Below are 121,896 nucleotides of genomic sequence, written 5' to 3' on the forward strand. Positions count from 1 at the left end.
TTTAAAGAAGATATTAATTCATATAATGACCTCTACAGCCCTCCAGTGTGGCAGCCATGCGCATCCCCATTTTCCAGATCAGTAAAACTGAGTCAGAGCACATAGGAAATATACCCAAATTAATAGCTTCTTTCTGGTTCAATAAAACAGACACAGTCTTCCATGTTCCTGGAGCTGAAATTCTGGAAGCAGGGATGGACATTAAACAAAGATGCAAATATATAACAACAGGTGGAACTAAAGGGATAGTGGGTGACAGAAGGAAAGTGGAATGAAACCAGCTAGGAATTTACCTGAGGTGGGTGTGTTCGAAGCAGAATCACAGAGTCATTGGATTTCTGACATCTCCTGCCTAAAAGTCTTCTGTTGGTGGGTTCAAGCTCCTGGAGGGAGGTAATAACAGATCTGGTCCTCAGGGTGAGGGCTGTTCTCCACCTGGTACCTTCGTTGAGGTCTCTAGAGTTGAAATATCCTTTCTTTCCATCCCTGGCCCAGCGTTCTCAGCTTGGTGGGGGCAGCTCCCTCTCTTTCCAGTTTGCCTGGCACCCCCTGGCTTCCCTCTGATGGCTCTTGTGTTCTTTCTAGGCTGCATCTGTAGTTTGAATCCATTTGCCAGAGCTGTGCGGTCCACTAAGATAGCCACTAGCTTCCCCTGGCTACTGAGCCCTTGATATGTGGCTGGTCCAAACTGAGCGTGAGACAAAGGCTTAGTTAAGAAAATTAAACAGAGTAAAGGAATGCAAAATTTCTCATTGACACTTTTTTTGACATTGATATTAAGTCAAAACGATACTACTTTGGAAATGTCAGGTTCAATAAAACACATCATTTGAACTAATATCATAATCGTGACAAAACCCCTCTTCTTGATCAAACTTTAGTCAGGCTCTTCTGAGTCCTCCTCTTGAGTTGACCTTGACCTTGGCTTTCTGTTTCCATTCTATCCTTGTCAAGGCTGCCTAGCCCAGTCTTAGCAAGAATCTGGCTAAGGCAGTTTATCAAGAATCCCCCCATCCTTGATATCTGATCATCCCTGACATCTGATCAGTTTCCTCATCCCTCACCTTTGCTGTACAAATCTTTGACCTACCTTTAGCAAGAATCCTGGTAGGCCAGTTAAGCAAGAATCCCCCTCCCCTTGAAGTCTCCTCAGTGATTTTTCCGTGCATGGACCCCCCTGACCCTGCTCCTTGGCTATAAATCCTCACTTGTCCTATTGTATTCTGAGTTAACCCTGATCTCTCTCCCCTACTGGAATTCTTCTATTAAATAAAGTAATCCTCACCATTTTAACAAGTGTTGGAATATTTTTTCTTTTAACAGTAGAAAAATTTAAATTATCTATCTGGCATTTGTGGCTCATAGAAATAATGCTCATATTTCTAAGGCAGAGCACTGCATTGGAAGGTGGCACAGTATCCTCCCCTCCTACCCTGGGGCAGATTTTCCCAGACTACTTTCATTGCTGACGATGAACTTTAGTTTCTTCTTTCCATTCATCAATCTATCTCTCCAGTCTGCTTAGCATCCCTAGGTAAAGGTAATGGCTGGCACACCTATTTTTGAAAGGTTGCTCCTTCCTTCCTTCCTTCCTTCCTATATTCTGCCAGTGTTAAAGAAAAAAAAAATACTTAATGACATTTTAAAAACGTGGTAATAAAGACTTTACACAAGGGGAAGGCTATCAGGTATAGGGCCCACTGTGAATGAATTCTCCACTCGGGAAGTGAGATTGGGCTTAACTCCATAAACAACATGGGCCAGTGGAAAGTTATAGCTAAAGAGCAGGATGGGGGTGGGGCAGGGTCAATGGATAAAAAATTACTAAGAGGAAACATCAGGGGCAAGGAGGATTTTGGCAAAACCAGCTAGATAATAGACATTATTATATTATATTACTATATTAGGCATTAGATATTGAAAGTGATCGGAGCGGAGAGGTTCTTGCTAAAATTTAATTTCCCAAGGAAGTGCACACATGCGGCTATGAGAAGTTTCTGAAGTCTGATTAAAGTTTGGTCAAGCAAAGAATCTTTGTCACCAGCCAACCACCCAGCTAGCCTTCTGTGATATTGTAATTTATAATAAGAAGTATATATTAGGTCTCCATCCAGTTTCTGGCACAGAGCTCCTAAAACCCTTGGAAGTGTTGAAAGTGATCAAGTTGTCTTTTGTTACGTTAATGAGGTGACTTTTGGTCCTCACCTAAGGATGGGGGCTGGTTGCCAAGGACACCTAACTGTTGATTAGAGGGGGAGAGGTAAGGGGCTGGAGGTTGAATCAGTCTCCAATGGCCAATGATTTAGTCAGTCAGGCCTATGTGATGAAGTGTCCATAAACACCCAAAAGGACAGGGTTTGGAGAGTTTCTGGGTCAGAGGAGATTTGGGGAAAATGGCAAGCCTGGAGAGAGAGTAGAAGTTGCATCCTTTTGCAATACATTGGCCTGTGCACCTCTTCCATCTGGCTGTTCCTAAGTTTTATCTTTTTATAATAAACTGGTGATCTAGTAAGTAAACTATTTCTTTGAGTTTTGTGTGCCATCATTTCTAGCAAATTACTCAAACCCCCAAAAGGGGTCATGGGAACCTCTGATTTATAGCCAGTTGGCTGGAAGCACAGGTAACGACTGTGCTTCTGAAGGGGGTGGGGGCGGGGAGGCGGGCAGTCTTGTAGAACTGAACGCTTAACCTGTGTAATCTGATGCTACCCCTGGGGAGATAGTGTCAGAATTGAGTTGAACTGAGTTGAAATCTGCTGGTGTCTGAGAACTGCTTGTAGGTGTGGGAGGAAACTGCCACATACCCTCACCATATTGGAATTTGAGTCTCAGGGCACCAAAAGACCTTCTATATGCCAGGCTTTATGCTGAGCCCTGGGATTACCACTCCTTGGAGGAATGACTTCACGGTGTTCCAGGACAGCTTCAGATGCTAAGGACACAGTGATGAATTTGGCTGAGAGGAGAGACAATTTTCGGCAGCAATGGAGAATCTGAATGTCTTAGTCTTCTCAGACTGCCAGAACAAAATGGACTGAGTAGCTTAAACAATCAAAATTTATTTTCTAATAGTTCTGGAGGTTGGAAGTCCAAGATCAAGGTGCCAGCAGCGTTGGTGTCTGGTGAGAGCTCGCTCCTTGGGTTGCAGGTGGCTGTCTTCTTAGCTTCTCAATGTGTTGTCATATGGCCTTTCCTCTGTGCCTTCGTGGAGAAAAGAGAATCTTTTCCTATTAGACCATTAATCCCATCATGAGGACCCCACCCTCATGACCTAATCTAATCCTAATTGGATCCCAAAGGTCTCATCTCCAAATACCACCAACTGGGGGTTAGAGCTTCAATATATGAATTTTAGGTGGAAGCAAACATTCAACTGAAGCTTTGTTCTACACATCCAGGGTTGGAGATGCCTCGTAGGCATCCACAAAGAGATGTCAAACAGTCTGGTACAGGAGAATAGAGCTCAGTGGAGAGAGAGAGAATGAGAGAGAGATTTTAATTTTAAGTGATTGACTCACACAGTTATTGAAGCTGACAAGTCCCAAAATCTGTAGGGTGAGTCAGGAAGCTGGAGACCCAGGAGAACAGATGGTATAAGTTCCAGTCTGAGTCTGAAGGCCTGAGCACCAGGAGAGCCAATGATGCAGTTCCCGTAAGAAAGCCTTGAGAGCCAGAAACAACCAATGTTTCAGTTTGAGTCCAAAGGCTGGAAAAAGCTCATGTCTCGCTCCAAAGCTAGTTAGGCAGGAGGAATTCTGTCTTAGTTGGGGGAAGGTCAGGCTTTTGATCTCTTTAGTCTTTCAACTGATTGGATGAGGCCCACCCACTTTAGGGAGGGCAATCTGCTTTACTTGGTCTACCATTTCAAGTGTTAATCTCATCTTAAAACACCCTAACAGAAATATCCAGAATCATGTTGACCAAACATGTGGGCATTCGTGGTTAAGTCAAACTGACACATACGCTTAACCATCACAGAAGACATTGATGATTCTTGTTGAATCTGTTATTCAACAGATGGTTGCAAAATGTTGGTTTTCTAGCTCTACCATTTCTTCTGCATTTATTGGCTGGCATTCTACTGTGAGGAAAGCTTTCTCTTTTCCTTCATTTAGGTAAATATTATTCATTATTAATTTATGTTAGCATAAACTCTTGATTCTTAGTGCATTCAATGGAGTATCATTGGTTACTATCATTATTTATGCTGATGCTCAAATGATCTCAGCTTTAGCCAATAGGAGCTCTTCCAGGATGCCTCCTTTGTCCTATCAACATGTCCCCATTAATATATGAGCACTTCCTTACTTTCTGGTACAAGATATCCCAGGACTTTTTACTTTTGATACCCTCCAAGACAGGAATCTTTGTTTTGCTTGTTGATGTTTCCTAAATGTTTAAAACAGTTCCTGGCACACCGTAGGCACTCAATATGTCTTTGTTGAAAGAATAAATAAATGAATGAGTGAAGTGTCCCTGGCTAGAGTTTGAGAGGGATCAGAACACTCCCTGCTTGTCTGTCAACGCCCTTGGTCTCATGTATATTTGTCTCCTCACTAAGATCTTGGTGTACATATGTATGCGTAGTTAAGGGAGTGTGGGCATGTCCATGAATTGGTATATGTCAATATACAAACTTCTGTTCTCTTTGTGGTTAAATCTATGTGCTGATCAGTGGGTAGTGATGCTACTGTTTGCCTGGGGGTCATTCAGTATCTGGGGGTCAGTTCCTTATTTGTGGGTGTACATTCAGGGAGCTGGGGGTTCCTGTGTAGAGCATCTGTTAGAAAAGTGTGTTTTGGTTGAGGAGACTGAATGTCTGTGAATATATTTGAGAGTAAGAATTTATTTTTTTTAAGTTTTAATTGCAACATAATTAACATGTTATATTAGTTTCAGGTGTACAACATAAAGGTTCAATATTTGTATATATTGCAAAGGATCACCACAGTAAGCCTAGCTAACACCCATAACCCCACATAATTACAATTTTTTTTTCTTGTGAAGAGAACTTTTAGGATCTAGTCTCTTAGCAACTTTCAAATATACAATCCATTATTATAAACTATAGTTATCATGCTGTACATTACATTCCCAGGACTTGTTTATTTTAAAACTGGAAGTTTGCATCTTTTGATCCCCTTCACACATTTTGCCCATCTCTTACCCCCTGCCTCTGGCAATTATCAATCTGTTCTCTGTATCTCTGAGTTATTGTTTTGTTTTTAGATTCCACATACAAGTGAGATCATATGATATTTGCCTTTCTCTGTCTGACTTATTTCACTTAGCATAATGCCCTCAAGATCCATCCATGTTGTTGCAAATGGCAAGATTTCCTTCTTTTTACAGCTGAATAATATTCCATTATATATATATGTGTATATATATGTATATATATGTACACACACACACACACACACACACACACACACATATATATATATCACATTTTCTTTATCCATTCATCCATCGATGGACACTTAGGTTGCTTCCATATCTTGGCTATTGTAAATAATGCTACAGGGAACATGGGTGTGCAGATATCTTTTTTTTTAAACAAAATTTGCACTTTATTTATTTATTTTATTTTATTTTGTGTGTGTGTGTGTGGCTGTGGTGGGTCTTTGTTGCTGTGTGGGCTTTCTCTAGTTGCGGAGAGTGGGGGCTACTCTTCGTTGCAGTGCACGGGCATCTCGTTGTGGTGGCTTCTCTTTGTTGCGGAGCAGGGCTCTAGGCACGTGGGCTTCAGTCGTTGTGGCACATGGGCTCAGTAGTTGTGGCCTGCGGGCTCTAGAGCACAGGCTCAGTAGTTGTGGCACACGGGCTTAGTTGCTCCGCGACATGTGGGATCTTCCCAGACCAGGGCTCGAACCCATGTCCCCTGCATTGACAGGCGGATTCTTAACCACTGCGCCACCAGGGAAGTCCCGCAGATATCTTTCTGATTTAGTGTTTTCATTTCCTTCAGATAAATACCCAGAAGCGTAACTGCTGGATCATATGGTAGTGCTATTTTTAACTTTTTGAGAAACCGCCACACTGTTTTCCATAGTGGCTGCACCAATTTACCTTCCTACCAACAGTACACAAGGAGAACTTGTTTATTTTTGCTTGCTAACATTATTACTGCTGTCAATTGCTATGTAAAAAACAAGCAAGCAAACAAAAAACTCCGAAATGTGGCAGCTTGAAACAACAACCATCCAACATTTCATGGTTCCATGATTTGTCTGGGCTGATGCGGGAAATTCTTCTGGCCACAAAGTGTTAGCTGAGGCTACAGTCATGTGAAGCACTGACTGGACTGGACCTTCCAGATGGTTCCCTCCCGTGGGTGGGAGCTTGGTGCTGGTTGTCAGTGGAGCTATTGACCAGAGCATCTCGACTCTCCTCCACTTGGCTTGGGCTTCTCACAGCATGGTTGATGGATTCCTAGAGGGAGCATTCCAAGCCCGCATAAATGGAAGCTACAGAAGTCCTAAGGCTCAGCTTCAGAAGTCTCACAGTGCCACTTCTGCCATGTTCTGAGTTGGCTAAAACAAGTCACGCAGCTGAGCCCACCTCTCGATGGGAGGAAGAATTTGGGGCCATCTTGCGCCCACTGCAGCTCTTGCCATCGTCACACGTCAAAAAATTAATGATGCTTCCTAAACATCATCAAACACCCAGTCCATGTTGGAATGCTCCTGTTATCTCTGATACTGCTTTTACAATTGGTTTCTTTGAATACGAGAACACAGGGTCCACATATTTGGTTTTGTTTTTTTCTTGACTCTTTTTTAAAATTTATTTTACTGAAGAATAGTTGATTTACAGTGTTGTGTTCATTTCTACTGTACAGCAAAGTGATTCAGTTTTACATATATATATTCTTTTCATATTCTTTACATTAGGGTTTAATCACAGGATATTGAATATAGTTCCCTGTGCTATACAGTAGGACCTTGTTGTTATCCATTCTATATATAATACTTTGCATCTACTAATCCCAAACTGCCAATGCACCCCTCCCCCACCACCCCTTCCCCCTGGGCAACCACAAGTCTGTTCTCTATGTCTGTGAGTCTGTTTCTGTTTTGTAGATAGGTTCATTTGTGTCATGTTTTAGATTCCACATAAAAGTGATATCATAGGGTATTTGTATTTCTCTTTCCAACTTACTTCACTTGGTATGATAATCTCTAGGTCCATCCATGTTGCTGCCAATGGCATTATTTCATTCTTTTTTATGAATGAGTAATATCCCATTGTATATATGCACCACATCTTCCTTATCCATTCATCTGTCAATGGACATTTAGGTTGTTTGCATGTCTTGGCTATTGTAGATAGTGCTGCAATGAACATTGGGGTGCATGTATCTTTTTGAATTAGAGTTTTCTGTAACAGACATGGGGTAACTTGTGATCTGGCAGGGTAGATTTAATAATTACAGAGGACTCCTACTGTCTGTTTCTGGTTGTGTACGTCTTTGAAATGTGCAGTTGTAGAGAGAAATAACAGTGTAGTATGTTTCCAAGGGGATGGGTTTGTGTGAAATTCCTGTGGAGATATGTTTCTGAGTCTACGTGTCCCTGAGGGAGCATACCTGTGGGGGGTGAGGACCTGTGAGCAGCTAGGTGTGTAGTGCAGGTTTGGGACGAGTGAGTCTGGGTGTGAATATCTCTGATCACAGATCAGTTTGGCTTTAGTGATAGGTGAGTGTGGCTTTAAATAGGAGGACTCCACAGGCAAGGCAAAGAGGTAACATTCCTCTTTATCTTTTTCCTGAGAGGCTGGCCCCTGAAGTCCCAGGAAAGGTATTCACTCTGACCAGCTGATGACCTTTCTGCTGATAACAGGTGTCCCTGGAAGCTGGGTGGTACCCTTAGCTCTGTCTCTAGGGCCAACCACATTCAGAGAGAGAGAGAGAGAGAGAGAGAGTTTTGTTTACTTTAAACCCAATCATCCAGAAACACAATTGTGTTTTGTTCCACACGTCACTTTTTCTTCCACTTGATGTTGGCAGATATTTCCCTCTTGCTATGGGACTGGGCTCCACGGGAGGAAGCTGAAGACTCGCCCTGGATGTTAATCTGTTGGGGAGAGACAGACAAGTCCAAACATGTTGTTCAGCTCTTGGCTTTCTCTGTCCAGTGCAGACAACCTTGGTGCAAGTGCTCCCTCCTGGTGTGGGGGGCTGGGGTCTCTGATCCTCAGATATCCTTCCCTAGACTTCCCCTACTGGTGTATGAGGAATTTCGGGGCCATGACAGTGGCTAGGTACACTGGCTTTGGAGCCACCTGTTCTTTTTTTTTTTTCTTTAATTTTTTTTGGAGTATAGTTGATTTACAATGTTGTGTAAGTTCCTGCTGTACAGCAAAGTGAATCAGTTATACATATACATATATCCACTCTTTTTTAGATTCTTTTCCCATATAGGTCATTACAGAGTATTGACTAGAGTTCCCTGTACTATACAGTAGGTCCTTATTAGTTATCTATTGTATATACAGTAGTGTGTATATGTCAATCTCAATCTCCCAATTTATCCCTCCCCCTTACCCCGGCAGCTTCCCCCACTGGTAACCATAAATTTGTTTTCTACATCTGTGACTCTATTTCTGTTTTGTAAATAAGTTCATTTGTACCATTCTTTTTTAGATTCCACATATAAGCTATATCATGATATTTGCCTGTCTTTGTCTGGCTTACCTCATTCAGTATGACAATCTCTAGGTCCATCTATGTGGCTGCAAATGGCATTATTTAGTTCTTTTTTATGGCTGAGTAGTACTCCATTGTACATATGTACCACATCTTCTTTATCCATTCCTCTGTTGACGGACATTTAGGTTGCTTCCATGTCTTGGCTATTGTAAATTGTGCTGCATTCGGGTGCATGCATCATTTCGAATTACGGTTTTCTCTGGATATATGCCCAGGAGTGGGATTGCTGAATCATATGGTAGTGGAGACACCTGTTCTTTATTCAGATCTCAACTCTGCTACTCACCAGCTGGAGGACGCTGGGCATGTTACTTAACCTCTCTGTGCCTCGATTTGCTCCTCTGAGAAATGAGGGTAATTATAATACAACACTGCCCAACAGAAATATAATGTGAGCTACGTGTGTAATTTAGATTTTTCGAATAGCCGTATTTTTTTAAAGTAAAAATAAAGAAGTTCTATGGCCTGAATAGCTGTGTTCCCCTCACCCCCACCCACCCAGGCTTAAATTCATATGTTGAAATCCTAAATCCTAACGTCCAACGTGATCACACTAGGAGGTGGGGGCCTTTGGCAGGTGATTAGAGCATGAGGGCCAAGCCCTCATGAATGAGATTAACGCTCTTATAAAAGAGACCCCAGAGACTTTCCTGGCCTCTTGTGCCATTTGAGGATATAAGAAATCTGTGAACTGGAAACAGAAATAGACTCACAGACAGAGAAAACAAATTTATGGCTACAAAAGGGGAAAGTGGGAGGGAGGGATAAATTAGGAGTTTCAGATTAACATATACACACTACTAAGTATAAAATAGATAACCAGCAAAGACCCATTGTATAGCACAGGGAACTATAGTCAATATCTTCTAATAATCTAATAGGGAAAATAATCTGAAATACAACGGAATCACTTTGCAGTACACCTGAAACTAAAACTAACATTGTAAACCAACTATACTTCAATTTTTTTTAAAAAAAGGAAAAAAACGAGACTTCCCTGGCAGTCCAGTGGGTAAGATTCTGCACTTCCAATGCAGGGGGCATGGGTTCGATCCCTGACTGGGAACTAAGATCCCACATGCTGCACGGCACAGCCAAAAAAAAATTTTTTTAAATTATTTTTTAAAAAGAAAAAAAAAAGAAGAAATCTATGAACTGGAAGAGGACCCTCACCTGGCCATGTTGGTACTGTGATCTCAGACTTACAACCCCTAGAAATATGGGGAAAAATTTTCTGTTGTCTATAAGCCACCCAGTCTTATAGCAACCAGAATAGACTAACACTCAAGTAGCATTAATTTTAATATATTTTATTCAACCAAATTTATCCAAAATATTATCATTTCAATCTGTAATAAAAAAATATTCCTGAGGGGGACTTCCCTGGTGGTCCAGTGGGTGAGACTCTGCACTCCCAATGCAGGGGGCCAGGGTTCGATCCCTGGTCAGGGAACTAGATCCCGCATGCATGCCACAACTAAAAGATCCCACATGCCTCAGCTAAAGACTAAAGACCTGGTGCAGCTTAAATACATAAATAAATATTTTTAAAAGCTTTTAAAAATATTAATGAGGCAGTTTACAGTTTTCTTTTTTTGGCACCAAGTCTTGAAAATCAGGTGCATATTTTATACTTACAACACATCTCAGTTTGGACTAGCCTCATTTTTGTTGGAAATACTTGATATAATAGCTGAAAGCGTAGATTCCCATCCCCAAGTTGTCCCAAACAAACTTAAAAGTTTTCTAATAACTGAATTGAGGATCAGTTTTTAAATCTAAATGAATTAAAATTAAACAAAATTAAAAGTTCAGTTTTTTTGTCACACTGGCCACATTTCAAGTGGTCACTTGGGGCTATGGGCTGTCATATTGATCTAGTATGGAATTTGTGGAATTGCCTTATGGAATTGGTTTCAGTATTAAATGAGTTAGTACCTTTAAAGCACTTAGTTAATCCCTGGTGAGTGCTACATAAGTGTCTACTGCATAACAAATATATGCAATTAATATTTATTGAGCACCTACTTTGTGCCCAAGTACTGTGTGGGATGTTGGGCTTGGGTAAGTAAGTCAGATAAGTCAGACCCAGTTTGGCCGTCACGGAGCTTGTATTCTGGTGGTGGAAGTCATAATCAGACCATCACAAACTTTGTGTGTGGTTAGGCATTGCACTGAGACCTACAGAAAAGACAGAATCAGTACTAAGGAATCGTTAGTGGATAAGGAAGGGGCCACCTGAGTCGCATCATCCACAGGCTGAATCTGAAAGATACACAGGCAGGAAGAATGCTCCAAACAAACAGAGTAGATGGTGGGAGGCAGGTCACTGCAGGAGAATCTGATAAATGGTCGGTGTGGCTTAAGTGGAGAGAGCCAGGCAGTAGGGATGGGATGTAAGACTGGAGTCAACATTTGCACAACCTTGGAAAATGGAGAACAGCATTTGGTCTAGACTGTGAGGGTCACAGGTTCGAATCCTGATTACAGCTCTGTGACCTTGGGCAAGTTATTGAACCTCTGTGAGCCTCAGAAGGAAGGACCTAGCATGTCGGAGGTGCTTGAAAGTGCTGGGTGCAGCTATTGTAGCAAAGGTGGCCCAGCCCCTTCATGCACTTCTGCAGGGCCTCCTGGGGTCTTCTGATCAGCCCCAAGACTGTGTCTTCTTTCCTTTTTTTTTTGAATGTCACTAGACAATGAATTAAGCACACCTTCATTGAAGCTTAAATTGTGGTACAAAAATACATTTCAACTGATTTAAGTCCAACACCATGAAGAGAGAAATTATGGCACCAAAATTTTCCCTCCTCTATCATATATTCTAGGGCTAATTTAGATTACTATTCAATCTATATTTTTCATTTTTCTAGGCTTTGTTCCATACAAATTTGTGCAGTTTTTCAACACTAAATAGAAATCTTAAATCTATTAGGGAAAGAAAAAACATCAAACCTCAAGCCAATAAATGTCGTCAAATCTACAGGGACACTGTTCAAGAACAAAATCCACTTTGAGCATTGGTCCTCATAATAGCACCAAAACGTTAGGTACTGTGCGCTAATTAAGACTGTCTCTTTAAAAAAAAAATGTCATGAAGAACCTAGGGGTAAGACAGGAACAAAGACACAGACCTACTTGAGAATGGACTTGAGGATATGGGGAGCGGGAAGGGTAAGCTGTGACAAAGTGAGAGAGTGGCATGGACATATATACACTACCAAACATAAAATAGATAGCTAGTGGGAAGCAGCCGCATAGCACAGGGAGATGAGCTCGGTGCTTTGTGACTGCCTGGAGGGGTGGGATAGGGAGGGTGGGAGAGAGGGAGACTCAAGAGGGAAGAGATATAGGAACATATGTATATGTATAACTGATTCACTTTGTTATAAAGCAGAAATTAACACACCATTGTAAAGCAATTATACTCCAATAAAGATGTAAAAAAAAAAAAAGACTGTCTCTTCTTTTTTTTTTAAATTAATTAATTAATTTATTTATTTTTGGCTGTGTTGGGTCTTCCTTTCTTCTCTAGTTGTGGCGAGCGGGGCCACTCTTCATTGTGGTGCGTGGGCCTCTCACTATCGCGTCCTCTCTTGTTGTGGAGCACAGGCTCCAGCCGCACAGGCTCAGTAGTTGTGGCTCACGGGCCCAGTTGCTCCGCGGCATGTGGGATCTTCCTGGACCAGGGCTCGAACCTGTGTCCTCTGCATTAGCAGGCAGATTCTCAACCACTGTGCCACGAGGGAAGCCCCAAGACTGTCTCTTCTTAATGTGGTCCTCCATTTCTCCCTGTATCTCCTCCAAGGCTGAAGCCAAGGCTCAGAGAGGTAGACTTGACCAAGCCCCACACCCTTGGGTTCCAGAGCCCTGATGTGAGAGAACTCAGGTCCATGGGTTCCAGTGTGGGCATATTTCACCTCTTTGCAGTATGAATTCCTGTATCTTTTAATCTACTCACTTGTGTGACCACAGCCTGCCCCAGCACCTAGAAGGAAATTCTCTACCCCCTGCCAGGCTGTCACTCCTACTCATTCAGCCTCCACCCATCACCAGCAGACCAGATCTCTTCCATCTTCTCCAGGGTTATTCCATGGGCATTAAAAAAATCTTCTCCTTCTGTACAGTAAGTGTTCTATTCAAAGTCCTTTCCAGCCATATTTAAGACCTTACAATTCTGTGCAGTGAATAAATGAACTTATGCCTGTTATGCCTTCTGGAAGTTTCTACTTTGACATGAAGCTCCAAAGCCAGTGTTCTTAACCTTTTGTGTGTGTCATGGACCCTGTTGGCAATCTAGAGACAATCTGGTCAAGCTAGGGATCCCTTTCAGAATAATGTTTTTTAATGCAAAAAATAAAATACACATAATTACAAGAGAAACCAATTACACTGAGACATGGTTGTCAAAATAGTTCTGAAAAATAAATGTGTAATATAATACTATGTTTTTATTAATGTATTAAATTTTAAAATACAAACAAATTAAAAATAAATTTATCTTTAAAGACTTAAAATATTAAAAATTAACTTCTCTTAAGAAACATGGGTGACTTTTATTTCCACACAATGATCCCACCTGCCAAGAAAAGAACCAAGACATAAAACTTCAAGACTCAGGGCATAGCTCGGGGACCAAACTTCTCAGGTTTGAATCCCAGCTGTGCCACTCACCACCTGTGTGACCCTGGGGAGAGTTGCTTGAACAGGGTTTAGATGTAGGAGGTGGGAGCACTAAGCATTGTACATTGACCCTGACATCTGAGGGCTCCCTGGACTGCAAACTTCTCCAGAAGAAAAGTTGTGTTTTCTGCCTTATCATTTCCTGGTACATAGTGCCTGAAAAACAGCAGGTGCTCAATAAAGGCTTTTGGATGGATTGAATGCCTAGTTAAACACATTTAAGTTTGGTACTTTGGTAGGCACTGGGATACAAAGATTAAAAAATAAACAACTCAGTCTCTCTTTTGCTTTACAAGGTTAAAGGTATAAGGGGGGACATGGGGCTCCAACAAGTGGCTGAAATAAACAGCAATGGATGTTATGTTGGGGGAAGTACAGCATAGGGAAGAAGATAGGGTGGTTTCTGGGTCTTTGGGACAAAGGAGTGGTTTTTAGAATCATTAAAGAAGAAGAAGGAAGAGCAGTATTGGGGCATGAGAGATAATCATCTCTGTTGGACCCCTAAAGGATTTGAGGTCATTGATGTATCTCAGAATGTTCAGCTGGGTATTTGGTTCTGGAAATACCCTCAGAAAAAGAAAGAGGTGGGCTGGCATTAGAGTGTAGAGATGCTGAGTGTGTGAGAGGCAATTGAAAACATGCCATGGCCTTTAAGGGAAAAGAATCTAAAGAAGAGTGGATACATGTATATGTATAACTGATTCACTTTGCTGTACACCTGAAACAAACACAACATTGTAAATCAACTATACTCCAATACAAATTTTTTTTTAAAAACTAGATAATTGTGAAAAGGTAACCCACCGAATGGGAGAAAAATTCAAAAATCCCATATCTGATAAGGAACTTGTATCCAAAATATATGAAGAGTTCTTAGAACTCAATAATAAAAATAGGGACTTCCCTAGTGGCTCAGTGGTTAAGAACCCACCTGCCAATGCAGGGGCTAAGAGTCCACCTGCCAATGCAGGGGTTCAATCCCTGGCCTGGGAAGATCCCACATGCTGCGGAGCAACTGAGCCCATGTGCCACAACTACTGAGCCCACGTGCCACAACTACTGAAGCCTGTGCGCCTAAAGCCCGTGCTCTGCAACAAGAGAAGCCACCACAATGAGAAGCCCACGCACCGTAACAAAGAGTAGCCCCTGCGCACCGCGACTAGAGAAACCTCACGTGCAGCAATGAAGATCCAATGCAGCCAAAAATAAATAAAATTTAAAAAAAAATAATAAAAATAACCCAATATAAAAATGGTCAAGATATCTGAATGGATATTTCTCCCCAAAAGATATACAAATGGCCAATAAGCACATGAAAAAATGCTCAACACCATTATTCATCAGAGAAATGCAAATCAAAACCACAGTGAGATACCACTTCATAACCACTAGGATAGCTAGAATCAAAAAGTCAGATAATAAGTGTTGGTGAGAATGTGAAGGAACTGGAACCCTTATATGTTGCTGAGGAATATTATCTGGTTCAGCTGCTTTGGAAAACAAGTTGGCAGTTCCTCGAAAGTTAAACAGGGTTACCATATGACACAGCAATTTCACTCTAAGTATACATATTCAAGAGAAATAAAAGCATATGTCCACACAAAAACTTATACTACAATGTTTATACCAGCACCATTCATAAAAACCAAAAAGTGGAAACAACCCAAACGTCCATCAACTGATAAATGGATAAATAAAGTGTGGTATATGCATACAGTGGGATATTACTTGGCCATAAAAAAAATGAAATACTGATACATGTGACAACATATATGAACCTTGAAAACATTATTCCAAGTGAAAGAAGTTAGTCAAGAAAGACCACACAGGGGCTTCCCTGGTGGTGCAGTGGTTGAGAGTCCGCTTGCCGATGCAAGGGACGCTGGTTCGTGCCCCGGTCAGGGAAGATCCCACATGCCGCGGAGCGGCTGGGCTCGTGAGCCATGGCCGCTGAGCCTGCGCGTCCGGAGCCTGTGCTCCGCGGCGGGAGGGGCCACAGCAGTGAGAGGCCCGCGACCGCAAAAAAAAAAAAAGAAAAAATAAAATAAAAAAAAAGAAAGACCACACATTGTATGATTCTGTTCATATGAAAATGTTCAGAACAGGGCCATGTATAGAGACAGAAAATAGATTAGTGGTTTCTTAGGGGTAGGAGTTGATGGTGGGGTTGCGGGTGATAGCTAAAGTACAGGGTTTCTTTTTGAGCTGACAAAAATGTTCTAAAACTGGTGATGGTTTTGAACATTGTCAGATTGTGCATTTCAGATGGGTGAATTGTACCATATGTAAGTTGTATCTCAATAAAGCTGTTAAAGAAAATAAACAGAAGGCTAGGGAAAAAATAAAATAAAATAATAAGAAGAAGGCATGCCATGACCTAGGAGAGTGTTTGGTGTGACACGATCAGGATCTCGGAGAGACAGCAGTGAGCAGTCTTGAAGAGAGATATTAGTTCCCTGCCCAGGAATTGAGCCTGGGTAGCCTGGATAAAAACCAGGAATCCTAGCTGCTAGTCCCACCAGGGGCTAGAGGCTAGAAGCAAAGTTGCCCTGGCTCTTGCCCAATTTGAAAGCAAGAATGTTTCAAGGAGGCAAAAATTGTTAAAACAGGTACCAAGTTTATTATTATTAGCACAGCACAATATGTGGGAGAGCACACAGAGAAGTAGTTTATTTAAGACAGAAGCAAGGCAAGGGTGTTGTGTCCTCCCTAATGAGGAGCAGTGCAGTAAAGAGGCATTTAAGTCAATTATACAGGGCAGTTCTCAGGGTCTTTGTTCTCCTCTGGCAGGTTATCTTGTTTCTTTTCCCACACCTGACCTGTCCAAGGCCTTCCTCAATATGCATGCACATCTTTTTACCAAGATGGATTCCAGCGCAGAGGCTAATGGGAGGTTTGACATCACCTATTATGGGGTGGCGCCCCCTCCCTTTATGACCCCCAAGGAGCCTTCCTGCACATGTGCAGTCAGGGAGGTTCCCCTTACCTCAGGAGTGATAGATGTGGTCGTCCTATCTCTTTACTCCAGCAGAGCTCAGTTCCTGCCACTAACTTTGTCCTTGGCGTTGTCTAAGGAAGACAAAGCTCCAAATTACTCTGCTTGACAAATTCCAGCTGCTCAGCCCAGGGACCCGTTTATCTCCTACCTCAATCAGAAGGGATGAGCTTAAAATTCTTGCATTGTTTGTACCAGCTAGCAAGAGATGGTTGTGAAATTCTCCATAACCTTGCAAGCAAGTTGATACACACAACCATTATTAAAAATGATATAAAGTTATAGTTGTTACATTAAAATAAAAGTAATCAATACTCAAAACTCATCACTTTCTAATTACTTTACAACATTTTCACTTTTCTAAAGTCACACAGGTTAGGAGACCCAAGACTCTCAGAAAAGGGGCTTTTTCATTCCACCCAAATGGTCACTATCATAGTTCAGAGGAGGAAGAAAAGTTTTCTGGGTTAATTACACAGGCTCATTTTGACTATTTTTCTTCACCTGTTGAATAGAGGTCTACATTCAAATGCACAACCCTAAAACTATCTTCACGTATTCACTCAGCAAACGGGTACTGAATACTGAGTGGACTGATTCATTTATCCATTCAGCAAACAGGTATTGCACCAGGCACTCAGCTCCACCTGGGGTAAGCTCGCCTTCAAGGAGTTTATGGAATTGAAAATCTAACCACACCATACAAAAGCAACTGACTGCTATTACTTTTTATATTGTTCTTTTGTGGATATTTACATCTTTTGGGTATTTGAGAGTGTCTTATTTTTACAATTTTTTACCAAAACATTTACATATTTGTAATATTATAGAAATCATTCTGCATTTTTTTCCTTTTACACTGATGACACAACTTTTCAAATTTCTCATCAGAGTTGTAAGGTACCTCTTTCCAATTAAAAATTAAACAGCTGTGGTTGCCAAGGGGGAGGAGAGGTGGGAGAGGGATGGATTGGGAGCTTGGGGTTAACAGGTGCAAACTAGTAGATATAGAATGGATAAACAACAATGTCCTCCTGTATAGCACAGGGAACTATATTCAATATCCTGTGATAAACCATAATGGAAAAGAATATAAAAAAGAATGTATATATATATATATATATATATAAAACTGAATCACTTTGCTGTTCGGCAGAAATTAACACAACATTGTAAATCAACTATATTTCAATTTAAAAATTAATTAATTAAAAAAATTTAAATAGCAACTTTGAGCTTTTCCCCTGCTCCTCCTAAATGCATGAGGGTGAGCCTTTAATTACTCTGATTGCTGATCAGACTCTTTCTTCTGAATGAAGGAAAATTCAGTCTATCATGATCTGAAAATGATACTGATAATTGATCAAAACTGACTTTATTTCTTTTGGATGTATACCTGAAATGGGATTGCTAGATCATATGGTAGTTCTATTTTTTAATTTTTTTGAGGAACCACCAGACCATTTACCATAGTAGCTGCATCAATTTACATTCCCACCAATAGTGCAACAGGGTTCCCTTTTCTCCACATCCTCACCAACACTTGTCATCTCTTGCCTTTTTGAGAATAGCCATCTAACAGGCTTGACGTGATAGCTCATATGTGGTTTTGATTTGCATTTCTCTGGTGATTAGTGATGTAGAGCACCTTTTCATATACCTGTTAGCCATTTGTATATCTTCTTTGGAAAAATGTCTATTCAGGTCCTCTGCCCATTTTTCTTTTTTCTTTTTTTTTGCTCTACATGGGCCTCTCACTGCTGTGGCCTACTCCCGCTGCGGAGCACAGGCTCCGGACGCGCAGGCTCAGCGGCTATGGCTCACGGGTCCAGCCACTTCGCGGCATGTGGGATCCTCCCGGACTGGGGCACAGAACCCGTGTCTCCTGCATCGGCAGGCGGACTCCCAGCCACTGCGCCACCAGGGAAGCCCTCTGCCCATTTTTCAATTGGATTACTTGGTTTTCTTGCTACTGAGTTGTGGAATCTTTCCCCCCCCCCCCGCACCATGCGGCTTGCAGGATCTTAGTTCCCTGACCAGGAAGTGAACGTTTGGAGTCCTAACCACTGGACTGCCAGAGAATTCCCCGAGTTGTGCAATCTTAAAAAACAACAACAAAAAGCTGAACTCATAGCAACAGAGAATAGACTGGTGGTTTACCAGAAGCTGTGGGATGGGGAAAAGAAGATTAAAAAAAAAAGTAGCATGGCGGTTACAAGGGGCTTGGGGGAGGGGGTCATGGGGAGTTAGCATTTAACGGGGACAGAGTTTCAGTTTTGTAAAATGGAGAGTTCTGGCGATGGATGGTGGTGATGGTCGCACAATAATATAAATGTGCTTAGTATCAATATACTGTACACTTAAAAGAGGTTAAGATAGCAAATTTGTTACATACATTTTTAAATAAATACAATCAATAAAACATTGAAAAATAATTAACAAAATATTTTGTTGTATTGAGCAGTGACTACACACCATGTGAATGATCTCTCTCAATCCCCACAGACACCTCAGGCGATAAGCATTACGTGGAATCACAGGAAATTGTCGATATTGGTTTTCAGCCACAAAAAGGACAATTTAATAAGGTTCCACCTATTACTATCTTCATTTTAAAGATAAGGAAAATGAGTCATAGAGGCATTACGTGACCTGGTAAAAATTGTAGAATTTAGGCAAGGAGAGAGGTCAGGGTTTCAGCCAATTTGACTGATTTTAAAGCCCAAACTTGACCGTCTCCAGGGCCTTTCTGCCAACAGCTGTTAGGAGGGGAAAAGGCAGATATTTTTCCACAGAAGGGACAACCCCAAGGGCCTCCTACGTAACTAAGGGGTTTCACTGTCACATGTGACCCCAGCCTGGGCCTTGCTAGCTGCCCATGAAGAAAGGCTTGGGCAACACCAAGCTCTTCATTGCTCTGAGTGTCCTTTTCAGTTGGCTCTGGACAAAATACCCACCCAGGAGTTTCCATTTCTCAGTTGCATGCTTGAGATCTTTTTTTTTTTCCTCTAGGTTTCTTGAGCTACAATGGACATATAACATTGAGTATGTTTAAGATGTACAATGTAGTGATTTGATACAATGATATATTGCAAAATTATCACCATCAGAGTTCAGCTAACTCCTCTATCACATCATATAATTACCATCTCTTTTTTTGTGTGTTGAAAGCATTTAAGATCTTCTATAGCCAAAAAAAAAAAAAACAAAAACGGAGCGGAACTGAATATACATTTTCCCAGACATACAAATGGCTGACAGGTGCTGGGCATCAGTAATCTTGGGGAAAATGCCAATCAAAACCACAGTGAGGGCTTCCCTGGTGGCGCAGTGGTTGAGAGTCCGCCTGCCGATGCAGGGGACACGGGTTCGTGCCCCGGTCCGGGAAGATCCCACATGCCGTGGAGCGGCTGCGCCCGTGAGCCATGGCCGCTGAGCCTGCGCGTCCGGAGCCTGGGCTCCGCAAAGGGAGAGGCCACAACAGTGAGAGGCCCGCATACTGCGAAAAAACAAAAAAACAAACAATAAAACAAAAAAACCCACAGTGAGATATCCCTTCACACTTTATTTTATTTTTATTTATTTTTTAAACTTACTTTTGTCTTTATTTCATTTATTTATTTATTTGGCCGGCAAAGCATGGCATGCAGGACCTTATTTCCCTGACCAGGGATCAAACCGGTGCCCCCAGCAGTGGAAGCGTGAAGTGTTAACCACTGGACCACCAGGAAATTCCCCCTTCACACTTTAGAATGGCTGATATCAGAGACCACAAGTGTTGGCAAGGATACATGTTTGCGAACTTATCCTTTAGGGAACATTATGTGCCCCATTCCTGTGGCTTTCTCAAGGGCCTTGGGGGCCCATTCAATTAAACATTGAATGTTTAATTTTTTAAAAGCTTTCCACTTCAAATCAGGCTTCTCTGTGTCTGCTGAGCCCATTAACCTCCCAGGTGTGTGTGCATGACCCTGGTCACTCATCTGAAGAGGAAAGTGGTGAGTTAGCCCCAAGTCAGGAGGGGGCCAGCCCTCTGGGGATGCTTTGCCCTAGAATAGGTTCTTTTCTTCTGGGCGCTCACACCTGCTGTTTCCTCCCCCTCGGGTGTCATCCCAGCACTTAGCAAGGTGTGTGATGACCTGTCTGGGAAACACCTTTCCTCTGGTTGCAGGGAAATAAGTCTTGCTGGCTTTGAGAGATGGGCACTATATCTATTCCCCACATATTTCTGTATCATCAGCGTGGAGTCTGTCCTATTTCCTAGGATATGCCAGGCTGATCTGCAACTGTGATGCTTTTCTGGGAATATTACTATGTTACAAACAGCACCCTGACATTTGCTAGCTCTGTGACGCTGTCACACCTTCTCCCTGAGCCTCAGTTTCCCTACCTGTAAGGTGTCTCTGGGTAACACCCACCTTGCTGGGTGGTTATGACAATTATTATAATTAAACAACAAGAATGACCTTTACCCAGATCCTGCTAGGCAGCAGGCACCAGGCCAGAAGGCTTTTCAAAGTCATGCTGGCATTTAATAACTGGCATTTAGGGATTCCAGTATTAAAAAAAATTTTTTTGAGTAGGCTGAAACTGAGACAGGCTGGGACCTGAAACCTGGGACCTGGGACCCTTTGCTGCAGTGCTTGCACCTGGACACACATCTCCTCTCCTCCCGCAACAAAATACAAAGAAACTATAAGGGACTAAAAATAACTGCGTGCATGTGCAGTTGGGGCAATTTCTGGACAAAAGATACAAAAAGACCAAAAAACCCAACTGCCACTTCTGAGGAGTTGGGAGCAGAAGCAGGGTACTGTGCATGCCCACTGCACACAGCACCACCAAAGGGTGGGCAGATCACCCTCTGGCCTGACCCCTGGACCCACCTCTACCCTCACCCCAAAAAAGGGATCAGCTTGCCCCCCTCAGCAAGCAAGGGAACCTGTTACCTGTTTTCACTCCAAGCCTTGCCTGAATTTCCTGCCTGGCCTCTTATCAATTTCTATTCATTAAGGAGTGTAAGAACCTGGTCGGTTACAAAACCATTTCAATAAATTCCCTATGGACTCAAATGTTTGGTCCTTGGTGAGCCTAAAATTGCACTCTGAGGAAATTACTGAAGAAAAAATGGGGAAGGGGAGAGAGAAAGAAAAATAGAGGGAAAATATTGGCCTTATCTTGGGGTATTCCCTTAGGACAATGGAACATACAAGCAGGTTACATTTCTCCCTTTACATTGGCTCAGAGTCAGTTATACCCAATGTTGACTTAATATAAGGCGCTTTGTTAACATGAAAGATAGGCATAAACGTTTTTAGACATTGCTTCATTTTTTCCCTCTGATCTCCTCACTTAAGTTTTAGCTTGCTGTGTGTAACTCTATATTCCTTTTTCACTTTGAATGAGGAGGGGTCTACATGCATAAATACTATATTAATGAGAAAAATGCCTCAAAGATGCACAGACCATCCAATTTTTTTTAATTAGGGGTTTTTAGACTGAAGTCCATAAACTCCTGTGTAGGGTATAAATAAGACTACAGATGGTCAGTAATCTTCCTGAATATTTAGGAGGGGCTTGGGTATCTGTGCATCCCCTCTCTGCACCCAGAGAATTAATAGATTTCATCAGTTTCTCCAATGGATCCACGACTCCCTAGTTATTATGCACCTCTGCTGTAGATAGGATAAATGTAATTCTTGGATCAAGCCAGACCACCAGAAAGTAACCTGTATCCCTCATTGGTATGGCCCACCATCAGCAAGCTTTAATCCATTGGGTCCAAACCGGGCTGATTCTGCCCCCAGGGGACATTTGGCAATGGCTGGAGACATTTGTTTGTCACACCTGGAGAGAGGGGCAGATGCTATGGCATCTAGTAGGGAGAGGCCAGGGATTCTGCTGAACATCTTACAATACACAGAACAACCCTGACAACAAAGAATTATCCAGTAAGTTCCAAATATCCATAGGGCAAGTTTGAGAAACCCAGCTTGAACAAAATCTTCTGTTGAAACCTCAATCCTGGTTTGCGGCCAGGGGCGTTACAGAATCTAATGCTTTGAAAGGCAACATTGCATTTATAGTACCAATGTCTCAGTGCACACGATCTGTTGGGCATCACTCAGCACCCCATCTGGCCCAATTGCAATGATCCATCTGAGAAATTTCTTTCAGAATCGGCGTCAGTCAAAGCTTGGGCTCTCTTGAGCAAGAAGTGTTAGTAAATACAATTTCATGTGCCTGATGCACAGTGAACCCAAACAAACCTAGTCAGAGTTTGGAGCAGAGAAAGGTTTATTGCAGGGCCAAGCAAGGAGAAAGGCGGGAAGGAGGGGTGTTGGGCAGGGGGGTGCTTATGTTCCAAAAAAACTCCCAAACTCCCCGAAGGATTTCAGCAAAGCATTTTTTAAAAACATCTTTATTGGAGTATAATTGCTTTACAATGGTGTGTTAGTTTCTGCTGTATAACAAAGTGAATCAGCTATACGTATACATACATCCCCATATCTCCTCCCTCTTGCGTCTCCCTCCCACCCTACCTATCCCAGCCCCCTAGGTGGTCACAAAGCACCGAGCTGATCTCCCTGTGCTATGCAGCTGCTTCCCACTATTTTATATTTGGTAGTGTATATATAAGGCAAGGTGAGAGAGAAACGTGGTCGATTGTTGCAAACTTCTTGGTTCAGGAATCCTTTGTTCTTACAGCTGCCCATGTAGGTCAGGTCATGATGTTCCTGTAAACCTCCCACAAAACAAATGCTATTCTTTGTTCTGCAACTTTTTATCTCTACATGAATGGGAAAGTGTTATACCCTTGATGGTCAGAGCCTTGAGAATGAGCTATCCTGTATATTTCAGGCTATAGGCACCATTCTTAACTCAGAGCAAAAGCCATGGAATACTAAGGTTAAAGTAAAAGAAACAGATCTAATATGAAGTCAGATTTGTTCTTCCCTATAACAGAAGTGTGACTGTAATTTCTAAATACAGGGCATTTGTTCATTCAATAAGTATTTACTGCCTTGCCTGTCCATTGCCAGCCACTGTTTGGGCTCTGGGGACAAGCAGTGAGCAAAATGGATACAATCCCTGCCTTCCTGAAGCTTTCACTCCAGTGAGAAGACAGACACTAAATGAGCTACATAATGTATGATATAATTACTGGCTACAAGGGAGAAGGAGTTACTTGGGTACAGAGAGACCAGTCTGTGCAAAGACCCTGGGGTAAGAAGGAGCACTGCAGCTTTAAAGAATCACTGGCTGGCAAAGTTGTGGGAGCCCTGAGGGCAAGGAGGTAAATAGTACAAAAAGCTAAGAAAATAGATGGCAGCCAGACCATGCAGCCTGGACCTGGCTGGCTTTGATCTTTGTCCTGGAAATGGAAAGTTAAGAAACACCTTAAGCTATTAGAAGGATGCACTGTAGAGGGCAAAGTAGATACAGAGAAAAAGGAGACTTTGCAGTTTTTTGGAGCTAATGATTGCTTTGGCATCCATCCAAATCACTGAATGTCAGTTTTGCCTAAATACTCATGCTTTAAATCTGTGCAAGGACCGTGGAGAAGCAACAGCATCCGGGGGCTTGTTAGACATGAAGAATATCAGCAGGACCTACTGTATTAGAATTTGCATTTAAACAAGTGATTTCCATGTGGATTAAAGTTCAAACAGCCCCACCATTAATATTACCAATACTGACAAGGGTCGTCATGAGGCGTGGGATTTAGCATGGCCAGTACCTGGTATAAGCTGGCAACTCAATAAAGGGTAGTGCTACCATTTTAAAATCTGTAATATTGCAGCTTCAAGAATTGGGCTGCAACTCTGGCTGCTTCTGGGTAGTTGTTTGCCAGGCTCACTTGTAATGATGGGTATTTGTTATTTAGGGAATGTTTATAGAGGCGTGCCTCATTTAAAAAAATTTTTATTGAAGTATAGTTGATTTACAATGTTGTGCTCATTTCTGCTGTACAACAGTGACTCAGTTGTACACATATATACATTCTTCTCTTATATTCTTTTCCATTCAGTTTTATCACAGGAGACTGGATATAGTTCCCTGTGCTATACACTAGGACTTTGTTGTTTATCCATCCTATATGTAATAGTTTGCATCTGCTAATCCCAAACTCTTAATACTTCCCTCCCCCACCCCCATCCCCCTTGGCAACCACAAGTCTGTTCTCTATGTCTGTGAGTCTGTTTCTGTTTTGTAGATAGGTTCATCTGTGATGTATTTTAGATTCCACATATAAGTGGTATCAAGGTATTTCTTTCTCTTTCTGACTTACTTCACTTAGTATGATAAGCCTCTAGGTCCATCCATGTTGCCGCCAATGGCATTATTTCATTTTTTTAATGGCTGAGTAATATTCCATTGTATATATGTACCACATCTTCTTTATTCATTCATCTGATGGACACATTTCTTAACCTGTTGACCCTCAGCATCTTCATCTGTAAAATGTGGTTGTAAGAGCAATGCCTCTCCGCTGGGTTTCTGTGAACGTGTAATGAGATAACATATGGCAAAAGCTTAGCACAGTGCCTGGCTCACAGAAATCATTAGCAGGAGGACGACTCCCTAAAGCCATTGGCTGGGGACCCTCTAAGTCATCACCTCCCTGAGACTGAATGAGTTCTTCGTATATTTCAGGAGAGCCAGCACACTTTTGCCTAGGCTCTCCTGGTCTGGCCCCACCTGAACACTTCCTTACAGCCCTGCCCAGCTGCTTCTGTGGCCACTTGGGATCAGCAGCCCGTCATGGTGTTACCTGAGCTGGCTGACACCCACAGGTGTGGCTGGGAGACCACGGAGGCCAGTGGGGAATGACAGTCACTAGACCAATTTTGCAGCCGGAGGGAGTCCTCCTTGCAGCTGAGAAATGCTACACAGCCTCTGCTAGGGATGAAGGAAGTGCACGCTGACCCCTGCCTGGCCAGCCAGCAAGAGCTGGGCACAGGGTGGTGCTGGACATTTGGGGATGAATGTGGCACCAGCTCCTGCCCTTGCTTTGTTTTCCAGCTCAAAGCACCAAGCAGACGTGTCTCGTTGACACCAGCTTCATTCACTCATTCACTCTTTCGGCAAATATTTATTGAGCGCCTGCTTTGTGGCCACACTGGTGCCGAGCACAAGCGATGCACAGCAAGCAAAACGATCAAGGCCTCTGCTCTCATAGAGGCAGAAAAAAGTGAACATGGAACTGGGTGAGCAAGGGGCTGGGTGAGACTTCAGACAAGGTGGTCAGGGAAAGACTTTGTAGCTCTAGAGGTCAGAATTTGGACCAATAGAGGGATGTTATCATGATTAAGCATAAGAGTTTTGATATATCATGATTAATCATGAGTTGAATAAGGTAGTGAGCTCCCCATCGCTAGAGGCATGCAAGTAGAGGCTGAAAGACTCCACATGGGGAATGTTGTAGCAGGTCCTTATAGGCTGGGCAAGACCTGAGCATTTCCATGTAATTAAAATCTGTCACTGTGGCACCATTGTAAAGACCACTCTTGGGAAGTTCTTCCTTGAAAGAAAATGGGTGAATAGTCCTGAATACCTAGGTGATAGTCTGGGCGGCTTCAACCTCTCAGATGTGGATTCTTTGTCCCCATCCCTGCATGTCCAGGCTCAAGGACTCCTCAAAGATTCCTTCCCAGAGATGTCAGTGCCGCCACCTCCTTGGAGGAGGGTCCCTGGGGAAGGACATCTCAGCTGCAGGGTTGTGGATGCCTTTGTGAGTACATTCATCTGTTTAACAAATGCACACTGAAGTACATGCATGCAGGCTCTGGACTCAGACCTGTCTGGGTTCAAATCCTGCCTTTGCCTCTCCTCCACTGAATGATTGATCAAGTCAGACGATTCCTCTGAGCCATGGTTTCCACGTCTGTACAAAGCCGGAAATATTGTGTAACTGTTAAGTTTGTTGTGAGGCTTAAAGAAATAAAACAAGTTCCTGCCAGTAAGTGTCTTCGTATACAGTAAGTGCTCAAAAAAATAAAGTGGTGACGATGGTGATGAGGGTTGCCGACCTGTTTTTTTTTTTTTTTTTTTTTTTGCGGTACGCAGGCCTCTCACTGCTGTGGTCTCTCCCCTTGTGGAGCACAGGCTCCGGATGCGCAGGCTCAGCGGCCATGGCTCACGGGCCCAGCCGCTCCGCGGCATGTGGGATCTTCCTGGACCGGGGCACGAACCCATGTCTCCTGCATCGGCAGGCGGACTCCCAACCACTGCGCCACCAGGGAAGCCTCCGACTTGTTTGTTGACTCACATGGTCTTCTGGCAAACATTTCTTGGAGGCTGGGCGTTCACATCCCTCTGTGCTGCCTGTGGGGAGCTGGCATCAGTTCTCTGAACCTCCCCCGTGAAGTTCCTCCTGACTGGTCAGTCTCCTGGTGTATCAGTTTCCTATGGCTGCTGTCCCAAATCACCACAAATATAACGCCTTCAAACAAAACCAGTTTATTTTTTTCTTGGAGTATAATTGCTTTGCAATGTTGTGTTAGTTTCTGCTGTAGAACAAAGTGAATCAGCTATATGTCTACATATATCCCCTCCCTCTTGAGCCTCCCTCTGACCCCCACCCCGTCCCACCCCTTTAGGACATCACAGAGCACTGAGCTGAGCTCCCTGTGCTATACTGCAGCTTCCCACTAGCTATGTATTTTAAACATGGTAGTATATATATGTCAATGCTACCCTCTCAATTCGTCCCACCCTCCCATTCCCACCCTGTGTCCACAAGTCCGTTCTCTACGTCTGTGTCTCTTTTCCTACCCTGCAAATAGGTTCATAAGTACCATTTTTTCTAGATTCCACATATATGTGTTAATATATGATATTTGTTTTTCTCTTTCTGACTTACTTCACTCTGTATGACAGACTCTAAGTTCATCCACATCACTACAAATGCCCCAGATTTGTTCCTTTTTTATGACTGAGTAATATTCCATTGTATATATGTACCATATCTTCTTTATCTATTCATCATCTGTCGATGAATATTTAGGTTGCTTCCATGTCCTGGCTATTGTAAATAGTGCTGCAAAGGACATTGTGGTACCTGTATCTTTTTGAATTATGTTTTTCTCAGGGTATATGCCCAGTAGTGGGATTGCTGGGTCATATGGTAGTTCTATTTTTAGTTTTTTAAGGAACCTCCATACTGTTCTCCAAAGCGGCTGTATGAATTTACATTCTCACCAACAGTGCAAGAGGGTTCCCTTTTCTCCACACCCTCTCCTTGTAGATTTTTTGATGATGGCCATTCTAACGGGTGTGAGGTGATACCTCATTATGGTTTTGATTTGCATTTCTCTAATAATTAGTGATGTTCAGCATCTTTTCATGTGTTTGTTGGCCATCTGTATGTCTTCTTTGGAGAAATGTCTATTTAGGTCTTCCACACTTTTTTATTTTTTTTTTTTTTCGGTACGTGGGCCTCTCACTGTTGTGGCCTCTCCTGTTGCAGAGCACAGGCTCTGGACGTGCAGGCTCAGCGGCCATGGCTCACGGGCCCAGCCGCTCTGCGGCACGTGGGATTTTCCCAGATCGGGGCACAAACCTGTGTCCCCTGCATCGGCAGGCGGACTCTCAACCACTGCGCCACCAAGGAAGCCCCCACCCATTTTTTGATTGAAACAAAACCATTTTATTATCTCACAGTTCGGGAAGTCAGATGTCTGGAAATGGGTCTCCCTGGGTTAACATCAAGGTGTCAGCAGGACTGCATTCCTTCTGGAGACCCTGGGGGAGAACCTGTTCCTTGCTTTTTCCAGCTTCAAGAAAGTTGTTCACGTTCCTTGGCTCATGGCTCCTACCTCTATCTTCAAAACCAGCAGTGTAGGGACTTCCCTGGTGGTCCAGTGGTTAACACTTCATCTTCCAATGCAGGGTGTGTGGGTTTGATCCCTGGTTGGGGAACTGGGATCCTACATGCCTCGAGGCCAATAAACCCAAAACATAAAAAAAAAAAAAACCCAGAAGCAAAACTGTGACAAATTCAATCAAGACTTTAAAAATGGTCCACATTAAAAAAAAATCTTAAAAAAAAAAAAAGCAGTGTATCATCTTCAAATCTCTCTCTGACTCTCCAACCTCTGCTTCCCTCCTCACATCTCCTTCTCTGACTCTGACCCTCACGCTTCCCTGTTACAAGGACCCTCGTGATGACTTTGAGTCACCTGGGTAATCCAAGATAATCTCTCCATCTCGAGATCCTTAATGCAATCACATCTTCAAAGTCCCTTTTGCCATGTAAAGTCACATTTGCACATTCTGGGGATGTGGACGTGGACATCTCTGGGAGGCCATGATTTTGCCAACCACATCTGGGTCCACTGCCTTGGCCCCCGCCACCTGGCTCTCTAGATTCTTTCCAGGTCTCTCTTCCCATGAAAGGAAACTTCTGCCCCAGGTCACTCAAGTCTTTGGGCTTTGGTATATCATCCCATCTGTCTAAATGCTCATCTGCTCTCCCTTTGTCTGGTGTTACTCACCCTTCACATCTCCACACCACCCCCTCCTTCCCCCCACCCCACCCCCAGTTTCACCAAGTCCCCAGATTAGATTAAATCCCCACCTTGTAAATCACCTGAAGTCACAATGGCATGCGTGCTATTCCTTACTGCCTGCCTCCTTCCGGTCACTCTAAAGCACCCTAGGGGCAGGGGCTGTGACTCTTGCTTACTGCTACATCCTCACACCTAGCACAGCACCAGGAGTGTCGCAGCCCTTGGAAACAACTTGTTAGTTTGAATTGAGTCGTTGCCTTTTCTCGTCCTGCCCCATGGCTGGCTTCCTTGTTGCTATATACAGGGGTATTCACTTCTTAGGGATGCTGTCACAAAACATCACAAGCTGTGTGACTTCAATGACAGAAATGGATCATCTCAGAGTTCTGGAAGATAGAAGTCCACGATCAACGTGTTGTCAGGGTTGGTTCTATTTGAAGGCTGTGGTGGAGACAGAGTCTGTTTCATTCCTCTCTCCCTGCTTATGGTGGTTTGCCGGCAATCTTTGGCAACGCTTGTGTTATAGATATATCACCCTGATCTCTGCCTTCACCTTCACATAGCCTTCTCCCTGTGCATGTCGGTCTCTGTGTCCAAATTTCCCCCTTTTATAAGGACACAGTCATATTGGATTAGGGCCCACCCTCATGACCTCATTTTAACTTGATCATCTGGAAAGAACCTATTTCCAAATACAGTCCAAAATCCCATGCACAGGTACTGGGGGTTAGGACTTTAACATCTTTGCAGGGGGGACACAATTTAACCCATAACACAAGGCTTCTGCCCTCAGTCACCCACACTTGAAACCTCAAGCATCTTTGCCTCCACTTTCATATAATTCAGAAAATATGGGTAAAGGGACTTACTAAGTAAAAGAGACCCTTAAGCTGAATCTTTTTTTTTGGTCACGCTGCACTGCATGCGGGATCTTAGTTCCCCAACCAGGGATCAAACTCATGCCCCCTGCAATGGAAGCCTGGAGTCCTAACCACTGGACCACCAAGGAATTCCCTAGAAGACATCTTAATCCTGCTTTCAAGACCTGCAAGTGAGGAAGAGCAGATGTGCCTTTGGAATTCCTATTTCTCAGGCTGTATCACCTGGAGGAATGAAAATGAAGAGATTTTTTAATTTATTTATTGCAAATAATTGCAAGAAAATCTTTCCTTGGCTTGGCCCTGCCCTACCATCCTCTTCCACTTTTCTGAAGTCTCTCAAGTTCTCGCCCCAGGTCGATTGCAGGAGATGTCTCACAGACACTCCTAGATAAGTGTGCTTTTCGCCACCTCTTGCACCACTAGCTTTGCTACACCGGGAAGAGGTTTCTCATTTCAGCCCCAATGGCAGTGTTGCAAAACAGGTACTTCCAATGTCCAGTTTTTTTGCCACCCACATGATTCTTTTTTTTTTTTTTTTTTAAACTTTATTACTGTTATTTTTGCGGTACGCGGGTCTCTCACTGTTGTGGCCTCTCCCGTTGCGGAGCACAGGCTCCCGACGCGCAGGCTCAGCGGCCATGGCTCACGGGCCCAGCCGCTCCGCGGCATGTGGGATCCTCCCGGACCGGGGCACAAACCCGTGTCCCCTGCATCAGCAGGCGGACGCCGAACCACTGCGCCACCAGGGAAGCCCCGATTCTTTTTTTTTTTTAATTGAAGTATAGTTGATTTACAATGTCCTGTTAGTTTCAGGTGTACAGCACAGTGATTCAGAGATATATATATATTCTTTTTCAGATTCTTTTCCCTTACAGGTTATTACAAATATAATATAGGTTATTATATTGAGTATAGTTCCCTGTACTATACAGCAGGTCCTTGTTGATTATTTTATATATAGTAGTGTATACATGTTAATCATAAACTCCTAATTTATATCTCCCCCCCTTTCCCCTTTGGTAACCATAAATTCATTTTCTATGTCTATGAGTCTCTTTCTGTTTTGTAAATAAGCTCACTTGTATCTTCTTCTTTTCTTAGATTCCGTATAAGCGATATCATGTGGTATTTGTCTTTGTCTGGCTTACTTCACTTAGTATGATAAATCTTTAGGTCCATCCATGTGTTTGCAAACGCCACTGTCCAGTTTGAGATGCACAGAACGTGAGGTCATTGTCCAAGGCTGCACACTTGCAAAGTGGTGGAGCCATGATTGAGCCCTGTGTGTCTGACTCTAGGACTTGCGCCTGTAACCCTGCCTTAATAAATCACAGCCCCAAGTTGATGGGAGGAAAAGCAGGTCCAGAGGAAGAAAGGGCACAGCATGGTCAGAGGTGAATCTGACCCCAAATCCATATAGACTATTATCTTTTCCCTTTTTTAAGGAATTAGAACTTATGAACAAAAACATGCATGGCCCAAGGCATTGTTTTCCAATACCTTCTTATGAAAAATTTCAAACATATAGCAAAGTTGAAAGAATGTTGCTGTGAACTCTCATATACCCACCACCTAGATTCTACTTTCATATTTTGCCATACTTGCTTTATCACACATCTGTCTATCCATCCATCATCCACTCATCGATCGATCCATCCATCCATCCCTTCATCCCACTATCTGTCGTATCTAAGCATCTTAATTTTGATGCTTCCAAAGAAGTTGCATTATCAGTACCATCCCCCTCTAAGTAGTTCATCACGCAGAGAGTTAACTAGAATTCAATATTTGTATATAGATTTTTATCTTTTGAGATCAAATTTACGTTAAGTGAAATGCACAGATCTCAGGTGTAATTTGCTAACTTTGGACAAATGCCTACTTCGGTGTAACCCAAATTTCTCTTGAACTGTAGAATATCACCAACCGCACCCCACAGAGATATAACATATTACCCTCCATTTTTTTCTTTTATATGGAAGTATAATGTATACCCAGTAAAGTCCACAAATCCTAAGCGGATAGCTCAATGAATTTTTATGTGAACTCTAAGCTTTTAACCCCTGGGCTGCACTTGGAGTCACTTTTCTTCTTGCTAACTGGATTTTGTCTCTGGGGTAGATTCTTTGATATTAATATAAATCAATTAGGTTTTTCAATTAAGAGTGATTTTGCTCCCAGATGACAGTTGGCAATATCTGGTGGCATTTAGGTTGTCACCACTTGGGAGGTGCTACTGGCATTTTGTAGGTAGAGGTCAGGGATGCTGCTAAACATCCTACAATGCACAGGACAGCCTCTTCCACCCACCCCACCCCCCCAGCAAAGGATTATCTGGCTCCAAACATCAATAGTGTCAAAATGAAGAAACCCTGATATCAATAGACCTCAAATCTTCCAATCCATCCATCCTCCAGCACTACCCAGATGTGTCTGGATTTGAGACTGAATCAGCTTAGGCTCCATCAAGGGGTCCTGTACACCATATATAAATAACTACACACCAAGATCAGGAGGGGGATGAAGCATCAAAGAGGCACAGAAACCACAGAGGAGGTGCAGTGGATCTGTTTCATTCACCTCTTTATGTACAGAGCTTGGTGCCTGGTGACTGGTAAGTAAATAAATGAATTGGTCAGGAAACTCCTTTACTGTTATTTTTTTGCACACCTCCTGCATGTCAGGTACCCTCTGTGGTATTCACAAATCTAGGGACTGTAAGAGATCCAAACCCACATGTGTGATCGTGTGGTCAAACGCTTTCACGGAGGAAGTTACAGAGTGCTCTGGAAACCGGAATGGGAGGTAAGCATGCTGTCTGTGGGAGGTGGAGGTGGGGAGCGAGGGCCCTTCATGAATCACAGGACCTGTAAACAAAGCATTTGAAGGAATGTGTCAGGTGAAGAGAGGGAGAGCAGTCCTGACAGAGGGAACAGCCCGGGCAAAGGCTTGGAGGGGAGAGATCATGCCAGATGTTGTGGGCATGGGAGGATGCTCTGGCACTGCTGAATCCCTGGTTTATGGGGAAACAATGCGCTCAGGCGAATGCGTGGGGGCGGGGGTGAGGCTGGTCCCAGATCAAGATGAGCCTTAAGAGCCAGGCTGGGGACTTTGGACTTGATCGTGAGGGCAATGAGAAGGCACAGAAGAATTCAGACCAGGGGCGGGGCATGGACAGTTTTGCATTTTTGGAAGGTCATTCTGGGTGGGTGGAGGCAGAGGATGCGTAAAGAGGCCGTTTCAAAAAGTCAGAGATGACGAAGGCTTGAACTCAGGTGGGGTTTGGGGGCAGAGGGTCAAGAATGACGTAGAAGTTTCCGAGGATGGAAAGAGTCCAGGACAGGGTTTCACATAGCGCACCCCCAGAAGGCTGATTTCCCAAGGCTGCTAAGCCCTCATAGAGCTAAAGTAAATAGAATAGGGTGCCCTTCTCAACTCCACTGAGGAAATCCTAGGACTTTATTTTTTTATTCAACAAGTATTTGAGGGCCCATTGTGTGTCATTCACGGGGGATAGAGCCATGACTAAGATAGACCCAGACCTGCCCCCCAGGGGGAAATGGAGACAATAAGCAAGTGAACAAATGGATGATACAATTTAGAAAATTGGCTTGGGCAGGGGGGGCATATAAAAAGAGGATGATAAAGTGGCACATGATGGATAAGGCAGGACAGTTTGGAGGGGTGGTGAAGGCAAACCTCTCTGGCGAGGTGATATCTCAATGGAGGCTTGAGAGATGGGAAGGTGCCAGTTGTGTAGAGTCAGGCAGAGGTAAGAGCAGGTGCAAAGGCCCTGAGGTGGGCCTGAAGCGTGAAAAGAAATTGTCCTGAGGCGAGTCAGGCACAGAGGGAACAGCATGTGCAAAGGCCCTGAGGTTGCAAAGCCCTCACATGTGCAACTTCCAGCAAAGAGACCAGTGTGGTAGATCAGAGAGAGAGGGGAGAGGAGAGGGAAAAAAAGACTAAGAGGTGGCTGGAGCCAGACCCGAGGGCTGTGGAGGTCTTGGTGAGGAATTTAGATTTTATTCCACATGTGGTATGAGGAGGACATTGGAGAGTCTGAACAGATGCACTGTGGAGAGTAATTTGGAGCAGAGCAAGAAGGGAGGCGGGGAGCCAATGAGCAACGTGTCCTCATTGTTCAGGTGAAAAACTATGGGCTGGCCCAAAAGTTCGTTTGGGTTTTCCCATGGGATGTAATGGAAAAACCCGAATGAACTTTTTGGCTAGCCCAATATTATTCGGACAGGCCTCAGTTCAGCACCGCCCTCTGCCAATTACATCTAAAAATTTCTAAATATTATATGATATCACTTATATGGGAAATCTAAAAAAAAAAAAAGATACAAATGAACTTATTTACAAAACAGAAACAGACTCACTGACTTCAAAACACACTTATGGTTACCAAAGGGGAGAAAGGTCCGGGGGAGAGATAAATTAGGAATTTGGGATTAACGTATACACACTATTATATATAAAACAGATGATCAACAAGGACCTACTGTACAGCACAGGGAACTCTACTCAAGATTCTGTAATAAGCTATAAGGGAAAAGAATCTGAAAAAGAATAGGTATAGGTATAACTGAATCATTTCGCGGTACACTTGAAACTAACACAGCATTGTAAATCAACTGTACTCCAATATAAAATAAAAATTAAATTAAAAAAATAAAATTTTAAAGTTAATTAAAACCTTTTTGTTGAGGTATAACATCTACCCACTGAAGTGTACAATGCCCTGGTCATAAGTGGATGACTCAATGAAGTTTTACTTACGAGTAACCTCCACACCGCCCAAGGTATAGAACATTCCTTTCCTCTAGAACATGGTTTCTCAAGCCACCACAGTACTGATGTTTGGCGTGGGATGATTCTTTGTTGGGAGGGGCTGTCTTGTGTACTGTAGGATGTTGACCTCGACCCCAGCCAACACCCACTAGATGCCAATAGCACCCACATCACACCTCTTACTTGTTTTTTTGTTCCCTGGAAGTTTGTGCATTTTGACTACCTTCACCCATTTCCTGCACCCCTCCCCCCCCACCTCTGGCAACCACCAATCTGTTCTCTGTATTACTGAGTATGTTTTGTTTAGATTCCACATGTGAAATCATACGGTACTTGTATTTCTCTGCCCTGCTTATTTCACTTAGCATAATACCCTTCAGGTGCATCCTTGTTATTGCAAATGACAAGATTTTCTCCTATTTATGGCTAAATGATATTCCAGTGTGTGTGTGTGTGTGTGTGTGTGTGTGTGTGTCTGTGATGCTTTCTTTATCCATTCATCCATTGATAGACACTTAGGTTGTTTCCATGTCTTGGCTATTGTAAATGATGCTGCAATGACATGGAGGTGCAGATATCTCTTTGAGATCAAGATTTTATTTCCTTTGGATAAATACCCAGAAGTGGGATTGCTGGATCATATGGTAGTTTTATTTTAAAATTTTTAACTGTAGGGGCTGCACCAATTTACATTTCACCAACAGTGCATGAGGATTCCCTTTTCTCCACATCTTCACTAGCATTTGTTGTCTTGTCTTGTCTTTTTTTATAGCAATTTATATATACATATATATGTGTGTGTGTATATGATTATTTTAAGGTGCTGAATAATCATATATATATGATTATTTTAAGGTGCTAAACACTGTTTTTCTTTACTTTTTTTATTGAAGTATAGTTGATTTACAATATCATGTTAGTTTCAGGTATACAGAACAGTGATTCAGTTGTGCATATATATATATATTCTTTTTCAGATTCTTTTCCCTTATAGGTTATTACAAATATTGAATATAGTTCCCTGTGCTATACAGTAGGTCCTTGTTGGTTATCTGTTTTACATATAGTAGTCTATATGTTAATCAACCTCCTGATTTATCCCTCCCCTGCCTCCTTTCCCCCTTGGTAACTATAAGTTTGTTTTCTATGTCTGTGAGTCTCTTTCTGTTTTGTAAATAAGTTCATTTGTATCTTTTTTTATTAGATTCCACACATAAGCGATGTCATATGATATTTGTCTTTGTCTGGTTTACTTCACTTAGTCTGATAATCTCTAGGTCCATCCATGTTGCTGCAAATGGCATTATTTCATTCTTTTTATGGCTGAGTAATATTCCATTGTATATATGTGCCACATCTTCTTTATGCATTCATCTGTCGATGGACATCTAGGTTGCTTCCATGTCTTGGCTATTGTGAATAGTGCTGCTATGAACTATCTCGTCTTTTTGGTGATAGCCATCCTAAGAGGTTGAAGCAACATCTCATTATGGTTTTGATTTGCATTTTCCTGATGATTAGTGACATTCAGCACCTTTTCATGTAACTGTTGGCCATCTGTATGTCTTCTTTGAGAACACTTCTCAGTTTGGACAGCTCAGAATGTCCCCAGACAGTGCCAAATGTCCCTGGGGAGCATAATTGTCCCTGATTGAGAACTGCTGCTCTAGAAGTTTCCCTCATGCTCCTTTTCCAATGTCCCCATCCCCAGCACATCATTGGCTTTCATTCCCATCTGTTAGTCTTGCCTGTTCTTGAACATATTATGAATGGAAACATAAGCTGCCTCACTGCAGTCTTGTGTGATTATAGAGCTTCTTTGCACCTCAGTTTCTTTCTCTGTGAAATGGGTTGATGAATTCACCATCTCATAGAACCAAATGAGCCATTAAAGCCTGTAAAGGAAGGAGCTCAGAGAAAACATTGAATAAATACTGCGATTTAATGTCAGCGCCCTTAGCTCCTGGCACACTTCTTCTTGTTTCCCTAATGGCTGGCATACAGTAGGTGGTCAGTAAGCATTATTATTATTGTAGTCATTATCGCTGCTGTAGAGTGACAAGGATTTGAACCCAGGCTACCTCTAGCACCAGTCTTATACCCTCTTGACTTCTAAACCTGACAACTTGGCCTTGCCCATTTTCCTGCATGGAAACAACTGTCTCAAGAATCACTGATAGCTTCTCCTGAGCTTCTTCCACCTCTGCTATTTTCTTTTGTTGTTGTTGCACACAAGCAGGATCTTAGTTCCCCAACCAGGGATCGAACTCATGCCACCTGTAGTGGAAGCGTGCAGTCTTAACCACTGAACCGCCAGGGGAGTCCCTACCTCTGCCTTTTATATGACATGTATATGGTAGTCTCTCCCTTGCCCTCAAAACCCACTGCTCCCGCAGGTTCAGTGATGACCGACCGTGTGGGTTACCCCTCCTGCTTCTCTGATTGTGCCTCTACCACTAGCTTCTCTCTCCCTTTCTGCCCAGGCAGTATCCTCAGCCTTCTGTCTTGCTCAGACAGCCCAGCCCAGCCCTGACGTTTCCCCTCTTCCCCCAGCAATGCCATCGGAAAGCAAGGCTGGCACAGGCCACACGGTCATTCTGGGTCCAGCAGAAGCCAGAGGTTGCTTTGCCCCTTCTCTGACCCTGCTGTTCTCTCCATGTCCCCACAGAAGGGCAGGCAGACCTCTGAGAGAAGAGCATCCAGAGACCTGCCCTCATCTTCCCCCATTCCCAAGTGGTCTTGCTGACGTAGCTCAGCATCGTCAAGGGTAGAGAAGGGAATATGGATCCCACCCCATCCTTGTCATTGGTGCAGGAACTGCCAAGCCGGGGGAGACAGAACAAAGAGAGGCAAAGGTATTTATAGTTAAGATGACTAAGATTAAATAATAAGAATAATATCTTAAATAATTAACATTATTTATAGTGGGGAGCACTCAGATCCCAGACCAGTGTTATCCAATAGAAAGAGAACCCAAGAACCCAAGTCACATACGTAATTGGAGATTTTCCAGTAGCCACATTAAAAGAGTAAAAAGACACTGGTGCTGTTCATTTTCATCATCTATTTTATTTAACCAGTATATCCAAATAGTTTTCATTTCAATCAGTAACTAGTATAAAATGACTAAGGAGATATTTTACATTATTTTCTCATACTACATCTTCAAAATCCGGTATGCATTTTAAACTTTATAGAGCATCTCATTTCGGACACTAGATTTGTAATCTGAACTCTTGATCTGTATTTAGATTTCATAAAGCTCCAGTAGAAAAAGTACATCCGCTGATTATTAGGCACATGCTAATCAAAACTACAGTGAGGTACCACCTCACACTAGTTAGAATGGCCATCATTAAAATGTCTACAAATAACAAATGCTGGAGAGGGTGTGGATAAAAGGGAATCCTCTACACTGTTGGTGGGAATGTAAATTGGTGCAGCCCCTATGGAGAACAGTATTGAGGTTCCTTAAAAAACTAAAAATAAAGCTAACATATGATCCAGCAACCCCACTCCTGGGCATGTATCTGTAGAAAACCATACTTTGAAAAGATACATGCACCCCAATATTCATTGCAGCACTATTCACAATAGCCAAGACATGGAAACAACCTAAATGTCCATCGACAGATGAATAGATAAAGATGTGGTACATATACACAATGGAGTATTACTCAGCTGTAAAAAAGAATGAAATAATGTTATTTGCAGCAACATGGATAGACCTAGAGATAGATTATCACACTAACTGAAGTAAGCCAGACAAAGACAAGTATCATATGATATCGCTTATGTGTGGAATCTAAAGTATGACACAAATGAACTTGTCTACCAAAAAACAACAGACTCACAGATATAGAGAACAGACTTGTGGTTACCAAGTGGGAGGGGGAGTGGGGGAGGGAAGGATTGGGAGCTTGGGATTAGCAGATGCAAACTATTATTTATAGAATGGATAAACAACAAGATCCTACTGTATAGTACAGGGGACTATATTCAACATCCTGGGATAAACCGTAATGGAAAAGAACATGAAAAAGAATGTACATATATGTATAGCTGAATCACTTTGCTGTACAGTAGATATTAACACAACATTGTATATCAACTATACTTCAATAAAATAAATTTAAAAAAAGAAAAAGTACATTCACATGCTTAAGCTGTTCCAAGCCTACTCATAAATTTTCTAATAACTCAACTGAGTATTGTTCTTTTTAAAATTCAGATTAAACAAAATTAAAAATTCAGTTCCTCAGTCACACCAGCCACATTTCAAGTGCTCAGTGGCCACGTGTGGCTCATGGTGGGTGGTCCTGTTGGATGGCACAGATATAGAACATGAACATTATCCAGAAAGTTCCACTGGACAACATTGTGGCTTTAGACCAAGTTTTTTGTTTTTTTTGGGGGGGTTGTTTGTTTGTTTGTGTTTTTTTATCAGTGTCAGTATTGACATTTGGGGCTGAATAATTCATTGTCAAGTGTGTTTGTCTTTTGCACTGTAGGATATTCACCAACATCCCTGTTCTCTATCCACTAGATGCCAGTAGCAGCCCCCCTTCCCCTCATGACAACCAAAAATGACTCTAGACATTGCCAAATGTCCTTTGGGGGGTGGGGGGAATAACCCTTAGGTGAGAAACACTGTTTTCGATCAAAACAGAGTTCAAATCCTAGTTCTGCTCTGTGCTAGATGAGTGACTTTGGGCAAATCCCTAAGCCTCGGCATTCTCATCTGTGCAATGGGGCAATGAGTAGCAACCACCTTATAGAATCACTGTGAGGGTAAAACCTAGCTTCAGGGTCATGGGGATGACTGGAAGCCATGCCCAGCGCATAGTAGGTGTTCAATAAACAGTAGTTGTGATTACCCATTGTGAACCTAAACCCATAAACCCCTGTGCACCCGTTGTAAGAGCAGGGCAGCTCCTGGACTCTAAGGCCTCTCTGATGGTGTTCGGGGGTGCTCGTTGACATGTCCTGGAGAGACAGAGGATTTAAATCCAGGCCTCACATGCTTAAATAGGCAGAGTTTGGAGAGTCCAAGGATCTGGGGTCTGGTCCCAGCTGTGTCACTGATCTTGCTGGTTCTGGTACTTTTTGGGTGCCCAACTTTCCCCTCTGTGAGGTGCGTGGAGCTGACCACCGTGATCTCCCACTAGACCCTCTAGCTTGGCCTCTATTTCTGATTGTTTCCTTAAGGAAGGGAAGAGGTGCCCGGGTAGACAACAAAGGGAGGGGGTTTGGACAAAAGCCAGACTCCACTCCCTGCTTCCTGCTGCCTCCAGTCTTTGCTAACACTGTGTCTTTTCCCTGGAAAACTCCTTTCTCTACTCCCCACCTCCCCTGGCCCAGCTGGCTTCAGCTTATCCTTCAGGACTTGGTGTATGTGGCACCTCCTCCAGGAAGCCTTCCCTGATCCCCTGCCCCTTCCCAGTCTGGGACTGGTGTCTCCCACCGACTTCTATGCTTCTGCCACCCCACCTTGATCATTTGTCCATCTTGGCCAGGCTGCATGCCTGAAGTGTAGTAGGGGCTCAGCAGAGTGTGTCTATGCTGAGAGCGAGTGAACGGCATCCAGGCAAGAAAGGTGGAGAGTAGGTTAGCAGGACGCCGCATTGAGCATGAAGGACCAGGGGGCAGGGGTGGTGGGTGGGTGTTCGGATAAGCTCGCCTTGGCTACAGGTCCATGGAGTTTGGCTCTGGGTACCAGATGCAGGAGAGATGTGAGGTTTTGTGGGGTGGCCACTGCCTGCCACCTTCACACCTGCGTGTGCCGTCCCCTGGATGAGAAGATAAACCCACCTGTCTGGCTGTTAGAGGCTTGAGGGGTGGGCCAGGAGGGAGGGTGAGGGTCTCCTGAGTGCCTGGACGAGGGAGGAGCATGGGGGACACTGGGGATCACGTACCTAAGGAGGGTCGCCCTGGCAAAATCTGTTTGGCAGACGGTGGGGGAGAAGGGCAGCTGTTGTAACAGCCCAGGCCTGGGGTGACAAGAATCCCTGGAGGCTGCACCCTTGTCAGGGAGGAAGCAGAATCCCACGCCAGCCCCTCCTGCTCTTCTCTGCCCCTGGAGCCGCTGAAGGGCTTGGCTGGGGAGTGAGCACTGCAGCCCCCATGCTGGCCATTTGGGGCCTGGAGGGGTACAGGGGGGGCACAGGGTGGCTCTGAGGGACTCCCCAAGCGGACAACACCACCAGCCCTCTGCTTCCCTGGCTGCCAGGGAGTTCCCATGTGGGAATGCAGTCTCCCACTCCGCACATTCCAAAACCCTGGGAGCCAGCCGTGCCTCCCCCAGGGAGGGTCCACCCAGCTCGGTCTGGTGGTGCCAGCCCCTGAGCAGGAAGTTGTCAGGTAGAACCCAGGGGACTTGAAAGATTAGGACAGATCTATGGTCATCCTTCTGTTCACCTTTAAGGCCAGCCGGACCCTTGGGTGGGGGGCAGGGGTGGGGTAGGGGGGCGTCTCTTGGTCTGGCAACAGGCTTTTTGGGAGCCAGGCTGAGTCTGGTGGGGGGGGATCCCCTGGGCCCCTCTTCACAGAGGGTATCAGTCGGTGGGCGTTAGTCGCCACGAGGGCACTGAATAATGCCAGCTGAACTTTGCCAGCTGCGGAGTCAGTGCTTCCTCCTAGGGCAGGCCCTGCCCCGCTCGGGAAGCTCAGCAAGGCGTGTCCTCAACGCCCTCCCAGGAGCCTGGCTGGCTCGACTGGGCTGGGTTCAGTCACTGGGACTTGTTCGGGGTGAGGCGCACTTCCCTGGGCGGGTGGGCAGGAGCATGGGCAGGGAAAGCCCTGCACACCTGGGGCGCCATCGGCGAGGGCAGATGCTGGCTCTGACCGTGACCCTCCTCCTCACCTGTGGGCCAGGTAAGCTGGGCTGAGCTGGGGCCAGCAGAGGAGTCAGACAGATTCCTGGAAAAGAGGGGCAGATGTGACAGGCTCCTCAGCTTCCCAAGCACCCCTCCAGGGGCAGCCACAAGGGCTTTTGCTTTTCAGCAAAGGCTTCCATCACAGCCAGCCAGGTGAGGCTACGTTTTCCAAACTGACTGGGGAGATTTCATACAGTGGCTACGTCATGAATTAAATATTGCTGGATCAGAGATACCCAGGCACCTCTTCTTTCTCTGGCTCACTTATACGTTCGTTCCCTAGGGTTTGGGTGTGGTTTTTTTGTTTTTTATTGGAGTATAGTTGATTTACAATGTTGTGTTAGTTTCAGGTGTACAGCAAAGTGATTCAGTTATACATTCATTCTTTTTTAGATTCTTTTCTCACATAGGTTATCAGAGAATACTGAGTAGAGTTCCCTGTGCTATACAGTAGGTCCTTATTGGTTATCTATCTGGGTTTGTTTGTTTGTTTATTGACACCTCGGATCCCAGTACCTGTGCTCAGCTCTCAGGTGGGAAATGAGAAAGCCACAGCCCCAGGCTTGCAGGAGCTCCAGGCTGGTGGGCGAGGCAGAGGGGTGCCCAGGCTCTCTTGGTACAAGGCTGAGCAGGAGGTTTGCCACCTTAGGGGTTCTGGAGGTGAGGGTTTGCCTAAACTGCAGGGTGGTGTTTGGTTGGCAGGGATTTCTACAGGTGCAATTAGTGGAAGAAGGAAAAGGGCACTCCTGGCAGGGAGAATGGGTGGGCAGAGGCTAGGAGGCAGGAAGGCGCAAGGTGTGTTTGGGTCATTCAATGTGATGTGAGCGCATTTGGGCTGCTTGAAGGGGGGATGCTGAGGGGAGGGGTGGGAGCAGAAAGGCAGACTGTGAGGGTTAGGGGAGGTATGTTCTCGGCTCTCAAGGGGCACTTTGCAGGCCTGTTGGTCATCTGAGGGATCAGCTTGGATCTGGCTAACCAGAGAAACTCACTGGCCTCAGGAAAAGCTGAGAGTCCAGCTTGGTGTTGGGCTCTCTCCCCTACAGAAAGAAGGTCCAAGATCCTCCACGTGTGGCTCCAGGGCTGCCTAGACCCCCGGACTGTTTTACTCCAGCTGCCTCCTTGGGCAGGAAGTCAGTGCTTTCCAGCCAAACCGCTCTGGTGTCCAAGATAACCTGAGAACGGGCATCTACTATGTGCCAGGTGCTTAAATATCTGTTCGTTTACTCCTCCCAGGAGAAAGGACTGTCCTCAATGCTTGTCTGGGAAATGGAAGCCACTAAGGCCTGAAGGAGAGTGATGGTGGGGTCATCCTGCTTCCCCATCCTGAGGACTTCAGGCCCTGGACACTGGCAGCCCAGGAGCCACCCAGAGTAGGTGGGCTGCCTCCTCACCCACTCAGGCCTCACTGCAGCTCCTGAAGCAGGTGGAGAGGGCCCCCCAGCCCCCCAGCCCTGAGTCACCCAGGCCAGCCCTTGCCCCTGGAAGAGCTTTGCGGTTGGATGCCATTGTAAGGCACCCACACAATGGTCTGAATTGTGGGCGGGTTTGTATCAGACAATTCCACCACCTCTGATGGGGCGTGTCACCCTGAGCTGTCCCCAAAGCACATCACCACAAACAGAGGCTGTTTAACTGCTTTTGACCCCAAGGCTCCCTCAGAGTCTGATGCTGAGGGCTGTTTGAACTGAGCAGACTCTTGCTCCTGCCCAGTGAGGGCTGGTTGCCTGGACTAAGGGTTGACACCCCTCCCCAATTCCCCATCAATTCCACAGTAAACAGGACGCCTGTCAGGGCAGGGATCCCCCTGGAATATCAATTCAGACACCCTTCAGGACTCTTGATTTTAACGCTGGGAAAGACTCCCTTAATCCCTGGGCATTGATGAAAAGAAATCTAAATCCAATGCTGACAGGCTGTGTGTCCTTGGGCTTGACACCTAACCTCTCTGAGTTTCTATCTCCCCAAAGAGTAATTTTAAAAATTCCAGAGCCGGCGGAGATCCATTCCCCACTCACCTCTCCCTCCACCCTGGACTCATCTGGTGCATCTTCATCCACCTCTGCATCCTGTGCTTTTTCCCTCTTTGCCCCTGTGGCTGAAACACCCCAAGATCCCAGAGGACTGCAATAATCATCATTTTGTATTGCGTGCCTACTATGTGCCAGGGCTTTTTTTTTTTTAACATTATTAAGTATAATTGCTTTACAATGTTGTGTTAGTTTCTGCTGTGTAACAAAGTGAATCAGCTATATATATATACTACCAAATGTAAAATAGATAGCTAGTGGGAAGCAGCTGCATAGCACAGGGAGATCAGCTGGGTGCTTTGTGACCACCTAGAGCGGTGGGATAGGGAAGGTGGGAGGGAGATGCACGAGGGAGGGGACATGGAGATGTATGTGCCAGGGCTTTTACCTGCGTTATCTGGATTGAGCTTGTGTGGGTGAGAATAGGGGTATATTGCCTCCCATTTTACAGAAGAGGAAACTGAGGCTCAGAGAGGTTGAGCCTTTTGTTTAAAGTCACACAGCAGGGATCTGAACACCCATTTCTAGATGATTCCTAAGTCCTGACCTTTACCCTCTGCCTGGGAAGAGACTGAGGGTTGAGGAGGATTTCTCCTCTCCTGGCTGTTTCCTGGCCCTTGAGTACCTCCCCCAGGGGAGACAGCTGTTCTCCATTGCCCCTCTGAGCAGTATCCTGACAGCACAAAGATCTTGCTGTGCTGTTGAGCCCCTTCCTGCGTCCCTGGACAACAGTCATCGCCCCAGTCCAGGCTTGGCTGAGATATCCGAGGTCCAGGGAGGGAGATTATCAAGGGACAGGGCATTGGAGGGAGTAGGTGTGTGTGTGGAGGGTATCTGGAGCTGAGAGGTGGGCTCCAGAGTGTAACCTGCTCTGGCCAGAATTTCAGAATCTTTCACCACCTGTGACTCAGCTCCAGGAAAAGAGGAAAGGTTTGCTCATGTTTTCTCCCGATCACAAGGAATAGAGTCACCTTTCTTTCCAGTTACTGTGTGGCCTCCCCCAAAAGGAAGGTGCTGGATCCAGGCCGGCAGGGCAGCCCTAGGCTTCTTTATACCTAGGTTGTCCTTCTGGTCACTTGATGCTCCCAAGGTTGCCCCAGGCGAGCAGGTAAATGAACCCCTCCCGCCTTCAGGGAGACCCAAAGTTCCAGAGTGATGTGAATGGCCATCCCCATTTCAGAGGTTAGGGGACAGAAGCTCAAAGAAGGTTTCTCATGTGACCAGGGTAGATCTGGGCTTCAAACCCAGTGTGTCTGACTCCAAACACTACACTCTGCATCCCACTATCCAAGTCTGGCTTCTCGGCACATGTACCAGCCCACTTCCTCATCTTCCTGCCCCTGCTCAGGGCTCAGAGCTGTCCCCAGGGACCTTAATGCATCATAAGCCCAGAGCTGTGGGAGGCAAATGCCAGGCCAGCTGTGATCAAGAGAAAGATCCTTGCTGAACTGATATTCTAGCAGGGGGAGACAGACCATAACCCATAACAATAGTAAGTAAATTAGGTATTTAAGTATTAAGAAGGTGATAAGGAGAAAAATTTGGGACAGAGAATCTGGGGTGCTGGAGTGTGTTGCGGGGCGGGTTGCTCTTTTCAGTGGGGCGGGGTTGGGGGAAGGCTCCCTGAGAAGCAAAGACTTGAAGGGGGAGGACGTTATTGCTGTGGGTCCATGCTAACACATCCCAGTGAAACCCAGTGCAACATGGGGATAGATATTCTCTGATGTTATTTCTGCTTTAAAGATGGTGAAACTGAGGCTCCATGAAGTGAGCTGGGGCAGAACCAGGATGAAATCCAGGACTCCAGGACTTGAGTTCCAGCTGTGTGTGTGCGTGCATTTGTGCGCGCGTGTGTTACTGAATTTGTATGTGTGCACAAGTATGTGGGAGAGTGCGTGTGTGTGTGTGTGTGTGTGAGAGAGAGAGAGAGAGACAGAGACAGAGAGAGAGAGAGAGAGAGAGAGAGAGAGAGAGTGAGAGCTCTTTCTTTCTTGCAGGGGGTCCTCCTCTTTCTCTCCTGGCAGCATGTCCTCACTTTTCTCAGGTGGGAAGAAGAGCCTTTAGGTCTTTCCTTCCAGGGCACATAGGACTTCTGCCCTGGGGAACAGTTGGTGCTGAAATCCCCAAAGGACCACCCCCACCAGCAGTCCCTTGTGGGTGCAGGATGGGCCAGCAGGGCAGGGGAGCAGTGGGCTCTGCCCATTATCGGAGGCCCCTCCTGCAGGTGGGGATGGGCTTGGCATTTCCCCTGCTGTCCTGGGCTGGGTGCCCCCGCCCTGCACCCCCCTGCTGGGTCCATGCCTGGGAGGAGATGCCCAAGGAGCTTCCCCAGCTCGTCTGACCCCATACCTGCGTGGAGCCGGGCCTCACAACGGTCAAGGGAACAGACATTGCAGTGGGGCATCCTGCCTGGCTGTCCCCCACCCTCTCTGGACCTCTCATCCCACACTGACCAGTCTCATCTACCTCCATTGGACCACTCTGCCCCTTACAAGGGCTGTTCTGGGACAGCTGTCCTTTGGGCGTCCAGCTTTGTGACTCCCCAACATACAGTGAATCTGACCCCTGCTTCCCATCATTGATTCTTATCCTGGTCCCCACTTTCTCTGATTCTGACCCACTCCCTAAGAGTAACTCTGATCCAAGTTACCTCCTCCCTCTAATAATAATAATAATAATAATATTGTGATAAGTGCTATGCTAAAATGAGTTGTAATAATATCTTTATTATTTTATTTTATTTTGTATTTTTAAATTTTAATTCACATAAAGTTCAGTCTTTGGTGAATTTTGACAAATCATATTCATACAACAATCGAGAACACTGTCGTGTGCCGGACACTGTTTTAAGCCCTTTGCATAGATTAATTCATTTAATACTCTTAGTGACCTGATGAAGTACATATCATTATCATTTCCACGTTGCAGATAAGGAAACCGAAACCGAGTTTCCTTTTTAGACTGGGACCCATAATAAGAAATACATTGTACCCTATGACCAGTTATGTGTAAGGCAGCCTGTCCCAGTACCTGGAACATAGTAGGTATGCAGTAAATATTCATTGCATAAATAAAGGAGGAGGAGACTACTGGCCTGCAGCCTCATTCCCCAGTCATGACAGATGCCCTGATAACCTCAGGGGATGCTAGTTCATCTGCACTGTCCAAAGTAAAACCCAAGCTCAGGTTGCCAGCACTGGCATGAAGACGAGCAAAACATCTTTTCTGACAGCTGCAACCTCCTCTGAGAGCCCCAGGATGAATTCAGTCCTCAACGCTCCTGAGGCTCTTAGAGAAGCATCCAGCTTTGCCCCCTCTCCCTCTGTACCCCCCTCCATCCTCAGAGGGCCCTCTGGAAGAGCCCTTGGGTTTGTGTCAAGTGGTACCCACATGCCCCCCAACTTCAGCCAGGGCTCTGTCCCCAATCCTGTCATGGGTCCAGCTTCTCCTTTTGGGGACATTCTTGGGGACAAGGTCCAGCCTAATTTTTGAGTCCCTATCTTCTTCACAGCCTGTCTCTGAGAACATGGCTGATCTGGGGCATGAAGCTTGGAGGACACTTCAGGGACAAAGAACTGTCTTTTTAAAAATTTTTATTGGAGTATAGTTGATTTACAACATTGTGTTAGTTCCAGGTGTACAGCAAAGTGAGTCAGTTATACGTATACATATATCCACTCTATTTTAGATTCTTTTCCCATATAGGCCATTACAGAGTATTGAGTAGAGTTCCCTGTGCTATGCAGTAGGTCTTTATTAGTTATCTATTTTATATATAGTAGTGTGTATATGTCAGTCCCAATCTCCCAATTTATCCCTCCCCGCCTTTCCCCCTTGGTAACCATAAGTTTGTTTTCTACACCTATTTCTGTTTTGTAAATAAGTTTATTTGTACCATTTTTTTTAGATTCCACATACAAGCGATATCACATGATATTAGTCTTTCTCTGTCTGACTTATTCACTCAGTATGATAATCTCTAGGTCCATCCATGTTGCTGCAAATGGCATTATTTCATTCTTTTCATGGCTGAGTAATATTCCATTGTATATATGTACCACATCTTCTTTATCCATTCCTCTGTTGATGGACATTTAGGTTGTTCCCATGTCCTGGCTATTGTATCAATAAATAGTGCTGCAGTGAACATTGGGGTGCATGTATCTTTTTGAAGTATGGTTTTCTCTGGATATATGCCCAGGAGTGGGATTGTTGGATCACATGGTATCTCTATTTTTGGTTGTTTAAGGAACCTCCATACTGTTCTCCATAGTGGCTGTACCCATTTACATTCCCACCAACAGTATAGGAACTGTCTCTTAGAAACACAATTACCAGCAGCAACCATGCCTGAGCTTACGACCCAGGCAGTTCACAGCCCCCCATGCTGGGGAGAAACCCAGCTGGATGAAGGAAAAGCCCTGGGCTTTGCCTCCTTCCAGCATCACTCAGTTTACAAGGAATGAGCCTCTGCCTTCTGTGGTGTCCTGGGCCGTGCGGGTGGGCAGCTTTCCCCTGGGTGGATGAGCAGGAATTCTGAATTCTGGCTGCGTTCCTGTTTCAGGATCTGTTCTGAGTTGTCTGAGACTCCCTACTTCCTAGATTTATTACCCTCATCATCACAGTCAGTTTCATTTTTGCTTTTTATTTTTTTATTCCATCCTCCTCATCCTTTTTTTTTTTTTTTTGATAAAAGTATGTTAGAAATTTATTAGAAATATAAATGCATTAATCTTACAAAAATAAGAATTGACACTTAAAATGTGTAACAAAACTCCATGTTTTTTTCTGGTTAAATATTCAGAATCCTAAGAACATATTTCCATACGTGTGTTTATTTAATGAATATTGTGATAGGGTTATCACAATAGATGTATTTACCTAATATTTTAGGTTTGCTGAATGAAACAAATGAAAGAAGAACAAGAAAAAGCCAGACTGACAGACTCTAGAAGAAAGAGATCAAACCTATCATTATTGTTAAGAAGTAGTGTAGCTGTAGGGTCATTTTTTTTTTTTTAAATCTTGAGTCCCTAAGTTTGTAGGCTAGTCATCATCCCCTGGGTTATCAAGGGCAAACTCCTGCAAGATCCCCCGGAGTCTGGGGGTCTTGCCCTCAACCACCACCTCAAAGGAAGCCATTTATGTCTGATTGCACCCCTGCTACTTATAAGCAAGGCTGGCTCCTCAGCTCTAGGGGTGAGAGAGCCTGCAATTTGCCTGCTGGGGAGGAAGGACCAGACCTCTGGTATCTGGGACCTGGCAGGGTGGATGCAACCAAACGAAGAGGTACTCCTGGCAGCAACCAGCAGTGGGATGGGGAGTCCAAAAAACATAGACCCAGTCATCAGCGTTGCCCTTCATTAGCTACATTACCTTGGAAAGTGTTGCCACTCTGTGCCTCAGTTTGTCCATCTGTAAAATGGAAATAATTTCACTGACTAACAAAGAAGGCATATGGAAAGCACCCAGTGCAGGCCTGTGACCCTCTGGAGCCATTCAGAACCAGTGACTAAAGATAATAACACAAGGAAGCCCCAGGAGACAATAAATTCTGGACCTGCAGGTCACTGCATCCCTATTGCACTTTCCTTGTATTAATTTTTGAGTGCTAGTTTGCATGTTTGAGTGCTTAGCTCAGTGGGACCTGATAGCAGATGAGTGCTACCTGCATCTTAGCTCTACTGAGCTTTAAGGGCAGAAAGCACGCTAACCTGGACGCTGAGAAAGAAGCAGCCTGCTTAGGATAGGACAGAAGGCCCCAGAGAAGCAGGGTCACAACAGAACTGGATGTGGACCCTCACTCAGAGCCCTTGCCGCTACGGAGCTGAATCCCTGCTCACCCTTGGGGCAAGAGGAGGAGGCAACTTCTTGCTTCTTCTAGTTGAAGTCCCCAAAGGATTCAGACTGTGCATAAAGCCACCTCTCTTTAGGATATGTGCCTTCTTATTAGGGGTTCAGCCAGTCAGTATGAGGGGGGCTGGGATGGCCCTATCTTATCACAGACTCTTCTCCTCCCTTGGGTTCTAGGAAGCTGGCTCCTTCCAACCCAGAAGCTTATAGGGTGGAAATAATGATAATGAATTATTATATTATGTGGATAACTTAGTTCCATTCAGCAGGGGTGTGTGTGTGTATGCTGGGGTTCTTGGCATTGGTGGCTGTGTGTCCTTGGGAGTAATGTCCCCAATGTTCTCCTTCCATTTGCTTATCTCTCTCAGGGCTTCTGGGAGCATTTACACAGAAATCAATCCAACTCGATCATGATGTATTATTCTGCCATTTGCAGCAACGTGGGTGGGCCTAGAGAATATTATGCTTAGTGAAATAAGACAGAGAAAGACAAATACTGTATTGTATCACTTATATGTGAAATCATATCACTTATATGTGAAATCTAAACAAATATATAAATGAATGTATATGCGAAAGAGAAACACACTTAACGATATGGAAAACAAAAGAGTGGTTACCAAAGGTGAGAGGGAAGGGGGGAGGGGCAGGTTAGGAGTAGGGGGTTAAGAGATACAAACCACTGTGTATTGGGTTGGCCAAAAAGTTCGTTCGGTTAATGAATATGTTCGATAAAGTTGTTGGTGAAACTGAAAAATGTGTCTTATTTTTGCTTAAAACCAAATGAACTTTTTGGCCAACCCAATATAAAATAGATAAGCAACAAGGATATACTGTATAGCACGGGGAAGTATAGCTGCTATCTTGTAATAATTTTTTTTTTTTTTTTTTTTTTTTTTGCGGTACGCGGGCCTCTCACTGTTGTGGCCTCTCCCGTTGCGGAGCACAGGCTCCAGACGCGCAGGCTCAGCGGCCATGGCTCACGGATCTTCCCGGACCGGGGCACGAACCTGCGTCCCCTGCAACAGCAGGCAGACTCTCAACCATGTCGCCACCAGGGAAGCCCTCTTGTAATATTTTTAATGGAGTGTATATAAGCTGTAGAAATGCTGAATCACTAGGCTATACATTTGAAACTGATATAATATTGTAAATCAACTATACATCAATTTTAAAAGTCGCCTCATTAACATGACAAAAGGCACCTTTATTGCTCTCATCGTGCAGGAAATTCCAAGGGTATTAAGAGCTCTTTGCCAGAAATGCGGACAAAGACCAAATACATATTTCTTATTATAAATTACAATATCACAGCTTTAAAGAACACTTTCCAGAGGAGGAGATACTTGAACTGTGTGGGGTTTTTTTTTTCATTTATTGAGGTAACATTGGTTTATAACATTATATAAGTTTCATGTGTACAACATTATATTTCGACTTCTATATACACTACAGCATGCTCACCACCAAAAGCTTAGTTTCCTCCATCACCATAGAGTTGATCTTCTTAACCCATTTCATCCTCCACCCATTCCATTTCCCTTCTGGTAACCTGTACTATGTTCTCTGTACCTATCTGTTTGTTTTTGCTTGGTTTGGTTTGTTCACTTATTTTTTTAAATTCGGTTTTATTTATGCAGTATTCTATTTATATGCTTGTTTTTTATATTCCACAACTAAGTGAGATCATATGGTATTTGACTTTCTCTGTCTGACTTATTCCATTTAGCATGATACCCTCTAGATCCACCCATGTTGTCACAAATAGCAAGATTTCATACTTTTTATGACTGAGTAGTAGTCCAGTGTGTGTGTGTCACACACATTCTTTATCCTTTCATTCACTGATGGGCATTTAGGTTGTTTCAATATCTTGGCTATTGTAAATAATGCTGCAATGAACAGAGGGGTGCATATATTTTTTTTAGATTAGTGTTTTGATATTCTCTGGATAAATGCTCAGAAGTGAAATAGCTGAATCATATGGTAGTTCTATTATTAATTTTTTGAGGAATCTTTAGACTGTTTTTCATAGTGACTGCACCAATTTACATGAACACCAACAGTTTACGAGTGTTCAGTGCAATCCCTATCAAAATTCCAATGACATTTTTCACAGAAATAGAATTTTAAAATCCTAAAATTTATATGGAACCACAAAATACCCCGAATAGCCACAGCAGTCAGAGAGGAAAAAGAAATAAAAGGAATCCAAATCAGAAAAGAAGTGAAATTGCCACTGTTTGCAGATGACATGATACTATACATAGAGAATCCTAAAGATGCTACCAGAAAACGATTAGAGCTAACCTATGAATTTGGTAAAGTAGCAGGATACAAAATTAGTGCACAGAAATCTCTTGCATTCCTAGACACTAATGATGAAAAATCAGAAAAAGAAATTAAGGAAACACTACCATTTACGATTGCAACAGAAAGAATAAAATACCTAGGAATAAACCTACCTAAGGAGACAAAAGACTTGTAGGTAGGAAACTATAAGACACTGATGAAAGAAATTAAAGATGATCCAAACAGATGGAGAGATATACCATGCTCTTGGATTGGAAGAATCAACATTGTGAAAATGACTATACTACCCAAAGCAACATACAGATTCAATGCAATCTGTATCAAGCTACCAATGCCATTTTTCACAGAACTAGAAATAAGAATTTCACAATTGGTATGGAAACACAAAAGACCCCGAATAGCCAAAGCAATCTTGAGAAAGAAAAATGGAGCTGGAGGAATCATGCTCCCAGACTTCAGACTATACTACAAACCTACAGTCATCAAGATAGTATGGTACTGGCACAAAAACAGAAATATAGATCAATGGAACAGGATAGAAATCCCAGAGATAAACCCACACACACATGGTCACATTGTCTTTGATAAAGGAGGCAAGAATATACAATTGAGAAAAGACAGCCTCTTCAATAAGTGGTGCTGTGAAAACTGGACAGCTACATGTAAAAGAATGAAATTAGAACACTCCCTAACACCATACACAAAAATGAACTCAAAATGGATTAAAGACCTAAATGTAAGGCCAGACACTATAAAACTCTTAGAAAAAAACATAGGCTGAACACTCTATGACATAAATCACAGCAAGATCCTTTTTGAACCACCTCCTAGAGAAATGGAAATAAAAACAAAAATAAACAAATGGGACCTAATGAAACTTAAAAGCTTTTGCACAGCAAAGGAAACCATAACCAAGACAAAAAGATAACTCTCAGAATGGGAGAAAATATTTGCAAACGAAGCAACTGACAAAGGATTAATCTCCAAAATATACAAGCAGTTCATGCAGCTCAATATCAAAAAAACAAACAACCTGGAGATTGGTTCAAGATGGCGTAGTAGAAGGATGTGCTCTCACTCCCTCTTGCAAGAGCACCAGAATCACAACTAACTGTTGAACAATCATCGACAGGAAGACACTGGAACTCACCAAAAAAGATACTCCATATCCAAAGACAAAGGAGAAGCCACAATGAGAAGGTAGGAGGGGTGCAATCACAATAAAATCAAATCCCATAACTGCTGGGTGGGTGACTCACAAACTGGAGAACACTTATACCACAGAAGACCACCCACTGGAGTGAAGGTTCTGAGCCCCATGTCAGGCTTCCCAACCTGGGGGTCCAGCAACAGGAGGAGGAATTCCTAGAGAATCAGACCTTGAAGCCTAGCTGGATTTGACTGCAGGACTTCGACAGGACTGGGGGAAACACAGACTCCATGTTTGGAGGACACACACAAATTAGTGTGCAGATTGGGACCCAGGGGCAGGAGCAGTGACCCCATGGGAGACTGAACCAGACCTACCTGCTAGTGCTGGAGGGTCTCCTGCAGAGGCAGGGGATGGCTGTGGCTCACTGTGGGGACAAGGACACTGGCAGCAGAGGTTCTGGGAAGTACTTCTTGGTGTGAGCCCTCCCAGAGTCTGCCATTAGCCCCACTAAAGAGCTGGGTATGCTCCAGTGCAGGGTCGCCTCAGGCCAAACAACCAACAAGGAGGGAACCCAGCCCCACCCATCAGCCGACAAGTGAATTAAAGTTTTACTGATCTCTGCCCACCAGAGCAACACCCAGCTCTACCCACCAGCAGTCCCTCCCATCAGGAAGCTTGCACAAGCCTATCAGATAGCCTCATCCACCAGAGGGAATAGAGTAGAAGCAAGAAGAGCTACAATTCTGCAACCTGTGGAAGAAAAAACACATTCACAGAAAGACAGACACAATGAAAAGGCAGAGGACTTTGTACCAGATGAAGTAAAAAGATAAAACCCCAGAAAAACAACTAAATGAAACAGAGATAGGCAACCTTCCAGAAAAAGAATTCAGAATAATGATAGCGAAGATGATCAAGGACCTCAGAAAAAGAATGGAGGCAAAGATTGAGAAGATGCAAGAAATGTTTAACAAAGACCTAGAAGAATTAAAGAGCAAACAACTAGAAGAATTAAAGAGCAAACAAACAGAGCTGAACAATACAATAACTGAAATGAAAAATACACCAGAAAGACTCAATAGCAGAAAAACTGAGGCAGAAGAACGGATAAGTGACCTGGAAGACAGAATGGTGGAATTTACTGCCATGGAACAGAATAAAGAAAAAAGAATGAAAAGAAATGAAGACAGCCTAAGAGATCTCTGGGACAACATTAAAAGCACCAATATTCGCATTATAGCAGTCCCAGAAGGAGAAGAGAGAGAAAGGACCCGAGAAAATATTTGAAGAGATTATAGTCGAAAATTTCCCTAACATGGGAAAGGAAATACCCACTCAAGTCCAGGAAGCGCAGAGAGTGCCAGGCAGGATAAACCCAAGGAGAAACATGCTGAGACACATAGTAATCAAATTGACAAAAGTTAAAGAGAAAGAAAAATTATTGAAAGCAACAAGGGAAAAATGACAAATAACATACAGGGGAACTCCCATAAAGTTAACAGCTGATTTCTCAGCAGAAACTCTAAAAGCCAGAAGAGATTGGCATGATATATTTAAAGTAATGAAAGGGAAGAACCTACAACCAAGATTACTCTACCTGGCAAGGATCTTATTCAGATTTCATGGAGAAATCAAAAGCTTTACAGACAAGCAAAAGCTAACAGAATTCAGCACCACCAAACCAGCTCTACAACAAATGCTAAAGGAACTTCTTTAGGTGGGAAACACAAGAGAAGAACAGCACCTACAAAAACAAACCCATAAGAATTAAGAAAATGGTAATAGGAACATACATATCGATAACTACCTTAAATGTGAATGGATTAAATGCTCCAACCAAAAGCCACAGGCTTGCTGAACGGATACAAAAGCAAGACCCATATATATGCTGTCTACAAGACACCCACTTCAGCCCTACGGACACATACAGACTGAAACTGAGGGGATGGAAAAAGATATTCCATGCAAATGGAAATCAAAAGAAAGCTGGAGTAGCAATACTTATATCAGATAAACTGGACTTTGAAATAAAGAATGTTACAAGAGACAAGGAAGGACACTACATAATGATCAAGGGATCAATCCAAGAAGAAGATATAACAATTAAAAATATATATGCACCCAACATAGGAGCACCTCAATACATAAGGCAACTGCTAACAGCTATAAAAGAGGAAATCGACAGTAACACAATAACAGTGGGGGACTTTAACACCTCACTAACACCAGTGGACAGATCACCTGGACAGAAAATTAATAAGGAAACACAAGGTTTAAATGACACAATAGAACAGATAGATTTAATTGATATTTATAGGACATGCCATCCAAAAACAGCAGATTACACTTTCTTCTCAACTGCACATGGAACATTCTCCAGGATAGACCACATCTTGGGTCACAAATCAAGACTCGGTAAATTTAAGAAAATTGAAATCATATCAAGCATCTTCTCTGACCATAATGCTATGAGATTAGAAGTCAATTACAGGGAAAACAATGTAAAAAACACAAACATATGGAGGCTAAATAATACATTACTAAATAACCAAGAGATCACTGAAGAAATCAAAGAGGAAGTCAAAAAATACCTAGAGACAATTTACAAGGAAAACACAACAATCCAAAACCGATGGGATGCAGCAAAAGAAGTTCTAAGAGGGAAATTTATAGCAATACAAGCCTACCTCAAGAAACAAGAAAAATCTCAAATAAACAATCTAACCTTACACCTATAGGAACTAGAGAAAGAAGAACAAACAAAACCCAAAGTTAGTAGAAGGAAAGAAATCATAAAGATCAGAGCAGAAATAAATGAAATAGAAACAAAGAAAACAATAGCAAAGATCAGTAAAACTAAAAACTGATTCTTTGAGAAGATAAACAAAATTGATAAACCTTTAGCTGGACTCATCAAGAAAAAGAGGGAGAGGACTCAAATCAATAAAATTAGAGGGCTTCCCTGGTGGCGCAGTAGTTGAGAGTCTGCCTGCCAATGCAGGGAACGCGGGTTCATGCCCTGGTCAGGGAAGATCCCACAGGCCATGGAGTGGCTGGGCCCGTGAACCATGGCCACTGAGCCTGCGTGTCCGGAGCCTGTGCTCCGCAACGGGAGAGGCCACAACAGTGACAGGCCTGCGTACCGCAAAAATAAATAAAAAAATAAAATAAAATAAAATTATAAATGAAAAAGGAGAAGTTTCAACAGACACCACAGAAATACAAAGCATCACAAGAGACTACTACAAGCAAGTCTATGCCCCAAAAATGGACAACCTGGAAGAAATGAACAAATTATTAGCAAGGTATAACCTTCCAAGACTGAACCAGGAAGAAATAGAAAATATGAACACACCAATCACAAGTAATGAAATTGAAACTGTGATTTAAAATTGTCCAACAAACAAAAGTCTAGGACCAGATGGCTTCACAGGTGAACTCTATCAAACCTTTAGAGAAGAGCTAATACCCATCCTTCTCAAACTCTTCCAACAAATTGCAGAGGAAGGAAAACTCCCAAACTCATTCTATGAGGCCATCATCACCCTGATACCAAAACCAGACAAAGATACTAGAAAAAATGAAAATTATAGACCAATATCACTGATGAATATAGATGCAAAAATCCTCAACAAAATACTAGCAAACAGAATCCAACAACACATTAAAAGGATCATACACCATGATCAAGTGGGATTTATCTCAGGGATGCAAGTATTCCTCAATATACGCAAATCAATCAATGTGATACACCGTATTAACAAATTGAAGAATAAAAGGCATATAATCATCTCAATAGATGCAGAAAAAGCTTTTGACAAAATTCAACACCGATTTATGATAAAAACTCTCCAGAAAGTGGGCAGAGAGGGAACATACCTCAACATAATAAAAGGCCATATACGACAAACCCACAGTAAACATCATTCTCAATGGTGAAAAACTGAAGGCATTTCCACTAAGATCAGGAACAAGACAAGGATGTTCACTCTTGCCACTATTATTCAACATAGTTTTGGAAGTCCTAGCCACAGCAATCAGAGATGAAAAAGAAATAAAAGGAATACAAATTGGAAAAGAAGAAGTAAAACTGTCTCTGTTTGCAGAAGACATGATTGTATACATAGAGAACCCTAAAGATGCCACCAGAAAACTGCTAGAGCTAATCAATGAATTTGGTAGAGTTGCAGGATACAAAATTAATGCACAGAAATCTCTTACATTCCTATACACTAACAACAAAAAATCAGAAATAGAAATTAAAGAAATAATCCCATTCACCATTGCAACAAAAAGAATAAAATACCTAGAAATAAACCTACCTAAGAAGGTAAAAGAAATGTATGCAGAAAACTATAAGACACTGATGAAAGAAATCAAAGATGACACAAACAGATGGAGAGGTATACCATGTTCTTGGATTGGAAGAATCAATATTGTAAAAATGACTATACTACCCATAGCAATCTACAGATTCAATGCAATCCCTATCAAATTACCAATGGCATTTTTTACAGAACTATAACAAAAAATCTTAAAATTTGTATGGAGACAAAAAAGACCCCGATTAGCCAAAGCAGTGTTGAGGGGGAAAAAATAGAGCTGGAGGAATTAGACTCCCTGACTTCAGACTATACTACAAAGCTACAGTCATCAAGACAATATGGTACTGGCACAAAACCAGAAATATACATGAATGGAACAGGATGAAAATCCCAGACATACACCCATGCCCCTATGGTCAACTAATCTATGACAAAGGAGGCAAGGATATACAATAGAGAAAAGACAGCCTCTTCAATAAGTGGTGCTGGGAAAACTGGACAGCTACCTGTAAAAGAATGAAATTAGAACACTCCCTAACACCATACACAAAAGTAAACTCAAAATGGATTAGAGAACTAAATGTAAGACTGAACACTATAAAACTCTTAGAGGACAACATAGGAAGAACACTCTTTGACATAAATCACAACAAGATCTTTTTTTTTTTTTTTTTTTTTTGCGGTATGCCGGCCTCTCACTGTTGTGGCCTCTCCTGTTGCGGAGCACAGGCTCTGGACGCGCAGGCTCAGCAGCCATGGCTCATGGGCGCAGCCTCTCCGCAGCATATGGGATCTTCCCGGACCAGGGCATGAACCTGTGTCCCCTGCATCGGCAGGCAGACTCTCAACCACTGTGCCACCAGGGAAGCCCAACAAGATCTTTTTTGATCAACCTCCTAAAGTAATGGAAATAAAAACAAAAATAAACAAATGGGACCTAATGAAACTTAAAAGCTTTTGCAAAGCAAAGGAAACTACAAACAAGACAAAAAGACAACCCTCAGAATGGCAGAAAATATTTGCAAATGAATCAACGGACGAAGGATTAAACTCCAAAATATATAAACAGCTCATGCAGCTCAATATCAAAAACACTCCAATCCAAAAATGAGAAGAAGACCTAAATAGTCATTTCTCCAAAGAAGACACACAGATGGCCAAGAAGCACATGAAAAAAAAGGCCGCTCAACATCACTAATTATTAGAGAAATGCAAATCAAAACTACAATGAGGTATCACCTCACACCAGTTAGGATAGGCATCATCAGAAAATCCACAAACAACAAATCCTGGAGCGGGTGTGGAGAAAAGGGAACCCTTTTGCGCTGTTGGTGGGAATGTAAATTGATACAGCCACTATGGAGTACAGTATGGAGGCTGCTTTAAAATATTAAAAATAGAACTACCATATGACCCAGCAATCCCATTACAGGCCATATACCCTGAGAAAACCATAATTCAAAAAGACAATGCACCCCAATGTTCATTGCAGCACTATTTACAACAGCCAGGTCATGGAAGCAACCTAAATGCCCATCGACAGACAAATGGATAAAGAAGATGTGGGACATATATACAATGGAATATTACTCAGCTATAAAAAGGAATGAAATTGGGTCACTTGTAGAGACGTGGATGGATTAGAGACTGTCATACAGAGTGAAGTAAGTCAGAAAGACAAGAACAAATATCGTATATTAACGCATATATGTGGAACTTAGAAAAATGGTACAGATGAACTGGTTTGAAGGGCAGAAATAGAGACAGAGATGTAGAGAACAAACATATGGACACCAAGGGGGGAAAGTGGTGGTGGTGGGGTGGTGGTGGTGTGATTAATTGGGAGATTGGGATTGACATATATACACTAATATGTATAAAAGAGATAACTAATAAGAACCTGCTGTATAAAATATAAATTAAATTAAATTAAAAACAAAAAACCAAACAACCCAATCCAAAAATGGGCAGAAGACCTAAATAGACATTTCTCCAAAGAAGATAAACAGATTGCCAACAAACAGATGAAAGGATGCTCAATATCACTAATCATTAGAGAAATGCAAATCAAAACTACAATGAGGTATCACCTCACACACATCAGAATGGCCATCATAAAAAAATCTACAAGGGTTTCCCTGGTGGCGCAGTGGTTGAGAGTCCACCTGCTGATGCAGGGGACACGGGTTCGTGCTCCGGTCCGGGAAGATCCCACATGCTGCGGAGCGGCTGGGCCCATGAGCCATGGCTGCTAGGCCTGCACGTTTGGAGCCTGTGCTCCACAACAGGAGAGGCCACAACAGTGAAAGGCCTGCGTATCGCAAAAAAAAAAAAAAAAAAAAAAAAAAAAAGAAAATCTACAAACAATAACTGCTGGAGAGGGTGTGGTGAAAAGGGAACTCTCTTGCACTGTTGGTGGGAATGTAAATTGATACAGCCACTATGGAGAACAGTATGGAGGTTCCTTAAAAAACTAAAAATAGAACTACCATACAACCAGCAATCCCACTACTGGGCATGTACCCTGAGAAAACCATAATTCGAAAAGAGTCACATACCACAACGTTCATTGCAGCTCTATTTACAATAGCCAGGACACAGAAGCAACTAAGTGTCCATAGACAGATGAATGGATAAAGATGTGGCACGTATATACAATGGAATATTACTCAGCCATTAAAAGAAAGGAAATTGAATTATTTGTAGTGAGATGGATGGACCTAGAGACTGTCATACAGAGTGAAGTAAGTCAGAAAGAGAAAAACAAATACCGTATGCTAACGCATATATATGGAATCTAAAAAAAAAAAAAAAAGGTACTGATGAACCTAGTTGCAGTGCAGGAATAAAGAGGTAGACATAGAAAACGGACATGAAGCTGGGAAGGCAAAGCTAGGGCGAAGTGAGAGTAGCATTGACATATATACACCACCGAATGTAAAATAGTTGGCTGGTGGGAAGCAGCAGCATAGCACAGGGAGATTGGCTTGGTGCTTTTCGATGGCCTAGAGGGGTGGGATAGGGAGGATGGGAGGGAGGCTCAAGAGGGAGGGGATATGGGGACATGCATATGCATATGGCTGATTTGCTTCGTTGTACAACAGAAATTAACACAGTATTGTGAAGCAATTATATTCCAATAAAGATCTATTAAAAATAATAATAAATAAAGAGACCTAGGAATGAGGGCTCCTGGTCTAGGAATGCATAAGAGTATGGCTGGTCAAGAGGGACCCAAGTCCTCGACTGCAACTGTCTAGAGCAACTTCAGTGTATTGGCTGTGCACAAAGTCTGGTGTGGGGAGGACAGATTTCCTATTTGAAGTTAATATCCTTGAGGTAATTGCCTATGGTTGGGCCTGAAAAATCACACACAGCTTTCTACCTAGGAGCCAGACTCCTCAATAACTACAACAATTTTGCTGGATTTAACTCATGTTATATATGAATATTTCAAAATGAATAAAGGTATAATAGAGTGATGAAGACCCTACTTGTTCTAAGGAGACAGATAGTTTTAAAAATTTATATGTTGAGACCAATCAGATCAGAAGTCCCCACAATTAACAAAAAGCTTTCCATCCCTTATGACCATCTTGAGGGTTTGATTTAATGTAAAAAAGACAGTTACTCTTTAAATGCCTTCTCAGAGACAAATGAGGGCACTGCTAAGCCAGTGTCTAGTGAGAATGTTCCTTATAGGTCCGTATTCTTAGGGAATGCAAAGGTAACACCTCTATCTTTTACTTCAGGCCCTGATGAGTCTGTGGCAAGCACCACCAGGGAGCTGAGTCAAGGAGAATATGGAAGTACCACTTCGCCAACCAGTAACCCCTCATCTCTTATGACTATGATCAATGTGGGTAAGTAAGAGCATATCTCTACTTTCTTCAAGTCTAAGAGGACCCATTTGGGTCCTCTCTCTTAATCCCTGGGGTCAAAAATTGGATTGTTGAAGGAAGTAAAATGACTAGGTTTGAAATCGATTTCTTTGGCTTCTTGTCACTCTAAAGTTGGTTATTTTTTTCCTAGAGATTGTATTAACGGAACACTGTTATTGCTTCACTCAGTAATTTATATGATTAGTAGCCAATCAATTCAGCAGGAGAAAATGCCACAAGGTCAGTTCCCTCCACACTTTCTCTTGCACCAGGCTGAAGGATCTTTCTAAATCGGAGATCCTCACTGGAATTTTGTGTTGACAGGGAGGGCACAGACAGACTTGAGGTGATACAGTCTTCTTTTGTTACAGTAGAGGAAGGGATCATGGTCCTTGGCTATGCCAAGTTGGTGAGGATAATGTAAAAAAGAGTGCTCTTAGGTCGAGCTTTCCTTATCCCTGTGGCAGTTACATGCCCTTTACCTCAACAATAGGAAAAGGGTTCAGAGAGGGAGATGAATTTGAAAGAGGATGAAGGTAAAGGAAAAGAATTTTATCACCCTTCTATTCTGTTGCTTCTCAAATATAAATCCTTAAGTGGCTTTTCAGTGAACTAAGATTTGGGGCATCTAGCGGAGGCTCGAAGTTATAAGCTGAAACTGGTTCTGCAAGGGCAGGCTCCAAGGAGAAAAGTAAAATAGGGTAGGGGAAGCCTCGTGCATGGGTAGAGTCCAGGTTCATCACATCCTTCCTTGTACAAAGAGCCCTTCTTTGTAGGGTATGTAGTACACTGAGTTCCAGGTAACAATTTCTTCTGAGTAAACAAGAGGGTCAAAGCCCTCACCCCCACTAACCCTAACACTTTGATCCATCTTTGGGGATGGTCAGTATGTTCCCTGGTGTCCAGAGTCTTGAAATGTGGTATGAGAGGGTTAACATTTTCTTTTCTGGAGAAATAGGAAATAGTTTGAGTTGAAATCACAGGAAGGAACAAATGATACTGTCAATCAGGACTCCTGTACCATTTGCATATCTCCTACCAATTCACTTTCCAATCACAGGTATGTCCACAAGAAGCCCAGAAATGGCTACAGCCTTCAAAATCATAAGTTCCAAGGAGCCCAGCACCAGCCCAGAAATGAAGTACACTCTGGGACATTCTTGGAATACTTCAACAGCAACTGTCCCTATGAAGACCACAGTGGAACCAGTCACACTTCAGTCCACAGCCATAGAGAGTAGTGGCATCAGCCTCTCTCACCTGCCCACAGGATTCATGACACCAGCCAAGTCACCAACAAAAGGGACAGCAACTACAGAATGGGTCTCACTCTCCCAATCTGAGGTTGGGACCAACCCCCATCTTGGGACTCCAGAAGGGACCAAAAAGTCATTGGGCACAGTGTCCTCTGTCTCCCGAGAGTCAAATCCTAAAGGCAACATAGGGACTGGTCCACAAACAAGCCCAAATCTGATTCCAAGGACAACTGGAATGAATTTATCCACGTGGCTTGGCTCCACTGGAGGGACCACCGTGGACACACATGTCTCTCTGAACACATCTTCCACTGGTCCTGAAGACCCTGTGGCCATCCCGGACTCTGTGACAACCCAGATGGTAACCATGAGCTCAGTGACAGATAAATCTGAATTTATAACCAAGACAAGGGTCAACATCACAGTCATTCCTTCCACTGTTCTGAGTAAAGATACAATGACAGATGAACAACAGGCAAGTGTATCTGTGAGTGAGGCTTATTCATCTGCTAGCCCATGGTCAGAGCAGACAACTGGGAGTAACCTGATTCTTGATAAATCCCCTGAGGCCAAAGACACATTGCATAAAACCTCCGTAGAACAAACCACATTAGCATCTCTGACCTCTGAAAGCCAAGACATTACCAGCATCACCAATGCCTCAGGAGGAAAAATGAGCTCTTCACCATCTGTCACATTCCCCTCCGTGGGGTCTACGACACTGGCAACCATCACAAGTGTAGTAAATAGTGATGTTGCCTCTACTCTTGGGCAACTATCACAGACCTCATACCCTGCAGGAGTGAGCAACATGGAGGTAACCATAGCTCCCACTCCACTTGTTACCACCACGATCACCACTATGGAAACCAATTCAGTCCTGACTACTATGCCCGGCCCAAAAGGAAGTGTGAGCACCATGGACAGCACCCTGGCTACAGAGACCAGCACATCTGCCCTACAGCACCCACCCACCTGGTCATCCACAGCTGCTCCTGCCCCAACATCAGGCTCCAGGACTATCACAGACATGGCTTCAATCTTGGAAGTCACAGGTTCTCCTAAAGCAATTTCTGCAATGAGCACAACTTCATCCATAGCGTCAAGCACTGAATCAGGCTCTGTGTCTACCCCCCATGGCCTTGTGACTGTCAGTGGAACCAGCCTAACCATCCCATCCTCCTTTGCTTCAGCTGAAAAGACAGAGGCCAGCACAAGTGTAAGGACATTGAGTCCTTTAGACACAACTGCATCTATGCCCATCTCAACTTCTGGTGTCGAGAGGATGAGCACCTCAGTTCCTGACATTTTAAGCACAAGTTGGACTCCCAGTAGAAGAGAAACAGAAGCCTTGAATGTTTCAGTGGCTTCCATGGACCATCCAAATACAAAGACTATCCCAAAGATCCTCCCATCCACTCCTCTGCCTGATTCTCTGTCCACTCTTGGCTGGGCCACTGGGAGTTCTGTGTCATCAGCCATAACCTCTACCTCAGTTCTTCAGGAGGTTACAACTCCTTCAGAACTCCCTTTGGAGAACATGATCAGCCCAACTACCTCACAGCTGCCCTCCTCCACAGAGGACATTACAAGTGAGGTCACACCTGTTACAATGGTAAATAGCTCTAAAGTCACTTTATCAGGGAGGCCAGATCTTGCCAGCAAAGAAGTAGAGCAGAGTTCTACCCAGCTTCACATCACAGCTTCTGCAGATCCAGGGTATATGTCTAGACCAGAAGCAACAACTCTGGACTTAATCCCATATACAGTAAGAACTCCATATCCAACTCCCCGGGTGAATGGGATAAGGACTCCTACAACAGAGGCAAGAGCTACATCTCATTCCTGGATGAGGGAAGAAGAATCAAGCTCAAGCACATCTCTGAACACTGAGGTGATAAATGTCTCTTCTGTCTCAGGAGGGACCATCAAGGAGGTTACTGACTCCCCAGGCTTATTAAAGACCACAGATATACTGGGCATAAGCTTGGAATCTGGGACAATTTCATCTCCAAATTGGAAAAATGGCACATATGAGAGAATAGCCACTTCTGAACCTACCACAGACAAAGAGACAATTCACCCATCTACAAACACAGCAGATACAACGGTATGGCCCTCAAATTCTGAACATGATCTTCATTCCACTGTCCCAGCACACTCAGAGTCATCCATGGGCACATATCCAATGAATACTACCTCCATCATGCTGAATACCATTGTTTCCACATCAGCAACTACCTGGCCAGAATCCACAAGGGCTGGAAGAGAGCTTGATTACCCCCTGACCACTGAACTGAGGGAGTCCAGTATTTACATGGATACCAACTCAACCACAGAGATAAGTAGTGTCCATTCCCTAAGTTCTTTTGCTATTACTAGGGTGTCCGGGACAGAATTCACTACCTCTGACAGAATTTCCAGCCCAGATCTAGCTCAGTCCACAAGGTCATCAGACATCACCAGGCCCTCTACCTTCCCTGACATAACAGACTCTGAAAGAATGACCATCACCATGCAAACAGGTCCTTCTGGGACTACATTGCTGGGTGCACCTACCATGGACACATTAGCCACAGACTCCTTGTCAGGGACTTACTTGGCTGTGACTCAGGGATTTCCACAGTCAAAGATAACCACTCAAACGAGCAAAGGTCCTGAAGGTGTGTCATGGACAAACCCTCCCTCTGTGGGAGAAACCACCTCTTCCTCTTCCCTAGCACCTATCTCTGACACAACCTCATCTTCTCATGTTTTGTTGACATCACAAGGGCAAAGTACCTCCTCTACTCTACCTGAGACCTCAGGTCTCTTGCCTGAGAACTTCGGCTTGGGGAAGACCAGAGACATGTTGAGGACGAGCTTGGAAACTGATACCAGTTTACCCCCAAATTTGAGGAGTAGCTCAGATGAGATGTTTGTCACCACAGATATAGAAGCAATTCATCCTTCCACAAACACAGCAATGACACATGTAGAGACTACCAGTTGTGAACATAAATCACATTCTCCTGTCCTGGCCCCCACACAGCCACCCAAAGCTAAATCTTCAGTGGTTACCTCCTCTACCATTTTGGACACTACTGCTCCCACATCAATGTCTGGCTCATCTGAGACTATAAAGATTGAGAGAGAGTCAGTATCCTCTCTGAATACTGGACTTAGGGAGACAAGTACCTACCAGGAGACCAGCTCTGCTACAGAGACAAGCACTGTCATTTCCAATGTGTCTACAAATGATGCTACTACTGAGGTCACCAGGACACAAGTTACCTCCTCTAGCAGGATATCTATCTCTAGCCCTGCTCACTTCAAAACTTCTCCAAACACACCTACAGAAAGCAGAACCAGCCCCTCTATGTACATGTTCATGATAGAATCTTCGGGAATGACCATCACCACCCAAACAGGTCCCCCAGGGGTTACATCACAGGACACACTTACCTTGGACATATCGACCAAGGTCTCTGGGGCAGGGACTCATTCGAATGTGACTCAGAGTTTTACAAACTCAGAGATGACCAATCTCAGCAGCAGAGGTCCCGAGGATGTGTCTTGGCCAAGCCCTGCCTCTGTGAAAGAAACTGGCTCTCCAACCTCCCCAGTAATTGTACCTGCCAGGACAACACCCTTCCCTGAGACATCCACATTACCAGGGAGGAGACCCTCCTCTCCTACACCTGTGACCTCACTTCTCACTCGTGGTCTGGGGAAGACCAAAGACACATTGGGTACAAGTGTGGAACCTGTGTCCAGTTCACCTTCAGGTGAGATGAGCCCCAGGATTGAGATACTGTCCACCTCTGAAGCCTCCACAGGTACAGATACAATTCAGCCCACCAGAAACACAGCTGGGACCCACCGGGCCAACACAATTTCTGGACATGAAGCACATTCCTCTGCCCCAGCTGAATCAGAGCCATCGAATGTCACGTCCCCAACGGTTACTCCTTCCGCCTCTAGGGACACCAGTGTTTCTACATCAATGCCTCACTCTTTAGAAACTACAATGTTTGAGACACACTCCACATCTTCTCTGACTCCTCCACTGAGGAAGCCCCGCAACGTCCAGCAGAACAGCACAGCCACAGAGAAAATCGCCGTCCCTTCCAAAGTACCCACTGATACGACTATTGAGAACTCTAGGACCGAACCGATCTCCCCTAGCAGCATGTCCATCCCTGGCCCTGTTCAGTACACGTTGTCGCCAGACATTCCTGCAGGCATCATCACCGGGCCCTCTGCCTCTCCTGTGCCAACAGAATCTGCAGAAGTCACCATGACCACCCAAACAGGTCCCACTGAGCCTACATCACAGGACCCACTTGCCTTGGGCACTACAACCAACACCTCAGGGGCAGAGATCCACTCGACTGTGACTCACAGTTTTACGCACCCAGAGATGACCACTCTCAGCAGCAGAGGTCCCGAGGATGTGTCTTGGCCAAGCCCTGCCTCTGTGATAGAGACTGGCTCTCCATCTTCCCCAGTGATTGTACCTGCCATGACAACACCCTCCCCTGAGACATCCACATTACCAGGGAGGAGCCCCTCCTCTCCTACTCCTGTGACCTCACTTCTCAACCGTGGTCTGTGGAAAACCAGAGACACATTGGGTACAAGTGTGGAACCTGTGCCCAGTTCACCTTCAAGTGAGATGAGCACCACCATTGAGATACTGTCCAGCTCTGAAGCCTCCACAGGTACAGACGCAATTCAGCCCTCCAAGAACACAGCTGGGATCAATGGGGCCAACAAAAGCTCAGGACATGAAACACATCCGTCTGCCCCAGCTGACTCGGAGCCATCCAATGTCACGTTTCCAATGCTTATTCCTTCCAACTCTAGGGACACCCGTGTTACCACAACAGTGCCTCACTCTTTAGAAGCTACAGTGTTTGAGCTAGACTCCACATCCTCTCTGACTCCTGAACTGAGGAACACCAGCACTGTCCAGCAGAACAGCTCAGCCATAGAGAAAATAGCCGTACTTTCCAAAGTACCCACTGATATGACTACTGAGATCTCTAGGACCGAACCCATCTCCTCTAGCAGCACGTCCATCGCTGGCCCTGTTCAGTCCACGATGTCGCCAGACATCCCTGAAGGCCTGATCACCAGCTCCTCTGCCTCTCCTGTGACAACAGAATCTGCAGAAGTGGCCATGACCACCCAAACAGGTCCCATTGAGGCTACTTCACAGGACCCACTTACCTTGGGCACTACAACCAACACCTCAGGGGCGGAGATTCACTCCACTGTGACTCAGAGTTTTACGCACCCAGAGATGACCACTCTCAGCAGCAGAGGTGCCAAGGATGTGTTTTGGCCAAGCCCTGCCTCTGTGAAAGAAACTGGCTCTCCATCCTTCCCAGTGACTGTACCTGCCATGACAACACCCTCTCCTGAGCCATCCACATTACCAGGGAGGAGTTCCTCCTCTCCTACCCCTGAGACCTCACTTCTCACTCGTGGTCTGGGGAAGACCAAAGACACATTGGGTACAAGTGTGGAACCTGTGTCCAGTTCACCTTCAAGTGAGATCAGCACCACCAAGGAGATACTGTCCACATCTGAAGCCTCCACAGGTACAGATGGAATTCAGCCTTCCAAAAACAAAGCTGGGACCCACGGGGCCAATACAAGTTCTGGGCATGAAGCACATTCCTCTGCCCCAGCTGACTCAGAGCCATCCAATATCACGTCCCCAATGCTTACTCCTTCCACCCGTACGGAGACCAGTGTTTCCACATCAATGCCTCACTCTTTAGAAACTACAGTGTTTGAGCTAGACTCCACATCCTCTGTGACTCCTCCACTGAGGAACACCAGCACTGTCCAGCAGAACAGCTCAGCCATAGAGAAAATAGCCATACTTTCCAAAGTACCCACTGATATGACTACTGAGATCTCTAGGACCGAACCCATCTCCTCTAGCAGCACGTCCATCGCTGGCCCTGTTCAGGCCACGATGTCGCCAGACATCCCTGAAGGCCTGATCACCAGCTCCTCTGCCTCTCCTGTGACAACAGAATCTGCAGAAGTGGCCATGACCACCCAAACAGGTCCCATTGAGGCTACTTCACAGGACCCACTTACCTTGGGCGCTACAACTAATACCACAGGGGTGGAGATTCACTCGACTGTGACTCAGAGTTTTATGCACCCAGAGATGACCACTCTCAGAAGCAGAGGTCCCGAGGATGTGTCTTGGCCAAGCCCTGCCTCTGTGAAAGAAACTGGCTCTCCAACCTCCCCAGTAATTGTATCTGCCAGGACAACACCCTCCCCTGAGACATCCACATTACCAGGGAGGAGCCCCTCCTCTCCTACACCTGTGACCTCACTTCTCACTCGTGGTCTGGGGAAGACCAAAGACACATTGGGTACAAGTGTGGAACCTGTGTCCAGTTCACCTTCAGGTGAGATGAGCCCCAGGATTGAGATACTGTCCACCTCTGAAGCCTCCACAGGTACAGATGCAATTCAGCCCTCCAGAAAAACAGCTGGGACCCACCGGGCCAACACAATTTCTGGACATGAAGCACGTTCCTCTGCCCCAGCTGAATCAGAGCCATCGAATGTCACGTCCCCAACGGTTACTCCTTCCGCCTCTAGGGACACCAGTGTTTCTACATCAATGCCTCACTCTTTAGAAACTACAATGTTTGAGACACACTCCACATCCTCTCTGACTCCTCCACTGAGGAAGCCCCGCAACGTCCAGCAGAACAGCACAGCCACAGAGAAAATCGCCGTCCCTTCCAAAGTACCCACTGATACGACTATTGAGAACTCTAGGACCGAACCGATCTCCCCTAGCAGCATGTCCATCCCTGGCCCTGTTCAGTACACGTTGTCGCCAGACATTCCTGCAGGCATCATCACCGGGCCCTCTGCCTCTCCTGTGCCAACAGAATCTGCAGAAGTCACCATGACCACCCAAACAGGTCCCACTGAGCCTACATCACAGGACCCACTTGCCTTGGGCACTACAACCAACACCTCAGGGGCAGAGATCCACTCGACTGTGACTCACAGTTTTACGCACCCAGAGATGACCACTCTCAGCAGCAGAGGTCCCGAGGATGTGTCTTGGCCAAGCCCTGCCTCTGTGATAGAGACTGGCTCTCCATCTTCCCCAGTGATTGTACCTGCCATGACAACACCCTCCCCTGAGACATCCACATTACCAGGGAGGAGTTCCTCCTCTCCTACCCCTGAGACCTCACTTCTCACTCGTGGTCCGGGGAAGACCAAAGACACATTGGGTACAAGTGTGGAACCTGTGTCCAGTTCACCTTCAAGTGAGATCAGCACCACCAAGGAGATACTGTCCACATCTGAAGCCTCCACAGGTACAGATGGAATTCGGCCTTCCAAAAACAAAGCTGGGACCCACGGGGCCAATACAAGTTCTGGGCATGAAGCACATTCCTCTGCCCCAGCTGACTCAGAGCCATCCAATATCACGTCCCCAATGCTTACTCCTTCCACCCGTACGGAGACCAGTGTTTCCACATCAATGCCTCACTCTTTAGAAACGACAGTGTTTGAGCTAGACTCCACATCCTCTGTGACTCCTCCACTGAGGAACACCAGCACTGTCCAGCAGAACAGCTCAGCCATAGAGAAAATAGCCGTACTTTCCAAAGTACCCACTGATACGACTACTGAGATCCCTAGGACCGAACCGATCTCCCCTAGCAGCATGTCCATCCCTGGCCCTGTTCAGTACACATTGTCGCCAGACATTCCTGCAGGCATCATCACCGGGCCCTCTGCCTCTCCTGTGCCAACAGAATCTGCAGAAGTCACCATGACCACCCAAACAGGTCCCACTGAGCCTACATCACAGGACCCACTTGCCTTGGGCACTACAACCAACACCTCAGGGGCAGAGATCCACTCGACTGTGACTCACAGTTTTACGCACCCAGAGATGACCACTCTCAGCAGCAGAGGTCCCGAGGATGTGTCTTGGCCAAGCCCTGCCTCTGTGATAGAGACTGGCTCTCCATCTTCCCCAGTGATTGTACCTGCCATGACAACACCCTCCCCTGAGACATCCACATTACCAGGGAGGAGCCCCTACTCTCCTACTCCTGTGACCTCACTTCTCAACCGTGGTCTGTGGAAAACCAGAGACACATTGGGTACAAGTGTGGAACCTGTGCCCAGTTCACCTTCAAGTGAGATGAGCACCACCATTGAGATACTGTCCAGCTCTGAAGCCTCCACAGGTACAGACGCAATTCAGCCCTCCAAGAACACAGCTGGGATCAATGGGGCCAACAAAAGCTCAGGACATGAAGCACATTCCTCTGCCCCAGCTGAATCAGAGCCATCGAATGTCACGTCCCCAACGGTTACTCCTTCCGCCTCTAGGGACACCCGTGTTACCACAACGGTGCCTCACTCTTTAGAAGCTACAGTGTTTGAGCTAGACTCCACATCCTCTGTGACTCCTGAACTGAGGAACACAAGCACCGTCCAGCAGAACCGCTCAGCCACAGAGAAAATCGGCGTCCTTTCCAAAGTACCCACTGATACGACTACTGAGATCTCTAGGACAGAACTGATCTCCTCTAGCATCACGTCCATCCCTGGCCTTGTTCAGTCCACGATGTCGCCAGACTTCCCTGCAGGAACCATCACCTGGCCCTCTGCCTCTTCGGTGATGACAGAATCTGCAGAAGTGACCATGACCACCCAAACTGGTCCCACTGAGGCTACATCACAGGACCCACTTACCGTGGGCACTACAACCAACACCTCAGGGGCGGAGATTCACTCCACTGTGACTCAGAGTTTTACGCACCCAGAGATGACCACTCTCAGCAGCAGAGGTGCCAAGGATGTGTTTTGGCCAAGCCCTGCCTCTGTGAAAGAAACTGGCTCTCCATCCTTCCCAGTGACTGTACCTGCCATGACAACACCCTCTCCTGAGCCATCCACATTACCAGGGAGGAGTTCCTCCTCTCCTACCCCTGAGACCTCACTTCTCACTCGTGGTCTGGGGAAGACCAAAGACACATTGGGTACAAGTGTGGAACCTGTGTCCAGTTCACCTTCAAGTGAGATCAGCACCACCAAGGAGATACTGTCCACATCTGAAGCCTCCACAGGTACAGATGGAATTCAGCCTTCCAAAAACAAAGCTGGGACCCACGGGGCCAATACAAGTTCTGGGCATGAAGCACATTCCTCTGCCCCAGCTGACTCAGAGCCATCCAATATCACGTCCCCAATGCTTACTCCTTCCACCCGTACGGAGACCAGTGTTTCCACATCAATGCCTCACTCTTTAGAAACTACAGTGTTTGAGCTAGACTCCACATCCTCTGTGACTCCTCCACTGAGGAACACCAGCACTGTCCAGCAGAACAGCTCAGCCATAGAGAAAATAGCCATACTTTCCAAAGTACCCACTGATATGACTACTGAGATCTCTAGGACCGAACCCATCTCCTCTAGCAGCACGTCCATCGCTGGCCCTGTTCAGGCCACGATGTCGCCAGACATCCCTGAAGGCCTGATCACCAGCTCCTCTGCCTCTCCTGTGACAACAGAATCTGCAGAAGTGGCCATGACCACCCAAACAGGTCCCATTGAGGCTACTTCACAGGACCCACTTACCTTGGGCGCTACAACTAATACCACAGGGGTGGAGATTCACTCGACTGTGACTCAGAGTTTTATGCACCCAGAGATGACCACTCTCAGAAGCAGAGGTCCCGAGGATGTGTCTTGGCCAAGCCCTGCCTCTGTGAAAGAAACTGGCTCTCCAACCTCCCCAGTAATTGTATCTGCCAGGACAACACCCTCCCCTGAGACATCCACATTACCAGGGAGGAGCCCCTCCTCTCCTACACCTGTGACCTCACTTCTCACTCGTGGTCTGGGGAAGACCAAAGACACATTGGGTACAAGTGTGGAACCTGTGTCCAGTTCACCTTCAGGTGAGATGAGCCCCAGGATTGAGATACTGTCCACCTCTGAAGCCTCCACAGGTACAGATGCAATTCAGCCCTCCAGAAAAACAGCTGGGACCCACCGGGCCAACACAATTTCTGGACATGAAGCACGTTCCTCTGCCCCAGCTGAATCAGAGCCATCGAATGTCACGTCCCCAACGGTTACTCCTTCCGCCTCTAGGGACACCAGTGTTTCTACATCAATGCCTCACTCTTTAGAAACTACAATGTTTGAGACACACTCCACATCCTCTCTGACTCCTCCACTGAGGAAGCCCCGCAACGTCCAGCAGAACAGCACAGCCACAGAGAAAATCGCCGTCCCTTCCAAAGTACCCACTGATACGACTATTGAGAACTCTAGGACCGAACCGATCTCCCCTAGCAGCATGTCCATCCCTGGCCCTGTTCAGTACACGTTGTCGCCAGACATTCCTGCAGGCATCATCACCGGGCCCTCTGCCTCTCCTGTGCCAACAGAATCTGCAGAAGTCACCATGACCACCCAAACAGGTCCCACTGAGCCTACATCACAGGACCCACTTGCCTTGGGCACTACAACCAACACCTCAGGGGCAGAGATCCACTCGACTGTGACTCACAGTTTTACGCACCCAGAGATGACCACTCTCAGCAGCAGAGGTCCCGAGGATGTGTCTTGGCCAAGCCCTGCCTCTGTGATAGAGACTGGCTCTCCATCTTCCCCAGTGATTGTACCTGCCATGACAACACCCTCCCCTGAGACATCCACATTACCAGGGAGGAGTTCCTCCTCTCCTACCCCTGAGACCTCACTTCTCACTCGTGGTCCGGGGAAGACCAAAGACACATTGGGTACAAGTGTGGAACCTGTGTCCAGTTCACCTTCAAGTGAGATCAGCACCACCAAGGAGATACTGTCCACATCTGAAGCCTCCACAGGTACAGATGGAATTCGGCCTTCCAAAAACAAAGCTGGGACCCACGGGGCCAATACAAGTTCTGGGCATGAAGCACATTCCTCTGCCCCAGCTGACTCAGAGCCATCCAATATCACGTCCCCAATGCTTACTCCTTCCACCCGTACGGAGACCAGTGTTTCCACATCAATGCCTCACTCTTTAGAAACGACAGTGTTTGAGCTAGACTCCACATCCTCTGTGACTCCTCCACTGAGGAACACCAGCACTGTCCAGCAGAACAGCTCAGCCATAGAGAAAATAGCCGTACTTTCCAAAGTACCCACTGATACGACTACTGAGATCCCTAGGACCGAACCGATCTCCCCTAGCAGCATGTCCATCCCTGGCCCTGTTCAGTACACATTGTCGCCAGACATTCCTGCAGGCATCATCACCGGGCCCTCTGCCTCTCCTGTGCCAACAGAATCTGCAGAAGTCACCATGACCACCCAAACAGGTCCCACTGAGCCTACATCACAGGACCCACTTGCCTTGGGCACTACAACCAACACCTCAGGGGCAGAGATCCACTCGACTGTGACTCACAGTTTTACGCACCCAGAGATGACCACTCTCAGCAGCAGAGGTCCCGAGGATGTGTCTTGGCCAAGCCCTGCCTCTGTGATAGAGACTGGCTCTCCATCTTCCCCAGTGATTGTACCTGCCATGACAACACCCTCCCCTGAGACATCCACATTACCAGGGAGGAGCCCCTACTCTCCTACTCCTGTGACCTCACTTCTCAACCGTGGTCTGTGGAAAACCAGAGACACATTGGGTACAAGTGTGGAACCTGTGCCCAGTTCACCTTCAAGTGAGATGAGCACCACCATTGAGATACTGTCCAGCTCTGAAGCCTCCACAGGTACAGACGCAATTCAGCCCTCCAAGAACACAGCTGGGATCAATGGGGCCAACAAAAGCTCAGGACATGAAGCACATTCCTCTGCCCCAGCTGAATCAGAGCCATCGAATGTCACGTCCCCAACGGTTACTCCTTCCGCCTCTAGGGACACCCGTGTTACCACAACGGTGCCTCACTCTTTAGAAGCTACAGTGTTTGAGCTAGACTCCACATCCTCTGTGACTCCTCCACTGAGGAACACCAGCACCGTCCAGCAGAACCGCTCAGCCACAGAGAAAATCGGCGTCCTTTCCAAAGTACCCACTGATACGACTACTGAGATCTCTAGGACAGAACTGATCTCCTCTAGCATCACGTCCATCCCTGGCCTTGTTCAGTCCACGATGTCGCCAGACTTCCCTGCAGGAACCATCACCTGGCCCTCTGCCTCTTCGGTGATGACAGAATCTGCAGAAGTGACCATGACCACCCAAACTGGTCCCACTGAGGCTACATCACAGGACCCACTTACCGTGGGCACTACAACCAACACCTCAGGGGCGGAGATTCACTCCACTGTGACTCAGAGTTTTACGCACCCAGAGATGACCACTCTCAGCAGCAGAGGTGCCAAGGATGTGTTTTGGCCAAGCCCTGCCTCTGTGAAAGAAACTGGCTCTCCATCCTTCCCAGTGACTGTACCTGCCATGACAACACCCTCTCCTGAGCCATCCACATTACCAGGGAGGAGTTCCTCCTCTCCTACCCCTGAGACCTCACTTCTCACTCGTGGTCTGGGGAAGACCAAAGACACATTGGGTACAAGTGTGGAACCTGTGTCCAGTTCACCTTCAAGTGAGATCAGCACCACCAAGGAGATACTGTCCACATCTGAAGCCTCCACAGGTACAGATGGAATTCAGCCTTCCAAAAACAAAGCTGGGACCCACGGGGCCAATACAAGTTCTGGGCATGAAGCACATTCCTCTGCGCCAGCTGACTCAGAGCCATCCAATATCACGTCCCCAATGCTTACTCCTTCCACCCGTACGGAGACCAGTGTTTCCACATCAATGCCTCACTCTTTAGAAACTACAGTGTTTGAGCTAGACTCCACATCCTCTGTGACTCCTCCACTGAGGAACACCAGCACTGTCCAGCAGAACAGCTCAGCCATAGAGAAAATAGCCATACTTTCCAAAGTACCCACTGATATGACTACTGAGATCTCTAGGACCGAACCCATCTCCTCTAGCAGCACGTCCATCGCTGGCCCTGTTCAGGCCACGATGTCGCCAGACATCCCTGAAGGCCTGATCACCAGCTCCTCTGCCTCTCCTGTGACAACAGAATCTGCAGAAGTGGCCATGACCACCCAAACAGGTCCCATTGAGGCTACTTCACAGGACCCACTTACCTTGGGCGCTACAACTAATACCACAGGGGTGGAGATTCACTCGACTGTGACTCAGAGTTTTATGCACCCAGAGATGACCACTCTCAGAAGCAGAGGTCCCGAGGATGTGTCTTGGCCAAGCCCTGCCTCTGTGAAAGAAACTGGCTCTCCAACCTCCCCAGTAATTGTATCTGCCAGGACAACACCCTCCCCTGAGACATCCACATTACCAGGGAGGAGCCCCTCCTCTCCTACACCTGTGACCTCACTTCTCACTCGTGGTCTGGGGAAGACCAAAGACACATTGGGTACAAGTGTGGAACCTGTGCCCAGTTCACCTTCAGGTGAGACGAGCCCCAGGATTGAAATACTGTCCACCTCTGAAGCCTCCACAGGTACAGATGCAATTCAGCCCTCCAGAAACACAGCTGGGACCCACCGGGCCAACACAATTTCTGGACATGAAGCACGTTCCTCTGCCCCAGCTGAATCAGAGCCATCGAATGTCACGTCCCCAACGGTTACTCCTTCCGCCTCTAGGGACACCAGTGTTTCTACATCAATGCCTCACTCTTTAGAAACTACAATGTTTGAGACACACTCCACATCCTCTCTGACTCCTCCACTGAGGAAGTCCCCCAACGTCCAGCAGAACAGCACAGCCACAGAGAAAATCGCCGTCCCTTCCAAAGTACCCACTGATACGACTATTGAGAACTCTAGGACCGAACCGATCTCCCCTAGCAGCATGTCCATCCCTGGTCCTGTTCAGTACACGTTGTCGCCAGACATTCCTGCAGGCATCATCACCGGGCCCTCTGCCTCTCCTGTGCCAACAGAATCTGCAGAAGGCACCATGACCCCCCAAACAGGTCCCACTGAGCCTACATCACAGGACCCACTTGCCTTGGGCACTACAACCAACACCTCAGGGGCAGAGATCCACTCGACTGTGACTCACAGTTTTACGCACCCAGAGATGACCACTCTCAGCAGCAGAGGTCCCGAGGATGTGTCTTGGCCAAGCCCTGCCTCTGTGATAGAGACTGGCTCTCCATCTTCCCCAGTGATTGTACCTGCCATGACAACACCCTCCCCTGAGACATCCACATTACCAGGGAGGAGCCCCTCCTCTCCTACACCTGTGACCTCAGTTCTCACCCGTGGTCTGGGGAAGACTGAAGACAGATTGGGTATAACCTTGGGGGCAGTGACCACGTTACCTCCAACTTTGAGTAGTCCCACAGTTGAGATAATTTCCACCTCTGAATTCTCCATAGATACAGCGAAAATTCTTCCTCCCCTATACACAATAATGAGTACTGTGGGTTCCAGCAGTTCTGGACATGAACTAAGTTCCTCTGTCCCAATTTTTCCTGAGTCCTCCAGCACCACATATCCTATGGGTACTGCTTCCTCCGTGTATGAGACCACTCTTTCCACATCAATGCGTTCCTCCTTTGAGACGAAGACACTTTCCCATCTGACTCCTAGACTGAAGGAGACAAGAATAGTCTTGGATTCCAGCTCAAGCACACTCACAAACACACCTTCATCGCCTCTGTCCACTCATGGTTTGAAGGGTCCCAGGACTGATGCTACGTCTTCTGTGAAAGTATCAGCACCAGATCAGCCTCTGTCTACACAGTATACAGACATTCCAGTGGAAACAGTCACACGCTTTTACACTTCTCCCTCCATTACAGGGTCTGCTGGCATAACTGTCCCAGAATCCCATCTTTCTGTGCCTGTATCAGAAAATACACGTTACCTAAGCATAGATATGCTGTCTTCAGCTGAGACCATTTTTGCTAATAACACACTAACACCTTCTTTGTCAGAGGCCACGGCTTCCTTTGCTACATCTGGAGTTCCAGGTGCCATTTCAGTCAGTCCATTTTCTAGGACAGAATCAGGCCCTGGGGATGCTACTATGCCCACCACTGCAGAGAGTCTACCTTCTTCAGCTTCAATACCATTCCCCTCTTTGACCTTCCGTACCACTGATTCTTCAACCAGCCCATTCCCCCATTGGATTACTTCCTCACCAGCTACCCCAAGAATAGTAGACACCAACCTTGAGGCAGAGAGCCAAAGCACTGCTGCATTACCCTTGGTTACAGCCAGTACTTTGCAGACTTGGAGGCAGCCAGTCAGGACAACTTTACCGCCCATTACGGATACCAGAATGACAGAGAGTGTTGGTTTGGGAACAGTGACAAGTTCTTCTCAAGTTCTTCCACACTCAACCCGGTTGACAAGTAAGGACCCACTGCTCCTACACTCTCATTATTTGGGGCTCATAGAAAATGGCTTCTTTTCCAACAGGTAAAAAGGAGTTAATTAGGAGTTTATTACTGCACCAGAAATTCCTTTAGCAAACATATATGTTGATCTATTTTCATGTTCAGGCATTGAAATAAGCACTGGGGGAACAAAGCTAAATAAGCAAGTAGTTGAATAATTATAGTACCATGATGGATGTTGTAACATTACAGCTAATGTTGCTGATGACAATAATGATAACAACAAATGTTTATAGAACACTTATTCTGTGTCAAATGCTGTTCTATCAAATTCCTCATTGGAACACAGTTTGAGAAGGGACTATTATAAGCCCATTCTACAAATGAGTCAACTGATACAGAGAGAGGTTGAGTAATTTGATCAAGATCATTAAAGCTGATAAGTGATAAGAACTCAGATTATATGGCAACTAGGAACCCATGTTCTTAGCCATTAGGCTAGGCAGGAGTGGTCCAAGAGATAGGAGGAAAAGCAAGAGATTCTGGCCTCACAGAAGCCAGAGGAAGAGAGAGTTTTAGGAAGGAGGGATGGTCAGTTCCATCAAATGCTACAGAATAGCCAAATTGCAATGAGGTGAGAAGTTCTCTGACAACATGTGGGTCCTCAGGGATTCTAATGAAGGGAGCATCAATGAGTTTTAGAGGACTGAAACAACAGATAAAATAATACATTGATAAAAGGAGAGATTCCTCCTTTAAACTGAGCATGTTTCTATATTGAGAAGAGAGTCAGCAAGGGAGAAGGGAAAGAAAAAGGTGAGTGAATGAAAATCGAGGGAACAAAGTACCTGTGGATGTGGGAGGTACTTAGGACCTAGGAGGAGAAACACCACCTCCAAAAGAACAGTAGATGAGGTAGGGAACTTCTTGGGAGGATTCCATTCCTTGTATAAGTTGAATTTGACGCCAGATTTTGTTCTGGACACAAATCCAACAAGGCCCTCCAACTACTCCAGCACCTGTTCACTAGACAATATGTACAGAAGGTTGATTTGATTATTTCCGAAACTAGTTTTAACAATTCACAAGCAGGTTAGACACACTGATGGCTATTGACCCATGTCTTAAAACGTGGCTTGATAGTTGAGTGATGGGTGTTCAGTAAGCAAGTGATGAGTGGAATGGAAAGAAGGTAGAACTGTGGTTGGATGGGAGGAAGGAAGAAAGGAAGAATGGAGTGATAGATAAATGAAAGAAGAAAAGATGGATGTATAGAAGAAAGGATGAATGTATAGAGGGAAGGATGAAAATAAGGAAGATGGATGGAAGAAAGGATTGAAGGAAATACTGTAGGGATGAAAAGTTGCAAAGAAAGGAAACAGGAAATATGAAAGGAAAGATGCATGGTAGGAAGAAAGGATAAAAGGAAGGATGGATGGAAGAATAAATGGGTAGATATAAGGATAGATGGACAGAAAGATGGATGAATCTCTGTGTCAATGGGTGAACACAGCCCTGGTTCCAATCCATACAGATGGTTGAGAAGAAATGCGTTGTGTAGTCAAATTAAGTGGATCTATTTAGACCATGTTATCCTTCTGGACGAGATGAGTTACTCTAGGTCTCTTCCCTACCCTCTCCTGCAGGGACTGATGGCATTGTGGAGCGTATCACAAAGATACCCAATGAAGCAGCACATGGAGACACCACCGTCCATGTCCCCCTGGCATCCATGTCTGCTAGTCTTAGAGGTAGGTTCAACTTTGCTTACTTCCCAGTAATCTGACTTATGCCTTTATTTCCTGTTCCAGAGGGATGAAATGTTTGTTTCTTTAGAGAAAGAACTATGTGGAGTTGCCATGGGCTTCCCTGTCTCAACTGAATCTTTGTCAAGTTGTTACCAGGTAGATGTTACTTTTCATTCCCTCATAACATGCTGAGTGAGTTTAATTCAAGGTTGGATATGTCAGCTTCACAAATCCGACCCAGTTTAACTTAACTCTGAAAGTGCTTATTAATAATTTACTGTGTGTTAGAAACTATGACATAAACTAAGGATGCACAGATGAAAATAGATCGGCATTGCATCCATGGAGCTCTCAGTCCAGTACAGGAGACAGCAAAGGAAAAAAATAATTATGATGCAAGTTTTAAAAAACATTTTATTGGAGTATAGTTGATTTACAATGTTGTGTTAGTTTCAGGTGTACAGAAAAGTGAATCAGTTACACACATATACATATATCCACTCTTTTTTAGATTCTTTTCCCATACAGGCCTTTACAGAGTATTGAGTAGAGTTCTCTGTGCTATACAATAGGTCCTTATTAGTTATATGATGCAACTTTAAAGTACTTGAATGGTAGAAGGAAGGCTTCATGGAGGAGGTAACATTTGAGCTGGGTTTGAAACGATGAAGAGGAATTTAGCAGGAAGACAAGGAGAACTGATGAAGACGTTCTGGACAGAAGGGAGAGCTGCATGCAAAGGCACAGGGAAGGGTAAAATCTGGACATATTTGGGAGGTACAAATAATTCACCTTTGCTAAACTATGAAATATACAGATGAGATGGTGGGAGATGAGACTGTAGATGGGCAGAAAACAACATTCAGAAAACCTTTTAAGCCCTCGTAATGCTTGGATGCCCTTTAACAAAAGGACAAAAAGTTTGTGGCCAAAAAAGTCTGACAAACATGTTGCTCCTGGAAATTCCCTGGCGGTCCAATGGTTAGGACTCTGTGCTTCCATTGCAGGGGGCACGGGTTCAATCCCTGGTCAAGGAACTAAGATTCCACAAGCTGCATGGTGTGGCAAAAAAACAAAACAAAACAAAAAAAAACGTTGCTCCTTCCTAGAGGGTAATAACATGCATAAGCATGTTAAAGGCTCTGAGATATCCTGCTGTAAAGAAACTTGTTTAGCCTTATTCAACACAGGGTTTTACATAATTATTTGACTGTATAATTTTTTTTGCTGAAAAGCGCCTACTAACATGTTACAGTATTATTGGTCTGCATGAGTGTTTAAGAGGTGCACGGTGAGGAGAGGGGTTCTCCTCACCACATGGCTAAAAGGTAAAGTTCCCCATACCCATTAAGTTTCTTCCAACATTTTTTTAAATTTTCTTTATTTATTTATCTGTTTATTTATTTATTTAGTTTTGGCTGCGTTGGGTCTTCGTTGCTGCACGCAGGCTTTCTCTAGTTGCGTCCAGCAGGGGCTACTCTTCATTGCGGTGTGTGGGCTTCTCATTACAGTGGCTTCTCTTGTTGCAGAGCATGGGCTCTAGGCATGCAGGTTTCAGTAGTTGTGGCACGTGGTCTCAGTAGTTGTGGCTCAGGAGCTCTAGAGTGCAGGCTCAGTAGTTGTGGTGCACAGGCTTAGTTGCTCCACGGCATGTGGGATCTTCACGGACCAGGGGTTGAACCCGTGTCCCCTGCATTGGCAGGCGGATCCTTAACCACTGCGCCACCAGGGATGTCCCATTTTCCAACATTTTTAGAGACCAGACTATTTTACCAGTACATTTTGGAAGCTTTTTGCCAGATCCAGGCTTTGGACAGAGTCACTACCAGTCAGGTTATTAGTCTTATCCTGTGACCCAGGTATCTTTGGTTGGCTCCCCGCAGAAGCAGACATGAGTTAAGGATGTGGGCAAGTAGTTTATTTTAGGTGGGGGTTGGTCCCAGGAAGCGCTGGAGAAGAGAAGGAAAGGAAGTCAATGCAAGGTGCTTTCCTGAGCAGGTCACAGCTGTGGGCAAAAGAGTGTCAGTTCCACTCGGGACCTCTAGGAGACAGCACAGAACACCTCACCTAGCTAAGTGGCTGGAGTGTTTATCATCCAACTTCCTTCCATTGCTGGCCATGGGCTGCTTGGTCCTGGAGGTAACCCTCAGCACTTCCAGCCTGCCGGACACACAGGCTAAGTGAAAGCCCTTAGGTGTAGAGCTACAGGGGCTGCATTAGGATCCCGTTGTGATTACGTACTGCAGCAGTGAGTGCTTGTGGGATATGAGTGAGGCATTGCCAGTTGGCTACACCAGATCACTTGGAAATGGATCACTGAGCTTCAGGTGATAACCAATATTTAGATGGCAAAGTTTATGAGGTATAGCTAACCATATTCATTGGCTTCTTTCAATATAGAGCGGGATTTCTCAACCTCAGTACTATCGATATTTTGGGCAGATAACTACTTGTTGTAGGGGCTGTAGGATGTTCAGCAGCATCCCTGGCCTCTGCTCACAGGATGCCAGTAGCACCCTCCGTATACACACAGCTGTGACAACCAAAAATGCCTCCTGACATTGCCAAGTGTCTCCTGGGAGCAAAACTGCCCCAGGCTGAGACCACTAAATTAGAGAATCCTTGAGGACCCCACCCCCATGGTCATCTTCTCCTTACATCCTTCCTTTCCATCCTGGCCCCCATAAGGTCCTGAAACTCGGTTAGGGAATTAATAACCTGCAGTGGTTGAGAGCATAGGTCTAGGATTCAGAGAGAACTATGTTCAAATTTCCACACTATCAGTCAGTAGCTGTGTGATCTTGGCAAATGATGATCTCTGAGTTTCTGTCTTTTCCCTGATCTGTAAAATGACAAGAATAATAGGATATACACTCAGTGTTCTTGTGAGGCTCAAAAATACAAGGCATGTTAGGTAATTTGCTCATCATCATCTTCATCATCAAATACATATTAAACACATTAGGACGTGTACTCTTGGAGATGTTTTTTAGGGTATACCCAGCAACACAAGGACATTGTTCCACCATCAGAGTCCAAATCCTCCTTTTGTCCCTCTCCCTGCAGCAACCTCCAGTAGGCTTTGTGGTCTTTATAGAGAAGCCTCCCTGTAGTTGTTCCTCCTTCCTGGGGACCTTTTCTGAAGGCCTGGTGAGTAGCTGCTGTCTCAGCCAATATCACTCTACTCTTCCTCAGAGACTGAATTCCAGTCACCTTGGCCGGCTAGCATGGCTCCTGGCAAATTCAATTTAGTAAACATTTATTGTACATTAGAAGTCCAAAGAGCAGGAGTAGTAATAATGTGTGGTTGTAGCTACTAACAGTAGCAATAACTCTAGCAATAGTAGGTAATAGCAGGCAGCAGCAGCAGTAGTAGCAATAACAGTAGTAATAGGTGGTAATAGTAGTAGTAACAGCAGTAACAGTAGTAATAGGTGGTAACAGTAGTAGTAACAGCAGTAACAGTAGTAATAGGTGGTAACAGTAGTAGTAACAGCAGTAATGTTAGGTAGTGGCAGTGGTAGTAGTAATAACAGCAGAAATAGTAGGTAGAGGCAGTGAGAGTAGTAAGAGTAGTAGTAGTAGGTAGTAGCAAAAGTAGTAATAACAGTGGTAATAGTAGATAAATAGTAGTGGTAACATCTTATTACAAAACAGGAGGCATTGTGCTTGGGGCATTTTTATCAAGACTCTGAGATGACCACTGTACTTATTCCTACTTTATAGATAAGAAAATGGAGGTCTAGCAAGATCTGACAACTTAAAGAGCCACACATCTGTTTAGTGGAGGAGTCAGAACACTAATGTGGCCTAAGAGCCCAAGCTCTTAAGCACAAAGATACATGATCTCTCTCAAGCCAGAGGAGACCTGCTAATGTACATATTCATCCACGCATTTGTTCATTCATTCAACAAATACTTGTTGAGCACCTACAGTATGCCAAGCAGTCAGACATTAGCAGATATTACCAGGCAGACTGGGAGGGGTGGTACAGTGCAGGTTCAGACAGTATGATGAGGAAACAGTGAGAAGGGAGAGATGGATTCCTACATGGATTTGTAAAGGTAGATTTGAGCTAGGGTTTGAAGAAGGGCAGAACATAAAACCTATGAGAGATGGGCATGGCAGGTAGAGAAAACAGCTTGAACAAAGGCTCAGAGGGAGAGTACAGCGAACATCTGGAAACAGGGGGTGGTCAAGAATTCATGGAGGAGTTCCCACATCTACTTCTCTGACTGATATGCATTGAGGAGACAATAAATATATCAGAGAAATTTATAGAAAGTGACTAGAACTTTGAGGATTTTGTTTTATAAACACACACAAAAAAACAACCTGAAACCCATTTTCAAAAATCCATTTGTGGGCTTCCCTGCTGGCGCAGTGGTTGAGAGTCCGCCTGCCGATGCAGGGGACACGGGTTCGTGCCCTGGTCTGAGAGGATCCCACATGCCGTGGAGCGGCTCGGGCCGTGAGCCATGGCCGTTGAGCCTGCGCGTCTGGAGCCTGTGCTCCGCAACGAGAGAGGCCGCAACAGTGAGAGGCCCGCGTACTGCAAAAAAAAAAAAAAAACATCCATTTGTGTGGGACTTCCCTGGTGGCACAGTGGTGAAGAATCCACCTGCTAATGCAGGGGACACGGATTCAAGCCCTGGTTCAGGAAGATCCCACATGCCGCGGGGCAACTAAGCTCACGCGTCACAACTACTGAGCCCACATGCCGCAACTACTGAAGCCTGCGCACCCTAGGGCCCATGCTCTGCAACGACATGCCACCACAATGAGAAGCCCGCGCACCGCAACGAAGAGTAGCCTCCAACTCACCGCAACTAGAGAAAGTCTGAGCGCAGCAACGAAGACCCAACGCAGCCAAAAAATATTTTTTTAATCCATTTGTAACCTCATTCCCTAGCGAATGGCAACGTTAACCACAGTCTTGTGGGTTATCCGTGCTTGGCCAAACTTCCCAGGATCTCCTTCTCACTTCCTAAATAGTTTATCGAAAAAGGTAAAGTTCTTAGACTTACATGAACAACAGTTTAAATCCTAGTCTTGACACTCTAGATGTAATTAAATATCAAAAATCTCTGCGGGGGCTTCCCTGGTGGCGCAGTGGTTAAGAATCTGCCTGCCAATGCAGGGGACACGGGTTCGAGCCCTGGTCTGGGAAGATCCCACATGCCGCGGAGCAACTAAGCCCGTGAGTCACAACTACTGAGCCTGCGCGACGGGAGAGGCCGTGACAGTGAGAGGCCCGCGCACCGCGATGAAGAGTGGCCCCCGCTCGCCTCAACTGGAGAAAGCCCTCGCACAGAAACGAAGACCCAACACAGCCAAAAATAAATAAATTAATTAAAAAAAAAAAATCTCTGCGGGGCTTCCCTGGTGGCACAGTGGTTGAGAGTCCGCCTGCCGATGCAGGGGACACAGGTTCGTGGCCCCGTCCGGGAAGATCCCACATGCCGCGGAGCGGCTGGGCCTGCTGAGCCTGCGCATCCGGAGCCTGTGCTCCGCAATGGGAGAGGCCACAGCAGTGAGAGGCCCGCATACCGCAAAAAAAAAAAAAAAATCTCTGCGTACTGGTTCCAGTAGCTACTTACTTGATGATCTTGGATATATTGCTTAAGCTCCTATCTGTAATGTGTGGGGAGAAATACCTACATCAAAATAGGTATTGGGTGCATTAAATAAAGTCAAGTCTTCGGATGTACTATCTAAAAATTTTAACCTCCCTGAGGATCGGCTCTTTCATCCATAGAATAAAAGTGATTACTATGTAATCATAATTTTAAAGGTTTAAAATGATAATTAATATAGGATAATTAACAAATGAGAGGTCTCCAGTTATGATATTATTATTTGTAACCGAAAGTGGGGCCCAACTGCTTACCGCTCAAAAGCCAATAAAGAGGCAAGGTTGGTGGAAAGTTTGCTTTATTTTGGATGCCAGCAACTGCAGGGAGAGGGGAGGGCAGACTCCTGTCCAAAGGCCAACTTCCACCCCCACAACCAGTGGGCAAGAGCTTTTATAGACGGAGGGATGGGGCTACATGCAGAAACAGCACAGTCAGCTCTCACAGTCATCTTGAAATTGGTCATCAGTGGTCTGACCAGCATCATCTTGATTGTTTTAAGTACAGTTTTAGGGCCAGTTTGTTTCCATTTCTTTGAGGCAAATTCTCGGAATTGTGTCAGCTTATGTCATGGCTATGGTCTGGTCATCATGTAATTTCTTCCACCTGGTAGGGGTTTCAGTCTCTACAAGACAGCTCACAGGATACGGCTCAGAATATTATCTATAGCCCTTGAGAAGGACCTAAAGGTCCTTGACTTTGCTTAATGACTAAACTATCATTTAGTCTTGTTTGACTGCTTTTCTTTGCTTCTGCATTTTCTCACTTCTCTGATTAAACTTATTCTTTGGCTAAAGTGTTTCCACAGACAAAAGGCACGCTGAGGACATGGGGGTCAGCGACAATAGGGTCCTGCTCCATTTCAGTATCATATTCTCAACTGTCAGTTCCCAACCAGAGATGTGTATGAAGAAACTGCCTGTGGTGACAGAACACTTGCCCAGATGATAGCCTGACTGACAGACTCAGGATCTCTGTGAGGGTGTGTTCAGAATAGATAGATATTTTTTTCAAAGCTAAACAAATAAATATCATCACAGCTCTGGTTAAAAAATGAGCAGTGGTCTAATTTTCTGGATCATACTTTTTCTCTCTTCCTTCTCCTACTTTCACTCATTTTAGATTAGTGATTATTCCAATATGGTCCTGAGGTATTTATACTCTCTTGAACTTGGGCAATATAGCTGCCACCTGTGTCTATAGTTAATAAAAAGAGCAATTAGATTTATTCGGATTTCAGAGAGTTCTTTCATTTTATGTGCATGGATCTTATTTTTTTAAGATTTATTTATTTAATTTATTTTTGCCTGCGTTGAGTCTTAGTTGTGGCATGCAGGATCTTCTCTGAGGCATGCAGGATCTTTCTTTGCAGCACACGGGCTTCTCTCTAGGTGTGGCATGCAGATTTTCTCTCTCTAGTTGTGGTGTGCAGGTTCCAGGGAGTGTGGGCTCTGTAGTTGTGGTGCGTGGGGTCCAGAACGCATGGGCTCTGTAGTTTGCGGCATGCAGGCTCTCTTGTTGAGGCCCGCGAGCTCAGTAGTTGCAGCATGCAGGCTTAGTTGCCTCACGGCATGTGGGATCTTAGTTCCCTGACCAGGGATCGAACCCACATCCCCTGCATTGGAAGGTGGATTCTTTACCACTGGAGCACCAGGGTAGTCCCATGCATGGATCTTTTTTAAGGAAAGTTTTACTCCATTATGTTTTTGAGTTTTGTTTCTGTTGTTATTATTCTGATTTCCACCTGAGAAAAAAATAATAAACCTTATGTCGGTTTCCATTTTCAGTTTTTTCACTGTTCTCTTTTTATTTTCATGCTCTTAATATTTATAATAAACTCATAAACTGATTTTTTAATATATTTTCTTGGCCGCCGCACAGCATGTGGGATCTTAGCTCCCCAACCAGGGATCGAACCAGTGCCCCTTGCTTTGGAAGTATGGAGTCTTAACCACAGGACCACCAGGGAAGTCCTATAAACTGATGTTTAAAATTCTGTTCCTGTTCTAAATAAATACTTTTAAACAAACAAACAAAAAAAGAATTCATGGAGGAGTTGCAGCCCAAGATGAGTCAGGTAGGGTGAGGGAATGCCAATCACAATTCCTTTTCCTATTCCAGAAGCATCACTGGCACACCCCAGGCAGACATTTCTCTCCCTTTCCTGATGTGGAGAAAAAATAAGCGATTGCCAACCCAGCAAGTAGTAATCATGTGTCCCTCCTACAATTCACAGAACTATCAACAGGAGGGAAAGAGAGGGCAGAGACAACTTCCATGGTTCTGAAGACCACTTCCACAGTGACTTTGACTACCAGAGTCTCTACTCCCACTTCAGGTATGCTGTCTCTCCTTAGGACATCAGATAAAACAGCCAGCATAAGCACAACAGGAATGATCCTCACAACCCCAGATGTTCCAAAGATGACAGCCTCATTTGTCACCAGACCTGGAGACAAGACCAGCACAGTAGTTCCCATGACAACCCCATCTATTTTCAATAGAGGACCACAGACTACACCCTCACTGGTCCCTAGTTCTGGGGCAGAGACCAGTGCAGCTGTTCCAACTCTGTTTCCTTTGGTGAGCCAGAGACCACAACCTCATGGGTCACCCATCCTGTAGAGACTAGCCCAACTGTTTCCAGGGCAATCCTGAATGTTTCTCATAGTGAATCAGACAGCACACCCCCAACAGCTACAAGTTCTGGGGAAGAAGTCAGTTCAGCTGTTCCAACTCCGACTGTCTCCCCTGATGTACTGGGGGTGGTGACCTCACTGGTTACTAGTTCTGGGACAGAGACCAGCTCAGTTGATCAAACTCTGACTGTTTCCCCTGGTCAGCCAGATGCAACAACCTCATGTCTCCATTCCACAGAGACCAGCACACCTGTTTCCAAAACAACTCTGAATTTTTCCCCTAGTGAATTAGACACCACATCTTCAGCAGCCACCATTCCCGGGGCAGAAGCCATTTCAGCCACTCCAGTGATGACTGGCTCACCTAGCATACCAGCGATGGTGACCTCACTGATCATTAGTTCTGGGACAGACACCAATATAATCTTTTCAACTCTGACTGAGTCCCTGCATGAATCAGAGTCAACAGTCTCCTTGGTCACCCAACCTGCAGAATCCAGCCCAACTGTTCCCAGAACAACCTCCGATGTTTCCCATAGCACACCCTCAATGGCCACCAGCCTTGGGACAGAAGCCAGTTCAGCTGTTCCAACTACATGTATCTTCTCTGGTGTACCAGATATGGTGACCTCACAGGCCACTAGCTTTGAGATAGATGCTAGTATGGCTATTCCAAGTCTGACACTTCCTCCTGTTGAGCCAGTGACCACAGCCTCACTGGTCACTCAACCTGGGGTGCAGACCAGTCCAGCTGCTCCAACTCCAACTGTCTCCTCTACTGTGCCAGGGCTGGTAACCTCACTGGTCACAAGTTCTGGGGCAGAGACCAGTACAACTTTTCCAATTCCAACTGATTCCCCACACAAACCAGAGACAACAGCCTCTCACGTCACCCACTCTGGAACAGAAACAAGTTCAGCTATTCAAACTATGACTGTTTCCCATGGGAAAACAGATACAACAGTCTTACTGGTCACCCATCCTGAAGAGACCAGCCAAAGTATTCCCAGGACAACCCCCAATGTTTCACATCATGAATCAGACACCACATTCTCAATGGCCACCAGTCCTAGGGCAAAAGCCAGTTCAGCTGTCCCAGCTACAACTGTCTCACCTGGTATGCCAGGGATGGTGACCTCACTGGTTACCAGTTCTGGGGCAGAGACCAGTACAACTTTTCCAACTCTGACTGATTCCATGCACAAACCAGAGACAACAGCCTCATGGGTCACCCATACAGAAACAAGTTCAGCTATTCCAACTATGACTGCTTACCCTGGGAAGCCAAATACAACAGTTTCACTGGTCACCCATCCTGTAGGACTAGACTGTTCCCAGGACAGCCCCCAATGTTTCCCATAGTGAATCAGACACCACATTCTCAGTGGCCACCAGTCTTGGGGCAGAAGTCAGTTCAGTTGTTCCAACTCCTACTGTCTCAGCCGGTGTACCAGATATCAGGACTTCACAGGTCACTAGCTCTGAGACAGACACCACTATGGCTATTGTACCTCTGACTCTTTCTCCTGGTGAACCAGCAACCACAGTCTTATTGGTCACCCATTCCAGTGCAGAGACAAGCACAAGGTTTCCTGCTTTAACTAAATTATTTTTCCTCATTTACCAGAGATCACAGCCGCACCATCCATCCCACCTGGGTTGGAGACTAGTACAGCTCTTCCAAATCAGACTGTTTCTCTCAGTCCACCAGAAACATCCTCTCTCTTCACCACAACTGTGACCAAGACAGCCAGAGTTAATCTAACTCCAACAGCTTCATTTGGTGTTCCTGCAGAAACAGCCTCACTCTCCACCCATCCTGGGACAGACATCAGCGCAACTATCTCAGCTTTAGCTCTTTCCCGTGGTTTACCAGAGACCACAGGCTTACTGGCCACCAGGCCTGCAATAGATGCCAATACAAGTACCCCAGCTCTGACTGTTTCCCCTGGCGTTCTTGGGCCTTCCAGGACCCCTGCAACAAATGTTGGGCTTTATCCTGTACCTTCCAGAATGTTGGGCTCTATCCTGTACCTTCCAGAAACCTCACCACCTACAACCTCAGTTGGACTCCCAGAATTTCCCAAGACTGTGACAGGGGACACCGTGACCTTGATAGCATCAGAGACCCCAACACCACCTAAAACCAGTCATGGGGAAGGATTAAGTACAACCACTGTCCTGAAAACCACCACTGCTGAGACCACTCATTTAGCTGCCACAGGTTCAGGTCCCACTGTGGCCGAGACCACAATCACCTTCAATACACTGTCTGGAAGTCCTTTTGCCCCTGTGACCACACCTGGAACCTCTACCTTGGCCTCTGTGAGTGTGACTTCAGGAACAAGTAAGAATAACTTTATTGTGGTCAAATATAATTTATTTATATATATATATATGAAATAATATTTGCTATTGTAACCATTTAAAATGTACAATTCAGCAGCATTAATTACACTGACAGTATTGTGTAACCATCTCTACTGTTCTCAATCACCCTGAACAGGGTATGTGAACCCATTAAGCAAGAATTCCCCCTTCCCCACTCCCTCTAGCCCCGGGTGACCTCTAATCTACTTACTGTCTCTATGAGTTTGCCTATTATAGATAATTCATATAAGTAGAATCATCCAAAGTATTTTTCCTTTTGTGCCTGGGTTATTTTGCTTAGCATAATGTCTTCAAGGTTCATCCATGTTGTAGTGAATATCAGAACTTCACTCCTGTTTAGGAGGAATAATATTCCATTGTATGGATGTAGCTCATTTTATCTGTCCATTCATCTCTTGATGGACACTCAGGCTGTCTCCACCTTTTGGCTATGGTGAATAATGCTGCTATGAACATGGGTGTACACCTGTCTGAGTTCCTGTTTCCATTCCTTTTGGGTATACACCTAGAATAGAAATTGTTAGGTCATTTGGTGTATTAGTTTGTTAGGGCTGCCTTAACAAAGTACAACATACTGGGTGGCTTAAACAACAGAAATCTATCATCTCACAGTTCTGGAGGCTGGAGAGGGACCCTGAGAGAATGCACAGAACATGTACTTTGGAGTTATCCTATCTTGGTGGTGAGGGAGCTGGGGTATTTATCCACCAACTCCCATCAGTCATTGCTAGATGGATGATCCCTGGGCCTAAGTCCCCTAAGACAAAGAGATGCAGGTGCTGGTGTGTGCTGAAATGGTAAGAGCCAAGGGGAAGTGGGAGTAGGGTGACCAACTCTGCATCCCAGGAATTCACATAGTCCCAGCAAACTGGGATGGTTGGTCACCTTATGTGAGAGGGCCCTGGACAGGGATTGCTACATGAGGTGTCTCAGGTAGGCCAGCCCCCCAACTAGGCAACGGAGTTAAGGTATGTCCTCAGAGCCTTACCTCCTGCCCCCAGACCAGGCTTGACTCATTTTACTATCCCCACCACTGCAGCTGCAATTCCTTTCTTGATGCCTTTTACTGTCAACTTCACCATCACCAACCTGCAGTACACGGAGGACATGGGAAACTCGGACTCTGAGATATTCAATGCCACTGAGAGAGACCTGCAGCACCTGGTAAAAGACCCCCACCAATGCCCACCTTGCCCCAACACTACCACACCCTGCTATCTTGGTCCCTCCTGCTAATCCCCCTCTCATTCTTTCCAGCTCAGTTCTCTGTTCAAAAAGAGCAGCGTTGGTTCCCTGTATACCAGCTGTAGACTGACCTTGCTCAGGTGAGACTTCCTCCAGATCACCTCCAGAAACGTCAATTCTCTCCTTTCTTGGTCCCCCACACCCTGGTCAACCACAGCTACTTGTGTATCATAGAGGATCAAAAGTGCTTGGGTTTAGGGGCTTCCCTGGTGGCACAGTGGTTGGGAGTCCGCCTGCCGGTGCAGGGGACACGGGTTCGTGCCCCGGTCTGGGAGGATCCCACATGCCGCGGAGCGGCTGGGCCCGTGAGCCATGGCCGCTGAGCCTGCGCGTCCGGAGCCTGTGCTCCGCAATGGGAGAGGCCACAGCAGTGAGAGGCCTGTGTACCGCAAAAAATAAATAATAATAAAAATAAATAAAAACACAGTGGAAAGGAAAAAAAATAGAGAGTGGAAAGTTTCATTCTCTGACTAGGAAGAAAAAGCAGGTTAAAAAAAAAAAAAAGTGCCTGGGTTTAAAGCCCTCCTCTCCCACCTGCTAGCTGTGTGATCTTGGGCAAGTCACAGAACCTCTCTGTTCTTCAATCACATTATCTATAAAATGGTGATAATAACAGTACCTTACTCTTGGGGTTGTTAATTGTTCATCACAATACCTGACCCACTGTGAGCATTCTATTAATGGGATCTCGTAGTGCCAGCTAGTGTAACATCTTTGCCAACTGTGTTGCCAGAATCCCTGACACTCTCACTGCCCCCAGCTCATCTCTATCCTGCTGGGGACAAACTCTAGACACTGCAGCTCTGCAGTTTATTCCCTGAAAAGAGGTACTGAACCAAAGGGGGACACAAAACAAATATAGATTACCAGTAGGATATATTGCAATTTAAAAACTCTCAAATGGGCCTGAACTCTGCAGAAATGGCCTCTCTTCTCCTCTCTGTCCCCTGAGGTCAGTGTGCTCAGGACCCATTTCTTACACTTCATGATGCTATGGCCTTTCCACAAGGTCCTTCATTCAGCCAATTCAGTCATCCTGCTGAAGAGGTGGGTTCTCTGCCCCCATCTCTCCATAAGATGGGAGAATTAATAATAATAATAATATTGCCCATACTACATACCACACAATAATCCAAGTGGTTTGCATGTTTTCATTCATTTCATCCTCACAAGAACACGATTATTATTCTACCTTGCAGACGGGACACTAAGGCTCAGAGTAGTCAAGTCACTTGCTTGAGAGGAGTCAGGGTTTGAACCCAGGTGTTCTGGTTCTTGAGTCGCCCCTTTTAACCACAATACCAGCAGTGCTCAAGCTTGCTGGGCTCAATAGCATTTTACATTCTTAAAAAGTACCCAGGGACTTCCACGGTGGCAGAATGGTTAAGAATCCGCCTGCCAATGCAGGGGACACGGGTTCGAGCCCTGGTCCAGGAAGATCCCACATGCCACGGAGCAACTAAGCCCGTGCGCCACAACTACTGAAGCCGGCACGCCTAGAGCCTGCAAGCCACAACTACTGAAGCCCGCGCCTAGAGCCCGTGCTCAACAAGAGAAGCCACCGCAATGAGAAGCCAGTGCACCACAACGAAGAGTAGTCCCTGCTCACTGCAATTAGAGAAAGCCCGCGCACAGCAACAAAGACCCAATGCAGCTAAAAAAAAAAAAAAATACCCAGAACTCCAAAGAGCCTTAAGGGTTATATCTGTCCATCTTTACTGTATTAGAAATTTAAATGGAGAAATTTTCATTTACTTCAACCAAAAGAGAGAGAGAGAGAAAACTCAGTAAGTTGTAAGCAAAGATTTTGTCTTTTCTGAAAATTGTATATATTCTTATTTGATTCTACACCAAACTGCATCAAACTCAGTTAATGGTAATTATTAAAAGTTGGTTGCAATCTGGAATCTGAAACCATATTAAAGAACTTTATGTGCTTACCAAAAAATGGATAAATTTTATAAAGATCTATTCATTAATTCACTAAAAATGATAATCCCATTACAGGTTAGCATAAATAACATATTTTTATGAATAATAGCCATATTTCTCCTACCGCCCCCCCAAAAAAAGTGTAATGAGAAGAGGGTTATTGCTTATATTTTTCCAAATTTTTTAAATGTCTGGCTTAGTAGAAGACACAGAAGGATATCTGCTTCTGCATTCCATATTTTACAATATTTCACCTGTGGCCTCTGGAAAAAATCTCACTGTATACTCCTGAAAGAGTGAGAGTGAAAATAATGTCTTAGTACTACTAAGCAATATTTTTCACTTGGTGGATGCCCTGTGAGTTTTGGGAACTTCAGGGGTCTTTGGGCCACGCTTTGAGAACCACTGCACTATGCTGTATAGACATATCATGGGAATGCTTTGGATAGCATGGATAATAGCAAGTAGAATTCCCAGACAGGGGAGGGATGGGAACTTTCTTCCTACCTGCAAAGCTGGGTGAATCACTGTAGGGTCAGCTTAAATTCAGGACAAAGGTATTTTTGAACCATCTTTCCCTTTATTACTTAACTAATTTTCTCTGTTTCTCTCCAAACCTGGTTGCCTACCCAACATGTGTTCCCAAAGAGTTGACCTCAGCCTTTGGACTTTCCAACTTGAAATAAAGCCCCTCCTTTCAGGCTCCACAATAGTTGTCACACAACATCACAGCCAGCCATGGGGGTGATTCACTCACATTCTCCAAGGTCTCTGATCCTCTTGCTTTTCCCTTGCACATGCTACCTGGCCCCAGGATTCTCAGGAGTTTCCTCCCTGGGAGCTTTACATCCCCAACCCCAGGGCCCAAGCAGGACTCAACTGTTAACTAGAGTGGACACTATCTTTATTTACCTTCGTGAGTGGACAGGGAAGGTACTAGGGGCTGGTAGTGAAACAATGAGCTTGAAGCAATTAGTAAAAAGAACAGGCAGAAAAAGAAGAAACTGAGCTAAGGAGTAGCCCTAGAAAGTACTGCACTTAAGGAGGTGAGGGGATCTGGATCCCCACATGAGACAGAAAAAGACATGTTCAAGAAAGCAGATAAAACCTAGGGAAGAGTGCCGATCTAAAGGAAAAAAAAGGGTACAAATGAACTTATCTACAGAACAGAAATAGAGTTGCAAATGTAGAAAACAAGTACCTCTCAAACCAGGGAGTAAGAGAGGGGGAGAGATAAATTGGGAGATTAGGATTGGCATATACACACTATTACGTATAAAATAGATAACTAATAGGGACCTACTGTATAGCACAGGGAACTCTGCTCAATACTCCATAATGGCCTACATGAGAAAAGAATCTAAAAAAGAGTGGATATATGCATACGTATAACTGATTCATTTTGCTGTACACCTGAAACTAACACAACATTGTAAATCAACTATACTCCAATAAAAAATTTTTTTTAATTAAAAAAAATAAAACCCAAGGAGTACAATTGAAGGAAGGTGTTGTCAAGAGTATCTAACCCTCAAGTGTCTTTCATGTTCCTACTCCCATGTCCCTCCTTCCCCAGGGCTGACAAGGATGGAACAAGCACCAGAATGGATGCGGTCTGCACCTACCGCCCAGATCCCACAGGCTTCAGGCTGGACAGAGAACGGCTGTATTGGGAACTAAGCCAACAGACCCATGGTATCACTCGGTTGGGCCGCTACACCCTGGACAGGAACAGTCTCTACGTCAATGGTGAGCAGTTCTGCTGGCTGTAGCTGGGGTCTCCTCTTGCTCCCTAGATGGGGTCTCCTTGCAGTGTAATTTCTCTGTACCCACCTTCATAGTTCTGGACCAACCTAGGATTTCCATGGAGGCTCAGTTCTCTCCCCTGAGAACACCTAAAAAGGAACTTTCCAGGTCTGGAAATAAAGGTTTCCTCCAAAGTTTACTTCATTTCAATGACCTTTCACAGAAGCCCAAATAGAACATGCAGACATCAAAGAAGAAAAAGGGTAAATAAAGCAAGCCCATGGTGGCCATTGGGGTTAACTCTTCCCCAAGGGGCAATGGGTTCCCAATGCAGTGACTGCACTTCTTTCTCTTCCTTATGGCAGCTTGTGGCCCTTTACTCACTCTCCAAGGGCCAGCTGGAACTACACCCCACCTAAGCAACACACAACAAAGCTGTTAGTAATGCTTTTGGCAACAAATTCCTTTGCCACAATGCTCTTAGCAACAGCACCCGCAATACCACCTGTACTAAAGGCTAATATTTATTGAGGAACTCCTATGTTCTAAAGCATTATATGTATTATGTCTTAGTAATCCTGCCCAGCACTCTATGGGGTATTATGTATATTTTACAGAGGATCAAACAAAGCTCAGGGACGGAAATCCATTTTCCCAAGATCAGACAGCTAATACATGTGGTAGAATCGAGACTCAAACCTAAATTGACTCGAAAATCTAAACCCACCTAATTACTAGGCTACAGCTCAGACTAACCCAGCTATAACAAACCTCAAATCTCAGGATGGAAAAGTATATTAAGGGGCCCCTAATACAACAATTTAAACTAAGTAATTATGTCCCCACTATATCACCTTGGACAATTTCTTTCTACCTGGATTAAAATCTGTTTTGTATTTCAGCAGTCCTTGGGAATTACCTAAAAGTAGTAGTTAACCACTATGGGTTTTGGTGAATTATAGGTCTTGCTTTAATTTAGCCCTGGTCCTGCCTATTGCTTACTCTGTGGCCCTGGGCAAGTCATGACCTCTCCACACTTTGTCCATTTTTAGAATGGAATTTTTTAAAAAGTCACCTACGAACTTGGACTGGAACTACACCATTGACTTTCCTGGGTCGCCAGCTTACAGAGGGCAGATCTTGGGACTTTTCAGCCTCCATAATTACATAAGCCAATTCATTATTTAAAAAAAAAAAGTCACCTAAGTGTGAGTCAAATAAGATGAAACCTGAATAACCCCAGTAAACCACAGGCTCCACTTGGTCAAGTCTCAGAGAAGAGTTTCATTTCAAGAAACCCAATGAGACTATTAAATATAAAATAAGTCTAAGTTTTACTTGCATTTCTTACAGAGCATCAAAGAGGATCCAATCCATTATCCAGAACCATACTTATTCAAATCCTCTTTCCTCCATTTTCTCATATTCTCCAACTTTATACTCTCTGGCTGACCCCCCAAGTCTGTCTCTCTCTCCATCTCCCTCACTATTCTCAGTCCAACATTACAGAAGTCCAAGAACTATGCTGTCAAAGGTCAAACTTTGTCTTTGGAGAGCTGGGTATTGGGAGAAACTCAATGAGCAAGGACAAAATTATATGTCATGGATGAAGAGAACACAAATAGGGCTGGAAACACACATAAAATTGCTGTCATTATTTATTTGATGAGGTTGATATTATTCCAGGCACCTAGTAAATCTCCACAATATTGAGGGTGATTTGATCATTATTTTCTTTAAGGTTAATGGTTATGAGGATGAAATTATCAGGAGCATCAGAGTATGAGGCAGTTAACTCATAAAGAATAGCCATCTTTATTTACTGATGAATCTCAAAGAAAGCACTCAGTAAGGTCTGTGAGCTTGTGTTTCCAGTTCTACACTTCATTCCTTTTTTTTTTTTTAAGTCTTTACTGAATTTGTTACAGTATTGCTTCTGCTTTAAGTTTTGGTTTTTTTGGCTGTGAGGCATGTGGGATCTTAGCTCCCCGAACAGGGAATGAACCCGCACCCCCTGCATTGGAAGGTGAAGTCTTAACCACTGGACTGCCAGGGAAGTCCCCCTTCACTCCTTTCTTAACCTTCTCCCATCATCTTACTCTTTCTTTCTGCCTCTCTCTGCAGGTTATAACCATCAGTACTGGATCCCCACCACCAGCAGTGAGTAATGAGGGCTCAGATATTCCCATGACCCTGGGACCCTTCCTTCCTCAGCCTGCTCCCTGGGAGGAAAGTATGCCCCATCCCCCAGATACTCAGCCCCACAATAGCCTCAGACCAGCAAAAGTCTCAGGTTAAGCTAAGGTAGAGATGCAAGTTTCCATTAATAACTCTAGCCTCTCGTTGCTTCATGATAGGATCCAACAGTTTTATTCTTTCAGCTCCAGTGACCTCTGCATTCTCTCCAGGACCTCCAACATCTCTGACCTCCACCCCCAGCTCCACAGGTCTAATTTCTGGGTCATGAAATTTCAAATCCCATCTAGTGGCTGATGGATTCTTGCACGGTCTGGACCCTGATGCCCACACAGCCTCAGCCTGTCCCACTGTATAGCTTGCTCCCTAATCCAGCCTCACTTCTGTTCCTGCAGGGCCCAGACATCCTTCCATTCTCATGCACTTACTGTTTTTGGAACTCAGCTGTGCTTGGTTCCTCCTTGTCCTCCAAATCTCATCTCAGCACGTTCTTCCTCAGACCATCTCCTAGAAAACAGCTTTTCCCCATAGCTAATCTCTATTCTATTCCTATTGATATGAACATTTCCTTCCTGGAAATTACTGCTATTCTGTGGGCAAGGATGTGGATAAAAGGGAACCCTTGTACACTGTTGGTAGGAACGTAAATTGGTATATTCATTGCAGAAAACAGTATGGAGGTTTCTCAGAAAACTAGAAATAGAACACTATATGACCCAGCAATTCCACTCTTGAAAAAAACAAAAACTAACTTGAAAATATTCCTGTGCCCCAGCGTTCATAGCAGCATTGTTTACAATTGCCAAGATATGGAAGCAACCTAAGTGTCCATCAACAGATGAATGGATAAAAAAAGATGCGTGTGTGTGTGTGTGTGTGTGTGTGTATGTGTGTGTACAATGGAATACTACTCAGTCATAAAAAAGGAAAAAATTTTGCCATTTGCAGAGACATAGATGGACTTGGAGGGTATGATGTTAAGTGAAATAAGTCAGACAGAGAAAGACAAATACTGTATGATCTCACTTATATATGGCATCTAAAAAATACAACAAACTAGTGAATATAACAAAAAAGAAGTAGACTCACAGATGTAAAGAACAAAGTAGTGGTTACCAGTGGGGGTGGGGGGAGGGGCAACACAGGGGTTGTGGAACTCAGGTCTCCCTTGCTTCAAGACCTATGTTTGTTCTTCCACTGGCTCCAGTGGCCCCCTCCAGCCCCAAGAGACCTCCATCGCACTCACTCTCCCTACCCTTTATTCCAGGTCACAAAACTGTACAGAGGCAGCCAGCTACAAGACATATTCCACTCCTGCCTGGTCACTAACCTGATGTAAGCTGAGATTGGAAGCATTGGCTGAGCTGGTGGCTTGAGGCTCTGACCCCCTGTTGGCACACCCTTGAACTGGAAGGTTCATTGATGTGGTGCCCATTCTTCTCCATGTCCCTGACAGCTAATCTTACCATCTCCTTCCGTATGTCTTCAGGGTGCAGGAAAAGGATTAACCTCATGGAGCCACCAACCCCTTGCACCCACCTCCTTCTTGGGAAATACAACTTTCAGCTAATAATAGTCCAATAATAACATTCTCCGTGGCCAGGCTCCCTGCTGAGTACTTTCATGCAAGATCATCTCATTTAATTCTCATAACATCCCCCAAGAAGTGAATGCAATGTTCATCCGCAGTGTTCACATGGGAAAACTGAGGCTCAGAGAAGTGAACAGCCCAAGAGCTGTCAAAGTTGGGTTTGAACCCAGGTCTCTGAGGGATGGGTAGAGGAACTAGGACATCAATACTAGAGAAAGGGAGGATCATGGGACACAGTGCTGACTTTGAATGTTACCAAACTTCAGTTCCTTTGTCTTTAAAATGGGGATAGTTATAATAATAGCTTCCACCAGAGCGATGGGGAGGGAATGTGGAATTCACTTCTTAGAGGTGCACAGTAGACATTCATTATTGTTACTGTTATTGCTTCTATTCCCAACCCCTAGAAGTCTTTCCCTTTTTGGTCAGGGTCTCTTCTCTTGCCTGGGGGAAGAGGCAGTCAGATACCCACAGTGCTTGTCCCTAGGTCTTTGGCTCTATAAAACAGTAACTCAGGAGACACTGCTGGTGTTGGGTGCTGGCTGAGTTCCCATGGCCTCTGTTCCTAGGCTGGATCCCATGTCAGTCAGCATCAAGGTACTGTTCTTCTCCAAACTGGACTCCTGATGAAGCAAGTGTTTCTAGACAAGACCCTTAATGCCTCATCCCACTGGCTGGGTGCCACCTACCAGTTGACAAATGTGCATGTGACAGGTATGAGATAAGGTGGGGGAATAGGTTCATGGCTGGAAAAGATGCTTTTATGAAGAAGGATAGGGCTTCTGGGTAGCAGTGAAATGGATAGAGGCTGCAGAGGAAAAAGGGGGGCTTTCTGGAAGCCCATGTTGATGATTCATGGCAATGTGTCATCCAACAGGATGCAGGAAGAGAAAATGCAGCGATTGCAACCAAGGAAATGGTTATTTTACATGTCAGTTTTTCGAACCCAGAATGTAAAGGATCCTGTGTTTCCTTCTTAGGCTGCAGTTATGAGTCATGCATTGGTTGATTCATTCATTCATTCAATGCATACACCATGAAAATAAATAGGCACTGATGATACACTGTGATAACCACTATAACAGGGGAATTTCAAAAGTCTGTGGGAACCCCCAAAAGGGATACACAATTCTCTCTTGGAAAGTTTTCTAGAGGAAGTGATGAAGAAACTGAGATCTGAAGGAGAACAGGACCTAGTTGGGGGAAAGAGATGGGCAGCTGTGCTACATGTGTCTATAACCTAGAGTATAGAAAGAACATGTCATTGGAGGAGGCTTTAAGAAGTTTGGTGTGGCTGGAGCATACACCTTGACATGAGACATGGGAAAGCTGTAGCTGAAGATGTGGGCAGGGACTTTCCTGGGCACTGGAATGGTTTGTGGAGGAACAGAACACACCCAGAATTCTACTTTAGAAAGCGCATCCTCTCCGTGTTACAAGGACAATGACTGGGGACGGGGAGGAAGAACAGAGGCAAGAAGACACATTAGGAACCTAGGTCAACAAAGGTGTGTGATAGATGCCCACTGAGATGGTCAGCACCTGCACCTGCCAACTCTGCCCCAGAGAAGCCCAAGCTCCTCTTCACCACATCCTAGTGAACTCTCATAATGCTTGGTGGAGAGTTGGACAGGCAGACAGATGAATGGATTCAAGGTGGACAGGTAGATGAATGGTCTTCTGTAGGCCACTTTTTTTTTTAATTTTATTGAAGTACAGTTGATTTACAATGTTGTGTTAACCTCTTCTGTACAGAAAAATGACTCAGTTATACATATATATATTCTTTTTCATATTCTTTTCCATTATGGTTTGTCACAGGACATTGAATATAGTTCCCTGTGCTGTAGAGAAGGACCTTGTTTATCCATCCTATATATAAGAGCTTGCCTTTGCTAATCCCAAACTCCCATTCCCTCCCTCCCCCACCCCCCTCCCCCCTGGCAACCACAAATCTGTTCTCTATGTCTGTGAGTCTGGTTTTGCTTCATAGATATGCTGATTTGTATCGAATTTTAGATTCCACATATAAGTGATATCATACAGTATTTGTCTTTCTCTTTCTGACTTGCTTCGCTTAGTGTGATAATCTCTAGGTCCATCCATGTTGCTGCAAATGGCATTATTTCATTCTTTTTGAGTGTAGCCCACTTCTAAAATCCCACCTCAGTCCACATTGCCAGGAATAAGTAGACTGGCTGTAATGACTTCTTTGTTAAAAACTTCATACTTTCTTTTTATTCTAGAAGTGGAGCCATCAATTCATATACCAACAGACCAGCCAACAATCAGTCCCAGCTTCCAGGACTTCCAGCTGAATTTCACTGTCACCAACTTAATCTATTCCCAGGACATAGCCCCAGGCACCCCCAAACACCAGCGGAACAAGAGAAATATTGAGGATGCGGTGAGAATGGGGTTGTTTGTCCACCCTGTTCCCATGTAGAGACTGACCTATGGACACTGGGTAGTCAGAGGGCGACTTTTTTTTGGTGTGCACATTTATTTTTTTTCAGTTTGGCAATCTGGCCTTTTTTTTTAACATCTTTATTGGAGTATAATTGCTTTACAATGGTGTGTTAGTTTCTGCTTTATAACAAAGTGAATCAGCTATACACATACATACATCCCCATATCTCCTCCCTCTTGCGTCTCCCTCCCACCCTCCCTATCCCACCCCTCTAGGTGGTCACAAAGCATCGAGCTGATCTCCCTGTGCTATGTGGCTGCTTCCCACTAGCTATCTATTTTACATTTGGTAGTGTATATATGCTGGACATTTTAAAAAACTGAAGTATAGTTGATTTACAATATCATGTTAATTTTGGGTGTACAGCACAGCAATTCAGATATATATATCCTTCTTCAGATTCTCTCCCTTAAAGTTAATACAAAATATTGAGTATAGTTCCCTGTGCTATACAGTAGATCCTTGTTGGTTACCTGGAGGGTGACTTTTTTTTAACATTTCATGAAGACAGGTTCTTATTCCCATTTTACAAACTAAGAGACAGCCATAGAGGGGTTCACTTGCTAGCCCAAGTCATACCCTGGAACAGGCCCTGGGCTAGTGTTTTCTTTTTCGTTTTCGTGTTTATTTGGGGTTTTTTTGCCGTACCACTCAGCATGTGGGATCTTAGTTCCCTGACCAGGGATCAAACCCATGCCCCCTACAGTGGAGGCACAGATTCTTAACCACTGGACCGACAAAAAAAAAAAAAAAAAAGATGGGGAAGTGTGTTCTTTGGTTAATTGGCATTCTCCGATGCCACTGTGCCATGGATTCTGACCAAGGAAATGTTGCCCTGTCTTTCAGCTCAACCAGCTCTTCCGAAACAGCAGCATCAAGAGTTATTTTTCTGACTGTCAAGTTTCAGCATTCAGGTGAGTTCCAACTCAGGACCCAATCATTTTGGAGGTTTGTTCTGTCCTTTGAAAGTGTCCCACTGCCATAGTCTCTCAGTTCCTAGCTGTTATAGAGGAGAGCCCTAGGAATATAGAGCTGTTACCCAAACATCAGCTTGTTCCTGAACCAGCGAGTACAACTGGCTAGAAACTCAGAAGAGCTTGTGTCAACCTAGCTAGGCATGAAGGTGGCTGGTGCTGGGGGCCATGGAATATAGAGTGTAGCATTCATGTCTTAAGAAATCGGCCACTGAAGGCAGAATCCATGGGAGCTAGGGGTTAGAACCAGATGACTTGGAATCCAGCAGTCTAACCGTGCTGTCCAATACTGTAGCTACTAGCCATAAGAGGCAATTAGACACTTTTATACACCTCTTGGGATATGTTTCACATACCATAAAATTTACCTTTTTGATGTATGTAATTTAGTGGTATATTTATATAGTGTTACAACTATCCCACTACCTAGTGGAGGGAGGAACATTTTCATCACACCAAGAAGAAATCTTGTACCTACCCATTAGCAGTCACTCATTTTTCCCTCACCCCCACCCCCTAGCAAACAATTTACTTTCTCCCTCTGTAGATTTGCCTATTCTGAACAATAGGCATTCCATTTATATGAAATGTATATAAATGGAATCATACACTATGTGGTCTTTTGTGACTGATTTCTTTCACTTAGCATAATGTTCTCAGGATCATCCATGCTGTAACATATATCAGTCCTTCATTCCTTTTTAGGACTGAATAATATTCTATTGGATGGCTGTACCACTTTTGTTTATCTGTACATCCACTGATGGACATTGGATTGTCTCCACTTTTTGGCTATTATGAATAATGCTGTTATGATCATTAATATCCAAGTTTTAACATGAACTTATGTTTTCAATGCTTTTGGGCATATAAATAGGAATGGATATTGTAGGGTCATAGGGTAACTATGTTTAATTTTTGAGGAACTACTGAGTTATTTTCTACAGAGGTTCCACCATTTTATATTCCCTTAAGCAATGTATGAAGGTTCCAAATTCTTCACATCCTCACCAACGATTATTATTGCCCTTTTTTTCCCCACTATAGCCATCCTAGTGGGTGTGAAGTGGTAGCTCATTGTAGTTTTGATTTGCATTTCCCTAATGATTAGTGATGTTGAGCATTTTTTCATATATTTATTGGCCATTTTTATATCTTCTTTGGAGAATTGTTTATTCAAGCTCTTTACCCATTTTTAAAATTTTGTCTTTTTAATGTTGGGGTATAATAGTTCTTAATATAGTCTGGATACTAGACTCTTACAAGATACATGATTTGCAAATATTTTCTCCCATTTGAAAGGTTGGATTTTCATGTTCATGATAGTATCTTTTAAAGCACAACAGTTTTTCATTTTGGTGAAATCCAATTTATCTACTTTTTCCTTTGGATTCTTGTGCTTTTAGTACCATATCTAAGTAAGCAATGACTAATCCAAGGTTATGAAGATTTACTCTTATGTTTTCTTCCAAAGGTTATATAATTTTATCTCTTACATTTAGATCTTTAATTTATTTTCAGTTAATTTTTGTATATGCTGAGATAGGGGTCCAACTTCCTTCTTTTGCATGTGAATATCTAGTTGTCCCAGCTCTATTTGTTAAGTAGCCTATCCTTTCCCTGTTGTTTTGGAAACTTTGCTGAAAATCAGTTGTCCATAATTGCATGACTTTGCTTACAGACAGTAAATTTTATTCCATTGATCTGTATGTCTTGTTGCCAGTGGCAGTGTTTTGAGTACTGTAGTTTAGTAGTAAGTTTTGCAATTGGGAAGTGGCGCTGTCCAGCGTTGTTCTTTTTCCATATTGGTTTGGTTATTCGAGTCCCTTGAAATTCCATATTAATTTTAGTATCAGCTATCAATTTCTGCAAAAGAGCCAGCTGGGATTTTGATAGGCATTGAATTTAATCTTTAGGTCAATTTGGGGAGTGTTATCATCTTAATAATACTAAATCCCCAATTCATGAACATAGGATGCCTTTTCATTTATTTAGGTCTTTTTAAAAGTCTTAGAACAAAGTTTTATAGTTTTGAATATACAAATCTTACATTTCTTTTGTTAAATTTATTCCAAAGTGTTTTGTACATTGTTTGATGCTATTGTAAATGGAACTGCTTTCTTAACTTTATTTTCAGAATGTTAATAACTAGTGTATAGAAATACAATATAGATTTTTGCATATTGCTCTTATATCCTACAATCATGCTGAACTAATAGGATTTAGTAGTGTGTGTGTGTGTGTGTGTGTGTGTGTGTGTGTGTGTGTTCTTGGGATTTTTCTATATACAGTATCATGTCATCTGCAAATAGAGAGTTTAACATCTTCTTTTCCAACCTAAATGCCTTTTATTTCTTTTTCTTTCCTAATTGGCCCCATAAGAACCTTCAGTATGATGTGAATAACATATAAGAGGAGGGCAGACATACTTGTCTTGTCCTTGGTCTTAAGGGAAAAGTTTTCACTCTTCCACCATTAAGTATGATGTTAGGGGTAGTCTTTGCATGAATGCTTTTTATCAGGTTTGTAAAGTTTCTTTCTACTCCTAGTTTGTTGAGTTTTTTTTAATCATGAAATTATATTTTGTCAGGTTTTTTGTGTCTATTGAAAACATGTGGAAAAAAAGAAAACATGTGGTATTTGTCCTTTATTCTATTAATATGGTATGTTACATTGATCAATTTTTTTAGATATCAAGCCAACCTTTCAGCTAGAGGTAAGAGTTTGAGGCCTTCTCAAGTCTTGCACAGCACTCTTGTGGTCTTCTGGATACCCAGGAATACACTGGAGCTTTTCAAAGCCCCCTGTAGACATCTCATTCCCCAATTTTTTCTTTTAAATTATTAGCTCACCTCTTGCTTGCCTCAACTGGTATTGCTCCCTTGGGCAGATATAGTGTAAAACAATTACCACTGACTGTGGCAAGTGCCATGGGGTTAGGCTTTCCTCTCTAAACAAGCTCTGAACTACCATATGACCCAGCAATTCCACTACTGGGCATATACCCTGAGAAAACCATAATTCAAAAAGAGACATGTACCACAATGTTCATTGCAGCACTATTTACAAAAGCCAGAACATGGAAGCAACCTGAGTGCCCACTGACAGATGAATGGATAAATAAGATGTGGCACATATATACAATGGAATATTATTCAGCCATAAAAAGAAATGAAACTGAGTTATTTGTAGTGAGGTGGATGGACCTAGAGTCTGTCATACAGAGTGAAGTAAGTCAGAAAGAGAAAACCAAATACTGTATGCTAACACATATATATGGAATCTAAAAAAAAAAAAAAAAAAGGTTCTAAAGAACCTAGGGGCAGAACAGGAATAAAGACGCAGACGTAGAGAATGGACTTGAGGACACAGGGAGGGGGAAGGGGAAGCTGGGACGAAGTGAGAGAGTTGCATGGACATATATACACTACCAAACGTAAAATAGATAGCTAGTGGGAAGCAGCTGCATCGCATAGGAGGATCAGCTCGGTGCTCTGTGACCAACTAGAGGAGTGGGATAGGGAGGGTGGGAAGGAGATGCAAGAGGGAGGGGATATGGGGATATATGTACACATATAGCCGATTCACTCTGTTATACAGCAGAAACTAACACAACACTGTAAAGCAATTATACTCCAATAAAACTCTGAGTCAAATAAAGACAAGCTCCGAAAATAAGGCTTTTTCAAGGAGCTGCCAGATAGGTCAAATAATGACAATTCAATGGTGATGGGCCTTTTGGGGAGCTCTAAACCCATTATGGTTTTCAAAGTTACTGAGCCCCTTGTGAGAGCAGGATGAGAACTGTGCAAGTTATAACACCATAACGTTTACTCCATTTACCAAGATTCAAACATTTTTTCTTAACTAAATGCTGTTTGAATTGTTACAAGCCTTCGGTTAATTTCTAGACTTCTGAAAAAGTTGATTTTGACCATGTTTGCCAGTGTTCTCATTGTTTTTACAGATTTTCAGAAGTTTTTACTCCAACATTTCAAAATGTTCTCCCTGCAGCTAGTTATTTATAAATTAAGTCAATTAAATAAAATGAGACATTCAGCATCTCACTCACACTAGCCATATTTTAAGTGTTCGATAACAACATGGGGCAAATAATGACTGTATTGGATAGTACAGACACAAATGTTTACATCATTGCAGAAAGTTCTCCTAGACAGGACCAGAAGCAGGGAACCAGGAATCGGGGTAGAATTCCAGATATCCTTGTTCATCCCTTGTGTCCTTCCAGGTCTGAGCCCCGCAGCAACCACACTGGGGTAGATGCTCAGTGTAACTTCTCACCATTGGCTCAGAGACTGGACAGAGTTGCCATCTATGAGGAATTCCTGTGGCTGACCAAGAACGGTACCCAGCTGCAGAATTTTACCCTGGACAGGAATAGTGTCCTTGTGGATGGTAAGGCTCCCTGATCATTGGGGCAGAAGTGGGGGCTTCCAATTTCCTCACCTGGGGACCTTCCTGGGAATCTGGAGACTTTGGGATGAGTCAGCACTGAACTTTCCCAGGCTGGCAGGAGGTGCATACTCCCACAGATTTTACCCACTACTGAGGGAGAGGAAAGGACATTCAGTGGGATATAGGAGACGCTCGCCTTCTCCTAGACTGCACCATGCAATAGAACTCTCTTAGTGAAGGAAATGTTCTATATCTGTGCTATCCGGTGCATAAGCCACATGAGGCTCTTGAGCATATTAAGCACAGCTATTGTGACTGGCTTTTATGGTTAATGATTTTTAATAGTACTGACTACCAGATTTTTAAAATTTCGCTTAATTAAAATTAATTTTAATTTAAAAAGGCACTTGTTGAAGTAAGTCAGAAAGAGAAAAATACCGTATGTTAACACATATATATGGAATCTAAAAGAATAATGGTTCTAATGAACCCAGGGGTAGGACAGGAATAAAGACACAGACGTAGAGAATGGACTTAAGGACATGGGGAAGGGGAAGGGGAAGCTGGGACAAAGTGAGAGAGTAGCATTGACATATACACTACCAAATGTGAAACAGATAGCTGGTGGGAAGCAGCTGCATAGCACAGGGAGATCAGCTCGATGCTTTGTGACCACCTAGAGGGGTGGGATAGGGAGGGTGGGAGGGAGACCCAAGAGGGAGGGGATATGGGGATATATAGCTAATTCACTTTGTTATACAGCAGAAACTAACACAACACTGTAAAGCAACTGTACTCCAATAAAGATGTTAAAAATTTTTTTTAATTTTTAAAAAATTTTTAAAAAGTAAAAAATTAATTAATCACAGCATATATTTTGTAAACCTGGTTTGAAGGGAAGTAAGAATAAACCTCCAAGTAGATGTAGAAAAAAATAAATAAATAAATAAATAAAATAATTAAAAAGCACTTGTTCCTGCTCGTAACAGGCAGCACATCTTAAGAATTTGCCTGGGGTTGTACGAGCAGGGGGACCTGAAACCCTCTCCCATTGCCCAATGGGTGCTATGTGTCCCTACCCTCATAGAGTTTGTGTTGCAGTTGGAAATAACAAGAATAGGCAATTTAAAATTATAAATTATTTGATGTGAACCAATCCATACTTGGGAGTGGTAATCAGAAGGCTTCCTGGAGGAAGTTACAGTATAGGTGAATCCTGGAAAATAAGCATTAAAAACTCAGTAAAGGAGAAGGGAGAGAATGTATTCATAGCCAGAGAAGAGAGTTTTGAGTGGGAATTTATAAATTTAAAGAGATCCCATGGTCTTGTCAACTGCGATGATCCATTCTCCCCTCCACTAGCATAAGAGGGTCCAGCCCATCATCAGTCATCCATTCCCAGAGGTATGATTTGAAATATCACTCTTGTAGTGTGATAATGGCTTTGTTATTATGTAGCAAAATATCCTCATTTTCCAGTGATGCAAACTAAAATGGAGTGAATCATCATTATGGCTACATGACTTTAATATTTCAATGGAATTATGGGATGATGCAAGGGTAGCAAGTGTTACTAATTTATACATTGGGTATGATACTGTTTTAACTGGATAAATTATATATTGTTATTTCTAGGTGATGGACGTTTATAATGTGGTTCTATTTTTCTGTGTATTTGAAAAGTTTTATTTAAAAAAGTAAAACACACTCACATGCATTCTCCATTTCATTCACTTTCAGGGTATTCTCCCAATAGAAACGATATCTTGACTGAGAATTCGGGTAAGCCTCAAAGACGCTCCAGCCCAGGATGGGGAGGGAATATTTTGATTCTCTGCCTCACTAAAGGGAACCATGTACCCAGGGTATTGGATGATGATGAATGTTGGCCAACCCATGCTAAGGACTTTGAGGCACAGTAGGGGGGATCAGGAGCCCTAGGGGAATGATAGGAGGGGCTCACACAAGCACTTGTCTCCCCAGACCTCCCCTTCTGGACCATCATCCTCACCTGCCTGGCAGGACTCCTGGTGCTCATCACGTGCCTGATCTGCTGTTTCCTGGTTAGAAAGAAAATGCTGTTGTCTTCTTACTATCAGGTTGTAAGAACCCTTTATATATTACAAATACCTGTCTTCTGCTGGGGATATGTTTTGCAAATATTTTCTCCTAGTCTGAGTGTAGTTTGCCTTTTCCTTTTCTTAACAGCATTAGTCATTAGGGAAATGTAAATGAAAGTCATAATGAGATACCACTACACATGAGAATGGATAAAATTAAAAAGATAACAAGGGTTGGTGAAGATATGAAGCAACTGGAACTCACATATAGTGCTGGTAAAAAATAACATGGACACATCTTTCAAAGTTACATTGGGGTTAGTAGATGCAAACTATTACATATAGAATGGCTAAACAAGGTCCTACTGTATAGCACAGGGAACTATATCTAATATCCTGAGATTAAACCATAATAGAAAAGAATATAAAAGAATGTATATATGCGTATAACTGAGTCACTTTGCGGTACAGCAGAAATTAACACAACATTGTAAACCAACTATAGTTCAATTAAAAATAAATTTTAAAAGAAGTTACATACATCTATGCAACCATCCAGTCCTAGGAATTTATCTAAGAGAAATGAAAACATATGTCTACACAAAGACTCATACACAGATGTTCATGATAATATCTGTACTAGCCAAAGACTAAAAACAACCCAGAAGTCCATCAACAGGTGAAGGGATAAACAAACTGTGGTATATCCACACAATTCAATACTATTTAGCAATAGTACTGGATTAACACATACAATGATTAATCTCAAAATAATTATGCTGAATGAAAGAAGTCAGATGAAAAAGAGTACTTACTGTATGATTCCATTTATAAACAAACTCTTGAAAATACTAGCTAATCTCTGAGGCCAGAAATCAGATCAGTGGTTGTCTGGGAATAAGAATGTGTTTGTAAATAGCAGGGGAGGAGGAATTGCAAAAGAACATGAGGACGATTGGGGAGATAATGAGCATTCCTTATTTCGATTGTGGGGATGGTTCAATAAGTTTATAATCCAAACTTATCAAATCATTCACTTTAAATGTATGCAGTTTACTGTATGTCAGTTATACATCAGTTAAGCTGGGGTGGGGGGAGGAAAACAGAAGATATGAAGGGGATATCAGAGAGAAAATGGTAGGAAAAAAAAGAGAGATAAAAGGAAAAGAGAAGAAGAGAAAGATGTGAAAGAGGGAGAAAAGAGAGGAAAAGGGCTGGGAGAGAAAATTAAGAGAAAAAGAGAAAAAAGGAAGAGACACACAGGAACATCAGGTCTTTTTGGCTGTGGCCATGTCCCTCCCCTGTAACCCCCAATACTTGGCAATGACTGGTCCATTCTGATGCCCTCTGCTCACCCTCACAGGTCACTGTCTCCAGGCAGGAGGAGGAGGAAGACTGTGAGGCTCAGCAACAACACCTGGGCTATTATTACCTGCCACACCTGGACCTGAGGAAGCTGCAGTGACATCTGCTTGAGTCCCCTTTTCCCAGTCAGGTTCCAAAGGAGCTTGGCCGGAAAAGAAAAAAACCACATTGGTCAGACACAACCTCTGGGTCTTTCTTGAACTGGCCCTTACCTGGTTCACCCTGCACTGAGATAAAATTTTTCCCCTTCATTATGTCCTAAAGACAACTGCAACTTCTGTCTTACGGTTTCACGCCATATCACCCCTCAGGGACACAAGGATTGGTGAAACAGGCACAGACGTTGTCAATGAACAAAATCAACATCCCACTTAAGTGTGAGGTTTGCCTACCTAGTCACGCACTACACACGTCTCTCCTTGACTCCTGCGCAGCCATCACCCCATCTCTATTCCTCCATATTCTGCACCCCCTTCCCTGAAGCCCTGACAGTCTCAAGTTCCCCTTGAACTACTTCATTCTCTGATGTTCAGATTCACCAGGACGTCCAGAAAATCTGCCTTGGTGACTCCTTTCCCTCATCACAGGTCCTCCAAGGAGGGAAACAGACCAAGAAGGAATGAGTGGGTCTGACATGACTCTGCAGTCAGCCTTGGGACTTGGGAGCTGAAATGACTAGGTATCTGGGAAGACTGAATCCCTGAGTAATACCAAACTCTAGAGAGATAGGGTCTGCTCTGTATTTAAAGATTAATAAAACTCAGGGGAAAGGTCTGACAGAAAAAAAGATAGTCTTTTTTTCATTATTTTTTGCACTGAATCTAACCAAACAGTTAAAGCAGAAACTCTCTAACAGGCAGTGTGAAGCATCCCAGGCATGAAACAAATACTACAGATGCTCTATTATTGTTTAACACCTCGCTCTCAGAAACTATAAATCCCTCAGACAAAAGTCAGTCATGATAAAGAGGATTTGAATAATACAACATGCTTGATGAGGCAAACAGGCAAATAAATCACAAAAAGCAGTGACTTATTGTTAGATTAATGATGCTGAAAACAGTCTCTTTTGATATCATGATACGCCAAATGGCATGTCAATTTTCATGAATCAAATTTTCAACACATAAACATCTTTAAAAATAAGGAAAAAAGGGGCTTCCCTGGTGGCGCAGTGGTTGAGAGTCCGCCTGCCGATGCAGGGGACACGGGTTCGTGCCCCGGTCCGCTCTCCGCAACGGGAGAGGCCACAACAGTGAGAGGCCCGCGTACCGTAAAACTAAGGAAAAGTTTGGTATCTCATTATATGCAACTCTGAATTAGCATGCAACAACACAAAAATAGAGACCCAGTAGTAGATATCTTATTTGAGAACATAATTATAACAGCTCTTTAATGAAATATTATTGTGGAATCTACTGGGTATTATACAAAAAAAGTATAATCTATTGTGAAAAGGTAGGTTTTATTCTGTGACTGTAAGGGCAAAAATACTAAATAATCCCATAACTTTAATAACTCTCTATTGACTTTAAAATACAAATAAATAACATACACAGAGAGGAAAATGAGATAACAACATGAAGAGGAAAGATCTCCTCTTCTCACCAGAAACCAAATCACTCCCCTCAAAAAGATCACTGTCTAGGGAATTCCTTGGCAGTCCAATGGTTAGGACTCAGCGCTTTCACTGCCGTGGGCCCGGGTTTGATCCCTCGTCGGGGAGGCCAGCAAAAAACAAACAAACAGGGCTTCCCTGGTGGCGCAGTGGTTGAGAGTCCGCCTGCCGATGCAGGGGACACGGGTTCGAGCCCTGGTCCGGGAAGATCCCACATGCCGCGGAGCGGCTGGGCCCGTGAGCCATGGCCACTGAGCCTGTGCGTCCAGAGCCTGTGCTCTGCAACGTGAGAGGCCTGCGTCCCGCAAAAACAAACAAACAAACAAATATAAATAGATGACTGTCTATATTTTCTATGCCACACAAAAGAATCTAATGAAAGAAAAGTATTGGTTTATTTTAAAGTTTCAAAAGCTCAAAGCAAGAAAAACTTACAGACACTGCAGAGAGTCATTAATAAAGTGCTGTGGTGTACCATTTCATCTGCACCATTTTCTCTTTTTTTTCAACAGTGTTTGTCAGGACATCCTTCTTAGCCCCTCACTTTTTCTGCCTTGATAGCTAGCCTGTCTGCAATCAATGCTATCCTCAGTCTCTCTCTTGCCATCTTCACTTTCCTGTTTCCTGATATCTTCCTCAGTCACCGGAAATTGTTTGCAGAGGAGCTGTGAGATACCCAGACCAGCTCCTGGAATCATCTCTGCCAAATCTGAAGACTGGGTAGGGGTGGGCCTGGGGCTGGAGTTCAGACCACCTGTGAGAACTCCTGGCAGAGATTCACCTGTGCAACTAGTTGTAAGTTTTTGCAAGGCTTTGGCAAGATCCAAAGTACTTAAGGGTTCTCTGGTTCCACTGAAGACCTGGAATCCATGCAGTCTCTTCTGCCAGAGCACTTGCTGGGGCTTATCCAAAGTTTCCTCCCATTGATGGCATCTGATCTCATTGCCAGGATAGGATATGATTCTAGTAACTAGCCTCTTCAATATGTACAGACATTCTCAAAAGGATGGAGGTGCTTAAGCCACGCTTTGCATTGGTTTCTACGATCACGTTGCTTCCTCTGTGAAGTCTTGACCATCATGCTTCTTTTCTTCTTATCCTATAAAATTAATCATGGGGGCTTCCCTGGTGGTGCAGTGGTTGAGAGTCCGCCTGCTGATGCAGGGGACACGGGTTCGTGCCCCGGTCCGGGAAGATCCCACATGCCACGGAGCGGCTGGGCCGGTGAGCCATGGCCGCTGAGCCTGCACGTCCGGAGCCTGTGCTCCGCAAAGGGAAAGGCCACAACAGTGAGAGGCCCGCGTACCGCAAAAAAATTAAAAAATTAAATAAATAAAAAATTAATCATTAAATTGTACAGGACAAAATAGTTCTAACATCTTATTCCTAAGGAGAAACAAATATTATTAAATATATATATATTTTAACATCTTTATTGTAGTATAATTGCTTTAAAATGGTGTGTTTCTGCTTTATAACAAAGTGAACCAGCTATACATATACATATATCCCCACATCTCTTCCCTCTTGGGTCTCCCTTCCACCCTCCCTATCCCACCCCTCTAGTTGGTCACAAAGCACTGAGCTGATCTCCCTGTGCTATGCGGCTGCTTCCCATTGGCTATCTATTTTACATTTGGTAGTATATATAAGTCAATGCTAGTCTCTCCTTACCCTTCTCCCTCCCCGTGTCCATATATATATATATATATATATATATATATATTTTTTTTTTTTTTTTTTAAGTGCCAATGTAGCCATTGCCCGGGCATTAAAAACTCTTATCCACAACACTGCCATTTTCAGGAAAGATCCAACAGTTGATGTGATTCCCTTTTTTGAAACCCTCACTGGTGGGTAGTTGCTTTACTTTAAGCATGATAACCCTACGAAAACTTCCAACGGAATCACCATTCTGAAGCATAACATACTTCACACAGCTGGTACCCTGTAAAAACGTTTGCATTGCACTGGAAAGCAGCATCTGGAGTAGACCTATTTCCTCTTCTAGTTCATTTTCAAGCCCTATTATCAAAAATCTCTTCTCTAGATGGAGAATGCTACTCTTGGTATGGATTTTACAGGCGTTCTTCCCTCAACTTCAGATTTCTCACAAAGACGTTTGTAACAACAGCTGGTCACTGCTATGCCTCAGTGTGATCTGACGTTCACTTTCCATTTGAGGGCAAAGGAGGGAGACAGAGATGAGGGAGTGAAAAAGAGAGCTGGCTTCCGCAGCCCCCAGAGCTGCTAGACAGTGCTGCTCTGTTCTTCCCTACTGCTGCCTGCACATTGGTCGTTTCTTTCAACGTTCGCTACTGTGTTAAGCATAAAAGAAAATCCAAATCTGTTACGTATTGCAGGCTCTCTGTTACATGTCTTTACCCACATTTATCTTGCTCCGTTTTTCCACAACCAGGAGAATATAAACACAGAGCTTATTACTAAACTTTCAAGATTATTAAACACAGGAACTAGATCTACATTTCCAAAAGGAGACTGATATTTCTTCAAAGTCCCAGACCAGGGCTGAGTGTGGTACATCATTAACAGTCAATGATGACAGTGAAATATATATATTTGACCCTGTTTGGCTGCTTCTGTAGTGGATACTTTATGGGGTGACACCAGCCAACATGTGACCTGGTGGATGAATGCAGCCAAACAGGTTTAATTAGATCAGAGACACAAAGGGCTATTCCCTCCTTCGATAACAAATAAAGCAGCTGTAAGCGCCTACAATAGCAGTCGAGAAACAAAGGCAGCCAAAACAGAACCATAATTGGTCCTTCTCCTAGCTGGCCTGTGATTTACCTGTAACGTGGGAAGTGACAGCTGGAGCAGGAGGGAGCAGGAGACTCAGCTAGAAGCCAGCTCCAGAAGATGAATTGCTTGGGGATGGGGAGGAGGGAGGTAGCAAAATCTCTGTTTTGTAGCCCAAATTTACTCAACTATTTGTTACACATCATAGAAGGCTGCTAGGTTTTAGCCTGCTGCTCCCAGACCTGGTCCTGATTTCACCAGCTTTGCACGCTAGGAATCCCATAAAATAAATCACCCCCTACTCCCGGATCCCACAGACAGCTCAGCGGGGTTAACACCACCACAAACCGGCTCTGGCCTTAGTACAGGGCATCCTCCAAGCCCAGGCTGGGAGGCGAAGCGGGTAGGAGGCAATGGCAGGCGACGGTACTCCGACTTTTCCCCACCCCCGCGCGCATTAGAAGCGTCGATTTTTGGATCCAGGTCTAGCAGGGATTAATTGTCAGGCAAGTCAACAGTTTACCCCACTTCAGAAAGGACGAAAGATTGAGCGGGCGGACAGGAATCTCCCCCTGCCAAAGGGCTCCTACCTGCTCCCTCTTCCTCCTCCGTCCAAGATAACAAGCTCAAGCCAAAACCTGCGCATTTTGCCAACTCTCCGTTTTCTAAATGGCCCAGGAGCCCAGACAGGGACCACAAGGTGGTGGAAGAGGAAGTGAAGGAAGGGAGGGGGCAGCAGGTGCTGCGAACAGCTTCGCCTCACAGCTCCGCACTCAGCTCGCGCATCAGCGCACCACCGCCTTTCGGTCCTCCTCCTCCTGGCCTGGCGCAGTCTGCGTGGCGTTGCGTTCGCCCTCCTCCAGCTCCGCGGGGTGCAGATGCTTGGCGAGCTCCCGCAGCGCCGCTGCACGTCCGAAGTGGTCGTTGTGCCGCTTCTCCATAATCAGGTCCTCCAGGCTCTGGAACTCGAGCTCGTGGTTGCGCTGGGCAAAGAGCTGGTTCTGCACCCCACAGGGCTGCTGGCCGAAGCGCGGCTCGTCGCCGATCTTGAACCCGTGCTGGCCTAAGGGGCATCAATTGGGTGAAGCTCTCCGAGTGGCGTCTGCTCAACTCGAGTGGCGTCTGCTCAACTCGCGCTGCGCACCGTGGCGCTGGGGCTCCGCGGCTCGTAGCTGTAGATGGTTCACCACGCGGCTCGCGTCGGGTGGGAGGCTGTTGCTCACCTCCAGCCGATGCAAATGCACCACCTGGAAATTGCCCACGTATACAGTCCAGTTGCGGGTACTGCGCCTGCCACACGAACTCCCCCAGGTCGCCAGGTCGGCATTGTTGAGCAGGTTCTCGGGCGTGTAGGTGTTCAGCGTCACGGAGCCCGCGCAAAGCTTTTCTGGTAGATGTAGTCGTAGCAGTAGAACTCGGAGCGCCCCACCTCGCGCAGCCGCGGGTCAGAGGTCCACGGCGCGGGCAGCGGCTGCGGCTCCACGGCCTCATCACCATTGGAGAAGATGTAGGAGATTCCGATGTGGGGCCCGTCGGGTCGGCTGTGGGAACTTCCTAATAACTTAGGCGGGTCATTTACTCCGCATGGTTTCCCATCACACTGCGGACGCAAGATCACACCGCTGAGGGAGGAGAAAGCGGAACCGCCACTAGGGTCATTGGCACAGGTCTCCGGACAGGGACTGAGACCACCCGCGAGAGGTGGAGGCCGTGGGGAATTTTGGGGAGGGGGGCGCTGCACCCTGAGACTTCTAGGGCAGTTTGCAAGTGTGGGATCCGCAGTTCCTCTCCTGGCGCAGTGGCAGCGAGGCTGGGCAGGGGGAAGGGACACACGTCTTGCCCTTACAGCTACATCGCGCCTCAAGACTTGAAGGTAGGAGGGCACTGCCTGTACACACCATCCCCTCCCTCCTGCTGGGGTTGCTGCTCCCCCTCAACCTGCTCTCGGGGAGGTGGGGCTCCAGAAGGAGAAGGAAGCAGCCTTGCTGCCTGCCATTGGCAGCTCCTGCTCAGCCCTGTGAGCAACAAGCACCAGATCAGGAGAGCTGGGGTTGTACATAGATCCTGCTCCCCTGCTCCCGGCTCCCCCAGGGGAAGGAATACAGACTATTAATACAGGGAGGTCTGTTGTTCCTCAGCTAACAAACTGCCTAGAAGGTAACAATTGTATAACTTTCCCCCTCAACCAGACTCAAAATGTACTTTCAAAGGCCAAAGCGTTTTTCACTGCGGGCACTCCTGTCCCTCCTCTTGCACATGTGCCTGAGGGGGCTGGGAGTTCTTGGGTGAGCTAGACCTCCATCCTCCTGGTAGTTCATGGTGATGCCACTGACTGTCCCCTGTTGTTGCAGGCAAAGATGAATCAACTCTTAAACTAAATGAGGCCTGCAGGATGGGTACCCTCCAGGAAGATACAGTGTAGAAGCCTGTGAAATCCATGGTACCTACCAGGGAGAAATGTCTCCTACGTGGCCACATTGCTGTCCACCTACCCCACTTCCAACACCGCCCAACAGTTACTGGACCAGTGGTTCACTAGGTGAGTGTGGCCCCCTCAGCACAGTGGTGACTTGCCCACAGCTAGCTGTGTGTTTGAGGATGTGACCAAATCTCTCTGAGCCTCGGTTTGCTCCTCAAAGTGGGGTGGTAGAGGATAAACCTCATAGAGTCCTCCTTGTAGGGACTACTGGATCACCTATGGCAGGTGCCTGTCTGGTGCCTGGCTCTGCAGAAAGGGCTGCTTGACGTGCCGGGGTTGTTCCTCGTTATTATTTTCCCCTCCCCCATGAAAGGCCATCTGCCACACCCCCCTGGTCTGTGGCCTTCCTGAGTTTAGAAAAGCACATGGAAAGCAACCTGCTATTCCAATGCAAAGGTTTGAGATTCCATCTTGCTGATCCTGGTCCTTGTCCTTGGTGAGGCCAGAGTAGGGATCTCTGTGGGCAGGATGAGAGGCCCCAGGCCCACTCAGATACCTGGCATGGTTCTGGTTGAAGTTCATTCATTCCACAGTATATATTAAGCATCTACTACATGCAGGCACTTTCTGAGACACTTAACAAACTCAGTGAATGAAGCAAACACAATACCTAGGCCTCAATATAGCAGAAGAGTCACAGTCATACTAAACATCATTTGCAGGTCCTGCCCACTGTACATCACATGTGATGCCCTCATCTAGATCTGCAAGCACCCTCCCATATTCTAACTGGGATGATGAACCACAGGACCAACTAAAAACCTGAGTGGTGTCTGGGCCCAGAAGAAGGGCCTCCTGTCCCCACAAAACAGATGGGGAGAGTATAGGGGCTGTGTGTAGGGAGTGACTGGCAGAACCGTGGATCTCACACAATCTTTTGATTTCCCTGGGAGGGCTGAGGTCTGAAAGCTTCTGCCTCAGAACAGGAGGAAAGAGAACTGTATATGGGGTCCCAGGTCCCTTGAGAATCAAAGGGGAGGATGGGTTGAGCACCCCCTGAAATAGCCATCCCCACCACAGTCCCATCTTGATCTACCTGGCCCCCTCCACATCCACCACTCCTGACACCCACCATCAGGCCCAGGACAGGAGACGTGGGAGAAATGTGCTCACAGGTCTGCCTCAATCCTCAGTCCTGACTCCCAGATGCATGGAGGACTGAGGTGGGAATGCATATTTGGTCAACAAGCACAAGAAAGGCCTCAAAAGATTCAGGCCAATGTTTCCAAGACAATGAAAATTAATCTGTACAGAGGCCAACAAGGTGCTCATTAAGCCCAAAGTAGTCAAATACAAGATGTTAAAAAGTGCCAGCCCTAAATTAGACAGTCTCACCCATATCATCCACCCCAGTCGCTGGAAGTATGTTGTTTTTCTTTTCCCATATAGTCAAGAGTACTACACTTTGGCAATCACAGACCATGAGCGAGGCCAAGGTCAAAGCGAAGGCCAAGGTCCCAAAAAGTTCCTCCAAAGACTCCAGGAAAAAGGCTTTTGTCCATTAACTTTGAGGATCAAAAATGGTACAAAACTTGGACTACTGCCCGCCTGGGCAGGTATCTCCCTATGCAATTTATAGAAACACAATATAAATTCCATCCCCCACCCCCCACTTACCATAAAAGAGAGATAATCATATAGTTTTTACCCTGAAATATGTTAATACAATAAATCATGTTAATATTTAACTGTCCTTGCCGTTATGGAATAAACTCTACTGGATCATGATGTATGTCTTTTAAATACACAGCTGGATTTATTTTGCTAATATTTTATTCTGAATGTTTACTTCTCTAATCATGTGTTAGAGTGGGCTAATGTTTACAATAGCAAAAAAAAAAGAAAACAAACAACATCCATCAGATGGAGAACAACAGAATAAATTATGGTGTAGTATACTATGGAATGTTACTCAGCTTTTTCTTAATTTTGAGAGGTCCATTGACTAACCCAAAGAGATAGCCATGATATACTCTTAAATGAATACAGCAAGTTACAAAAAGTCTATATATGTGTGTATATATGCTTATATATTTTTGAGCAAAGAGAAAGGTGTCGAAAAATACTCAGTGTTGGTTAATGTTGGCTACCCCAAGGAGTACAGTGGAGAAGGGAGAGACCTGAGAGGGGAGGAATATATTAACTTTTTCTTTATTCACTCCTGGTTTGTTTAGTGATTGCAAGCAGAGTATTCCTTTTGTAATTTTTTCTTTTAACAAAGGTAGGATGGTGGGGGGGGGGGAAGAAACACCAGTTATCTATTAAAAGTGATGTCAATTAACATCTGTTGAGAACCAATAAATAGCTACAATTAATACATCCAAAAATGAAAATAGAATAAAATTATCAAAAGCAAGAAGAAGAATCATTATGAAGTTCATTTACCTGAAAATACAAAGCAATCAATCTGGAACCAAAGTTACATAGACGTGGTCTTTCCCAAGTGCATTAAGCAAGACATCTTCAGGAAGAACTAGTTTTTCATTTACAACTAGCACAAAATTATCAGTTCATGGATATGAGGACAACCAAGGATAAAACAAAGAGAAAATGAGTCAAGTCCACTTAAAGGAAAATATTTAAGGAATAATTGTACCCATCATACATACACAGATTAGCTGAAAAAGGCAAAATATTACAGAAATCATTGAAGCTTGGGGGAAAAAATAACATTCTGAATAGTCAGCTTGTCATCTTCACTAAAGAAAGAGGGGCAAATTTTTTCCTAGTGTGTTATTTTATATTTTACACCGTAAATAGACAAGTCCTTTTTACTAAATCACAAAGGAAAACCAACCACCTTGACCGATCGCCACATATGAAACAATTTAAAATGAAAACTTACAAAAAGCTATCAACATGGAGCATGGGGCCGGGTGGGGGGGAGCGATAAAGTTCTCACACTCAGAAAGTTGCAGTTACTCACAAAAGTAAGAAATGTTTGTAAAACTTGAAAATATTTACATAATCGAATTTTTAAAAATTGTCAAAGGTCTCATTCTCTCTAGAAAAGCTGTGGTTTGCTATTTCACCGAGGAGATAAAATTTTAATTTTTGTCAGCTCTGTGGTGGTTAAAGGAGAATAGTACAGAAAGAAATGCGTACTAGGAGTCTGCCCAACAGAATTTTTGTCCTAAAAGTTTTTGACTAAGTTTACGGTTATTCAAGTACTCTTTCTCTCAGCTCTTATCAAATCCTTCATAAAAGAAAATTTCAGGACACAAATCAGTAGCCGAATCGCCATGGGCTCCGTTGGCTGCCCACTTCGCCGTCTCCCGCTCGCCCCGTCCCTCTCCCTAGAGCTCAGGCGCTGGAGACGAACGCCCGCCCATCCCGAAGCCACCTTTCCCGCCCGGCTCGCCAGTCTCTTACCTGCAGCTCCGAGTTGCTCTTGGCACGTGGGGGTCAAGCCCCAGGCCCCGGGGTCTCCCGTGAGGCTGGCGCCGCCCGCGATTCCCCGAGCACCTCGCCGCGCTTCGCTGCCTGAGGTGAAACTGCGCCCGGCAAAGCGCTGCGGCCCTCTCCTGTCAGCGGCCCTCTCCTGTCAGCGGCCGCCTCACAGACGCCGGCTCTCCGCCTCAGCTCTCAGCTCTGAAGTGAGCGCTCAGCTGGGATGCGAACGCGGCCGGGGGCGGGGCCTCGCGGAGCATGCGCGGAGGGCGATGCCGGAGGCCGTAAGGGCGACCCCTGCCCTGCGCTGAGAGCTCTCAGCTTCCCCTGCGGCGGGGGGCGTTGGGTATCACTGGCCCGCGTTGCCAGAGCCCAATTGAGCGGCACCCGGGAACCCGCAGTTCCCGGCCTCCCGGTGGCGCCGCCTTTGCGACGGGGCTGTTGCACCCTCCAAAGAACGGGCAACCCTGCCCTCTCCACAGTTTATGGGTGATGAGCAGCTTCGAGAGAGAACGGAGACCAAACCGTTCTCTGCGCGGAGAAGGTGAACCCTGGCTCTGCCGCCCTGTGAGGTTTGGGCATTCCTCTTTTCCTCAGGGGCCTCTGACTGGTGGTCCTTGGTATTTTGTGAGGAAGAGGAAGGGGAATTCAATAGATCTCCAGGCCCTAGATAGTTAAGCTCTGCCCCCAGGGGTGAGGTCGCGCTAGGTGATGCTGTTGTCACGTGCGCCCATTTCTGAGCCAGTCCTCCTGCTTTGAGGGCCGGAACATTCCTTTAGATGCCCCCCTCCCCCACCTCAGCACCTCACAGGCACAGGTGAGTCATTGGTCCTTATAAATGTCAGTTATTCTTTCCTTGATGCTGAGCTGTAATCTGTAGACTGTTTGAAACGCCACAATTGGCTGAGGTGGGAATCGGGGATGAGGTGCAAAAAGCAGCCCTGGGGGGTGGGGGTGGGGAGGGAAGAGAGAGAAGGCCGACTGTGTTGTCTAGAATCACCGCTGAAATTCACCAACGCCAGCCCGAGAGCCTGTGGTGAAGCTGTGACACTCCTTCTGTCACTGCCAGGTTGGACAAGAAGTAATGCGGGTTTTTTTTTGTTTGTTTTGTTTTCCGGTACGCGGGCCTCTCGCTCCGGACGCGCAGGCTCAGCGGCCATGGCTCACGGGCCCAGCCGCTCTGTGGCATGTGGGATCTTCCCGGACCGGGGCACGAACCCGTGTCCCCTGCATCGGCAGGCGGACTCTCAACCACTGCGCCACCAGGGAAGCCCAGGAATGCGGTTTTGAGAGCTAGTCATCAAGGCACAGAAAGCCCCCATATTAAAGCCTCCTTGAAGGTCCTATTTCCCCCATTTGCCTCCACATAGATCCTCTTCACTTTGACTCTTCTTTCCCTCGCATCACAGAAGAGGAAGCCAACTGTGAAAGATATCTGGACATACGTTTTCCTCATGGGCTGTAAGATGACGCAAAGCAATCACTGTCACATACTCTTCCTGGTTAGTCTTTCCTTCCATCAACTGAGACGACCTTTTGTGTTCATCCGGTCCCTAATGAGAAGCCTAATGAGA

The 121,896-nt window shown here is 44.7% G+C and overlaps 5 protein-coding genes and 1 pseudogene across 5 annotated transcripts; 4 read left to right on the forward strand and 2 right to left on the reverse strand.

Annotated features, from left to right (window-relative positions):
* The first annotated feature begins 41,171 nt into the window (after positions 1-41,171).
* MUC16 (mucin 16, cell surface associated) lies at positions 41,172-82,492 on the forward strand. The gene is made up of 7 exons (XM_065873801.1): positions 41,172-41,451; positions 60,877-60,987; positions 62,066-72,274; positions 74,930-75,468; positions 76,465-77,680; positions 79,312-79,416; positions 82,407-82,492. Exons 1-7 carry the CDS (start codon positions 41,172-41,174, stop codon positions 82,490-82,492), a joined length of 12,546 nt encoding a protein of 4,181 aa, XP_065729873.1.
* Positions 72,628-74,882, forward strand: LOC136121666 (mucin-16-like). Its single transcript, XM_065875573.1, has 2 exons — positions 72,628-74,650; positions 74,827-74,882. Exons 1-2 carry the CDS (start codon positions 72,628-72,630, stop codon positions 74,880-74,882), a joined length of 2,079 nt encoding a protein of 692 aa, XP_065731645.1.
* Positions 82,493-87,094: 4,602 nt separating the features above from the next.
* On the forward strand, positions 87,095-97,467 carry LOC136120388 (mucin-16-like). The gene is given in 9 exon segments (XM_065873802.1): positions 87,095-87,124; positions 87,585-89,014; positions 89,016-89,289; positions 89,292-90,050; positions 91,032-91,241; positions 91,335-91,402; positions 94,831-95,003; positions 97,125-97,160; positions 97,382-97,467. Coding segments are annotated over 9 exon segments (3,066 nt in total).
* Positions 97,468-97,798: 331 nt separating this feature from the next.
* Positions 97,799-110,251, forward strand: LOC136120389 (mucin-16-like). The gene is given in 10 exon segments (XM_065873803.1): positions 97,799-97,831; positions 98,464-98,531; positions 99,357-99,409; positions 99,412-99,501; positions 101,034-101,194; positions 102,104-102,171; positions 106,481-106,647; positions 108,388-108,429; positions 108,631-108,710; positions 110,071-110,251. Coding segments are annotated over 10 exon segments (864 nt in total). The 3' UTR covers positions 110,173-110,251.
* Positions 110,252-112,195: 1,944 nt separating this feature from the next.
* On the reverse strand, positions 112,196-112,768 carry MBD3L1 (methyl-CpG binding domain protein 3 like 1). The gene is given in 4 exon segments (XM_065873804.1): positions 112,196-112,304; positions 112,306-112,680; positions 112,682-112,735; positions 112,737-112,768. Coding segments are annotated over 4 exon segments (570 nt in total).
* Positions 112,769-115,238: 2,470 nt separating this feature from the next.
* On the reverse strand, positions 115,239-116,049 carry LOC136120392 (protein LRATD2-like; annotated as a pseudogene).
* Positions 116,050-121,896: the final 5,847 nt, after the last annotated feature.

Source organism: Phocoena phocoena, chromosome 3 (genome assembly GCF_963924675.1).
Source record: "Phocoena phocoena chromosome 3, mPhoPho1.1, whole genome shotgun sequence".
NCBI lineage: Eukaryota > Metazoa > Chordata > Mammalia > Artiodactyla > Phocoenidae > Phocoena > Phocoena phocoena.

Bases quoted from the DNA above. Each gene is read 5' to 3' on its own strand.
- MUC16 (XM_065873801.1), top strand. From the start codon at position 41,172: ATGCCAGCTGAACTTTGCCAGCTGCGGAGTCAGTGCTTCCTCCTAGGG. The intron at 41,452-60,876 runs GTAAGCTGGGCT...CTTTTACTTCAG, and splicing joins CCTCCTCACCTGTGGGCCAG to GCCCTGATGAGTCTGTGGCA. The intron at 75,469-76,464 runs GTGGAGATTCAC...TCTGTGATAGAG, and splicing joins CTACAACTAATACCACAGGG to ACTGGCTCTCCATCTTCCCC.
- LOC136121666 (XM_065875573.1), top strand. From the start codon at position 72,628: ATGTCCATCCCTGGCCCTGTTCAGTACACGTTGTCGCCAGACATTCCT. The intron at 74,651-74,826 runs GTGCCAAGGATG...GGTCTGGGGAAG, and splicing joins GACCACTCTCAGCAGCAGAG to ACCAAAGACACATTGGGTAC.